This window comes from Amblyomma maculatum, chromosome 3 (assembly GCF_055883805.1).
Source record: "Amblyomma maculatum isolate TAMU_Amacu chromosome 3, ASM5588380v1, whole genome shotgun sequence".
NCBI lineage: Eukaryota > Metazoa > Arthropoda > Arachnida > Ixodida > Ixodidae > Amblyomma > Amblyomma maculatum.
In genome coordinates, this window is record NC_139346.1 from 134,182,937 (window position 1) to 134,327,115 (window position 144,179).

General features: G+C 46.8%; 2 protein-coding genes across 2 annotated transcripts; both read right to left on the bottom strand.

The window, feature by feature from the left end:
• Window positions 1-43,232: 43,232 nt before the first annotated feature.
• Window positions 43,233-117,344, bottom strand: LOC146196106 (neprilysin-11-like). The gene is made up of 13 exons (XM_084596916.1): window positions 117,339-117,344; window positions 113,238-113,438; window positions 102,460-102,693; window positions 98,335-98,472; window positions 93,478-93,738; window positions 87,975-88,134; window positions 85,956-86,174; window positions 76,693-76,755; window positions 76,124-76,411; window positions 64,775-64,972; window positions 63,783-64,015; window positions 49,538-49,603; window positions 43,233-43,863 (listed from the first exon to the last, which is right to left on the bottom strand). Exons 1-13 carry the CDS (start codon window positions 117,342-117,344, stop codon window positions 43,516-43,518), a joined length of 2,415 nt encoding a protein of 804 aa, XP_084453042.1. The 3' UTR covers window positions 43,233-43,515.
• A 17,421-nt stretch (window positions 117,345-134,765) lies between these two features.
• LOC146196107 (uncharacterized) lies at window positions 134,766-136,343 on the bottom strand. Its single transcript, XM_084596917.1, has one exon. The coding sequence runs from the start codon at window positions 135,951-135,953 to the stop codon at window positions 134,766-134,768; it is 1,188 nt and encodes a 395-aa protein (XP_084453043.1). The 5' UTR covers window positions 135,954-136,343.
• Between the last annotated feature and the right edge of the window lie 7,836 nt (window positions 136,344-144,179).

Consider the following 144,179-nt stretch of genomic DNA (forward strand, 5'->3'; position numbering starts at 1 on the left):
TCAATTTGGATACATGGTGAGGAACACCTCGGACTGCTTAGAAACAGCGGCTAAGCGCGTCCGCATTCCCATTTAACTTCCCCTTTTTGTATCTTATTTCAAAATTGTACTGCTGTAAAATCAAGCTCCACCTAAGAAGGCGACTGTTCTTCGATGTCGCAGTTTGCAGCCAAGCCAGGGGACAATGGTCCGTCTCTATGGTGAATTTGGCCCCTCCAAGATAGCACTGCAATTTTTGAATGGCCCATACAATGCAAGCGCACTCTTTCTCTGACGCGCAATAAGCCCTCTCTCTAGAACTCAGTTTTCTGCTCAAGTAGAGCACGGGGTGCTCATTACCGTCGTCATCTCTCTGGCAGAGAACAGCACCTAGCCCTCGATCACTGGCATCACACTGGACCGTGAATTCTCGGTCATAGTCTGGAGCTCGCAATACCGGACGGCTAATCAGCACAGCCTTCAGGTTTACGAAGGAGGCTTCCTTTTGTTCGTCCCAGACTACATTTGTCGGTTCTGTCTTGCGGAGAGCGTCGGTCAGAGGGCTAGCCAAAGCTGAATAGTTAGGGATGTAGTGATTGTAGTACCCAGTCAGACCTAGGAATGCTCGAATTTCTGTCTTCGTGCTCGGCCGCGGATAGTCTGCTACCGCAGAAATCTTAATCTCGCTGGGTTTCCTGAAACCTTGACCTACATTGTAACCCAAGTAGTCCACGGTCGCCCTTGCCAGGCAACATTTCTCGGCCTTTACAGTTAGTCCAGCTTGACGCAAAAGGCTCAGTACAGCTCTTAGATGTACCATATGGTCCGCCCATGAGTCGGAAAAAACCGCAATGTCATCTAAATAAGGCACTGCGAATGTTTCACACCCCTTTAAAACCCTATCCATGAGTCGGGAAAAACAAAATGGAGCATTTTTGAGCCCGAAACTCATCATTGTTGGCTGGTAGCTGCCCGTCGGAGTGACGAAAGCCGCGTATCTGCTGGCGCGTTCAGTGAGCGGTACTTGCCAGTATCCTCGAGTAAGGTCCAGCGTAGTCACATATGCCGCTCTACTGACCTGTTCTACTCTCTCCTCAATATTCGGAATAGGATACACTTGATCCCTGGTGAGAGAATTTAGCTTTCGGTAGTCTACCACAGGCCTAGGGTCTTTACCTGGAGCTTCTACTAAGATCATAGGCGAAGCATAATCGCTTTCCGAGGGTTTTATTACTCCCAATTCCAGCATGCGAGTTACTTCCCTATCCAGAATTTCTCTTTGCCTTGGAGAAAATCGGTAGCACCTTGATCGCACTGGCACGTCTGAAGTCAGCTCAATATCGTGCTCAGTCAAATCAGTTCTGCCTGGCCTGTCCACGAAGCAGGCCTCAAACTCTGTTATTATTTCGCCCAGATCGGACAGCTGGGATTTCTTTAGTTCTCCTCTCTGCTCCGTCTTTCTGAGAAGCTCCTGAGCGTTGCTTCCTTTTCCGCTGAGGCAAATCAAGTTGTCCCCCATCTCCTCGGGAAGGTTTAAAGTTAGATTTACCACGGCTTGCTCCATAGCTAAGTCCTCTCGGGTTCCACTTAAAAGTCTTGTGAGATTACTAGACACTGGCGGCAAGATGTTACTCTCAAGAACGACCTCATTCCGCGTCTCATCAAGCTCACTTTCAAGTTGACTTATCTGAGATGCCTCGCTCTCAAACTTTTCTGACCCGCTATTTTCCGCATTTACCACTGTTTTAACTGCCGTTTCCTCCGCTGTTGATTTTTCTGGAATTAGCAGTGTAGCTAGTTCTCGCGCCTTTGAACGTGTTAAGGCTTGCACAACTCTGTCTCCGAAAAGGATGCCCCTCTTTCGCAGCAGCATGTCCGATTTGTTGGAGAACAAATACGGATAGCACTTAGGAAGCTTTCCTGAAACGGCAGCCTCGGTTGTTAATTCGCCGAAAGGGCCCTCGATGACCACGTTCGCGATCGGCAAGCACACACTCTGTTCCTCAACTACCTGTCGGATCCATGCACACTGTCCTGTATAGTCGGAAGGCGATACATACGCCGGATGGACAACATCCATCGTTGCGGCCGAATCGCGCAGTACATTGCAAGGCTTCCCGTTGACTACTAGGTCATGCAGGTAGGGTTCTAAAAGCTGCATATTTTCATCGCAGTCCCTGACATACGAGAAAGCAATCTTTTCTTTCCGGCAGTTGACGGCAATGTGACCCTGCTCATTACACCTAAAGCATGTGAGCGGCTTCCTAGCCTCAAGCTTATTCTTTGTGTTCTGCACGTTGGTCACTTCCCCACTTTTCTCACTGCCGTCCTTTCTAGGGAATTTGCCTGAAGAAACCTTCATTTCTTCGTTTCCAACTCTAGCAAAGTGCCTTTCCTGACGGTTTTTCACACTGAACTTGGGATTGCGGGGCCTATCCACTGCTGGGTTGCTGAATTGTCGGCGCGAAGCATACTCCTCAATAAGTTCGGCAGCTTCAGTTGCCGACTTAATTTCGCCTCGGTCCTGTAACCAATTTCTTTCTTTTTCTGGGAGGCAGTTATAAAACTGCTCCAAAAGAATTCGCTCGACTACAGCGTCCCTATCACTGTAGGAATCTGTGCTCTTTAGCCACTCGCCCAAATTTACTCTTAAATTGTACAGGAATTCAGGGTAACTCTCGTCCCTGGACTTAGTAGCGTTCCGAAAACGTTGTCTGAACGCCTCGGCGCTAAGCCTATACTTTCTCAGAAGGCAAGCTTTGACCTTCTCGTAGTTGTCCGCGTCCTCCTTGCTTAGCCGCGCGACAACCTCCGCTGCCTCGCAGGGCAGAACCGTCAATAATCTCTGAGACCAAGTGTCTCGCTGGAAGGACAGTTTTTCGCAGGTTCGCTCAAAGTTAGCCAGATACAGACCGATATCCCCTGATATCACATATGGCTGCATGTACTTTGACATCTTGAAATCTGCCTCCTTGTTGAGAAGAGGTACCGCTAGCTGGGGACAATTGCCCGACCTCTTGCTCAACTCTAGTTCTAATTTCCGGAGCTCAATTTCTTGGTCCAGCTTTTTTGCTTCTCTTTCACGCTTCTTTTCCTCTTTTTCCCACTCACGTTCGCGCTCCTTTTCCTCTTTTTCCCGCTCTTTCTGCTGTCTGAGCTGTTCCTTTTTTTGACCGATGAGGTTCCATGCTTCACTGAGCTCCTCATCATCGGCTCCCAAATCATTGATTGCCTTTAAAATCAAGGGTTTTCGTGCCAAACCACTTGTATCAATTCCCAATTCCTCACACAATAGCAACAGTTCCGGTTTCTGCAGCTTTTGTAGGTCCATGATCGCTCCGAGTGTCGGCTACTTCCAAAACAACAGTGCAAACTACCAAACCTAAAGGCGTTTCAACACTTTTTACCAGTTCTAAAATCTAACCCTGTTCTAGAACCTGGTCCACATCAGAAGAAAAGCCAAGCACTCACCCACACATGCGATCGATGTTCCGAGCTGCCCTCTTGTTGGCCGATTGTTGCTCCTGCTTGTTGCTTGAGATGCCACCTCCGATCACAAGATGTTGTGGCTTGTAGATTCTGATCCACCTCGAATCACCAGATGTTGTAGCTTGTAGATCCAGCCCCACCTCCAGTCATCAGATGTTGTGGCTTGCAGATTCAGATCCCAACGCTGGTCACCAGTTGTCGTGACGCTGGGACTAAGTCGACCCGGCCTTCACTTGGTAGCGTGCAGAGACTCGGGGTTGAAGAAGGACTGAATCTTCGAAGTTGGTGAAATATGTACAAGCAGGTTTAATGGCACTTTGAGAAAACTTATTTACAAGATTATTTACAAGAATATTTACAAGAAAAAGAAGGGTACATCGGCAAAATGGCAAGCGTTAAGAGTTCATAGCGAGAAGCGACTGGATGAGCCGTTTACCCAGGGCCCAGAGCGACATTTCGTGCTCTGCAGCGTCCTTAAAACCCCCTATGTCCAGCCCCTCTCTGAAGATGCTGACCAACCAAATCCAGGGCACGCCCCTCAGGTATCGGCATCCAATCGAACACATCACTGCACTGATGGTCTGAAGCACTGACTGGTCCGGCATTCATTCGTTGGGCGTGATCACTTGTTGGCGGGAAAAGCTTGGGAACGGCGAGGAGAGGAGGTACATTTCTATTCTTCAGCAAAGAAACCACAGGCTGGTTCTGACAAGTGGTTTTACTTCTCAGAAACCCGAGTGCACGTGGCGCCGCATCCGCTCCCAGCATTGTCCGTTTTCGACAATTGCAAATCTTTCCTGCATTCCTGGGAAATCACTTAATGGCTGTATGCGTCATGCTCCTTTCTTGTCCTGCACGTCAGCGGACATGTCACTCTGTCGTCTCCTTTGAAAAGTAGACATTCCTCACTGGACGATAGCCCTTCTCCACTGGAAGGGTGAACAAAAGAAAGCACTTCCTGCTATTTCCCGCAGGGGGACGTTTCTTTGTGTTTTTCCAGACGTTCTCTTGACAGGGTCAATTTGGCATTTGCAGGTTGTCCACAAAGCAAAACAGGCTTACAAAACAGGATTCCTGGAAACAGGCTCACTTAGAGCCATTGGACCATCACCACATATTCACAATACTTTTCCATGCCCACAGGCGAACAATAGAACGCGCAAATGCGGATGCACGGTCGTAACAATATATTACTTCTAAACGGCTTCTCGAGTCGCCCCCACCTCAATTCTTCGGCCGTCGCAAAACTTTGCTTGCGGAAGGCTGCCGGGCACGGAAGTAAAACCAAGCCGGCAGGAAAGACCTTGGAAGGAAGCGCGCGCGCTCGGCGACGTGGTCTGAGTGTCGTGCTCCCCGTGCATTGTCCGCACGCTGCGGTTTTGATCCTTCTGGAGAAGCCGCCTGGGACGGTCGCGGAGTGTAGAATGGGGGAGGCTACGGGCCTAAAGGCGTAGCAGCCGGCGCGCCTAAAGGGGACGCTTAATTGCTCCTTCCTTTTTTTTTTCTTCGGTCGCCTCTAGCCGATGGCTCTTACATCTTTTAGTGAGCACCGTTGGTGGACGCTGCGTTCGAGCGTGTTTGTTTATTATTTTTTTTTTTTTTGCTGTTGGGAGAGTGTAATCAATGCCGTGCTCGTGAGTGGAGTGGCAGCGTGTCATTGGCCATTTCGAATTTGAAAATAACCCATTGATTGGCTCCTGTAAAACACACTACCTATTGGGCACTGAAATTGTGCGAGTTGATTTAAGGATGTGTTTTTCGCGCCAAGGGTGACTTGGAACTCAGACTTAGAGCAGAGACTTTGGACTGAGGCTCGGTGGGTAGCAGGAAAGAGAGGTGCGGACCGGGTTATGCCATGCGCTGACCGCGCTCCGAAGAACCGCTAGTAGTAACTCGACGCAAGTTAAGTCGTCGGCCAGGCAGGACAGGGTGTTGTTGCGGGCGCACCGTCGCCTGGCGTTCTAATTTGCCTCTGATGGTAGCGACCACACTGATCATGATGTAAATAGTGTACAAAAGAGTAAATAAATTCTTCGGTTCTTCATTCGTGACAAGAAGTCTGCCCATCTGTCTCATTTCCTCTGCAACGTGTCGCACGCCAAACGAACCGCTTCTCCACCGCGAGGACCTGATGTTGCAAAAAGGCAGCAACAGCAAGAAGACCCACGAAGATTAACTGCCTGTAAAGTTGCGTCAGACTGTGTGTAGATCTTTGGGAGAATCTATCCTTAGATACGGCCTTTCTGTCTATGGTTCGTGTGCGCCCTGTAAGATTAGGAAGGTTGATAGGCTGTGGTGCAGAATCGCCACTAATTTACTGTATGGAACTGCTTATGAGCATGACTAGAACACCAGGTTGGTTGAAGCAGGCGTTAGTCCTGTGCGTGACTTGTACGTGCAAGTGGTAGTTCTAAGAAATTACTTTTCAAACCAGTTCAAACAGCCAGATAAAAAATAGCAGAGTCCCTTAGGCACATAACGCATTATAAAGTACTAAGGGTTTATACAAACTATGGCAAAAACACACGACAGTTTTATATTCCTTACTATTTTAACAAACTACCAGCAGATATGTTGGGTTGTGATTCTATGAAGGCTCCAAAATCTACATTGAAAGCGTGGATTGTAAGTCGCGAAGAAAGATATTATTTACTATTTACTATAGGTTCATTTACTATAGGTATCAGTTTCCTTGTTTTTATCTATTGATTGTACTAAAGAAACTATATATGCATTGTACCAGCTACCCTGCAAAGCATTAGGAAACCGGCACAATGAAAGTAAACGAGAAAAAAAAATGCCGGATGCGTTCTACAGTAACCCTTCGCTGTTCTCGCAGTAAGGTCATTAAGTCCAATGAGTAGAGCCGTTTACCTGCGTTCGTCCCGATGGGGCTCCGTCGGTTCCGGTTCCAGCCCCTCGTTTTTCCTAAAACTTGCAAAGTCAATGACCTCAAAGGGGCACCGCCATGCTGGCGCCGTTCAACGACGATAACAATAAACGTCAGCAATGCTGAATGGGGTGCTTTTCACATTCCGTGGTGGTCTTCCTACCTCGTCGCCCTGCAGTAAGATCCTGGGTTTCGAGAGTGAACGTATCAGTACAGCAACACAAATGAACATGACCTCCCAGCAGACGGCCAAGCGACTCAAGAGCCAGCACTGAATTGAGGACAAGATTGACTTAGTGCAGCTGATCAGTGAAAAATCGATTGTTTTATTCAGTAAATGTAATTCGGCAATAGCGAGGAAAAAACGGGAGCAAGCCTGGGCAGAGATTACTCGAAAATTCAATTCGCACCATACCACGAAGAGGGACATAAAGGAACTGAAGAAACAATGGCAGAACCTTCAGCAGCAGCTGAAGCTGGCCATTCAGCGTCTACACCAGCACGAGCGACAAACCAGTGCTTTTACCACTTCTTGCAGTAAATGTTCCGCTGCGTTATAGATCGCAGCGGCTCTTTACGACGGTATGGACAACAACGCTACGATGGAAGGAAAATACACATCCGTCCAGTTTCATTTCATATCGTGTATTTCGGCAGCTATATATATATATAATGTGTGTGTGTGTGTGTGTGTGTGTGCGTGCGTGCGTGTGTGTGTGTGTGTGTGTGTGTGTGTGTGTGTGTGTGCGTGCGTGCGTGCGTGCGTGCGTGTGTGTGTGTGTGTGTGTGTGTGAAATGAATCACTAAGAGTTTAAAAACATAACCGTGGATTTATTTCGACGTATCGAACGGGGTCCGGTCTTTTTCAAGAATGAAGTACAGGAGGTTCCATTTCCTTGTATAACGAGCCTTACCATGTGGTTTTAATCTATGAACGACCCTTGTTTCGTGCGTCACGTGTGGCAGCGCCTGGAGCTACTTTGGGTGCTTTTACCCTTTGTGCTGTCTTCACGCCGCGACGGACAACACCGGTGACGGCGCCGGCGGTGGTGCAGTCGCTCCATGGTCGCTCACAAATGGCGCATCCGTTCTTCCTTCTTTGTAGAAAGCTGAACCAACCCCACAACCTATTTTTCCTTTTTATCTTTTCTCTACTTCTTTTTGCCTTTCTTTTTTTACTCGCTACGCCCGGCGTTTCACCTCTCCCCCTTCTCCTGATGTGCGTGTGCATACTGTTTGTTGTCGCCGCGGCAGGTAACATCTCTGCCCCACCCGTTTCATTCCCCCTTTTCACCCTCTCTGCGAACGGTGTTATGAAGATGCATGTAACCTCTACTTCATTCTTGAAAAAGACCGAAGCCCGGTCGAAACGTCGAAATAAATCCACCGTTATGTTTTTAAACTCTTGGTGATTCATTTTACATTTATTATTCAGTTGTTATCAACGCTTACATATACATATAGAAAGCTGGCATGCACAACACTCGGCTGAAGAGTGCAGGGAAGGAAGAAGATTTTGTGAACGGACAGGAGAATAACATATTGTAGAGCTAAAAAATCAATCCACAAGATGGCATGTCTGCACAGGAGAGTCCGATACGGAACTTTTGTAGCTGGCAATGACAGCTGAACGTGACATTTCATTTTAATGTATCTATTGTAGTTCTAAGGATTCTAAAGCAATGCTAGATGAATTCTAAAGTAATTTTTTAACGTGTGGAGGTGCTGGCAGCAACGACCATGAGCTTCCTGCACTGCTGGAGGCTGTCAGAGATGTCATTGGCGCCGAAAATCTAATGCTAGAGGGCACACCTGATGCGGTGAAGCTAGACGACTTATACCCTAGTCACACGGTAATTTTCAAAGGCGATTGAGTCGATAGCCTCCGAGATTTTCAATCGCGATCGAACTCGAAGGAGTTGTGCCGCTGCTAGACGGCAAAACTCGATGGCTACTGAAATAGTTCTGGTGTTTGCCGCCAAACTTTCGTGGCGTCACTATCGTTGCTTTCGATTTTGCTTAAAGAACTGAAGTCTTTCTATAAATGCAAATTACAATATAACTGTTACCTTTTTTTAGCAACTGCAGGTTTTCAGTTGTGATTAAAGGACAACTGTGTGTTATTTTTGTAAACGCGTTGACGTTCATAGGAATTGTCGCAGCTTTGTAATGCTCTCGCAACACTGATATTGCTGATATCGCGGCCATTTGCTTGTGGGTTTTCTGCGGTGTAGGTTGCTTTCTGTGTTGCTGCTGTGTTCATACAGGTTGCAATCCAGGCCATCTCCCTACCGATCTTGTGTGTTCGTGCACGTTTATCGCCATTAGTGACGAAGTGACGGATACAAAGACCAGGGTCATGGTTCTGCTCGCTGCCATCTCCCAGCTTGACGCTGACGTGGAGGCGTCAAAATCTGAGGCAGATGCCATCGAAGAAGAGCTGCTGCTGCTGACTGGACTAAACGCGGCCGCATTTTCATGCGGCACAACCGTCAACCGTGAAAGATAAGCTTTCAATCGGAGCACTATAGGTGGTTCGAGGAGACGCTGCCGCAACTCGGCGAAAAGTACTTCAAGTGCGCGTTTCGAGTCACGCCGTCTACGTTTCGATACATTGTCGAAACGGTGCGACCGCTGCTGGAGCGGCAAGACACGAACATGAGGGAAGCCATCCCTGTTGACAAGCGGGTTATACCGGCTGTGTTCTTCGGGCGAAGAACGCAGTATCGCTGAGCTTTTCGCCGTCGGACGCTCGAACGTCAATGAGGCTTACCGCGAGTTTTGCGAGGCCATGGTGGAACTGATGGAAAAGCAGTGGATAAAGATGCCGACGCGCAACACGATGCCGGAGCACATCAGGGAATTCTACGCTGCGTGCCAATTCCCGCAGGCAGTTGGGGCGTTGGACGGCTGCCATTTTCCAGTTTCGCCTCCCACGGAAAACGCCGCCGACTACCGGAATTACAAAGGATGGTAAGATTTCAATCTGCTGTACAGGCACCCTGCAATGAAGTTTGCTGTGTCGATCGCAGCGCCGTAACACATACCCTGGCGAAAAGAGCAAATACTTTTAAGGCGCTTTCGTAGGGCGTTTTCACGCCACCTGCATGAGCTTACAGGGATCAGATTGCACGCTGTGTCGAAGCTTTGCATGGCGTGCCAGATAGCTGGGCTACATCGAGAGCGCTTAGGCAAGGACGTTATCTGTCACATGCATATCTATAACAGGAATCAATATGCTCGGTCGTTTATCGCGAACCATCGGCTAACAGCAACATTTTTTAGGCGCACTGTGGAACAAATGCAGCGCCGCCTAGCCAGTGCAGGTTTCCTATAATGGTAATCGGTATATAATAAGCGTCTACATGCAATTAAAACTGTGCTACCAGATGTCGCACTTTGGGCGCCAGGGTCGGCAGCGTATTGGCCCCTCATGCATGCAAATGATTCATGCAAGAGCAAACAAAAGCTTATGGCAAGCATTGCAATGCTACGCGCAAATTGTTTTTGTTATGTACTGACTGTTTGGGAATGATAAATTAACCCTATAAATTTTTACTACAGGTATAGCATCAGCCTGCTTGCACTTGTGGACCACCGCTACAGGTTCCTTTACATTAAAGTAGGATCCCCAGGACACTGCCATGACTCCCATGTGTACAGTGGGTCAAAGCTTGAGCAAGCTGTGAACAGCTCTCTGTTACGGCAGCCAGTCACCATGATGGGTAGCACTGCAGTGCCTCCGGTCATATTATGTGACCAGGCATTTCCGCTGACGGCCAACCTGCTGGAACCATTCAGCCACCGGGCCCATATGAGTGCCGAACAAAGGCAGTTCAACTATCGCTTGTCAAAGGCAAGGCGAGTGGTCGAAAACGCCTTTGGCAGACTGAAAGCCCGGTTCCGCTTCATTATGAAGCGCATGGAATGCACAATCGACAATTCCCGGCTGGCTGTTCGTACGTGCTGCATTTTGAATAACATTTGCGAGGAGCTTGGAGATGCCGTGCTGCAGCAGTGGCTCACAGAAGTGGAGAACTCCAATGATGGCCTCCAGCAGCCGCAGCACAACACGGACGTAGAAGAAAGCACCGGCAGCGAGGTCAGGACAACACTCGTCGAATTCTTCAAGCACAGATGATTTGACATGGCTGCTGCGGCTATGTGTACACTGCAGTGTACCAGGACAAGGATGTGCCGAGTTCGCAGGAAGACACAAAAACGGTCCTTTTCAGGACCACCAAGTGTGTGCCTTGGCAAAGCCACAGTGCAGACCCCTCCGGAACCAGTTCCCTCTCTATAGTGTGTCATTATTTACAATACAAACATCTAGACAGTCAGATCACCTCCAAATGTTTGCGGCCGTGGTGACATCACCTAAGGTAGTGAAGAAACAGCTTGCATAGCATTGCTGTAATTTCCACTGCATCGCCATTTCTACTCACAACAGAAAATGGTGGAGCTGCTATACTATACGTCGTTTCACAAGCTGTTTGCAGCACTACGAAAGCTAAGAGCGATCTGGGCCAATAAGCTAGGATAGCACGCATTGCGTGGCTGTGTTCCTGCGTGCCTATCGCTGACGGCAGCACAAAAGATTATGATCATAGACATGCAATGCGCACCACCTTCATTGGCCCAGATTGCTCTTAGCTTTCGTAGAGCTGTAAAGAGCTTGTGAAACGGAGTATAGTATTTGCTCAAGACGCATTCGTAGCAACAGGCGAAAATTTAAATGGGCTAAAAGCACCATGTCAAAAGACGCGCACCATGCATCATAAGCAGCACTGGAATGTGTGTGTATCATGCATATTCTGGAGCAGGCAAATGCTTCATCAAAGCATGTGCCTAGATTCTTACGAACGAGCTTTCAGCCAATATAGAGGTCTGATTGCTGGCGTCTCTTCTGAAGCACACTAAGGTCATGCTGTTGTACTCAACACAGAAGTAGCACAAATTGTTAACAGTATTTTATTTTACTTCTGAAAGTAATTTTTCAGTATATTAATGAGTTCAACTTGCTGAGCGATCTGTCGCTCCCTCTGCTCATATTCTTTTGCGCGGGCTGCAAGCAACTGTTCTCACAGAACCTTTTGCTCTTGCAGTTGCGCAGCTTGAGCTTCTGCTTGACAGTTTCCCTGCCGCTTTCTCTTCCTTGCCAGAGGCGTAGGGTGTGGTGGTGCGGCCCGTACACGACTGTGATGGCGCGGCACATGACTGTGGTGGCGTAGGCAGTGTGGCACATGCTATAGGCTGTGTGGCACATGCTATAGGCTGTGTGGCACATGCTATAGGCTGTGTGGCACATGAATCAGGCTGTGTGGCACATGGATCAGGCTGTGTGGCACATGGCGCAGGCGGTGTGGCACATGGCGCAGGCGGTGTGGCACATGGCGCAGGCGGTGTGGCACATGGCGCAGGCGTGTGGCACATGGCGCAGGCGGCGTGGCACATAGCGCAGGCCGTGTGGCACATGACGTAGGCGGTGGTGCCACCTGGAAGTCCTCTGCGCCAGGGCTGCTGCAACGCAGGCCATCGCCCGTGCTGGGCAGGGGTGCTGGGATCTCCTTCAATGTGCTGGGATCTTCCCCTCTTTCCATTTGCAGAATTATATGCATGGCAGTCATCAGAACATTATGCAGGAGAAGAACTGAATAGACAGCAAAAGATTCTTTTCACAAAGCTTCACATTTCTATTTTTTTCTTTGTTCTAAGAACAAGTACACAAAGTCTGTTGGACCCATAACTTTTACGGCTACTGATGGGTCGAAATACCAAACAAGCACAATATTACTGGCAGACCGTGCAAAGAAAAAAACTTTAAACGCACACAAACTACTATATTCTTACATTTCTATGGAAATTAGCTAGTGTTTGATAATGGGTAGCCTATATTCATTTATGTACTTAGAAGCAGTACATGCAACTGCCCTTAATGACATGGCTATGCTGAAATAAACACTGCTTTGTTTAGTTTACTCCTGTTGTGCTGTTTTCCTTTGACATTGTGGCACGGGCAGTATACTGAAATAAACTTCCTGTACAGGCATCCCGGCACGAACGCAGACGGTGCATCAGCTCCTGTTTTCAGCAATATGAATGCTGACTGCAATTTCAACCCATTTCTGGGCATTAACTGCATAAGCACTGGAATGCTGTCTTGAAACGCTCTCTACTGGAAAAACACTAATAAAGAAAAGCACGCTGTGCAACAAATACCACTGCTAAAAGCTGCAATAAATACTACCGCTTACTTCCTCAACTGTCACGTCGCTTTCCTGCGCCGTAGTCGGGTCATTGAGTGGGAGCGTCCCCAGAAATCCATGAATTCTCCAGAAGAATTCCCAGGGGACAGCTCCCGATCCCGTCGTTCGCTTCCTCAGCCACTGCCTGAAAAGTGTAGGCAGTGAACTGTTCAGAAAAGAGAATACAGAAAAGTCGAGTGAAAAAATAAATTAAAAAAACGTGATTTTGCGCTCTTCTAGCCTAGTGCATGCAAACCTATGCTGGCTTTGACCACTTCAGCAGGTGATGTTAACAAACTTGCAAAGGCTTGTGGAATCATTTTGTTAGCGGTAAAAACACGGACACAAAGAACACGATACACAAGGGGCACTTAACGCTAACAAAATTATTCGAAGAAGAAATTACCAACTAGGCCAGCTTGAAGTTTTAACGAAGTTGCAAAGGCTCTGCGCCAACATTTTACCGTGACGGACACCATGAACATAAACCCCGTGCACAAAAAAAAGTCACTTACCGGTATGTTTGGCCTAAATTCTCTATATTATTGTGGACCTGGGCAAGCATCCTGAAGAAGCCGTAATTCCGCAGGGCTGCAGCAATATCTTCGTAAATCCCCCCGTTCCTTTTCTGACGACGGAGGTCGTTGAGGCAATCTTCCCACAGGTCTATCAGCAAATGCGTTTCGCGCTCACTCCACAAGTGCCGCGGCGCCAGCGCGACGGAAGCACGTTTTTAATCTTGTGCAAACGTCATGTAAAAAAAAAGGCACGTAGAGAAAAGGAGGGACAAAAAGAAAACACCTGATAACCGCTGGTTCAATTAAAAAAGAAAACGCTTTAAATGAAATTGTAAAATTTAACAAAAGAAAGGCAGAAAAATATTATTGCAAATGATCGACAACCGTGCACCGTGGTCCGAGGACTACACCAAAATGGCTGTGCTTTTCATTGTGTTTGCTATTCCTGGCGGCGCAGGTTACAGTGGTAGAGAGTACAAATATAATGCACCGAAAAGAAAACGATGCGATTTTTAAATTATTAGACACACTAATATTTTAGAGAGTAAATTAAAGATATGAAATAATAACGCTTTTTAATGTTTTGGTATCGTAAACCCGTTGTGCGCGAGGGTGCGCATGGCGCTCCTCGGGTCAACGCTAGCAACCTTGCGCGACGTTCGATGGCCTTCGAGATTTCGATAGAGTTCTGAGCTGTTCCGTTGACTCGATAGACTATCGACTCAATGGCCATTGAAAACACCCGTGTGGCAGCGTTCGAAGGACTTCGAGTAGATAGACAATCCGTTCGAGGGCCTTCGAAATGCCCGTGTGACAGCGGTATTAGACGATTCTTTGAGTACAGTGTACTGCATTCTGCACTCATTCCGGCCTCCCGTTAACTTCCAGAAAAAAGAGTTTTGACGTGGAAATCGTGCAGCATATGAATTGTGAAGTTGATATTTGGTAAAGACACTAAAATAACTGAAAAACAAATTATATAAAGCAAGAATGCATGTCAACATGTGACAAGAACAGGTCCCATCAGTTTTCTCTATTCATCATTTTGAAGCTCTATTCTTGATTAAGCAGCTGTCTCACATAATGGTTCTTTTTTTGTTTATAATAAAACTAAATATAATAAAAGTTTATAAAAAAAAGTTCCACATTTCTGACATTATGTGCAGTTCCTCAAAATAAAATGATGAATCTAAGCCCACTATGTGTATCACTTCTTGCACAAATAAGTCAACCTCAAATCAAACTGCATAGAGCTCTTTACAATCAGAAATGCGTTATAGAGAGTGGTTTACTAATTCTACAGAATCACTTACGCGCAAATCAATACCACAGGCTCATTGGAAATGACTGCAATGAACCTTTGCCAGGCACTGCTAATAACCCAGAAGAACATGGGCTGCATGACAGCAGTGCAACGTAGCTATATGCGGACTACCAGCCACCAGCAGATGCCATTGAACAATGTTTTTTTTTTATTCATTCAGCTTAGCAGGTGGACAAGAAAGCACTACAAGTTCTGTAGATACAAATGAAATAGAATTGCACTATTCAAATTATTATAGTGCCACGCAAACTACAACAAAAGTGGTGCGACCACAGCCCAGCCATCAGCAGTAATAGTAGCAGCGCGAATACGGGCTCCACGCTTCTCAAGGCGAGCCCAGCAAGCGCAACACCTTGAAAACGCAATAGAACTGAACCGCAGGAATGCCGAGTTAGAACTGGCCGTCTTGCAGGCCAGAAAGACAGTTACAAGTATGGACGTGAGCGCAGCAGAAGCTGCTGCAGAAGCAGCTGCACAATTAAGTGTCAAGTGCAGCAGAAGGACTGAAGACATTGTGCAAAGCTGCTGAGGCTGTGGTTAATATTGGACTCTTACTAATGCACTATTAGCAGCAACAGAATCTCAAATGAGAACACCACAGCGAAAGGGGCAACTTGAAGTGGAGCTGTTGGAGGTCGAGAAAAACCGTCGCAGGCTTAAGCTAAAAAAACTGGAGCTGGAGCTGAAAAGCAACTGAGTGGCCTAACATTCTTCTTAATTTTCAGTCCTATTTGCACTTAAATTACACTGCATTTTATTTTACACAACCTATATATATTTATTTTTTGTCAGTCAGCATAACTTAGGCATAGAAATCCGCAAGGTTTATATAGGTGCAGACTTTTTAAAATTTCATTACATATATGATGTTCAACATTTCAAAGCAATGTACAGCGGCGTTATATTCTGTGTATTTCCTTTCTCTAGACTGTGATATGTGTAGTTTTCACACTGCTGTAAAAACAACCTTCACCGATTTGTGCTTAGTCCTGATGCAACCGCTTTTTTTTATGTGCTGCTCAAGTGTGCAGGTTAAGCCTTGGTTCATGGGATGTTTCTGTCTATCATAATTCCTCACTTAAACAACTGATGGCTGTGATTACAAAGTTCTGTATAGTTCCCATGAGTCGTGAAAAATATAAATTGTTCCCTCGTCACCTTGGTTAACCACAACATTAAAGCCCGCTTGCCTCAAAAGCTAAAATCGAAGCGAGTGAAGAAACAGCAATTGTATCACAGTTGTTCATACCTCATGTGACTTATGTGGTGGTGTGGCGCAACAGGTTTGTCTAAAGATTTAAACATAAAAGCTCCCAGCTATATATCCTCCCGTTTAGATCATTCTTTAAACGTTCGAGAATACTAGTGCCGTATAAACATCTTTAACAACTCATTTTTTTTCCTAAAATAGTGCATGACTGGAATAAATTGCCAGAAGAAGTTGTCTTGGCCCCGCAATCTTCGTTTGAAAATGCACTGTCGCGCCTTTTGTTGAACTAACTTTTTTTTATGTGCTGTGCGGCTGTGCGTTTTCAACAAAAATTTTGTTCTTGTATACGATTGTTTATTTACAATATGTAATTTCTGCGTTTTTCTTGATTTCATGATTCTTTTGTTAAGAGTTCGTTAAGTGTTAAGTGTCATCTGCATCACGATGTATGCTTTTATACTGTATCCCCCCTACAAAAATGCCCTCAACGGGCGCTGTAGGTGCATGAAAAAAAAAAGTGAAATCACTGCTGTCCCGCTGCTGCTGAAACAGAGAATGGAACATTAACAGAAGAAATTGGATAAAAAATATTGGTCGTCGTAGCAAATACTATGTGCTGATCTGTGTATAGAAATATCTTTCATGCTGTTGCAAATAATAAAACAACCAATATAGATGTCTACACTCCTTTAACAACAAAGTCTTAAGGCACAATCATCTGTCCTACTGAAGTTCAAAGTACTGTAGCAACGTGAAGTGCTAAGAAGCAGAAGAATTTTGGCAATGTGCTGTCCAGCTTTTGTACTACTTTCTTTTCTTTTGGCCCCGGCATGTTAAGTTTTTCCTGTGTACACAATCAGAAAACATGTTTCTATCCACCTCCTACTAATTTATCACTGATTATGATGAATAAAGATGGGATAATAGACTGGAAATCAGCGTAGTCTGGGGCAAGAAACATGCGTGTCGGGTCATTGACATCACTGGTAACATCTTGCCTCACGCAGTCAGCTGAGAATTGTCATCATCAATTTTCTAAGCAGTGATATGGATACATAGGTTTCATATTATTTCAGCGACGTAACTGTAAGCGATATATGTTTCCTTGTTGCAATCACTTTTTGGACCAACATACAGTGATCAAATATACGGATTTGACCAGCACGCATGATGTATTTCTATTTTTGGGTTTGGACGCCGATACGCCTCCGTGGACTGAGTGAAAATCTCTTGCGGCGGTACTTCGGACCATACAGAGTCCTTCGACGCATAAGACAGCTCGACTACGAGGTCATCCCTGACGGCAGGAGAATACCTAACCGAGAATACCACACACTGAACAAGATTTTCGGTTAGCTTGGGGGGACATAAGACAATACACCGGTTCAGCTTAGGACCGTTTGCCGATAACTCAAGGAATAGCTCTGCCACATAACTGTTTCCTGATGCACGTGGCTGTGAATCTGCTGGAAGACGGCGTCCGCTCAGCTAACGCCATCAAGGCCACCCTAAGACACAACAGGATGCTCGTCAATCAAGCGGTCCACTTCATCACGAAAGAAGAATAACGTCCTGGCCTTTGAGACGTTGCAGAACTCCCGCAGTCTACTGAAGGCTCTGTAAAAGTTCGACGATGAAGACAACGAGGCGCTAGCTAAAGAGCAGATCGCAGAGGCTCGCAGAAAACGGGCCACATAATGGGCTTTCATCGCACAAGGCGGACTTATTGTCCGATGGCGGAACTGATCATTGCTGCATCGGAGCAACTATTTGAAAGAAGAGTTTAGCTCGCCAAACAGTATCACCCGGACTTACATGGAATCATCCAGGCCGAGCCCCATCCCAAGTCCCACAAGATGGCGGACACCCACGCCGGGGACGGCTCTTGTACCAGTTTACGTCTGGTCATCGTCGAGCTGCAAAACGAATCCTGACAGCTCTCCCACCGCGTGTGGCGGACTCGGGCAGGCGGGATCGCAACACACTTCCATGACGTGCACCCCTGCCAGACGTCTTCGCGCCCCCGACTTCGGTAACTGTCTTCGTGCTGTGAAACGCGCCGGACGCGCCCAGAGGTCGTCCATTCGAAAACGTAGAAAAATAAACAAAAATTGTGGCTAACCCCTCACCCCCCCCCCTCCCACATATGATACAGCTTCACACAATGCCAGCCTGGAACTCTCCAAGCGGGACTAGCTGAGAAAAAAAAAAAAAAAAAGGAGAGCTGCAGGGAATTGAGCGGCGAAGGATGGAACTAGTACGAATTGAAGAATAGGAATGAAGCTGGAGCCGAAGAGGAGAAAAAAGCGTGAAAAAAAAAAAACAAGGCGAAAAGTCTGAAAACTCGAGAACGATTGCCGAGGCTTACGATGCTGCAGATACTTACTTTACGCAGAATACTCTTGAGAAGCTTTAGCTGCCTTTCTGGTGAGGCTGTTGCCACTTTTCTCGGCGGTAAAAGAAAGGACGGCAGATTCACACTGATCGCTCTGTCCACGCGGTTCTCGCGCACGCGGTCGCTGATACTGCGACACAGCTATGAGAATGGAAAACCCCATTACAGCACAGCACAACAAGCGATCTACGATTTTAAATACCCATGCATGTTTTGCTCTCTGTCAGGCATATGCTCTCTGTCAGGGACAGTAGCATGCCTACTTTTCTTTTTCGTAAAGAACATCCTGCCTCAAATCCCGACTTGAATGTTAGTTTTTTTTTGTAACGATAATTAGTGCCTGTTTACCCGTACTTTCATGTCCTCTGCCACAAAACGAAGTTTGGACTGTGGAAGGTAACATGCGGCAGCCAACCGTTCGACATTTTGTTTGGAGCAGGATGGCTTGTAATGAATGCCACGAAGAAGTAAAAAAAAAAAGAAACGTTTATAATGTTAGTAGTCTCGATTAACAAGTATGGCATGAGGCATAATTCATCATTTGAGGTTCAACAGCTCATTACACATCGAAGTGTCATTAACACATTTAAATGAATCTAGAAGGGCAGTACGGACAGCTCGTACATCGACGTCAAATGGCGACTTTTTTTTACGCATTTTCGTTTGCTTTGCATAACAAAAGCAATGAAAACCGCAGCAGAGGAGGAAAAAAAGTGTACCGGCACCTGACGAAGGGCCACCCACCCTGTAAGAAGACTGTAGGCAGAAATTACCTTAAAAAGTCGCAGAAGGACGTACAACATGAACTATGCATAGCATTATACAAAAGAAAACAGGTTATATGGCAGCATATTGTTGGAAAACGGATTAACTGGACGTGATATTACATCACACCGAGAAAAAGAATAGCATGTGTACAGAAGGAATGCCAATCGGCACCATGCAGCTAGAGCAGATGCCTTTGAGTCTCACAATTGCTTTTTTTTGACGAGTTGAGAAATACCCCTTATGCAGGGGAAGGTAGTGTGTTGTCTTTGTGGAAAAACGCTTCGCGGAAAATCTGGACGTGGCAAACCGGACAAGTTTATCAGCTCACTGCTCACTGGACGGTAGTGATCATAACTTAACCTCGCTTCGCTTCGTAAAGCTTATTTTGGGACGTGAAGATTATTCTATCAGGTCAGTGAAAATGCGTGCAACTCGGCGACTGCAGCTTAGCAAATCAGTTGTGATCATAGAATACCGCCAACAGAAAGAATGCAATGCGCGGCCGGGCGCACCCGCCTCTACAAGAATCTCCTTCCCGCCGCGAGGGGCGCAAGCATCGCGGTGCGAGTTCCTCTTGCACGGTGCCCATAAATCACCAATAATCGCAGTGCGAAAGCCTGATGGCACGAACCGACCCTGCATTGACTTTCACAGGCTAGATGTGGCTTCGATAGATGATGCTGAGCCCTTTCCTCGTTGAGACGAGCTGCTTGCGACTGTATAGGCCACAAACCTCCGCGCAGCCACATCGTCTGGTGCCCGCGGCATATAAAAGATGTTGCCTGCCGCGCGCTGCATACCAGCGTGTGTTTATGCGCGCGCAGTTGTTTCTCCTCCTCCGGCCACGTTCTGGTCGCCGTCGCGCTCAAACAAAGGGACAAAAAAAAACTAGAAGGAAAAAATGACGGCGCGCTGTTTAGCAAAACTTGCGCGGTAAACGGTAACGGATTGGTTGTCGGCATTTTTTTTTAAGTATCTCGTACCGCTCATATCTCGCACCGCTGTTTAACCTTGGCGGTGCCGCAGTGGCCATCGCAGAACAGAGTCCACCTGAAACAACAGATATGTCAATCCTATCATGCACGGGAGCTCAAAGCTGAGCACTCGCTAGAGGAAATAACTGAAGTAGGCATTGCAGAGTAGCTGTAGAACTAAAGGTTTCTGTGGATTGGTGTCCCCATCTTCATGGAAAGCCGTCAGGCATTTCCTCGCTGCTCGTCTCGTGGAGAGAAAGAGAACTGCCTCGGGAATGGCATGCCTTGACTTCTGGTGAATGACCCAGGTCGTCAGGAATTAGTGATCGTTAAAGGTAGATGGGTCGTTCGCGCTACCTCACCGGGTGCGATGCCACTGACCTTAGCGACGCTACTGGTTTCTAGCGGCTGCAGCGACCGTGAAGGTGGTGAGTGCCGCAGTAGCCGCTGGCTAGCATTGCGTATTATTGCGGACGACGCCTCAATTTATAGGGCCCCGAGCAAAGTACAACAGGAATTTTTTTTTTTTTTGCAACTTTAAGCTTGCCTATTTGTGTTCTCCGTACACGTATGCTACAGACATATTTTTCTCAGGCCATTATCAGTCCGCCTGCCATCATTTTCACGAAAGCCAAATCGTGCAGATGAAATGGTTTAGAATAGTCCAGAATTAAAAGAACACTCGAATCCCAGTGAGCGCGAAATTTTGCTAAGAAATTACATGCGTTATCGCGTGGATTAACGTGGATTCCATGTGCCTGTAAGTATTTTCTATTACTATCATTATTTCTTCGCTTCCTGTTGACTTTAGCGCTGAAACCACAACGACAACGCCGTCTTTCCTGCGACATGAGGTCGTTATGCTATCGCGAAAGAAAAAAAAAAGCGGAGGAAATATTTGCTTTCTGGAGCTTTGAGGCAGCGCCGAGTTTCGAACCAGCGAGGAAGTGAACGAGTGCAACAATTATTGGCAGACAACCTGGAAAGAGATTTCTGCACAGATAGGACAAGGAATCACTGAGCTGAGCAGCCAGCGTTTTTCGTTTTTTTTTTTCTCTCTCTTTCCGAAACCAAGGGAGTTCTGACTTCTAGCGGAAATAAGAATGCGACCAGCGTGAAAGATTTGTATCGGAGCTAAAACTGTTCTCTTGAAAGACGAATCGGGGTCGTTACAGCGACACGTCACCGGCTTTGTTGGAACAGCCCAATCCGCGACATTTAGTTGGTGCGGGGAGTTCACTAAAAGGCTCTTCTACATTCTGTTCAAATTATAGCACAGCAGTCTGCAAGTGCACAACGGGCCGCACCACAGCGCAGCTCACGACGTTAGCTGCAAACAAATGTCAGAGCAGCGTTTGCAGAGCCGTCGCTTGAAACGAGGGGAACAAACAGCACGAGGCAAGAGTGGACACATGAAGCACAGACTAGAGCACTGCGCGGGCTGCCCAGACAGCCCGGGCCGGCCGGGAAATTGCTGTTTTGCCAGGCCCGACCTCGAAGTTGCGGGCCTAGGCGGGGCTGTGGCTAGGTGTGTTCAGCGTCCTTCGAAGATGAAGGAATCCCGCTGGTAGAATAGTTCAAGTGTGTTATGAATAAACCACTAATAGAATGTTCATTTGGGCAAGTTGGTAGACGTTCATAATTGTAAACGTTCATGTTCATAAACAGCACAAACAACGGTAGACACGGGACGAGCGCTGTCCCGTGTCTTTCTCGTTCTTGTCTACCGTTGTTCGCGTGTTTTACACTTACAAACCACTAATAGTACATTTGTTAACGCCGAATAGGTAAAAGTCACCTGACCCGAGTTTACATCTCCCGCACTTAGTGGTTTTTCCCAGTAACTTTGGGCACGCCCGCCTAGCGCCTGCAATGCATGACACACGGCTAATTTGTATGAGCACACGCCTGCTAGAATACACAACACCGCTTGCTTGGGATTTGTCAGCAATCAGTGAGCACACTCCGTCGTGTCTAGGAGAAGGCTCTATTCTATCTTATCATAAAAACGCAACAACGACGGCATAGAGATAGAGAGATGACAGGACCTGTATGCCATCGTTGTTGCGTCAGTAGTACTTGCGAGCGGGCTAGTTGGCTATTCGACTCCGAAGACCTCCGGCGCTGCATGGTTATGCACAAAAAAACAATACGCACACAAGAGAATTGAATCTGTGTTAACGTCCTGGTTCAATCCTCTTGTGTGTGTATTGTTTTTTTTTTTTTTTGTGCATAACCATGCAGCGCCGGAGGTCTTCGGAGTCGTTGTTGAGCTTGAATTATTGAAGAAAATGCCTCTACATTTCCCGCAAGGTGTTTTACTTGAAATAGCTCTCTTGTATCTTCTAGGTTTTGTGTTACCACTAACGGCTGGATATTTGAAGCCTCATAAGAGCCGCTAAAATAAAGTAAAAAATGCATATGAAATGCAGTCATGAGCAAAGGAAAAAGGTCGTGAACGCCATACCTACAAGCGCTAATTCGACAATTTAGATAAGGGAGACAATTATTCCAGCCTCTTAGCAAATACAACCTCATTAGTAAGTTTATTACAACCTCGCTTCCCACATAGGGAAAATAGCGCACATGGAAGACGCCTACAGAAAGTTTGGTTTGGTTGGTTTGTGGAGTTGAAAGTCCCAAAGCGACTCAGGCTATGAAAGACGCCGTAGTGGAGGACTACGGAAATTTCGACCTCCTAGGGTTCTTTAACGTGCACTGACATCGCACAGCAGACGGGCGCCTTGCTTTTCGCCGCCAAGGAAAAGCGGCCGCCGAGGCCGGGATTCGAGCATACAGAAAAGCGGACAGTTAGTTCCTCGTGCGATGATAGCCACTACATCCGTATCTAACAACCAACCAGCCCAAATAATAGCCTCGCGCTCTGTCGATAAAAAAGGAATACTGCATGCAGTCTTTTTAGAAACCTTTTTTTTTTTGTACGTGCTTGGAATTTTTTTTTTGCGCTTATTCGCGATGTGGACTTTTTTGTATACGGTTGCATGTAATTAAGGACTAGGTTTCGTTAGGGGCAAAAAATCGTTAGGGGTTTCTTTTAGCGCCTTAACTATACATTTTTAGGAAGTGCACGCAGACTGACTGCTGAACCTGAGCCGAGTCTTGGTAGCGCAGGCCCGGTTCGGGCCTGCTCCATGTCAGGGTGGGCCCTCGCTGTAAAATCAGGCCCGTGCAGTGCTCAAAAACACTGCGTTGACTGGACGCATGTGTCTGTTCTTCGCGTATCCCGTCTTGCCTCGCCCTGTTTTATTCTCTTCTTCAACTTGTACCAACCAGCCCGTATTCGTCCTCTTCTGGAATTTATGGCCTGAAACAAGCCAGGGGGAAACCGACCTTCCGACATGGAAGGGGTTGCCCCTTCAAATCTCGACAGGCTTCGTCTTTCGAAGACGCCGCCGCAAACAGCCCCCAGGAAAGCAAGCAGCATTTCTGAGCTTAGAGTGCTGGCGGCTGCCTCCCGCACCGGTTGGACGGCTGACAGCACCCCCCTATTCTCGGGAACGGTCTTCCGTCTCCTTTTCCCCTGCGCGGGGCATCTTCCTAATCTCGTCTCCGCCGCCCACCCTTATCGCCGGTACGTCAAGTACAATTACCTTTCCGGTGTGCAACAAAACTTTCTCAATATGACCCCCATCGTCAGGGATGAAACGCAGAATAGGTCCGCACGGAATTCCGCATTCCTGTTTCTCCAGGAATGTGGGTTGACAGTCCACGGGAAAGTTCGAAAGCTCTCTTCGCGCGACAATGTACCGCTGTGACCGGTTGGTGCACCGACAAGACTTGAGTGTACAATGGATAAAATAAACAAAATCAGATGAGCATGAACCACTTCACAAGTGACCTGGAAACATACCTTACGCAAGCTTTCGCACACGTGTGTAGAAAATCACCGTGTGGAAAGCTTTTTCCGAATCTAGGATTGCTACGATAGCCAAGAAAACGCTAGGTTTACACTGTCCGTCATTGTTGCGAGATAAGCGCAAGAAAATAATAAAAAGATTTCATGGAAGTGGAGACACCGTCACCTGTGCTGCTGCAACCATTCGTAATAGGCACCGCTTCTGTGCTTGTATTGAAAGCAGGGACATAACACACGGAAAACACGACAAAGATCGCGGGGATGGATATTAAGACGACCCGACAGACGCGGTTGCAAAAGGGAACACGTGCCAGAGTATAAATAAATCACCACACTGGCACAAAGTGAACGTGCCTCTTCCGAAGATAAGACAAAAAAATATGGAAAAGAGGGTGCAAAGGTCACGACCTCCTCTGTTAGGCAGACGTGGTCAAACGTCATTATAATCTTGGTTTGTCCAAACAATGTCTGAAAACTATCCCGTAAACGCGCGAGTGCACGCCAGTGCTGCCAACAGCAACATAGTGCGTGGACAAGCTCTCGGTGTTATACGTCGTGCGTAAATATCCTCCGAAAAATACCACGCTATAGCGAAGCGGAGACAAGCTGGAGCGAATTCGAACCTGCTTATCTCTGCCTGACGCTGTTTTCAGGATCATATATGCAGCACCATTTCAATTTTCGCACCTTGATCTATCTGCGAAAGGCCAAACCCGCTCACGTACGAAACAAACGAAAAAAGAACAACATGGAGACGGCGCTCGCATTGCGCGAGCGGGAAATAATTTCCGGGCAACGGAACAAAACATTTTAAATGATATTACCCGCTTGGCACGGACAAATGAGCGTGCCCAAAAGTGTCGTTTCACTCACGTGTGAGGAGAGCGTAGGAAGATGCAGCACAGTCCCGGGAGCACGACGCGTTCCTCTTTGTTCCGTATGAGACATTAGCTGCTACGCCAGGTCATCACTTTGCGGCTCCGACAGCAAACGCACACGTATCGGCTACGGAGTCCAAAAGCACACGTCGAGCAACAAACGGCGCCAATTACACGAGCACTGGCACCGCAGTGTGAGCACTGCACTCGCGCATCGTGGTACCCTACACTGCGCAGGGCATCGACAGCCCAGCACTCGCAGATCCTTGCCGCCGACTGCGGCGAAATCCGGCCCGGCAGTCGGCTTCTGTCCCTTCGTCCGAGCGCAACTGCCGCCGGGTTGCTGCCTTTCCCTCTCCTTCTGCTGCTCAGGTGTTGTGGAGAGGGGGGAGAAGTGCGGAAGAAGGAGGGAAGCAGAGCGTAGAGAAGTTCCTTGGCGGAACACGGCTAACCACCATAACATGGCTTGTGAAATAGCATGGTTACCAAGGGACATACCGTGGCCTCCGCCGAAGGCTCTTTACCCCCACCCCCAAAACCGTCTGTGGTGCATTTTTCGACGCCGCTAGAATCGAGCAATGGCTCCCTTGAATGACTGTTCTACCCTCTCGTTTTTTGTTTCTTTCTTCCCTTGGTCATGAAGCATGGGAAGACTCGTTTATTTTTTTTTTTTTTTGCCATCTTTTTTCAGAACGGCCTGCCCCCTTGCAGAAAACAATCTAGTCAGATCTTTCTGTTTTTCAGGCCGAACCAAATCCTTAGCCGATAAGCCGCTTGGACGACGAAACAAACTAGTCTTGAATAAAGCAGAAACTGAAGACTCGAATAAGGCTGGAACCTAGGCTGCTTCGAGCAGTCTTATAACAATCTTAAAATCAGTCGAACATGGCTGCCCTGCGCTTCGTCTGCCTCGAGCCGCTCGCAGAACACTTGTTGCGCCGCGAATGTATGTTCCGTGACAGGACGAAGCCTCCCGATGCGTTCAGCAAGGAGCAGCTGCAACGGCTTTTACGCTTCGGGCAGGGCGACATCGCCTTTATCGCCGACATGCTTCGCCCTGAAATTGAGCGCCCGACGCCTCGTAGCGGTGCTTTGAGCGCCGAGCTGCAGGTGATGCTGGCACGCAAATTTTTGTAGCGAGAGCTACATTGGCCACAGTACCGCAGAAAAAGAGCGAAGAAAAAGAAGTCGTGGGAGATGGTAGCTAGCAGTTGACATGGCCGAGCCCTAACTGGACGTATGGCCTCCTGACAAAGATTTCGTAGAAGCTGCCAGCTCGGGCCTCTCCTTTCATATGGGAGGATGGCATCACAATCAGCCTGCCAAAACCCCTGCATTAACATTATCCCTAGGTCACGCAGGCACGTTCATACGGTTTTATATATTTTTGCTTTTAGCCTACGCTATCGCATCATTGCGAAGGTGGGAATGAAAACCAGAAATAAGTGCTATATTGGAAGGCTTCGGACCACCGCGCGATAGAGGATTTCGCCTAATCGCACTGTAGTGGTTGAAAGTGCCTCATATGACATAAATAAAGCTGAAACCATAGAGCAAACTACGGTGTGCAAAAGCCATGCCTTTACTTTCAAGCCGAACCTAAGCGTAGTCAAGCAGATATCTCCCGCGTTTAACCACAAGCTAAACCACAGCTAATTTTTTGCCTCCAGATGTTTTCTGATTACTGCCAGAGACATGGTCGGTGCCCACGAGTCGACAGCAAGTCGCACAGTACGTGCAGTTGCTCTCGCCCTCGTCCAGTGCAGCAAAGCCTCTTTTATCTGTTTTCTCCGCTTCTTTCATATTGATGAATTGCTTGTGTTGACTCGGCGCGTTAACTTACGCGGCTTAACCAGCCACGCAGTCGGAACAGCTGAGCATGCGTACTGCACGTAGGGTGTCTGAAGGCTGAATATATGTACAGCCCCTGTCATAAATATATGGCCCACTGCGAAGGGACACGGAGCGTATGCAGGACCGGGAGGTGGCGCCCCTGTTTCTTCGCCTGCTGCGAGGGTAAAGATGGTGAGGGTGAACAGCTCCCTGACTCTTCGGAGGGTGAGGGTGACGCCGGCTTAACCACGGTTACGCTTAACCGAGGTTTCCGAACTTAACCACGGTTAACCACCAATCGCGGTTAGCTGTGCTTACAATTTTTATTTTCCTAAACCAATTTCTGACACAAAATTTGAAGCATTTCGCGGAATGTAAAGAGGGCGTTAAAGGAGCTATCACATTTATATAAAGGCTAAGCTTGAGCGTGTCGCTATTTTTCCACATAGTCCAAACGTGCCGTAAAGTACTTACAGGAATGGTTGGGCCGGTGGATTGAACCTTTCTTTCATCCTACTTTTTTCACAGGTTTCATGCCACCGGTATGCTAAGCAGTCTCCAATGGTAAGGTGTATACGTTTTAAGGCGTTCACCTAACAGCAAATCTCTCGTTTGCTGATCACCTAACTACCACTCCAGCCGATTCTTCCCAATTATTACGCTTCCAGTGCTGCAACGTACATTGTGCTCCTTCTAATGTGCGTAAACAAGCCTCTTAAACATTTGTTCACTCTCAACTAAAATTGGCTTCTTCAATTAGGTCTCGCCATAAGAAATACTAAGTTAATATGTTAGAATCAATCCTTAACAGGGCCATTCGTTTCCTTTCCCGAAATCATAGCTATCATTCAAGCATATCATTATTAGGCAGGAATTCCCGTTCTCTGTCTCCCTCTCCCCCCCCCCCCCATGCTCAAGGCAGCGTCGATATATTGCCTTTCTTTCTCTATTTCATAAATACCTCAATGCACTCTCTCACCGTTATCGAACTTCAACGACCGTCGTACTTCAGTTTTACACGTATTCATGGCTACTTTTATGTATGTTTGGCTGATTTGAATATATTTTCCACATTCCTTTGTTTCATCTGCTTTGTTGTAGTGTTAAGAATGAACGCAATATTTTGTTGTTCTTTAACTCTATTCGTTACTATTGATACTTTTTGCTGCTGTTTCTAGCGCCGTTATGCATACCTGTATTCCATTCCCCTTACACAATGCCTCCCTGGAGGCCTGTAACATACTAGAAATGTTTCACGCTGGCAAGAAAATGTGGTTTTCTAACTTGGAATAAACTGCTCAGCTTCACAGACCCTTCAGAATTTTTGCATAGAAATTTTGAGAGAAACATCTGCATTGAAATTCGACCTATGAAACTAAAAGCATCTAACGCTTCTAAAGCTTTCTTGAACTTGAAAGCTGCTGCACGTTCTCACTGAACCACACATTCAAAAACATGGTCAGGTGGAGATGAAGGCCTACGGGAACTTTAAGATATATTTATGTTGGAAATAAAACAAAAATCAATTTTGTTCTTGTTATATATTCTATGTTTGTGGTAACTGTTGTCTTCAGCGGTGCGTCTGATCTTTCTCACAAAGACGCCACCAGCGAAGAAAGACGCATGATAAATGGAGCACATACACATACAACACTGCTAGACTTGCAACTGAACTATAATGTACAAGTTCATCGGCGTTGTGTGTGTGCCTACTCTTGTTGTCCGCCGTCTTTCTTCGCTGGTTCCATCTTTGTAAGCATTAAGAACCAACGAGCCCAGCAATTTACGTTCTCGCCTTTCTTTCCGGGTACAGAGCACGACGTGTAATTGTATGGCCTAGCGAAATGTGTGACGTTTGATGTTACGAGCGTATGCAATCTGACACGGTATATTATAGTGGAAGAGGCCACCGCATTTACTTCCCACTGCAGGTGTTCAGTGAAGATCCGGGGTGTGAATCGGTTCTTAAAATTGTGCATATAGGGTGCACCGTCAGTGTTGGTGAACGTGCCGAGGAAGTTGCTTGAGCCAGAAGCGTGCCGTCAGATACGATGTAGCGGAGACTTGAATACGGTGCTTACAACAAGAAGCCGAAGCCTTTATGCTACCGACATTGTAGCAGATTTCACCATCGCTCCACGGCGTTTTCTCGCGTGCTAGACCGCTTGCCCCTTTCGAACGGTGGAGCGCGCGCGGCAGTAAGATTACACGCGCGGTCGCCGCCACGGAGGAAGACGGGGGGCTGACCCGAAGCGAAACGCAGGAACGGGCGCCAAAGAGCTGCGCCCTAAAATGCGGGAACTGCGTTTCGGTTGCGAGAAATGGCACGTGCTCCGGGTGATCTTTGTGAAAAGTTTATCAGCTTAATATATACTCAGGCGATATTTGCAAGTGATCATCGGTTCACTGGAAGTTTTCGCCGCTATCACCCGGTTCCGTCGTCTTCGCAGTCTGTCAGTGTCTCTGACTGCTCTCTACCAAACTGAGCGTGTTGATGCCGACCTGCAGGAGCTTCTCGAGACATGACCGCGGCTTGAAAGCCTTTCCCTCTGATGCTGCAGTGGCATGTGGCTCTCGTCTGTGGCCAAGCTCTGCCTGGAACTCCATACATTGCGACTGGTGTCTTGCGAGGGATCCAGCAAGGACACTCCGCTCGAATCCGGAGCTTTCCCAAAACTCCAGACGGTGGAAATGTGCGTGAAGATGCTTAAGGAAGTTTTCGACTCGTTCTTCTTGGCCACCAGCGAAACATTCAGAAGTCCGTGCCTCGGCGGCGATGCCAGCTGCCACGGCTTCTTCCACTTGTGCTCTCGTAGTGACAGCCCGATTTCGTTCCCCATGCCTGGAGGAACTGAGTCTTGGCACGGCGTTGACACTGCGCGCCCTGAAACTGGTGCCGGATGATCTTGATGACGTGGTGACATCGCTGCCCGCGTTGCGTGACCTGAAAACGAACAGTTTTGATCTCAGACCGTTCTTTGAAAAATGCCGCATTCCACGGAGAATTCTAGCCCTCTAATGGTGTGAATGCATCTACTGCTGTTTCCACAGTCCCTGCGATGGAAGCAGCGACAAAACTGCTACCGTTATCAGAAACTGTTTAGGTCTGTCCATGTAAACTTCTTGCCCAGAGTGCAGAACTTGCTCTTTGACGCGCAGGTGTTGCCATATGCTGCGCCTAAAAACAAACCTTTCTCTGCTGCCGTCCTCTCAGAGGCCTGAGAGAAGTTCGTTTGTGTGTGCCGAAAACCAAGGAAAGCAGCCTATGCGCATTTGTGGTAATAACGAGAACTGTCCGGCTCATTTTGCGTGTGGGTTTCACACAAGTATGTGAGAGAAGAAATCATTACTCGTTCTATCGTGGGCTGTATTTTGAAAACAAATTTTGTCCTTACTAACATGATGCTGGTTTAAAAGTGCATTGTTTTCCCATACAAAGAAACTATAATGATTGCGCTGGTGCACACTTAAAGCTCAAGGTAACTTTGGTCAAATAGTGCCATGACACAAGGTATTTTTATTTTCAACAAGGTGATATCAGGTACCCATTAGGAAAGCATTTCACTCAAAAACCGTGGAGCACCAGGAAAGGGTCTCGCCTACATCCGTTGTATCACTGGTGAATACTCAGCAGTATTGTGAAGCTAATCCCGCTGCTCCCGTTGCAAGGCCACAGCACAGAAGGGTCGATTGTCACCCCGTTTTACCAATTCACGGATGAGAGCACCGTAATCACTGCGCTTTCTGACGAATGGGTTAGTGTGGAGCTTTTTAACTTCGCAGGCAGTTTGTTCATATTTCTAGGTAGAGAGGCAAGAAGTAATTTCTACTCCGGGGATCCCTTTTTGGTCTTTCCAGGGTTATTTCCAGGGAAAGAAATGGCAGCCACAGCTGTGTGTTGTTGTACTAGTAATCTCTACACGTCATCTCGCACAGCCGGAGTCGCTTTGCGACGTTAAACACCATAATCTAATCTCTATACCAGAAATAGTGATAATTTCAAGTCCTATGTCTTATATTATATATACCGAGGTCTCCGGGCTTGTCCTACGACCTCCCTTTTGCTGTTGTGTGTTGTGTGTTGTGTTTTATGGCGCATAAGCATCTAAGGCTATCATGCGCCAAACACATGATGAGATCTGCTGTCCATGCAGCAGATGGTAATATGGTAGTTAAAACTCATAATTTGTTAAGAAGGTTGGCATCTTTTAAGAACATAAAAACACATGATATATTAACAAGAGCATTTTCTCCTATGAGTAAGCTAGGGTGAAGAGGAATATATTCTGAATAAAATATTGGAAAATGCTTCTTTCTTAGTTCTTCTAGCTTTGTACAGGAATATAAAATGTGATTAATTGTGATAGTTTCTCCGCAAAGGTCGCATGTTGGTATTTCCTCTTTTCTAAGAATATAACCATGTGTAAGGTGTGTATGTCCAATACGGAGGCGACATAAAATGACTTCAGTGAATCGTTCTTGGTGTGTGCATGACTTCCATTCAGATATGACAGGTTTTACTAAGTGTAGCTTATTATTTTCTTCATTATTCCATTTGGACTGCCATCTATCTCTTAGCTTAGACTGCATTAACTTGACTGCTTCTTTGTAGGGAATGTGCACTTTCTTAATTTCTATATGTCGAGCTTGTGCAGCGCATATATCAGCGTTTTCATTTCCATCAATTCCTATGTGACTTGGAACCCAACAAAGCTTTACAGTATGTCCCTGGGTAGTGGCTGTTTTTATGCTGTGTATGATGTCACCAATAAGCCATTTGCCTGCATTTTTATGATTGTATGCTGTTAGTATGCTCAAAGAATCAGTGTAAATGACACTATTCTCTATGTTTTCAATTTTAATTTCTTCTAGGGCCATGAGGACTGCATAACACTCGGCAGTGAAAATGGATGCACACTGTGGTAGCCGTACTGTTCTATTCCAATTGTTTTGGACCACTGCGCTTCCGACGTATTGTGCAGATTTTGAACCATCTGTATAGAATGCCACATATTTTCTGTACTTTTCACTTAGGGCTAAAAATTCCTGCAATATGTGTTCATGTGGTGTTTGGTTTTTCTGGAATTGGTTTAATGTGAAGTCACATACAGACGGCAGGCAGTACCATGGTGGAAGTGGATCAGGTTTTCGGGTAATATTAGGTAATGAGTCTATTAAGTCTAAAACTTGACATTTCTCTTCAAAGCGGAGCAGAAGTGGTTTTATTTTTTGAGGTTTGTTTATGAACAGTGTTCGAGACTGGCATTTTGTAACTATTGGGTAACAGATATGGTTTGGCAGTGAACGGATCTTTAAAATGTATGAGCATGTGAGCATGTTTCTTCGGCTTGTGAGAGATGGTTCATTGGTTTCTACATATAAGCTGTTTATGGGGGATGTCCTGTATGCACCAGTTGAAATACGCAAGCCTGAATTGTGTACAGAGTCCAGTCGTTTTAAATATGACGGCCTTGCAGATCCATATATTATGCAGCCATAATCTAAACATGAGCGAACCACAGAGCGGTAAATTTTTAAAAGACATGTTCTGTCAGATCCCCAGTGTTTATGTGAAAGGACTTTTAATATATTGAGAGATTTCGAAGCTTTTTTTTTTAGGTTGTTTATGTGGGGAAGGAATGAAAGCTTTCTGTCAAAAGTTAGCCCTAGAAATTTATGTTCGTGCTTTACAGGTAGCTTAACATCATTAAGGTGGACGGTGGGATCAATGTGCAGTCCTCTTCTGAGAGAGAACAAAACAACTACAGACTTTTGAGTAGAAAACCTGAAGCCATTCCTATCTGCCCACGTTGCCAGTCTATTTACTGTGAGCTGTATTTGCCTCTCACATGTTGACACATTGGAGGATGTACATGCAATCTGGAGGTCGTCTACGTAGACAGAGTACATAACGGATTTTGGGATTATTTTTGCTATACTGTTAATTTTTACTATGAACAGAGTAGTACTTAAAATACATCCTTGAGGCACACCATTTTCTTGTATGAAGGTTTTAGAAAGGGTAGAACCGAGACGTACTTTAAATGAGCGTTGAGAGAGAAAGTCGCTTATACATTTTAGCATCCTGCCGCGAATGCCAAGCTCTCCCAAATCACGCAGGATCCCAAACCTCCACGTGGTGTCATAGGCTTTTTCAAGGTCAAAAAATACGGCAAGGCAATGCTGTTTATGGATAAAGGCTTCTCGGATAGTATTTTCCAGTCGGACAAGGTGATCAATAGTTGAACATGTTTTTTTGTAGCCGCACTGATGAGTATCAAGATGTTTCCGGGATTCAAGAACAAACATGAGCCTTGTATTTACAATGCTTTCAAAAACTTTTGCAAGGCAGCTCGTCAGGGCTATTGGCCTATAACTGCCTGGGGAGTCCGGGGGCTTCCCAGGCTTTAAGAGAGGTACTATAACGGCTGTCTTCCAGGCTTCTGGTATTGTTCCAGATATCCATATTTTATTAAAAAATTTCAATAATGCATCTACTGACAATGGAGTCAAATGAGCAAGCATTTTATAATGTATTTCATCTGGTCCTGGTGCAGTTTGTTTCCCGGCATTTAATACTCTAGTTATTTCTTCAAGTGTAATTAAACAGTTAAACGGTTCATTTGTGCCTCCAGCTATTGGGAGTCTTTGTTTTTCAGCTGCTGTTTTATACTTTATAAAGGAATGTGTATAGTGTGCCGAACTAGAGATTGTAGCGAAATGTTCCCCCAATATGTTTGCTTGTTCTTCTACACTCGTTTGTGTACCAGGAGTTGTTAAAAGTGGAATCGTGAAAGGATAGTATTTGCCGTCTAGTTTATTAACCTGCTCCCACATTTTTTTAGATGTGGTTGAGCTATTTATTGATGACACATAATTTTGCCATGAGGCTTTTTCAGCTTCGCGGCGAATGCACCGTGCTTTAGCCCTGGCCTTTTTAAAAGTTATAAGGTGCTCATGTGTAGGATATCTCCGGAATATTCCCCAAGCTTTATTTTGTTTTCTTTTTGCCTCTTTGCACTCTTGTGTATACCACACTTTATGGTTTTGCTGTACAGTTCCCGAGGACTGTGGAATAGCTAGGTGTGCTGCAGCAATAATACAAGCTGTAATCTCTTCATTCAGCTCGTCTATGCTGAGATTTTCTGAAAATACTTTTATGAGGTCAGCTTTGGACTGGAAAAGTGTCCAATCTGCCAGGTGAAGTTTCCATCGCCGTGGTTTGGTTAGAGTGATGGATGGTGAGGATGTTAGACTTATTATGACAGGTAAATGATCACTTCCATATGGGTTGTCGAGAACGTCCCATTTAAAATCGGTAAAAATTGATGGTGAACAAAATGATAGATCTAAACAGCTCATTTTTCCCGAGCTTGGGGAGCAATATGTTTGTTTACCTGTATTCAGGAGGCAGACGTTGTTGCACAGCAAAAAATCTTCTAAAATACGTCCTCTACTGTCTGTTTGCTCACTCCCCCAAAAGGAGGAGTGTGCATTAAAATCTCCAACTAAAATATATGGTTCAGGTAACTGTTGTAGAAGTTCCTCTAAATCGTGAAGGGTAACAATGACATGAGGTTGAAGGTAGACAGAACATACTGTGATTGTTTTATAATGAACAACAGTAACTGCAACAGCTTCGAAATTATTTTTGAGATGGACTTCTCGCGTTGCAATACTGCTCTGCACAACAATAGCAACGCCTCCGGAGAGGCGACCTGCTTGTTCTCTGTCACATCGAAACACTTTGTGCTTTTTTAAAAAAATTTTTTGTTGAGGTCCCAGATTGGTCTCTTGTAGGCATAGGACCACAGGGGACAGTGAATTTAAAAGGTCTGTTATATCATTGTAGTTTTTTAAAAGTCCTCTACAGTTCCAATGGACTAAGAACGCCATTTTATATGAGGAAGGTAGAGAGACTAAGTTTTTTCTGGCCCGGTGATTCGGGCCTTTTCTTTTCTGGTTCGCTCCAAGGAGCTCCGTCGCCTGTCAGATGTTGACGGCCCCGGACGGTCGTCGTTTGTTGTGTCCATTGCGTCCTCGGACGTGCTGGACGATTGTGCAGACTGCACAGACACATTTGTGGTAGATCTCTCCGTTACTGGAGAGACCTTGGGGCCAGCTGACCTAGAGGCCCGCGCAGCCTGCCTTGGGGGTGGTGGAGCAGCCCCAGCTACTTCCACCGGGGACGTAGAGGTCCCTGCCTTAGGTGCACCGTGTGTCACCTGGGCAGGTTCCAAGGACTGCTGTGACGCCGCCCCCTTTTGCGTCACAACAGAATAAGTTGGGGTGTGAGTGGACGTGAGTTTCTTACGTGCTTCCCTGTAAGTGAGGTTTTCTTTGACTTTTAGTGTGATGATATCTTTCTCTTGTTTCCATGTTGGACAGGTTCGTGAGTAAGCAGCGTGGCTGCCCTCACAGTTGATGCAAAGATGCGTTTCGGATTCACAGTTCTCAGCGGGATGCTCGTGGGAGGCACACTTCGCACATGTAAGTTGGCCTCGGCAAGTCTATGAGCCGTGGCCATACCTTTGGCATTTGAAACAGCGGCGCGGGTTAGGTATGTATGGTTTCAGTTTTATCTTCGTGTACCCTACCTCCACAGCCTCGGGCAGTGTGCTCGATTCGAAGGTAAGGACTAAGTGCCTAGTCGGTATCTCTTTGTTATCCCGTCTGATTTTAATTCTGAACACATTGATGACATTTTGTTCTCTTAGTCCTTCAAGGAGTTCTTCTTCACTTAGGTACTTTAGGTCGTCATCTGAAATGACTCCCCTCACCATGTTTAGAGAGCGGTGTTTGGTGACATTAACTGGGCATTCCCCAAAGCTGGTTACTGTTGGGAGTTTTTCATTCTGATGATGGTACATAATTTCCAAGAGAAGGTCACCATTTGGAAGTTTTTTGACATTGTATCCTTGGCCTATTGCTTCAGTCAATGTCTTGGTCACGACAAAAGGAGATATTTGCCTAGCTGTTTTCTGAGGGTCTTCACTGTGCACCACGTGGAAGCGTGGGAATCTGTTTGCATTCTTTAGAAAGAAGTTTGCAGTTTCATCGGTCCGTCCCCTTTTTCGGGAACGATCATTGGAGAGCAAAGAAGAAGCCATACAGTAAGTTTTTGTTCAGCCGGGGTGGCGGCCACCCACCATGGAGCCCAACGAGGGGACGGGACAGGAACTCGCAAAGCAGTCCTGCCCACGCCAGCCATACACCCCGACTATAACCAAATATGGCATAACGCAGGGTGGTTAGCCACACAAGGTTAACCCTCGCCGCCTGGAAGTAGGAAGAAACGAAGAAGGTAAGAGAAGACAGGACAGTTGTAAGAGAGGGGATAGGAAAGTGAAAGATGGAGGGGAGGACAGGAAAAGGCGACTGCCGATTTCCCCCGGGTGGGTCAGCCCGGAGGTGCCGTCTGTGGGAAGCGTGGGCCAAAGTGGTGTGTTGCCTCTGCCGAGGGGCCTTAAAGGTCCAAACACTCGGCATCGGCTCAACCACCAGGATCCCCTTTTCCCCAGACACGGCGATGCCACGCACGGCTAAGCGTGGGTGCTCGGGGTCCGTGGTGTCGCACAGTACACGCAAACATCTGCTTTAACAGATGCCCCCTGCGGGGCTCCCTTTTGCGCTACTTAAGTTCATACACATATTAATATTCAATCGGATACGTTTCATATTTCTTTTCTTTTTAGTTTTTAACTTCATGTCGTAAATTGGGTTGATTGTAATTTTTTTTTTGTTTTACTGCATTTGCCTTGGGAGTTTTCATGCAATGTTGTTTAAAGGGCCACTGTCCATAGTAAGATAAGCAAAGGAGCCTAATGCTTCATCATGTACCGATGATAGTTCGTGCAAAATGCTACAGCGATACGCGCGTCACAAAGCAGCAAAAATACAAATCAAAGTTCTCTCATCCTCCCCTTCGGGAAGCGCGAGTTTGATTGTCTGCTGCAATCTCACCAAACTCTGTGCCTCACACATACCGTTGTAGAAAACAACAATACCAACGCTACGGGGCGTCATTCGGCAATGTCTGTATAAGAACTGAATGATGTCATGCAAGCGGCTATACGGTCGGTTATAACATAGAGTGTACTTTCTGCTATGCCAAATATTACGGCGACGGCTTGTTCGCTACTTTTGTTTCCCGCATACCATGAGTGAGTTAAATCCAGCTATTACGCACACAATCGTGATTACTCAAAAGCAAGAAATGAAAGGACGTGTTCTTCAGCCGTCTTCTGTGGGTAAGGGCGCCGCTGAGAAGCACGACTTCTCATAGCCGTGCCGATCACATCTTGTCGCAGATTTTCCTGCTGACCCAGAAATGCTTTCGTAACTGCATGTAAATAACACAATTCACGCCCCAAAGGCATGCGTAGTACGTTACAAGCTTGACGTGTCAAGGCTCTGCACACTGCTATGTTAATCGTAAACAGCCGCTCGCTATCGTTGAGGCGCCAGATGATCGACCTGATGAAAAAACTGATCGACTTTCGGCCATTCACCGTGCTGTGTGAGGTCGATTGCCATACCGTCACCAGATGATTTTGACAGCAGTTTATTGATTGCGGCAACCATCCTTTCTACTTTTCTCCATTGCGTCAGCCTGCAGCAGACGCGAGCACATCGAGCAGGGCAAAGCGGCTTCTCTGCAGCGCGCGTCCCGCAGTGCTTGCCGGGATTGCACCCCTGCGAACCACCGATTTTCTGAGTGCGTGACGGGGCAACGAAAACCTGCCATGGCAAGGGGCGCTTCCGGTGATCGAGGACAGCGGGTGCGCACTGGTGCGGTTGATCGAGGATAGATGGTGCGCACCAGGGCGCCCCGGTGCGCACTGGTGCGGGCGATCGAGGATGCTATTAACGTCATCCGTCCACCTAACATTCTGCCGTCTCCTGCTATGCCTTCCTTTTCTTGGAATCTAAATTGTTACTCTAAGCTACCATCGGTTATCCGTTCTTCACACTACATGTTTTGCCCATGCCTATTTCTTCTTGATTTCATTCATTCTGTAAGGAAGAAGATGATACAGCGCCGACACTAACGACGATGAAGACGCCGATCAGTTGGCGCGCGCACTGAGAGCTCGGACTGTCTTGTTCGGACGAGATTGTGCTTCGCTCTAGGATCGTCTTGTCTCACCGGTCGCCGTCTCCAGTCCTTCGAATAACCCCCAATAAACCTCTCTTCATTTGGTGGAGGTGCGGGGTGGTGGGTATACGTCTTTACGTGTAATTTTGTTAAGGCGGCGGTAGTTCAACTGCAGCCCACACCTCTTGCTGCACCATTAAGTTACAGCCCCCTGTTGTCGTGCCGCCTCTACCTGTGCAAGTACAGATGCCTCCCACGTATGCACAAATTTCCCACGAGCCCTTCGTCGCCAAGCTTCCCATTTTATGATCCGGGGTGGCCTGCTGTATCGCAAAAGCTATCGCCCGGATGGTCGCAAATGGCTCTTGGTCATTCCTCGCCATCTTCGCACAGAAATTTCTGCCCATCACCATGCCGACCCGCAAAGCGCACAAGCTGGCTTGTTGAAGACATACGAGCGTCTCCGCCAGCGGTACTACTGGCGGGGGATGTACAACTTTGTCCGCCGCTATATTCACTCCTGTACTGCTTGTCAGCAGCGGAAGTCTACTCTGCGCCCCTCCGCCGGCCCATTAAAGCCATTGCCTTGTCCAGCGCGACCCTTCGATCGTTTCGGAATCGACCTATATGGCCCTCTTCCATCTTCGACATCAGGCAGCCGCTGGATAATAGTCGCCGTGGATCACCTCACTCGCTACGCGGAGACTGCAGCCCTGCCTACGGCTAGTGCTCGTCACGTCGCCTCCTTTATCGTACGTCACTTCGTTCTACGCCACGGGGCTCCTCGTGAACTTCTCAGTGACCGCGGCCGCGTCTTCCTATCACAAGTGGTCCACGAGCTGTTGGAAGCTTGAAAAATAATACATCGAACCACCACAGCTTACCATCCTCAAACCAATGGCCTCACAGAAAAGTTTAACCGAACTCTTGGTGACATGCTCGCCATGTACGTTTCTTCTGACGCGTCTAATTGGGATCAGGTGCTTCCGTACGTCATGCCTATAACACAGCGTCTCAGGCAACGACTGGATTTTCCCCATTCTTTCTCCTCTACGGTCAAGAGCATTCCTGTCTACTGGACACCATACTTCCTTACCACCCCGACAGTTCAGAGTACACTCCTCTTTCTGCTGTGACCCGTAATGCTGAGCAGTGCCGTCAGCTGGCTCGTTCATTCACGTCGGACATTAAAGATAGCGATCACGGCAAACCCGCTGCTGACTTTCCTATCAACACCCTCGTTTGGCTCTGTGTTCCGGCTGATTCCAAATTCTCTGCAAAGCATAATGGCCCTTATCGTGTATCAGAGCGTACATCATTAGTTAACTACGTCGTGGAGCCGGCAACGCCTTCTTCGGACCACCGTCGCCGCAGCCGAGAAGTTGTTCACGTCAGTCGACTTAAGCCATACTACGACCCCCTTGTCATACCCTCGCCCTAAGTCGCCAGGATGGCTCCCTCTTTACGCCGGGGCAATTGTAAGGAAGAAGATGATACAGCGCCGACACTAACGACGATGAAGACGCCGATCAGCTGGCGCGCGCACGGAGAGCTCGGACCGTCTTGTTCGGACGATATTGTGCTTCGCTCTAGGATCGTCTTTTCTCACCGGTCGCCGTCTCCAGTCCTTCGAATAACCCCCAATAAACACCTCTTCAATTCATTCATTCATTCATTCATTCATTCATTCATTCATTCATTCATTCATTCATTCATAAACCTTTATTCATGAGGATGACCTGAGGTCTAGAGGGGAAGGGGGTGGGTTAGGTGAGGTTGAGGGCGCCAGACTCCGACATGAAGTCTAGCAGGGCACTAAGCTTGCACTTGGCATTGGTATTGGGGGCTGTCCAGTCTTCGTAACTCTGAATGTGGTGAGCACGAATCTGGCACCTGAGCATAGCTGGCCTTTCAGCAACCAATCCTACCTCATATGTCACTTGGACACAGGGACCTCATCATCGCTCATTTCTGGACTTCATAAAATCAGCCAACCTTTTTCCATTCATTTAATTATTTATTCATCTTTCATCTCATACCTTACTGATGTCCTGAGGCAATAAATATCGATTAAAAAAGCAGATGATTTCTTCTAGAATGTCAGTAACTTGAGCTATTTCCCCGAAGCGGGCGCCTGTTAAAGCAGGTGTTTGTGTGTACTGTGCGACACCCCACACCCCGAGCCCCCCCCCCCCCCCCCCCCCCCCCCGCTTTGCCGTGCGTGGCATCGCTGCGTCTGGGGAAAATGGCATCCTGGTAGTTGAGCTGATGTCGAGTGTTCGGACCTTTAATGCCCCTCGGTGGAGGAAACACACCACTTTGGCCCACGCTTCCCAAAGCTGTCTATCCCCTTCGGGAGAGTTTGGCCGATGGGCGGAGCCAACAACCACCGAAATTTTTCGGCGGCGCTGTCCGCCATTTTCTGCCGAAGCACCCGAAGCTCGCCTTGATGACCGATCTAGGGCTGGATCTCCGGCTAGCTTTTATCGAAGAAAACACGGATATTTAGGATAGAGGGTCCTTATCGGTTATTGTAATAGGATAATAGCAGGGCACTAGTGCACATGCCTATGGTGATTGCTGCACCCCTCGCCTATCCATCGCAGCACTCCGCTCGCGCGCATTGTAGTCCCGCTGTTACCCTATCCCTCTAATCGGTTGGGTCCTCCTATTCTAAATCTCCCTAATAACCGCAAATAACGTGTGTATTTGAACGCATTTACAGAAAGTCACGTTTAGAGAAACAATCTTCCATGGGTCAAAGGTAGGCTGGCATTTGCGAGTGGAAATGCACTGTGCGCGGCGGTTTGCAATAGAACTGCCGCTGTGCACTGCACCTTGCTGTGTACCACATTTGCAAATATAAATCAAATAAAATCGCATCTCAGGAGCTGAGACACGTGCACGTTCGGCGTTTTGTTATGTTGGACATTTATATAACTGTTCGCGTTCTGAGTAAAAAATATGATGCAACAGATGTTTGGTTTGGGCTAGTTGGTAGCAGTTTCTTGAAGACATAGCGCAAAAAAGAGACGGGGACAACACAGATGTAGACAGGACAGGCGCTAACTGACAACTTTATTTTCCTTGATTGTCACGTGAGTTTTGACATAAAATGTGCTGCGGTTTTCCTCGAAAATAAAGTTGTCAGTTAGCGCCTGTCCTGTCTACATCTGTGTTGTCCCCGTCTCTTTTAAAAAATATAATTTGCAGTTTGTAAAAGGTATGGCGCTCCATTTTCCAGTCTATCACATGGCTATTTTTGTTGCATTAATGGGTTATGCATAAACAAGTCTGAGATTTTTTTTGCTTATTCATTTATGTAGTAAACCTAAAGGGACTTGCAATAGGCGGCCAAATGCAGTGGGCTAATTTCAAGATATAAAAAAAGGCTGTTTGATCGCTACCTCAAAAAAAAAAAAGATGTTGCAACAAAATATCACACACAGTTTCGAGTTAAAAACTGGGAACAATAATTGAAATGCTCATATGCCTGTCCCCTTTAATATGAACACTGCAGGCAATACTGCATTCAGTTAGCAGTGCTGGTTGTCATTAGTATCTAACAGATTTTTCTCTGCTCTTGCAAAAAAAAAGCCTTAAGTATATTATCCAACTTAGGATTAACGTTGGATAACTATGTATGTTGGAAAACGATATTCAACGTGCACGAATAGCAACAAAGCTGCAAACGATAGGTCACAAGAAGAGCCCAACTGCCGACTGCAACTCTATACACAAGATATCAGCAGCACTGTGAAAGGCAGAGCAGCCCTTTCAATTGTGCTCCTAATAGCATCTCGCTCCTGTGCACTATAATAGAGAATTGTGCTCCTACTATCACCGCCATCAATTTGGGGGGCGAGAGGCGCGTAGGAGCACAATTGCCTATTGTAGTGCGCATGATCCTGATTGGACCGGGGTGCCTCTGCCTTTCGCAGTGCCGCAGATATGTTGTGAGACGAAGTATACACGCACAGCACTGCAAGGAGCTCTAGCCCCCATATAGGAGTCTCGGCACAAAATGGCGTCGGCGCTATGTTGCCAGACGCCATTGCAATGGTGTCCAGACTAGCGGCGGGATCAAGGAACCGCCGAACTCTCCCAAAGTGGATATACTGCTCTGACGCTTCCCATAGACGGCACCTCCGCGGTAACCGGGGGAAACCGGCAGTCGCCTTTTCCTATCCTCCCCTCCATCTTCCACGTTCCTATCTTCTATCCTACAACTCTCTTATTCTCCACTCTCTTCTGGGCGACACAAGTTTCACAGCACCCTGCACCGGGGGGTATAGTGTTCTATACCGGGGTGCATATTAGCAAACCATATCCCGTGGGAGCACTCGAGCAGACGACGCTTTGGCGCGTGATTCCTCTTAGGCGCGCCGCCTGGCGACAAACAGTGTACATATTGTCTAAAACGAATAAGAACGCATTTCAAGGCCACCGTTCCCGTTGCTTTGGTGGCGCAATGGATGAACATTACCAACCTATGCACTGATGCCACTGAAACGTCTGTTCGACTTCTGTGTTGTAATTTGTTTTTCTGAGTATTTTTTTTGCAGTTGCCTTTACCACAATTATATCCTGCCTTCAGTGAGTTTTGTTACCTTTAGGTTGCGTTCAGAGACACTTTCAGCAACAATCGGCATGACAACAGTTACACTAAGAAATTACATTCCCCATTATCATTTCCTGCGTCAGTGACTGTATGTTACCTATAGGTTGCGTTCAGAGATATCTTTCAGCAACAATCGCCGTTTACAGTGAGTTATGCTACCTTTAGGTTGCGTTCCAAGAGACCTTTAAGCAACAATCGCCGTTTAACTCGCTGAGAGCGTCGTCAGCTACAGTGCGCCTACGGAATATGGTTTGGCAATACGCTACCGGGGGCGGTCCCTCGTTGCTATCACGTGCCTCTACGTCACCGCTTGGACGAGCGCGCCCCCGAGCGGCCGCTCGGCGGCGGCGGCGGCAGCTGAGTCAGCGGAGTGCCAGTGTCGTCTGCTTTGTGTTCTAGAAGGCTGTAGCTGCGTGCTACCGAGCTGCCTTTCTGCTTTTGTAACGAGAGTTACATTGACCACAGTCTTGCCATTTCGGCGTGCCTGTTCAAAAAGCAACGAAAAAAAAAAAAAGAAAACAGATAACTCGGTAGTTGGTAGAGACGAACAGCGAGTTGCTAGGACAGAAGGTTCCTTCGAACGTTGTGACGGCGGTGTGCCCCGGAGTTCGACGTACAGACGATGTCATACCATTTGAAGTCTTCTACACCCGATGAGAATGATCAAGGACGAGAGGAAAGGGGGGCTCATACGTGAAGTGATTCCCATATAGCATCAACAAAGCTGAAATCATAGCGTGCAAAGGCCATGTCTTTACTTTCAAGCCGAAACTAAGCGTAACCATGCAGATTGCTCTCACGTAACTCCAGGTTTAACCACAAGCTAAACCACAGCTAACTTTTCATTCGCTTTTTTATGCTAGTTTTGACAGAGTAAGCATTGCTGTAATGGCGGCTAGTTTGTTTCGAAATCTTATGCTATAAAAAAAAAGGTTGTGCGCCTTGACAGTGGTGTCTTAAGAAGTCGCCTGTTCTGCTTCTCAAGGCGACTACCAGGTGTCAACGCCTTTAGCTGTGTGCCATCGTTTTCTCAGCCCCCATTGTTTCTCATCCATTTCCCATCACTCTTGGCCAGCCACGCTTTCTTTTCGCGGAGGTGGGGTGTAAAACGGATCCTGATGCGGTTACCATTTTTCACTTCAGCGATTTATTATGTCTGCTGCAAGCAATAGGTGCAACCTTGGCGCACACTGCGGATGTGTCGTAGACCCTGATAAGGTACAAACCTGAAAATATTGCTTGCAAAACAGTAGAAATTCAAAAGCACAAAATAGCGGCAGTCTAAATAGTTTGGGAGGTGTTACATTGAAATATTTCTGGCGTCAGCTATCAGCTTCATGAAACATTGAATACATTGCATAAAACTAAAACAGAAAGCGAAATAGTACTGAGAAAGCAGTGTCATCCGCCATCGTGTCACTTCCAGAAGGTGCATTTGCTTGGTGGGTTCATATATGATTTGGACGGGCAGCTGAATGCGGCCGAGAACTCGGGCATGTTCATGAGGGGCACGATGCAACGCGAGCGACCGGGGGCGTAGCGCTTCGCCTGGTTGTCCACGCTTGTGCACCACTTTGTGCAGAGACCGACGAAGAAGAGCCGCTCCGCTGTCAGGTTGAGCTCAGGAAGTCTCACGCTGCGCTGGTCCGCGGGCAGGGCCTCGAACGCAGCGTACGCATTCATGGCTCCCACTAAGTCGGCGAGATTCTCCGAATCGAGCGTATCGTTGAGCACATCCTGCCGAGCGGTAGGTCCCACCTGCAATGAATCGTTATATGGAGGAAGGAAATTGTAGTTACATCACTTCTGATTGGGAAAAAAATGTTAGGTGGATCAACGCTGCTGAACCATATGTGGAGCGAAAGCTTTGGCTGCGGGCGAGCGAGAGTTGCATCGAACACAACCAGTTGCACTTATTAAAGTTTACCGGCGTTCTAGATAGAATCCACTCATGAACGCGCGTGGGATGCCGGCGGATGCTTTCCTGCTCTACTCGGCAAGCTTTCCGTGGCGGCGCGTGTATGTGAAGTGCAGAAACTACCCTCATATTTTGCCTTCTATCATCAGAACTGGTGCGCTGCTGCGAGCCACTTTAAGGGGGTTTCAGGTTTTTGAGGATGTTTTCTGCACAAGAAACAAAACTAGAGTCGGAGAAATCAGCATGCCTACAGAGGTGTACCTGGGTTGTCAGGCTAGCGCTCATTTTGTGACAGCAAGACTTTTTTAACGCCATATTCTGCATCCACTTACTATCCCGTTTTTAACTAATTTCGAGTGACAAGATTTGTAGCTCAACAGGGGCTTTTCGATTATAGGGGAATTTTGCCAGCCCACATGGGATGTTTCAAAGACCAGCCGTATAGGTCCAAATACTGCAGTGTATTATTGTTAGAAATTTCATCTGTACAGTAAAGTACGAATCCGTTTTTTACAACAGAATCTAAAACATAGACCATAATGTCTGGCTGAAGGGACTTTGTAATCACAAGATGTCATCAACGTACCTAAATATGCGTACACTGTAACCAGGCAAATCATTCGCCACTCTCTTATTGAGTTGTCTAAGGAAAATGCTGCTGAGCACAGATGCTACTTTTGACCCTATACAAACACCGGATTTTTTTTAGAGTGTTCGGTTCTCGAAAGCGACCTACGTATTAATTATTTAGATAGAAAGGGAGGAGTTTCAGAAATGACGCGGTAGAAATGCCGCATCTATCTTGAAAAGCGTGCTCATCATTTTGATCTTCAATGGATTGCACCCCGCCGGGGTGGTGGAGTGGTAAGACGCCCGACTACTGTCCGGAATGCCCGGGTTCGAACCCGACCTCGGCGGCTGCGTTTCGATGGAGGCGAAACGAAGAGGCGTCCGTGTGCTGTGCGATGTCAGCGCACGTTAAAGATCCCCAGGTGGTCGAAATTTCCGGAGTCCTCCACTACGGCGTCTCTCATAGCTTCAGTCGTTTTGGGACGTTAAACCCCAGAAAACAAACCAAACCTTCAATGGACTGCATACATACTGTAAGAGAAGACTATGCGGTAGAGAAAAGAAAAAAATCTTTTACGTCAACGCTAAAACCAGAACAGCCTCAAGGGTTGTCAAAAGCAGGAACTTAGCAACTTCCTCTGAATTGGGAACCAGGAACGGGTCAATCACCTGCAGTGTTGAGAAATATTTGTTCAGATACGTGGAGACAACCATGTGCCAGGATATATGCTCGGATAACATTGCCGTGAAAGGAATCTCACTCTTATGCGTCTTGGCCGCAGAGAAGATTTCAAGAACACCTAGCTCAGCATCTTTCACTTTCTTTGCGAGACCTTAAAAATAATATTTTCCAGCAGCTTACAACGCGAGGGTTGTACCTTAACGGCCCGAAAATTCTTCATGACAGTGTGGCTGCCTTTTTGGGCAAAAAGGTATTCCGACAAGAGAACAAAAAAATCCTTCTTTGTCCGACTGCACTGCTCGAAGTTGCTTCTCAACCAGATAGTTCACCAAGGAGTGAAACAGTTTTATTTGTCCATAGTAATGTCACTGTGCCTTACAACCTTTACGAACTGAGAAACACATTTTGACCAGTCATCTACTGCTGCTTTAAAAGATAGAATGCGTGCAAAACCAAGTTTTTCAACAGTCTTCATATCTGTTTCGAGGCAAAACTTTCATCCTAGGTGCAGGGTCTTCCCATGGCGAGGTTCCGCCGTGACGTCTCCGAGCACCAAAAGTCTCCCTTCAGGTTGCTGTCTATTGGCTGCTTTTGAAAGAGAAGAGCATAACCAACTCGCCCAAACTGCCGTTCTACTACAACACTCTACGTGTTGACTTATCGGCCATATAGTCGCGACTGTCCTTCGTGGATTTTGTACGCTGTCCATCTCAATGCTGCTGGCTCTCCGACTATTCGTGAGGTGAGAGATCTGTCTGCGTGCATCACCAGTTTCATGGACCGATCTCTTCTGCTCATTGTGCTGGCCATTATAGTCGTCGACAGCCGCTGGGGGTGGGTGTTGCTGAACTCGTTACCTTGATGTGTTGTGTAGAGGCTGGTTTGGTTTGGTTTGGTTTGTGGGGTTTTACGTCCCAAAGCGACTCAGGCTATGAGAGACGCCGTAGTGGAGGACTCCGGAAATTTCGACTACCTGGGGTTCTATAACGTGCGCTTACATCGCACAGCACACGGGCGCCTTGCTTTTCACCTCCATCGAAAAGTGGCCGCCGAGGCCGGGATTCGATCCTGCATCCTTGAGAACCGTAGTCAAGCGCCGTAACCACTGCGCCCCAGCGGCGGGGCTGCTGTGGAGAGGCGTAAGTGCGTTTCGAAGACGACAGTTCTTCCAAGAAAGGTAGTGCAAACTTTTAATCATCTATTTTGCTTACGCATAGCACGGCAAAATGTGATTACTTGCATCAAATGCCAGTCACCAGGTATACTAGAACACATGCATTTATTGTATATTCCTGCATTGCTTCGTTGGTACGGAGTGCGCGGAATGAATATGTGTATCCTTTATTTAATTTCATATCAACTGTGCACATACTGACACAACTAGTGCCGGCCAACCGGTTTCTTTTCCACAAATCACGCAGCTTTGAAAGTTTGCAATGCTATCGAAAAAAAAAAAACTACTGTAAATTTTTAACCATGTAAAGTGGCTGTGTGCCTGTGTGATACTCCTTCGTATCTTGTTATTCTCTATTTCACGTATGTCACGAAATCGGCGCACATCGTTATTAAGCCAGCGCGGCGCGAAGGAAGCCCGCGCGAAGTCTGCGTTGAGCGTTCCAGCACATTCGAGAAACGTCTTCTCCGCGCGAGGATAGCCCGTAGCCTTGCACGCGTCGGCGTCAACTCCGCCTCATCCTCACTCGGCGGCGATGGTGACTCACCCGGCCGTAAGATGCAGGTCTTCCTCCATGATGCGGGTCGTCTCGAGAGGTTTCGGCCGCCCCTAACCAATGACGACGCGCGGCTCGGCGGGAGGATAAGGGGACGCTCAAAAGAGCGGTCTCAAGTGTATGTGCGCGCCTGCCTTGACGCGTCGTAACAGACAAACGCGGCGCGCCATATTTAGTGAGGTCGCGTCGCTTGTGCAGCCAGTATGAGTTAGCGTTTTTACTAGTTATCAAGGGCTACCGCTCGGCAAGCCCACAGATCTGCAAAGACGCGGCGCTCGTCTTACATGGTGGCCATATCGTGACTCTCCGGACGTCGGTCTGCGACAATGTCCGGTGAACAATTTGGTGTTTGTCCGCTAGACTCGTGTATTGTTCTGTGTTGCAAAGCGCCTGTGCTTATTGAGATCCTCTCTAGTTGTATGCTTATCATTGCGTTTTCGTGAACCTCTCGTCAGTGCATTTTAAGTGTTGGTGTGTATTCCTCTGTATCGGATCTTGCTGTATATAAAGTTTGTCTTTGTTTGTTCCTTCTGACTCCGAAACCGTTGAAAGCTGGGTGCCAAACAGCCACCCCCTTTTGTCACTACAAGGTAGCTGGCTTCTTGCTGACCTTGCCACGCAAGTCGAGGGCATCTGTGGGGGCGGAATAGCTACCCCCCCCCCCCCTCACTCTAAGTGCGTCTGGGAGTGTGCGCACCGATAGTGGCACATCGATAATAATTTATAATTATTAGCGGGTGACAACAAGCAAAAAAAAGTCATTAAAAGAAGGAAAAAACGATATCTGTTATCTTTGTATTTCTTGACGCGGTCGGGTAAGCTCGCGAGCGCTATGCCCTATGGTTTTTATTTCCATCATGCTGTTCCAGCCGCGAGTCGGTCACGCTGCGGCAGGAATGGTAGGGTAATTAGAAAATATGGGGATAGAGGGTTCTTCCGGGCGCAGGTGCACGCGAGCGCGATACCCACGCCGCTTTATGCAACCTACCGACACCCCCTTCATCGCGCCGTTTTTTTTGGACCGCTCCGCTATAGGGCCTCCCCCGCCAAGTCCATTTTTTATGTGCCTGTTCCCGCTACAAACGTAACTGAACGTAAGTTAAGGCGCTACCTGTAATTCAAGGCCGCTGCTAGTTATAGGAAGTTTAGCCCCCTTGGTTTACCTGAGAGAAGCATTCTAAGGCCCGCATGTAATTGCGCAATTAGCTGTATACAGAGGAGGCGCTCTTTCCTTCTCTGTTAGCAGAACTCGTGGTCAGTCGCGACAGTTTGTCTACATTAGCAGACCAGCTATGTACTGCACCACCGGCCCATCTGCTCGTACATACAGACACCACACAAGCAGTGTGTGGGCCACGACGGTGTTTTAGAGTACCATAGACATCGTTCAGCATGCCTGCCACACATAGTACAAGACTTTCCGTGCCCTCTCCGTGTTGTGCGGTTCGCCGCACTATGCATCATCTCAGGTAAGCTGCCTTCGCATCGTAACCAAAGAGGGTAACACACCTGCTGCCTAAGCTGAGGCTATCCGCAGCTACCTGAAAAAAATTGCCGAGATTTATTCCGGTTAAACCTAGTTGTCCGAGGCGAGGCTTTTTAAGCACGGCTACACTTCAGTATGACGCCTGCGCCAATGCGTTCACGTTTTCAGACCGGTGCGCAGCTAATCTGGCGCTTGGTTACTCAGTCTCAGAGCCAACTGCTGGCGGAGCAGTTGTTAAACTTCCGCCTAGTCACGTGATCATTGCACGTTAAAGAGATTAACTTGGCCAAAATTCCCGGAGGCTTCCACTACTCGTCTCTTTGCTGAAGGTAAATGCGCAAGTGAATGCCGTTGGGAGTTGCAGTGCTAAAAGTAGTGCTCATACTCTAAGGAATTTCTCCACCTCTGTACGCGTGCTTTAATTCCACGCCTAGATCCAATTTTCCCAGCGGTCTAACTCGTTGTGAGAATGTGACGTTGAGAAAAATAAGGGTGCATGATCGGAACAGGTCAAATAGATTATTAATGCAGCTGACTATTTAACGCTTGCAAAGAAAGATGGAAAACTTCGAGAGCGAACTGTTTAGTTTTGTTTTAGAGTTTAACGTCCTCTAGAAAGACTCAAGCAATGAGGAACGCTGTATTGTCGGTATTCGGAAATTTCGAACACCTGGCGTTTAACGGGAGCTGACAATACACAGTATACGATAGTCTTTATTTCTGGCTTCAATGTAAAGCCTCGGCCTGCATCTAATCCGCGCCTTTGGGTTCAGAAGCTGAGCAGGTTGAGCACTTAGCTACCACTGCGGGGCTCGAGTGTAAAAGTTCAATGTTGTAAAAGCCAAGTCCTTAGTTTATGGCAAGTATTTCGCGACATGTGCTTGCCTCCTGAATTGCTGAGGTTCACATTCCTACGGCAGCTATTCTGAAAATTTCCACACATTGTCATCTGTGTATGTTCAATTACTTACAGCGGCTTTGTGCGATGCGCGAAGGCAGAGAGTTTTATTCAGGAAGACTTCCCCGGTCTCCTTGGTGCCCCAGGGTCGTACCTCGTTGTTTTCATTGAACATAGCACCGGTCACGTCGTAGCCATGCATCATTTCGTGGCCCATCACCTGCGACGAGCAAATGAATGTTTTTCTGAACTGCTTAAGAGGAAACAGAAAAGCCAGTGGTATTGCACTGCAAAGAATTAATGAGCTAAAATTCTTGAATTATACTGGGGGAAAAATGCTGGTTCATCCTCAACGTTAACAGCCAGTACTCTTCCCGGAAAATTTACCAAATGGTAATTTAACAAATCTGCCCCATCTTGGCGGAATCATTTTAAAACTGCGTGGTCCAGTGCCATATACAGCTTTCGTAGATTACAAGCAAACTATAGTAGACAATCCCCTCGTAGAAAGCGTTAAAATATTCCACGAAGGGCGCAGTGCATCTCAGTCAGCTCGCAGGTGTTGAAATCTGCACAGCTATATTAACCAAATCATTACGCTGCTGAGCACGAGCTTTCGCAGGCTCTTCTGTTCTGCAACTTAAGAAGCGCCTTTATGGTACCCCCGGCTGCATTCTGTGACTTCAATAACTTCCACTTGTCTCCCAAGCAGCACAACCCCCCTACCATTATGTGCAACTTTCTCTTCTTTTGGGCTTTAGAGGCCTTAGGATGCGGCCGATTATTTTATTACGATAGCGCTAAAGGACTCGTTAACCAGAAAAACCAGCACCGATGTCGTCGGCAAGTGCTTCAGCTTCGCCGTTGCGAGCGAAAAAGTACGGGTATGGCTGTGGGAAGTGGTAGTTGCCAGCTGACATGGCCGGCACTGTTTGTTCCTAGGGCTTTGCGACATCACGCGACCATGTGTTTTGGCGGATTTTCAGGAGCTGCCCACTCCGGCTCCTTCTTGAGTTCCGAGCCAGACATGATACCTCTTCGCCCCCCACAGAGGCACACTCGTACAGTCTCTCACATAATGTAGTTTGTGAGTGACGTAAAAAGGCACAAATTGAGGGACGAGTAGAGTGAGGGGTGAGTAAAACACTTGAGGATGCTCGGCAGAGGGCGCTCATAATACTCGGCCATATGCTCAATGTATCTCGCTGCCTTCGCTTTTGTAGCGAAAGCTACACTGCGGTAGGTTTTCATGACCTCGTGTGGCCGCAGCTACATCGTGAGGAGGCGTAGCTGCGTCGTAAAGAGGCCTAGCTACGTCCTGAAGAGGCGTAACTACGAGATTAACAAGAAGAAGATTATAAAAGGCGGATAAGAAGAGGAGGAAGGGGAAGTAGAAGAGGAAGAGGGAGAACAAGAAGACGAACAAGAATACGAAGAAGATGACGAAGAAGAAAAAGAAGGCGAAGAGGAAGAACGCTCGGTCACCCGCAGCTAATACTTTCGCTCCATATTCGGTTCAGCAGCGTTGAACCCTTCTCAGTTTTTACTTCCTATGGTATCAACAGGTTTTCAGCCGCCTTAGCAAACATGGGCTCAAACAAATAAATGGGTGATGTTCAAGAAGACAAGAAGTTCGGATAGAGAGAGCGTAGTTAGAAATCGTAGCGCAAGAGGTGACGATGAAGCCCTAGTGCCAGACATCGGTACTCGAAGACTACATATCTGTCGCGGATGATTCGAAGTGCACTGCAGAAAAATAATGCTTTAGTGTTATACGGGTTTCTCCCCGTGGGGGTCGCACCGTAAATCGTTAACATGCAATCATTTGGCCGTATACTGATGGTCACGTGAGGGGGGCAGAACGTCCTATATTTTCCAATTGGCCACAAACTACAGGCGCTAGCGCCAAGTGCTCCTTATGCTCGTCCCCAACGGCTGGGAGTGGCAATGGACGACCCTTGTTGTGCGGCGAAAGGAATAGTTAATCAATGGGGACGGACATCAAAATGGATCTTTGGTGTGCACGTAGTCAGATAGTTCGCCGCCTAACGTGCACGCCTCTCCCTGCAGCGGTTTACGTGGGTTCGCGTCACGTTTTTTTGTGGTGGCATGCGTACATTGGTCGCATTGCTGGGTAACAATACTACTCGCCGCACTCGATCAATGTAGGTAGGACAAAAGAGCTTATTTTGCATTATTTATTGACATCCATTCAGGGCGTACTTATGTTCAGTCTAAGCGAAGCACAAAGTTGACTACATACTACACTCTAGAAAAAAAAAAAAACGGCTGAAGAGGGAAGTGACGTGCACTTTGGTCCTCAAATCGGGCCGTTACTCCGCAAGAGGAGCAACTGTGACGGGAAGCGTGCGGTTGGCAAATTTGGGGGACTAATGTTTGGTCTTCAGTGGAAAAATACTAACGAAACGAGGAACGGGAAGACGAACCGTTCACTTAGTTCCCGATCGCTCCCCCGTCTCTTTTCCTGCCTCTCTCGACGCGCGTTTCTGGCACGCAGCATGCGTTTCCGGATGTATGGACAAAACGTGCATCCTGTTTAGAGGACTCTAAATATACAAGGCGTAGCACAACAAAGGCGACGGGGGAGTGGTTTTAATTAGATAGCCTGGTTCAGAACCGGAAGTGGTCGATTTTGCCCATCGTGAAATGCCTCATAGCACCGCGCCATGAGCGGGAATGCAGTCGCTCCCGGTAGCTGCCCTTCCGAATAGTCGAATGTCCTGCCCATAGCCACAGCGATGAGGCGCTCCGCGCTCCGCGCTGCGTCTGGACTCTGGGTCGGGAGAACCCTACTTCTTTGCTTGTGAATCAGTTGTAGCTGCTTCTCCTTGGCCATCTTGGCGCCTTTTTTCACTCGATGGTTCACTTGTTCGTGCCGCCGCTCCATGTTGTTTAGCGAGTTGGAGAAACGACCTCGAGGCTCGCCGCGTCACGGATGTGCAGCGACTTCAGTCGCCAACCATGTTTACCTGATTACGGTAGGTATACTGAATGTTTACTGTACTTGATGTGAACTTTCTATGGCTACAAAATGTGCGCATGGGCTTTGCATTATTTCAAGTGGACGCTCATTCATGTGCGGAGCGTGTATCTGCGAAATGACTGGCATGCACTGGTAGCATGAACCAGATGACTGTATAGAGCTTTTCGCTGACATTCGTTCATGAAATGATGTAGGCACGACCTTGTGGAATAGAGAATGCTGATGTTTTCGCTTCTGTTGCCGTGCAGCGGCCCTCAGCCAACGTCAAGTGTGTGCATGGCACAAAAACTATATTACGTCTCACAAACAGTCTGCAACACTGCGAAAGACAGGGTCAACCTGATCCAATCAGGGTCATGCTTGCTAGAGTAGGTAATTTTGCTCATATGGGCCTCTCGCCGCACGAAATGGTGGGGCGAAAGTAAGAGCACAATTATCTATTACAGTGTCCAGGGGCAGGAGGCACCTAGGGGCACAGTTACCTATTATAGTGAGCATGATCTTGAAGGGCCCAGGCCTCTCCAGCCTTTTGTATTGCTGCGAGCATCCTATGAAACGAAGTAGATGTCGATAAAGATTTATTCTCAGGAACTATGGTCGTTTATTGAGCGTCTCACTCATTAAAGACAATGTCACCAGCACCTTTGTTCCGACACAGTTCTTTGAAATACTTTTTCTTTTTATATTCTTTGAAGTTAAATTTTTTTTCCTTGCAATTTACCACTATAGTCCAATGCATAGTGGGTGGTACAGCGCGAAGACACGAAGCACAAAGAAGAGACGCACAACAGACGAGCGCTGACTCGCAACTAACTTTTTATTGGGAAGAAAGCGGATTCTTATACAAAAATATATCACATGATGTTAGAAAGAATGGAACCCTTGGCCAGGCAGATTCAAGAGATATCTTTTCCTTTCATCAGCCACGTGGAAAGCCCTATAAAACAAACATCTTTGTTCTTTTCTCCCCCGTTATTTTTTCTTTATGTCCAATTCCACTGCTCTCTATATTGCGGACTGGATGAAGATGGTAATTAAATTAAATAAGAAGTTTTCAAACTTAAGGTGGGCTGTCTAATTTTACATTCCTGCACACACGCATGCAGCTGTGATTGAAGCAGTCGACCAGAGCTAGCATGTGTACGCGGCGGGCGAGGGTAGCCAGCCTATAGGATAAAAAGTTGGTTTGAGTGGTTTAATGGCTACTCCTTTGAAGTTCGTTTATATGGATCAATACTTGATCTTGAGGCAGTAATATTAGCTCTCCCAATGGTCATTTCTGATGATAAACAGTAATCCAGAGGAGGTAATATTTACACTCATAGAGGTAATTTATGGAGATCAACTGTTCGTCCTTTATTTGCACTCCTTAGGATCACTTTCAAGGATCAAATATTAGTCTGTTTGGGAGCATCTGCAAGGAGCAACAGTTACTCCTCTCACATTTTGTCCTTTGGAGACTAAGTGTTTGTCCCTTTGCACTTGGTACTCTAAAGGATTAAGGGTTGTGGTAAACAAGTTGGTCCCCAAAAGGAATAACCTCCCTACCCCTGTTACTCATTTTTTCTAAAATTCAATAAGAAACAAAACGAAATATATTTCGAAGCATTAATGGTATAGATATTACCTCCAACCATTAAAAACCTTTCGTTTTATTTTGTTTTTCAACAGCCGCCGGCATGCTGCTTGTAACTTTGTGGCGCACGGAGCTAATTTGGGCTGTTTCATTCTCGGTATGACGGAATGTTCTTCTATCACTTTCCTTTCGGCGCGAGATGCGCCTAGATTGGTCTGGAATGATCGCAGGCAAGCGAAACTGTTTGCCCGTTATTCCAACTTTTTCAGTTTTCCTTGGAATTGCTTATCTACATAGATATTTCTGCGCCGGCTACCGCCGCTTGAACAGCATAACGAATTCAAAGAAAGATTTTTACCCTATCCCTCGCATCGATAACGCCCTGGACCGACTCTGAAATGCAAGGTACTTCTCATCGATGGACTTGAAGAGCGGCTGCTAGATAATTGAGGTCGACGTAAGAGATCGCGACAAGACCGCGTTCATTACACCAGACAGCCTCTTCAAGTTCGAGGTAATGGCATTCGGCCTCTTCTCGGTAATGTCGTCCTTCTCTTCGAACTTTGAAGACCACCGCAAAGGCTTCGCACAGTGCTCGATGAAATCAAGTCGTCCGGACTAAGGTTGAAAGCAGTGAATTGCCACTTGGCTTTCGAGGAGCTATTGTTCTTGAGCCACATCGTAAGCAAGGACGGAGTTCGTCCATACCAAAACAAAACAGCTGCGATCTTGCAGGTCTTACAGCCAAGCGACAACAAAAAATTGGTGCGCTCATTCCTTGGACTGTGCGCGTACTACCGGCGATTCGTGAGGAACTTTTCGCGCATCGCCGAACCCTTGATGCAGCTTACAATAGCTGAAAATTAAATAGGAAGCGCCGCAAGTAGCAGCCTTTCACCAACTTAAGCGCCTTCTACTGTTCCTTGCTGTCCCATTGATGATAGCACCGAGACTGAAATTAACACCGACGAGAGCAGTGTGGGCCTGCCGTTCTAGTTCAGAAGAGTGTGGACAGGAGAAAGTTATCGCGCGCGCTAGCAGCTCCCTCTCAGAAGCCAAAGTCAATTACTCTACGACCAAGAAGGAGTATCTCGGGATTATCTGGGCCACTTCGAAGTTCCGCCTGTACATATATGGTTGACCATTCAAGGTGATAAGCGATCACCACGCGCTCTGCTGAGTGGTCAATTTGAAAGACGCCCTCTGCCCGTTTCGCCTGATGGAGCCTACGTCTTCATGAATTTGGCATTTATCTAGTCTACAAATCTTGCCGCAATCATTCCGACATAGATTCCTTATCTTGAGCCTCCGTCGACGCTCCCACGAAAGGAAACGACGACGAAGGATTCTTGGGACCGGTAAGAGCCAGCAATTTCGCACAACAGCGACGCTCGGATCCTGAGTAGCAAAATTTAGTAGATTACATAGTATGCACGACTGCTTCCCCTCAGGATTGCTTCAGACGCCAGTTGTTTTTGGCAACATGCAATAGCATACAAGTAAAGAACTTCATATCCAATAGGACAGCTCATCTTCTTGTTCCTAAAAACCTCGAAGACGAAATTCTGCTAGCGTTCCATGATCAAGCTATTGCAAGGCCGCTCAGCCCGCACATTGCGCGGAATTCAAGAGAAGTATTATTGGCCGCGATTAACCGCCGATCTAGCACGTTAATTAAAAACGTGCCGTGAATGTCGCCGACGAAAGACGCTCTCGATCAGACCAGCTGGAATACTGAATTCGAATACCACCCCGACCAGGCTCTTTCAATAAATTGGGATGGATCTCCTCGACCCTTTTCCGACTTCATCCTGAATTCGAATACCACCCCGACCAGGCTCTTTCAATGAATTGGGATGGATCTCCTCGGCCCTTTTCCGACTTCATCCTGAATTCGAATACCACTCCGACCAGGCTCTTTCAATGAATTGGGATGGATCTCCCCGGCCCTTTTCCGACTTCATCCTGAATTCGAATACCACCCCGACCAGGCTCTTTCAATAAATTGGGATGGATCTCCTCGGCCCTTTTCCGACTTCATCCTGAATTCGAATACCACCCCGACCAGGCTCTTTCAATGAATTGGGATGGATCTCCTCGGCCCTTTTCCGACTTCATCCTGAATTCGAATACCACCCCGACCAGGCTCTTTCAATAAATTGGGATGGATCTCCTCGGCCCTTTTCCGACTTCATCCTGAATTCGAATACCACCCCGACCAGGCTCTTTCAATAAATTGGGATGGATCTCCTCGGCCCTTTTCCGACTTCATCCTGAATTCGAATACCACCCCGACCAGGCTCTTTCAATGAATTGGGATGGATCTCCTCGGCCCTTTTCCGACTTCATCCTGAATTCGAATACCACCCCGACCAGGCTCTTTCAATAAATTGGGATGGATCTCCTCGGCCCTTTTCCGACTTCATCCTGAATTCGAATACCACCCCGACCAGGCTCTTTCAATGAATTGGGATGGATCTCCTCGGCCCTTTTCCGACTTCATCCTGAATTCGAATACCACCCCGACCAGGCTCTTTCAATGAATTGGGATGGATCTCCTCGGCCCTTTTCCGACTTCATCCTGAATTCGAATACCACCCCGACCAGGCTCTTTCAATAAATTGGGATGGATCTCCTCGGCCCTTTTCCGACTTCATCCTGAATTCGAATACCACCCCGACCAGGCTCTTTCAATGAATTGGGATGGATCTCCTCGGCCCTTTTCCGACTTCATCCTGAATTCGAATACCACTCCGACCAGGCTCTTTCAATGAATTGGGATGGATCTCCTCGGCCCTTTTCCGACTTCATCCTGAATTCGAATACCACCCCGACCAGGCTCTTTCAATAAATTGGGATGGATCTCCTCGGCCCTTTTCCGACTTCATCCTGAATTCGAATACCACCCCGACCAGGCTCTTTCAATGAATTGGGATGGATCTCCTCGGCCCTTTTCCGACTTCATCCTGAATTCGAATACCACTCCGACCAGGCTCTTTCAATAAATTGGGATGGATCTCCTCGGCCCTTTTCCGACCTCATCAAGGGGCATAGTGGCAACCGATTACATGATGCGCCACGTCGGAGCAAAATCCCTGCCTAACGGTACAGCAGGAATTGCTGAATTTTTCATCGAACGAGCTCTCCTGCTACGCGACGATTCTGAAAGTGCTCATCACGGACAGTGAAACATCATTTACGGAAGGTCATCGCCAATTACAATCAAATGAGCCACCGGATAATAAGTGCATACCACCCGCAGACGAACGCACTTACAGAACATCTTTAAAAAATCATTGCAGATGCCAGTGCTATGTAAGTCGACACTGAACACGGAAACTGGCATGCCAGCCGACCCTACGTGATCTTCGCCTGCGACACCGGCCTCCAGGAAACTGCAGGTCGACCCCGTTCCAACTTGTATATGACAGGGAGCCCACAACAAGGCTAAGCGCGACGGTGCCGCACTTGACAGAGAAAAACAAGGTCGACGTCGCCACCTATGAATTCAGCGCGCAGAAAAGACCCACGACTCGCCAGGCTGCGCATAACAGACCAGCAATGCACCAAACATGCAATGATGTGACTCAGAGTACAAGCCAGGAGACCAAACGTGGGTCTGGACGCCGATAATCAGTTGCGCATTGAATTAAATGCTCTTGCAGCACTAGTTTCGTCCATACGACGTCTTTCGACGCAACAGGTAACTTGATTACCAAGTCATTCCTGACGGTGCGACAGCCCCCTAGCGACGCCGCGCGCACCCAGATTGTACATGTTGTCCGCCTTAAGCCATCGCACGCTAAATACCCTACATGTTTTAGCTTCTTACGATTTTGTTTACCTTTCTCAACTGATTTTTGGAACCGTAAAGACGATGCCTTTTTAGTTGGGGAGTAATGCAACGAATCATCTAACGTAATTTTGTTGTTTTTCATGGGGCATATCACTTTGATTATGCCACATGGATCGATTTTGTGCTCTGTTCACGCTAGGTATTGCGAAATGCGACTTTATCACATTCGCTGTAGCGCGAGATCCGACGGGATTAGTGAGGACCGATCACAGGTAATCGTAACAGTTTTTGTATTTTTCCAGACTTTCCCAGTATCCCTTCTCTGGTTTATCTAGATTTTTCTGCGGCGACTTTCATTAGTTCGACGTCCGCCGAGTATTTTTGTTGTTATCGCCGGCGAAGAATTTCTCAATTCTTTGCTGGGTATGAGACAGCCTAATAAAGAGTTTATTCCAGTGAACGTAAAACCTTCTCTATTGTCCGTGCCTAGTGCCTTGTCACTACCACGTGACAATGTCGCTGAGGCGGTGATGATCACATTGATTGTGCATCATTTCGTGCACAATGAGCTCGCGCACGGAGCGTATGATCATTTTGTGCATGCCTTTATGCGACGCGTAGTGGTTTGGTTTGGTTTGTGGGGTTTAACGTCCCAAACCGGCTCAGGCTATAAGAGACGCCGTAGTGGAGGACTCCGGAAATTTCGATCCCCTGGGGTCCTTTAACGTGAACTGACAACGCGCAGCACACGAGCGCCTTGCTTTCCGCCTCTACCGAAAAGCGGCCGCCGAGGCTTTGGATTCGATCCCGCTTCCGTGGGAACATTAGTCGAGCGCCGCAATCACTGCACCACCTAGGCGGAATCGACATGTCCATTGTCATACCGCGCGTACTGATTGATTTTATTAAATGCACGCCCGATGAGTCTTGAAATAGTAGCTTACGCGCGAAAAAATATTGCGCTTTTGTGTCAACACACGCAGACTAAGATGCTTGGACCCAAATTAATACTGCATAATCGCCACCACGACGTGCCTATTAAGGTCACGCACGACGACTGAATGGGTAGCATTTTAGTACATTTAATAAGCGGCGGCACACCTATTGATGTATAAGCTTCAGACCGTATCGAGGGCGAGCGCTGAATCATGAACTTCGTCCGAGAAGGACTCGGACTTGCACTGCTGCTCCGCACTTGCAAACCCAAAGCACGTCACAATCAAAACCACGCGGGAATGCAAATCGCATAGCTGCTAAACTAGTTCTCCAGCGGCGCTGAAAAGCTTCAAGCATTTAGGTTGTCTCACCTCTGCCTTACGTGATAATGGCGCTCACAAAGTTTCGACATAAAACCTATTACTTCATACTTCAGACTCGCAACTTGAAAGCACATTGTCAGCACTCGCGAGAATGGGGATACCTGTGTTAACTGGCAATATTTGTAGTTATTTTCTCGGTCTTCACTACCTCACATCAGTTTGTTTTCAGCGGCAGTGACCTGTTCGTGATGAAGAGCTGATATGTTATCGATATAAGCAAATTTCATTAATTCTTCGTAGTTTGAGTAAGGTGAATAGAGCGTCCTGCCCATGCCCATTTCTTCTTCATAATATCCGCTAGAATGTCGGTAACTTGAGTTATTTCTCTGACCCACTCTGCACGCTTCCTATTTCTTAATGTTACCCCTACCATTAATGTTACCCCTACCGCACTACAGGATAACCGATGGTCGCTTAGGGTAACAAACTGGATTCCAAGGGAAGGAAAGCGTAGCAGGGGCCGGCAGAAAGTTAGGCGGGCGGATGAGGTTAAGAAGTTCGCAGGGGTCAAGTGGATGCAACTAGAACAGAACCGGGTGAAGTGGAGAAATATGGGAGAGCCTTCACCCTGCAGTGAGTATAGTCAGGCTGATGATGATGATGAATAGAGCGTTCTCCAATTTTTTTCTGGTATCACCTTCAAAGTAAAGAAATTTTTTTATTGCGAGGTGTTTTACAGCCAAATTTCATCAGTGTGCCACATTCAACCCCCCCCCCTCCCCTCACTCCTCTAAAAACCATCGAAGCGTTTACGAATGAGAACGCAATGAAATAAAGAGGCGTCGCCCGTTTGTAGGGTGGAAAATGTGAGGTGCTGGTCAAACATTTCAGCGAAGAATACGGACATCTTAACTGTGGCAGAAATATTCGTAACATGGACGAACGAATCGATATCCGTAGGCGATTTCGCGTTTTCCGCGAATACTCGTCTCATCAACATCCTGGAAAGTGGCTAAGTACAGAACGTTATCAGTGAACGGAAGAGTCTGTTCTGGCTTACGGCACATTTCATCATCATCATCAGCCTAACTATACCCATTGCCGGGCGAAGGCCTCTCCCATATTTCTCCACTTAACCCGGTTCTGTGCTAGCTGAATCCACTTGACCCCTGCGAACTTCTTAACCTTATCCGCCCACCAAATTTCTGCCGCCCCCTGCTACGCTTTCCTTCCCTTGGAATCCAGTTTGTTACCCTAAGCGACCATCGGTTATCCTCTCTTCGCACTACATGTCCTGCCCATGCCCATTTCTTCTTCTTAATTTCCACTAGAATGTCGGTAACTTGAGTTATTTCTCTGACCCACTCTGCAAGCTTCTTATCTCATAATGTTACCCCAACCATTTTTCGTTCCATAACCGTCTGGGTTGTCCTCAATTTAAGCAGAACTCTCTTGGTTAGCCTCCCCGTTTCAGCCCCATAGGTGAGTACAGGTAAGATGCAACTGTTGTATACTTTCCTCTTCAGCGATACCGGTAAGCTGCTAGTCATAACCTGCGGGTGCTTGCCAAATGCGCTCCATCCCAATCTTATTCTTTTTATTTCCTTTTCATGGTCCGGGTCTGCGGTTACTACCTGTCCTAAGTAGACATATTCGCCTACTACTTCGAGTACTTCGCTACCTAATGTAAACTGCTGTTCCTTCCCGAGGCTGTTGAACATCACCTTAGTCTTCTGCATATTGATTTTCAAGCCTCGCTTTCTACATTTCCTGTCTGAGTCATCAATCATTATTTACAGTTCATCCGCCGAGTTGCTTAGCAAGGCAATGTCTTCAGCAAATCGCAGATTACTGAGGTATTCTCCATCTACCCTTATCTCTAACTTCTCTCATTCCAAGTCTCTGAATACTTCGTCTAAGCAAGCTGTGAATATTACTGGGGAGATTGTGTCTCCTTGCCTAACACCTTCCTTTATGGAAAATTTGTTACTGTCTTTGTGCAAACTATTGTTGCTGTGCAGCGACTATATATATCGTCCAGCACTTTCACGTACGGCTCGTCTACCCCCTGATTTCGCATTGCCTGCATCACCGCCGAGGTTTCAATTGAGTCAAATGCTTTTTCGTAATCAATGAATGGTATGCATAAGGGCTGGTTATATTCCACGCATTTGTCTATCACCTGATTGATGGTATGGATATGATCGATAGTAGAGTACTGTTTCCGAAAACCTGCTTGATCCTTTGCTTGATTGCAGTCTAAGGTTGTCCTGATTCTATTAGCGATTACCTTAGTAAATACCTTATACGTAACAGACAGTAAGCTGATCGGTCTGTAATTTTTAAGGTGCTTAGAGTCCTCTTTCTTATGAATGAGGATAATATTTGCATTCTTCCATGGTTCCGGTACCGTCGATGACAGCAGGCACTGCGTATACAGAGTGGCCAGTTTTTCTAGCACTATATCTACCCCATCCTTTAGCAAATCTGTAGTTATCTGATCCTCTCCAGCTGATTTCCCTCTTTTCATAGTTTCTCGTGCTTTCTTGAACTCGTCCGTCGTCACAGCTGGAACGTCTGACTATTTTTCCCTACCGCCAATCTCATTACGGTCCTGACTACTTTGGCTACTGTAGAGATCTGTATAGAACTCCTCGGCTACTTTGACTATCTTGTCCATATTCGTGATGACGTTGCCCGCCTTGCCCCTTATCGCATAGATCTGGTTTTTGCCTATGCCTAATTTCTTCTTTACCGATTTAAGGCGTCCCCCATTCTTTACAGCATGCTCAATTTTCTCCATGTTATACTTCCTTACATCGGCCACCTTGCGCTTATTGATTAGCTTTGATATCTCGGCCAATTCTATCTTTTCTGTTGGGTTGAAATCTTTCATACTCTGGCGTTTCTTAATCAAATCTTTTGTCTCCTTAGACAGCTTACCGGTATCCTCTCTAACTATCCTACCGCCTACTTCTACCGCGCACTCAGTAATGATATCTCTGAAATTATTGTTCATTGCTTCTAGGGTAATGTCGCCATCCTCGGTTAGAGTTGAGGATGGCGACATTACCCTAAATGCATTAATTAAATGCATCCGTGTGTACAATCAAGAGCATGAAACATGTCTAATTATTACTTCGTCACTCTATGTATAAAGTCTGTTCTCAAGCAGCTAATTCAAGCGGAGCTTTTCAAAAGGCCTCAGTTAGGTGAATGAAAACGGCATCAAAGATTCCGTCACTCGAAATATGTAATTCAGAATAGCACATCAGAGGCTTGGTAATAAACGGAATGATGTCTCCATGGCCTGACGTCCTCAAAGCCACCGGTGAGTAAAACTATGGAAGTGTTGTCGCGAGAGACACTTTCTTCAAGAAGTCTTTGCTAAAAGGACTGCAGAAAGGATTAAACAGGAGGCCGCAAGTAAAAAGATGAAAATGGGAAAAATTGAACCTGGTGCTAGCTACATGAATTACAGCTAATAAGCTGCTGGTCTTCTGCATGTTGTTTTTTGCATGAAATAAAACAGTGCGTTTCTAAGGAACCTAATGTCTCCAAATCCAATTTTTACATTTGAATAATTAACCAAAAGTAAGAAGAAAATGTACAGGCCGAAATATTTTTGCACTTATATCTACCTAGTGATTGAGAGCTACCAAAAAAGAACGGTAAGCATGCAGTGTATTTTTTTTCACAGCAAAATAAATTTATTTGCATAAAACTGCAGTACACTAGTCTTTAATACATTAAACAAAGTAGGAATATTTGAGTGAAAGCTACCGTTTTAGTTCAGTTAAAAAAAGAAACATGGCAAAATAAATAATAGAAATATGCACAAGCGACAGTTGCGCAGAGCCAGAGTCATTTTTAAACCAGCCAAAAGACGAGACAGAGAAAAGAAGCGAACAAAACCAGCCTTGTCTTGTTCGCTTCTTTTCTTCTCGTCTTTTGCCTGGTTTAAAAATGAATCATTACCAACTCGCCCAGTCGTCAACCTTGTTGATAGCCAGAGACCTGAATAAATGTGTGTGTGTGTGTGTGTGTGTGTGTGTGTGTGTGTGTGTGTGTGTGTGTGTGTGTGTGTGTGTGTGTGTGTGTGTGTGTGTGTGTGTGTGTGTGTGTGTGTGTGTGTGTGTGTGTGTGTGTGTGTGTGTGTGTGTGTGTGTGTGTGTGTGTGTGTGTGTGTGTGTGTGTGTGTGTGTGTGTGTGTGTGTGTGTACATGCATGCATACGTATTGCGACAAGGACAACGACATGAATATCGATAAAATGTGGCACCACCATTATTACCTCGATTCCAGATAGCCGTTGCTAGATAGCGCTGAAATGCAGTTTTTCCAAACTCCGGCGCCGGCTGCGTATTGTGCACCACTTTTAACCCCGACTTTGCGTACATACATAATGCATACAATAAATACATTGATACATAGAAATATAAAGCTTACCGCGTGTCGTTGGGCTTAACAATAATCGATTCTCATCCAATTCGCGTTTTATTTTTCTGACTAGTTGATGAGCCGAGGAAGCTGTCATATGCTCATGTCCCTTCCACTCTTGTTAGGGGGACATCTATGTTTATGTATACTGGAAACGCCCTATTGATGTCCCTAAGTTAAGCATGCGGATGCTAGAATAATTACACTTTCGCTTCGCATCGCATTACCAACCGGGGAATTTCATCCCCACTATAGCCATCTCCAGCCAGGCGGGACCGGTACGGGAAGATCGTCTCCAGTGTCCTGCGCCTGCACGTGAGCTCACCTGTCCGAGGCAACCGTAGTTAAAGCCAGGTGGGCCGTCTCCAAAAAAGAAGTTTGGCACGATCACGGCAGTCGGAATGACCATGATATTGGTATATGGTATGTAGTAGGCGTTCACGATGGCGTCGTCGTACAGATAGTTTGTGCGGTCGGCCAGTAAGGCGTGTGTGGAGGACAACCGGGCCCTTCGCCATGAGCTGAAAAACCTGTCGGAGGGCATGTCTGGAAAGGACTCTGCGCCAAGAAATGAGAATAGAAAGGTTTATTGTACCGCGATCAGCTATCTCTTCCGTGATCCGCCACCTCACGTTCCACTGCGCATGCTCAGATCCCGTTGACGCCAATAGATGGCGCCACGTGCAGCCAATTGGCACATAGACCAGCCACGTCGGGACCAATCTGCGGATGCGCACCTGATGCACGCGGTAGAGTTTCACGGTGACTGATCGCAGATCACGGTATACTAAATCTCTATAATACCGCGCGGGACAAGGTCAAATGTGTATTATTAGCGCGCAAATTTTAATGAAAGTGATGAAAGTAACAAGCGCGTAGCATACAATTGCTATCACAATCAGTCCGCGCGCACTCACTCACTCACTCACTCACTCACACACACACACACACACACACACACACACACACACACACACACACACACACACACACACACACACACACACACACACACACACACGCACGCACGCACGCACGCACGCACGCACGCACGCGCGCACACACACACACACACACACACACACACACACACACACACACACACACACACACACACACACACACACACACACACACACACACACACACACACACACACACACACACACACCTAAAGGCTGCAAAGAGTAAAATAATACGCGGTAGAAGGAACTCAAGTCAGTCCTGAGTTACCGAAAGAAAATCGTCCCCGTGTGCTTTTCGCCAACCATTGATGTACTATTCAACATTACGCCTCAAAGCACGAGATGCACTGACCATAGTACTTGTTCACGCTGGCATCGTCCCTCCGCAGTAGAGAACTGCCCACGTACTGCTTCATCTTCGCCAGCTTTTTAAGGGCCACATCCCGTACTCGCCCTTTGACCCAGCTGGATGACATGAACGCCGCTCGGAAGGCCGCGCGGAGGTTGGTCGCCATTGCGTCAGCTTCTCGGATGGCTCTCTCTGGTACGGCTGCATTTTGAACACAACAGATTAGGGCAGCGCCGAAAGTGGGATGTGTACTTACATTATCCAAATGTGTCTGTATAAGCTGAGCTCGAAAGTTTCTTTTGCAATCTTTTTTAGTTTTTGGCGTTCTTTGTTTCTGTTTCACAACTTCGTTTTCTTATCAGCCAACAATGATTCCCGAGCATGAATGTCCTTTTTTTTTTTGCTAAATATGCGCCCCCTTTCACAACTACAATATCATGTAGTTTTTGTAACAGCTTCTCTGCTAACAAGGGTACCTTATGTACAAGTAACCAACACGTAAATGGTTGCACTTGGACTAACTGGAGCATACAAGAAAAAGCTAGGCAGGTTTGTGTCTAAATGCAGGAGGATGGAAAAAACTGTAATAAGCGAAAAATAAGATAAGCGGAAGCCACAGTGGAGCAATACGCAAAGGCCCTTGACGCGCGTAGGCAAATGTAGTATTGTTCATTAACTTAAGTGTTATATGATTGCGATAAATGCGAGTAGAGGGGCTCGCATTTATCAGCCATTTAAACAACCAGAACGACTTCGGGGTGCGTGCGTCGCCGTTGTGATGCTGTTATCCCATCGGGTATGACTTCATAGTCGAGTTGTCGACGCGGCGAAGGATTTTGTATGGCCCAAAGTATCGAGGCAGTAACGTTTCACTTAGTCGACGGCGGCGAATTTGAGTTCGAACCCAAACGTGGTTTCCTGGATTGTACTCTGCGTGGCGTCCCCGCAATTTGTATCATCGGGTGTCGGTGCGCTGTTGATCTTTGATACGCAGCTATGCGAGTCGTCGGGCTTCCTCTGCAGACGGCAGGTAGGCGGCGACGTCAAAGCTGTCCTCGTTGGTTACGTGCGGTGGCATTGCGTCGAGCGTCGTCGTGGGCTCCTTGCCGTACACTGAACGGGGTCGATCTGGTCGTCTCCTGGACTGCCATGTTATACGCGAAGGTTACGTACGACAAGATGGCGTCCCAGGTCTTTTGTTGAGCGTCGACGTACATGGCGATCATGCATGCCCGCGATCGATTTGTTCAGGCGCTCCGTAAGGCCAGTGGTCTGGGGATGGTACGCAGTTGTTCGTCGATGGCTTGTATGAATGTATTCAGGAAGGCTCGCGTCAACTCTGCCGTAAACCCCGTTCCCCTGTCCGTGATGAGCACTCCTGGGCGCTTAGCTTCGGCGCCCAGGAGTGCTTCGGCGTAACGTGTAAGGTAGTGGCCACGATGATCCACCTGTTACCCATATATGAAGATGGAAAGGGGCCGAGGAGATCTATCTCAGTTGTTGAAAGGGCAGGGTAAGGGGCGGAATCGGATTCAGTATTCCCACTGGTCTGATCGGCGGCGTCTTGTATCATTGGCACTCACTACACGTCTTCACGTAGTGGGCAACTTCGGCAGGCATTCGCGACCAGTAGTACTTCTCCTGAATTCGACGCAACGTGCGCGCAAACGCGAGATGGCCGCTGTGGGCTCATCGTGCAAGGCCTACCGGAAGCTTTTCCTTAAGGAGGCTTTTAGGCAAAGTAAGAAGCTGCGCGGTCCTGTTGGGTGCGAAGTTCTTCACGAGGAGGCCATTGCTTAACGCGAATGATGATAAATGACGTCGGAGCACAGCAGTAGGGGAAGCAGTCTTTCCTTCTAAGTAATCGGCCAACGCTTTCGGCTCAGGGTTTGATCGCTGTTATTCTGGGAAACTGCTGGCGCGTACCGGTCCCAAAAAGGCGTCTTCGTCGTCTTCTTTCGCCGGTGCATCAATGAAGAGTCGTGACAAGCAGTCTATATCGAAGCGCTTGCAGCCTGATTTGTAGAGGACTGTGATGTCGAATTCGTGAGGACATAGGCTCCATCGGGCAAGGCGGCCATAGGGGTATTTCAAAATTGCCAGCCAGCTGAGCGCTTGGTGATTGGTACCATCCAATGGCCCAGATGATCACGAGGCACTCCTTCTCGGTCATCGAGTATTTGGCTTCGGCTTTCGAGGGGGACCTGCTAGCGTAGGCGATTACTTTTTCCTGTCCGGCATTCTTCTGATTAAAAACGGCGCCTAAGCCCAGACTGCTCACGTCGTTATGTATCTCGGTCTCGGCGTTCTCATCAAAGTGGCCTAGCACAGGAGGGGACTGTAGGCGGCGCTGAGTTCATCGAAGGCTTCCGCTTGCGGTGCTTCCCATTGAAATGTCACGTCTGCCTTTGTAAGCTGCGTCAAAGAATCGGCGAGGCGCGAAAATGTATTGACTATGCGTCGGTAATACGCGCACAGTCCGAGGAATCGGGGTACAGCTTTCTTGTCACCGGGCTATCGAAACGGTGCGATCGGAGCTGATTTCAGTGGGTCGGGGTGAACTTCCTCCTTGCTGACAATATGACCCAGAAACAACATCTCTTCGTAGGCGAAGTGGCACTTCTCTGTTTTCAACGTTAAACCTGAGGGCTTGATTTCGTCAAGGACTGTTCGAAGCCTTCTCAGGTCTTCAAAGTTCGAACAGGAGACGACAACGTCGTCTAAGTGCACTAGACAAATTTGTCACTTCAAGCCAGCCACACGGTATCCATTACACGCTGGAACGTCGCTTTTGAAGAACAGAGGCCGAATGGCATTACCCTGAACTCGAAGAGGCCGTCTGGTGTAATAAACGCAGTCTTCTCGCGCTCTCTTTCGTCGTCCTCATTTTGCAAGTACTGGCTGTTCAGGTCCATCGATGAGAAGTACTTAGCGTTACAGAGCCGGTCCAGTGTGTCGTCGATGCGGCAAAGTGGCAGTCATCCTTCTTCGTTATGCTATTCAAGCGGCGGTAATCAACACACAAGCGAAGTGTGCCGTCTTCTTCACCAAAACGACTGGTGCCGCCCAGGGGATGTTCGATGGCTGCATCACGTCATCAGGCAGCATTTCGTCAACTTGACCACGCATGGCTTCGTGTTATCGCGGCGGTACACGGTAGTAACTTTGACGTAGCGGTCGAGCGTGTTCGTCCGTGATGATGCGATGATTTGCCAACGGAATCTGCCGCACCTTCGACACTGAAGAAATGCACTCGCTATATTCAAGAACAGTGCGAATCGGGTCTTGTCTGTCTCAGGGAGCGCTGGGTTGATGCCGAAAATGGGCTGCCTGGTTCGGTTGGGTGCATCGTCTTCAAGTTGACTGAGGGGGATGAAGACTTCTCGGGTGTCCACTAGCTCGTCAAGGAGAGCAATCGTCATGCCCTTGTTCAGGTGCCAGAATTCTACGGTGTAGTTTGCGACGAACACTTAAGCTTATCCATGACAGAAACGGGCGACAGCTCTTGCGACTCCTAGTCCGCGCTCCAAAAGCAACTTGGTGTTTCCTTCGACAACACCTTCAGCAGTTTTGATGTTGCTGGTCCCCGCGGAGACGACGATGCTTGATCGGGGGGGTATACTCAATGCTTCGTGGAGGACGTTTAAAGCGAAATGTTGCGTCGAAGTGTATGTGGAAGGCATTGCTTTGTCCGTGGAGAGCTTGATGAGCTCTCGGGAGCACTGCTACCACCAGCAATGAGATTAGCATGCCATCCCAAGTAGTCGTTACTTCCCTGAGCTGGGAGGCAAATGGCGTACTGATGACTGAATAGTCAGCTCCGGTGTCTATTAGGACAGTGACTGCGACCGTCAACAGCAACCTCAAGTCGCTTGCTCGCGTCCTCGTATTGAACGTTGGCTTCGATGTTCGATCTCTGCTTTGTCTCGTGCTGAGGTAGCGGCCGGGACATACCGTCGTCACTTCGCTGGGCGGCGATGTCAGCTTGAAGTCTGGTCGCAATCTCGTCGACGTTGTGCTCTGGAGCAGCGATTTAATGGCTGCGTCGTTGTCACTCGTCGTCGGCGAAGGAGGATCTTCGTGTTTTCGCCCTTTAGCAAACTCATTTCCAAAGGTTGCTGCGTTTAGTTTCCAATACGGGGGCTTGGGGACCTTCCGCGCACACTGTCATCGTTTTTAGGGCCTGGCGACGCAAAGTGCGCGCTGTATGGCGATGGGATCTGAACGGACGGCTTGGATGGTGGAATGACACCGCTACGCAGATAGTTGTCGATTTCTTGGAGTCGTTCACCTGGGCGTGGTCGTGGAGCATCGACTGCTAATCCGCGGAGACGAATTCGTCGGAACGAGCAGTGGCGCAGAATGTGGTCGGCCTCACCGCAGTGGAAGCATAATGATCGGTTGTTCGCAGTCTTCCAGGCATCGCACTTCCTAGGGCTTGGAGGTCGTTGCTCGGCTTGGCGGGCGGGTGCCAAGGGGCGGCTTTCAGGAACAGGACGGTACCGCAAAGGGTCTGGAAGGTCACGTCGGGATTCAGGACGAGGTAATGCAGCAGCATAGTTCATGGTTGCTGCTTCTTGCACTGAAGCAGTCGGAGCCGTTGCCTGAGGAACACCCAGTGGCTGCTTGACGTCTTCACTGATGACGTTCGCGAGCGTCGCCACCTGGGGTTGTTGGGATGATGCAGCAATCGGCGGAGCTCCTCTCGCACTATATGCCGGATGAGGTCCCGAAGGCTCAGACCGCTCGCAGGAACGCTGCTGTAGGGGCTTACGTAAACCGGTTCGAGTGGTCGTCCGTAGTATCGCACCAGGGTGTCCAACGTCTTCTCTGTGGTAGATGCTTAGATTTCAAAGTCCGCCACAATTTTTGGTGAATTCCTGACAAGCCCTGCAAAAAGGTACTTTAACCCCTCGCATTAAAAATTTCTCTCTCACCTTCGGTCATGCTAGGGCCGGCGCGGTGAAACAGCCGCTTTATCTCCTCAACGTGAACCAGGATAGTTGTGTTGTGTTGTGTTGGGTTTAGTGGCGCATAAGCAACTTAGGCTATCATGCGCCAATTTCATGGTTAAGGGTGTTGTATTTATGTAATTTAATCTTACATTCTGTTTAGGACGTTTGCTTCTATTAAAAACCTGAAAACACAGGGCAAATCAACAAGCGCATTTTCACCTAAAAGCAAAGCTGGATGAAGAGGAATGTGTTGTTTGTAAAACTGTGTAAAATGTTTTTTCCTCAGTTGTTCAAGTTGTCTGCATGAGATTAAAATGTGGATGACTGTTAGCTCGTGTCCGCATGAATCACACAGGGGCTTATCCTGTTTAGTTAAAATGAAACTATGTGTTAAATGTGTGTGTCCTATGCGAAGACGGCATAGAGCCACTTCTTTGGAACGTTCAAGATGGGTGCTCGATTTCCACTCTTCTATTACAGGCTTTATGAGGTGTAGCTTGTTATTTGTTTCAGTGTTCCAAGTGGACTGCCATTTTTGTATCAGTCTACTCTGTACCAATTTCATGCAGTCTTGAGATGGTATCTGCACTTGTTTTATTTTCTTGTCTCGAGCTTTGGCAGCGCACATATCTGCTTTTTCATTACCTCGGATTCCTACATGACTGGGTACCCAGCAAATTTTTATGCTTCGTCCTTCATCTGTAAGTGTTGCTATGCTGTGTATGATGTTTCCAAGTATTGGTATAACTGCATTTCTTGTGTGAAGGGCTGTGACTACACTTAGGGAATCTGTGTAAATAATACTTCTCCTGAGGTTTCCTTTCATTATTTTCTCTATGGCAACAGAGACAGCATAGCATTCAGCAGTAAAGATGGACGCGCACTGTGGAAGTCTCATTATTTCCTCCCATTCGCCTTGAACAACTGCGCTTCCGACATAATGATCTGTTTTCGAGCCATCCGTGTAAAAGTCTGTGAAGTTACTGTATTTTTCTTTCAGCTGAAGGAATTCTTGTATGAAGTGCTCAGTGGGGTTATTGTTTTTTGGAACTGTGTAAGAGAGAGGTCGCAAACTTCAGGGACCAGGTACCAAGGAGGCAGAGGGTTAGGTCTTTTGGCAATGCTAGGTAAACAATCCGGTAGCTCAACCTCTTGACACATTTGCTCAAATCTTAGGAGCAGTGGTCTCACTGCATTGGGTTTGTTGGTGAATAGTGTTCTAGAAGGGCATTTAGTTACTAGAGAATAGCAGATATGCTTTGGCAGAGATCTGATTTTAAATATATAGGCACATGTAAGTGAAGTTCTTCTGATTTCAAGAGGAGGTTCATTTGTTTCCACAAGCAGACTGGATATAGGAGAAGTTCGGTATGCTCCACATGAGAGTCGAAGTCCTGTGTTATGTACCGGGTCTAGTTTTTTTAAATATGATGGTCTAGCTGACCCATACACTATGCAGCCATAGTCTAAGGTGGAGCGTACGACAGATCTGTAAATGTGTTTAAGGCATGTCCTGTCAGCGCCCCAGTGTTTACGGGAAAGAACTTTTAGTATGTTTAGAGATTTGGAAGCCTTTTTCTTCAGGACATTTATATGAGGAAGAAAGGTGAGTTTTTTGTCAAAAGTTACGCCTAGAAATTTGTGTTCGTTTTTCACCGGTAATTTCGTTTTGTTCAGGTGTAGTGTAGGATCTGTTTGTAAGCCTCGTTTGAGAGAGAATAGGAGAGCCACTGTTTTTTGAGGAGAAAACTGAAATCCGTTTGTGTCTGCCCATGCTGCTAGTTTATTTATGGTCAACTGCACCTGTCTCTCACATGTAGATACGTTAGAGGATGTGTATGCAATCTGTAGATCGTCAACATAAGCTGAATACATTACGGATTTCGGGATAACTGTGCTTATGGAATTCATTTTTACTATAAAGAGAGTTGTGCTTAAGACGCATCCCTGTGGTACGCCATTCTCCTGTACAAAGTTCTTTGAAAAAGTTGAGCCCAAACGCACACGGAATGAGCGATTTGACAAGAAGTCCTTTAGACAGTTTAACATCCTACCACGTATGCCTAAATATGCTAGGTCACGGAGGATGCCAAACCTCCATGTAGTATCATACGCCTTTTCCATATCAAAGAAGACGGCAAGGCAGTGCTGTTTGTGAATAAATGCTTCACGAACAGTGTTTTCAAGGCGGACTAGATGGTCCGTGGTAGAACATGCTGTTTTGAACCCACATTGGTGTATGTCTAGAAGTTCTTGGGAATGAAGGACAAAGGCTAATCTGGTATTAAGAACACTTTCAAAAGACTTTGCTAGGCAACTTGTGAGAGCTATGGGTCTATAACTGCTGGGGGCCGTTGGTGGCTTTCCTGGTTTCAGGAAAGGCACAATAATAGCTTTTTTCCAGGCCTCAGGAATACTCCCGGATACCCATACTTTGTTGAAAAATTTCAGAAGTGCTTCTAATGCAGGTGTAGAAAGATGTGCTAGCATCTGATAGTGAATTTGATCTGGGCCAGGTGCAGTCTTCTTGCCGGCAGATAGAACAGTGTTTATTTCTTGTAGTGTTATTAACTTGTTATATGTTTCATTCGTACTTCCACTTGTTGGCAGTTTTTGTTTTTCGGCCTTGTTTTTGTATGTTATAAAAGATTTTGGGTAGTGTAGTGAGCTTGAAATTGCAGAAAAATGATCGCCTAGAATATCTGCCTGTTCCTGTAAGTTTGTTTGGGTGCCAGGAGATGTTAGAAAGGGGACTGTGTACGGGGAGAAGTTGCCATCCAGTTTGTGAACAAGCTCCCACATTTTTTTTGATGTGATTGAGCTATTTATTGATATGTATTTTTGCCAAGAAGCCTTCTCAGCGTTTCGGCGGATGTACCGTGCCCTAGCTTTCGCCTGTTTGAATTTTACGAGGTTTTCGTTTGTAGGGTACCTGCGAAAGGTTCCCCAAGCTTTGTTTTGTTTCTTCTTTGCATCTCTGCACTCCTGAGAATACCAGACTTTGCGATTTTTCAGTACCACTCCTGAAGACTGTGGTATAGCTACAAGTGCTGCGTCAATGATGCAGGCCGTAAATTTTTCATTTATCTCGTCAACACTGAGTTTTTCGGAAAAGACCTTTTCCAGGCTGGCTTCAGACTGGAATAGAGCCCAGTTCGCAAGGTGCAGCTTCCACCGCTTGGGTTTGTTTAGAGTGATGGAGGGTGAGGGTGTTAGGCTGATAATGACAGGCAAATGATCACTTCCTAGAGGATTGTCAAAGACGTCCCATTTAAAATCAGTAAAAATTGATGGGGAGCTAAATGATAAATCTAAAATGCTCATTTTCCCCGTGCTTGGGGAGCAGTATGTATGCTTTCCTGTATTTAGCAGGCAGACATCATTGTATAATATAAAATCCTCTAATATACGACCTCTAGTGTCTGTCTGATCGCTTCTCCAAAAAGTGGAGTGCGCATTAAAATCTCCAACAACCAGATATGGTTCTGGCAGTTGTTCTAAAAGCTCTTCCAGATCATGAAGGGTTACAGTTAGGTGCGGTTGGAGATACAGTGAGCATATAGTTATTGTTTTATAATGAATGATAGAGACAGCAACAGCTTCGAACTTGGTTTTGAGGCTAATTTCACGTGTTGCTACTCCATTCTGCACTACAATAGCGACACCTCCAGATAACCTATTTGCTTCTTTTCGGTCGCAGCGAAAAACGTTGTGTCCTTTTAAAATGTTTTGGTGTGGTCCTAAGTTAGTTTCCTGTAGGCAAAGGGCTACAGGAGAAAATGAATGTAAAATGTCTTTTATATCGTTGTAGTTGTTTATGAGACCTCGGCAGTTCCAGTGTATGAGGAACGCCATTTTTTTTTTTTTTTTGAATGTACCTGAATTTAGGTTTCAGGTTTTTCTGGTCCTGTTATACGAGGTTTTTCTCTCCGTTTTCTTTCTAGAGAGTTATGCCGCCGCTGCAGCGTGGACGAGGAAGGGGTTGTGTCCATTGCCTCAGGGGCTTTGGACGTTTGGGGAGAGTTAGGAGTGTTGGTTGCAGGCTTCCCTTCTGGGGGAGAAGCATTTTGGGCTGTTGGCTCTGGGGCCAGTGTGCCCTGTTTCTGCGATGGCAGGGCAGCTTTCGCTGCTTCTGCCTGGGGCAAGGATGGCCCTGCCTGAGGCTTACCCTCGGCGGAGACCAAATCCTGTTGTGGTGTGCTGCCCCCATGCTCCACCACATTGGAATAGTTCGGTTTGGCTGTGAACAAAAAAGTGCCCTGTTTAACAAGATATCGCTGTCGTGCCTCTTTAAACGTTATGTTTTCCTTGACTTTTATGGTAATGATGTCCTTCTCCTTCTTCCAAGAAGGACATGACCGTGAGTACGCGGCGTGTTCACCTGCACAGTTTGCGCAGTGTGGCGCAGCTTCACACTCGTCAGATTTGTGTTCATTTGAGGCACATTTTGCACATGTTTGTCGGCCACGGCAGCTCTGGGAGCCATGACCGTATCTTTGGCAGTTGAAACAACGTCTAGGGTTTGGAATGTAGGGCCGGATGTCTACTTTGATGTAACCGACTTCAATGGATTCAGGGAGTTTGCTGGAGTTGAAAGTCAGAACTATGTGCTTTGTTGGTATTTCTTGGTTGTTCTTCCGGATTTTGATCCTGTGTACACCGATCACATTTTGCTCAGAAAGACCTTCAAGAAGTTCTTCTTCGGTGAGTGACAGGAAGTCATTCTCTGATATCACGCCTTGGACTGTGTTCAAGGATCTGTGAGCACTGACCGTTATTGGGATATCCCCAAATGTTGTAAGTTGCTGAAGGTTGCTGTACTGGAGTTTGCTTTGCAGCTCAAGCAGGAGATCCCCGCTAGCCAGTTTACTAACTTTGTATCCTGGGCCTAGTATGGTTGTGAGAGACCTAGATACTGCAAAGGGGGATATTAGCCGAGCTTGTTTGGCAGGGCTTTCACTGTGGATCACATGATATTTAGGGAAAGTGTCATGCTTTGCTGAAAAGAACTGGGCTGATACATCGGTCCGCCTTTTCTTGGAAAGGCGATCAGTTTGTTTGGAGGAAGAAGCCATAAATAATGTATGATGTTCGGCCGCGGCGCCAGCCACCCACCATGGAGCCCAACGAGGGGACGGGGCAGGAATTGGCAGGCAAGTCCTGTCCACGTCAGCTGTACACCGTAACTATAACCTAATATGGCGTAACTCAGGGTAGTCAGCCACACAAGGTTAACCCTCGCCACCTGGAAGTAAGGAAAAACCGGAAGAGAGTAGAGGACAGGAGAGTTGTAGGGTAGAAGATAGGAACGTGAAAGATGAAGGGGAGGATAGGAAAAGGCGACTGCCGATTTCCCCCGGGTGGGTCAGCCCGAAGGTGCCGTCTGTGGGAAGCGTGGGCCAAAGTGGTGTGTTGCCTCCGCCGAGGGGCCTTAAAGGTCCAAACACTCGGCATCGGCTCAACCACCAGGATCCCCTTTTCCCCAGACACGGCGATGCCACGCACGGCTAAGCGTGGGTGCTCGGGGTCCGTGGTGTCGCACAGTACACGCAAACATCTGCTTTAGCAGATGCCCCCTGCGGGGGAACCAGGATAGGATTATTTGGGAGTTAAGTCTTGAATGAAGTAGGGCCTGGGCTCGTTCCTTGCGGATGACACTTGCAAAGGCCGTTAAAATTTCAGTCTTAAAAATCTCCCAATCTTTCAAAGCTGCCTCATGATTTTCAAATCATATACGGGCATGTCCTTCAAGGGCGAAGTATATTTCCCTCACCTTCGCTTCATCGTTCCAGGCGTTGAGGGTTGTGGCGAGAGGACCATTTCCGCAGAAAAGCCTGCTTTAAAAAAGGGGATGTAGTGCAAAGAGAGGATAACTGATGGTGGCTAAGGCTAACAAATTGAATTCCAAGGGAAGGAAAGCGTAACTGGGGGGCGGTAGAAAATTAGGTGGGCGGATGAGTTTTTGAAGTTAGCAGGGGTGAAGGGGACGCAGATAGCACAGGACAAGTTTAGTTAGAGTTATATGAGAGAGGCCTTTGCCCTCTAGTGTGTGTAGTCCGACTGATGATGATGATGATGATAGCATAGCGCAGCTCCCTTTAGCACACGCTCTCCTCTTAGCCTCAGAAGTGGTGTGCAAAAGGAATTTCAGGGGCTCGCTAAATACTTTGTAAATTTGTCTCGTCTGTCAAAACTCGTTGCTGTGAAGTATAGTTGTCTTCTACAAGGCGCCACACACAAAATAAGCGGTAGAAGAAAGTATGAAATAGTATTAACTGCAAAGAAGCTTGATATCACAGTAAGTGTAAACCGGTGATGCCACAGCGTTTAGGGTAGGTCATATTACGGACCTGCGCTTCATGGCGAGACTATGAATTTCGCCACAGAAGGTGCTTACCAAAGTGCAAGTACTTGCCGGTGAAAGCAAACGGCATGACCTGTTTCACGAGTTCTGTGCAAGACCTTTCCGGGCTACCTTCTAGGGCTTGCACCCGGCGCGGCAGCGTGTAGTCCAGGTGCTCTCTGAAGACAGTCCACGCGATGAGGTAGCGTATCCCTTGCACACCCACCGTCGCAGAGTCAAGAAGCTTCACCAGCGCTTCAAGTATATACTTCTGGTAGTAGATAAGGTCTCCACCGCCATATGTGTTGTTGGTGTACTTTGAAAAGAGGGCAGCCCACGTGTCTGCAAAGTAATTCAATAAATAAATCGACGGCCAATTTAGCGTGGTTAGAACAAATGAGTATTACGTGTACTCTTCAGGGTCTTCAGTTTGGCTTGCGGTCGCACATGCTCATTTGAAAACTGGCGTAAGCTGCAATATTTTGTGAAGAGCACCCGGCGTAAAGCCCCGGTTTTTATTTGAAAAAGGCCAAAAAGCATCCAGCAGCATCTGAAAAGGGCCACGCAGGTCGCAGCTCCTACCACCTCGGCCATAATATGTGGACCCATGACGTCTTACAGACCTCTGACCACTGAGGGACCAATCAGGTGGTAGTTGACAGGTGACAGCGCTTGCCAACTGCCACCTGCCAGAGACATGAGTGTGAGGAGAGCCGGACAGACAGACATGAAAACAATGGTAAACGAGGGCGGGGGGAGGGGTGTAGAGGGAAGAGACAGGCTTAGTTCCAAAGCACAAAAAAAACGCGTATTATCAGCCCCATAACAAGACACTGAAGTCTTTCAGACTAGGCGACTCCACGAAAGCCTGGTAGCAACCTCTTTCATCACAGCGCTCTTCTAAGAAAGAATTAAGACGTATACCAGACGAAGCGAACCTGCACGAAAATACCTAATTTTGGACGTGATAAGTGAGGTTCTTAATTTTAGTAACTGTCCGACTGCCACCAAGGGACAGCTGATTTTATTTGCTGAAATTCCTGCACTTCAGTTTATAATCAGCTGTCCCGACATACATATGTTGTACTTTATGATTGCAGTGATTATGAAGATTGTGTCAGTGTTTGTTTTCCAATGGCGGAGAAGCTGTAAAAATTCGCACTTAGAACGCATTCGCAGATTCATTGCGGTCCAACCAGTAGTTGCATCGTATTCACACGTGTAGACGGCACCACTTAATTGTTTATACCGAATTTTTATTACGATGAAGTCAGCTACCACCTAATTCTGCTGCCGGTCGTAGCGATCACCTGTCATAGAGAAAAAGGCCCGGTTTACAGTACGAACGTGCTTACATGGCCTTATGGGTAGCGTGCCTGATTCGGCATCTAAGAGCCCTGGGAGGTTGATTGTTATCCCATCCTCCCATCTCAAATGGGCAGCCAGAGAAGGCAGCTTCTCTACATGCAACTGCCGACTGACGAAACTCGAAACACCATATTGTTTTAGTTACTACTTAATAATAAGCCTACGGCGCTGTGGGAAGCTCTCAGCAATCATGTACATCGACCGCAGCATCAAAAAAGCACAGACACTGAGAGCAGGGTGCGCAGAAAAAAAAAAAGGCATTTATAATCAAGCGAACACGTGACGCAATAACTGGGACGCAGCCTCTTTAAGCGGTCTCTGCACGTACCAGTTATTCACTTGGCCGCATGGCACTGATAGCTTCTACTACCCTTGCGGCCTTCAGTGAAGAAATAACTATCGCAACGTACTATGAATGTGAGAAGTACCTTGAGCGCGCAGTTAATAATATTGTCACGCTACTGACGACTATGGAGGATTGTGCTGGTGTGGCAGAAGAGGAAGAAGCGTTGGTGTCTGGGGTCTAGTAGGCTTCACCTTGTCTCGCTGCCACAGCACTGTAAATAAACACCCCCTTTCTTATTTCACTGTAACAATATGGAGGAAAAAAAGTCCTGACTAGCCACTTCGGTACTCTCCTGCGTGCTGGATTCTGCCTGAAATTATTGCATTCGCGCTTGACCCGCTGTGCTAAGTTGCGTCTTAGAGTTTGGATTGTGCAGCATCGCCATGGATGCCAGCATGGGTCAAGACGGAAATCACTAGAGAAGCGAGTAGGCTAGCGAACTGCTGTTAACCTGCTGTATATATGAAACCTGGCCAGCGCCACTCAGTGAAAGTTCATGCATAACACGGCAGGGCCTATGATGTTCTCCTTTCCGGCTGTACTTGGCTACAAGCGATACAGAGTGACACTGGCTTGAAAGCTGTATGCTAAAAAGTATCCTTAGGATAGCTTTCTTAGCTTTCAGCATACGCGCTCACATAACTGTGGACAAAAAAGCTTTCTGTTTTATATTTATCCATATTTCATTAAATTTAATATTTGGGGGTAACCGCGTGCACTAACGCACAATGCACGCTCGGTGAACCTTCCGGGAAGGTCCATACATTGGCATATGACAGTGCGACTACGGCAAGCGCTGTACAAGGCTGGTTGCGAATCAACAAGGGAAGACATTCATATGAAGTGTTTAATACACGCCTGTGAAAAATGGCCATGAGTGCAAATACGCAGACGCACCTGCGGTTATACGTAGCTGCGTATAGTTCCCCAAGCTTCGGATCGGTCCGCGCAGAACATTTTCATTCCTCTGGGATGTTCCATTCAAGGCGACGTCCACTGCATTGAGAAAGATAGGAGGGCCGAGTCTTCTCATGTTTTTTGCACAGGATTGCTATGAATTTTATATTTAATGTTTTTTCGCATTAAAAAGAGCGCACATTCTGAACTGAGCTAATTAAATAAAAAGTTTCAAAGAAAAATGCTGTACGAAACTCCAGTTTCGGTTTAGCTCCATAAAAGAATCACTTGCTGAACAGGCAGGTGATGATCATTATCCTTACCCAGATTCATAACATAACTGCTAGCCGGAAACGGCAAAAGATGTTGCCAAATCAGTTTACTACTCAGCATCTGTATATAGCCATGCTGACACCTGCACTACATCGACTGCTATACTCAGCGGCCACAGATAACCGGTACTGATGAAATATTTAGGGGAATCCCCCAAGGTTATATTTGTAATATGGAGTAAATACTAATTGAAATCCACCCAAGCGCTGTCATGCGGCTACAAAGGATAGTTATGAAGCTTTCTCAGAAACTTACTTCATAGTTAGAGAAGAGATCGTCCTGGTCCAGGCATCGAACCCGGGACCACACCCTTTTAAAGCTTTCATTTTTAGCCGCATGGCTGCGCTTGGGTGGATGTCAATGAGTAATTACTCCATATAAGCGGCAACCAGTATATGTGAAATAGACCTCCAATCAGCTGAATTTCCCAGCGACGGTTTAAACAAAGGGCTTTTGTATATTTCGCACCCTTAGGATGAACATGACGGGCTCCTTATGCATCGTTATGCACGGGCTCCTATCGTTCGTTCAAAGTTGAAACGCAGGGTCTTCTCAATGTCTTACAAAGCGTGGAAAAGTTAACGAATGACTCAGATATAAAGAATCTTATTTTTTATAAAGAGGAAGTCAGGCAGCCCAGGGATATACTTACCACGATTGCAGCGCAGTGCCCCAAAATCAAGTAGGTCCCATAATGTATATAGTTATCTTTGTTTTTATTTTTACCTACCCTGCCCTTTCTCCCTGTCACTCACCTCTATGATTTCCTCTACCGCTTCCTAAACATCGTTTTCTTCCTTTTGGATATTGTCACGTAGTGGTGACAAGGCCGTAGACATCCAAAGAAGACACAGGCTTGATGGTACTGACTTTATTGGGCTGACTTGCGCCCGCAAAAGAACTAAGCAACTCGGCGGCGGCGATAGCAACAAACATGCTCATCGATCGTCGAACAAAGAATGCCCGTCACACTCGTCAACGCTCAATTTAAAGGCTGCTCAGAACAATATAGATAACGTCGCAAGCTGCTACTAGCACAACCTGGAACATTGTAGAAACATACGCAAGTGATCGGAATCTTCGATACAGATCTCGGCGCATCCATCGCGACAAAGAAAATGATAACGCGTCGTATTGCGACGAGCACGAACAAACACGGGATACAAAACTGTACGCGATCGAGAATCAGAGTGATAAGGCCGCATGCCGGCGGCTGTTAAAAAACAACATATACAGTTTAGAAGGTTTCGCGGCAATATATAATAAAATAACCACGTACTTATAATACTTCAACGGCATTTGAACAGAAATACATTGCCAATTATTACCTGAAGTGAATAATTTAAGATTTACTTCTTTTTTCATCTCGTTCGTGTGGGTAAGTTGAAAATGGTAATGGGAAGTTTGTGCACAAAGAAATCATAGCCACAGTGTCCGCTTATGAGTTAGGCATTCCAGAATTCAGCTCTATCACCGGATAATTCAAGGAATATGTAGTCCTTAAGCAGGTCATGAATTGTCACCTTAGTTTACAAGGTCAGAAGTGTTATGAACATATTTTATAAATGCACGTCCTTAGAGCATACCATATTTAAATTACCTAGAAATAACATAAAATAATAAGCTGCTGAAGTCAGATAGTAATAGTACCATACTGTACGCTAGTTGACTTGCATGGACGATCTGTTCATCATTATACCCACTTAACTTTTCTCGCAGTACAGCAATGCTTGCTGCCCGAATAGACGTGTACGCGGCAGTGTTGTTAAGAATCAAAGTAGGAAAATTGGAGAGCTATTTTTTTTTTCTCTGAGCGTTGGCGTCTGACAGCCATGGTGACACGGAACGTAGAATAGTGCTGTCATTCCATGCAATTTTGCGCACACTGCGCGTGCCCGTCGTATAGGAGGCGTGCAATGGCAATTACATAAGCCGGAAGGATGTACTTTACTGAAGCTGCAGTTGACAGTGCTAAGGTTGGTTTTAAACTGTATAAAAAGCGTTACTTATGGCCCATATCATCAATCCTGTCAACTCTTTATGCCAAAAGCAGCTCTGCATGCCCTGCAGCAGCATTGTCTGATTTGTTCTTCGAAACTATTCTGAAGGATAATATAGCAAGGCTAAAAATTCAAGCATTTTTAATGAGCAGAAAGCACGCAGTTTTATGTTAATTTTTTCTGTATTTCTGCGGTAAAATAAAAGAAACTGAAAAGTAGTAACCTGCTTAGCTAAATTAGTCAAATGAGGGGTGCGTCCGCACTCAAGTCTCCTTTCACTTCACTTTCAGTCTGAGGCTAGAGTTTTAAGTTCGCCCTTCAGGAAAAAATGCGAATAACTAAAATGTTTGGAGCCTATTAAGAAACCATTTTTATCGGCAGCGCACACGATCAGGAAAAGAAAGAGAAGGCGATAAGACAGATAAGACGTGCTCCCGTGCCTCCAAAGACGACGACGACTGGGAACCCGGTCCACCTCGTGGGAAGCATCAGGAGCATCCCAGAAGAGGGCCACTGCCTTCTTAGTCATGGACCCAAGTTCGCTGTGGAGCCTAAGAGGACAGCACCGGAAATGTTAACCGTGGTCAGGCAAGTTGCTAGCCTCACCCTGTGTCGGAAGCGGACCGTTGTATTGCGGACGGAGTGGAATTTGTCGCGCGTTGTAGACCCGAAAGCCTAAGTTCGCAATTAAGAAAACTGACTCGTATTTAACGAAGAAAAATTGTCACTATTAACCGCCGAAAAGGAGGGAGGGTTTGCCGCCCTTCCGAAACGCGTTTTTATGCCTAAGGCTACAGAAGCAGTTAAGGCAAGTTTTGTAAAATGCATAACGTGCGAATCAAAACTAAGAAATAACGCTAAAAAGTAATTCCAACGGTTGAGCTTTGTCCTAATGCCTTCTCTTTCTTTTCCCAATCGTGTGCGCTGCTGATACAAATGGATCACTACCAACTAGCCCGGCAGTTCTCGCCATTATGAAGCATTAAGAGGACATTGTGTTCTTGATCAATTGTGTACATTTTCAGCCGATAAAGACTACATCATGCAAGGCTCTGACGCTACTGTTGGTACCGGGCAGACTTTGAGGGCTAATTGTTAATTTCCACCATATGAGGTCCTTTGACGACACTGATACTCCACAGTGCACGGACGTGCTTGGGATTCACCACCGTGGAAATGCTGCCGAAACCGAATTTCTGTCTCATGTGACCTGAGTCATGCGTTGAACATCGCTCGAACTTGTATGGTAACTAGATCCTTGACTGCTTCACTGCAACATCAGGAGTAAAAAGCATTTCCTTAACATTGTTTCTCCAGGCGTGAAAGCACGACCACATCGGATTCACGACTCTTCTTTTTTTAGGGGGGGGGGGGGGGGGTGCATTTCTTTATTTGCTATGTTGAAAGGCTTCGCAGATATCCCTATCAAGCAACAACAAAGCAATGCTTCCGGTAATTTTATCCGCTTCTTAACTGTACCGACAGTGCCGTATCTATGCTCATGTGAGACTCGTTTGCAGAACGAATAGCGTAAGTTCTATCACGTCGCTGATTGCAATGCAACGAGCCCATTTTAATTAGCTGGACTGCCTATCGCAGAAACTGACATTACAACGTAGTTAGTAGAGCAACCACAGAACATGCCCCATAACATGTGCCCAAGAAAATGTTTCGTTTCTGCTCTTTAACGTCCCAATACGGCTTAGGCTATAGGGACGCCGTAGTAAAGGGGAAAATGTGGAAACCTAACACTCAAACAGAGATGGTTCTCCAGACATACGTTTAAGTAGCGTCCAAATATGAAATGAGCATAGCAAGTGACTAACGGCTTCTATTTGTTCGGTAGTCCTATTAATAAACCCACAAGCATTACCATTTCCAAGAGAAGCCTAAGTTTACTTCATTAATTGAAGTTTGGCAAAATGAATGATTGTATGTGGCCAACCGAAAGAGAAAGGAAGTTTTCGAAGCGACCTTGGCAAACAACATTCTAGACGGTATACGCTTTCGACCAAAGCTGCCATTTATTGATTATTTGCATATAAATATATATTTGACTCATTTTGTAACTAATTGATCACTTTTTCAATTAGTTGTGATTCAATTATCTTTTCAAGTAATCGATTAACAGTTGTAAACTACTTCTCTGCAGCAATGGTTGCGGGGCGAAGCATCTCTGATGATGGGATTAAACCAGACTGCTCGACCACGCAACGATGCGCAAGCTTCTTGGCCGGTTGCGTTCTCTGCGGTGTTCTTTCTTGGTGGAGCTTCTTCTGCCAACTATTGCAATTTCTTGATTTAAGGTCAAATGTACGTCTAATGAAAGACGAGAAAAGGAACTCCACCAGCTTTTGCCCGAAGAACTCAACCGACATTGCCATGTTTTCACACGAGAAGCCGCCTGTGACGTTTCAAAGAAAATATGAGAAACGATTTTGAAGCGAAATGCTTCACTACGAGGGCCAAAGCCGAGCTTCGCGTATGCCGTATGTCGTATGCCGTATGCAGTATGTCGCGACCGAGTGAAGTCACAGCCAAGGCCAGCTGCGCAGCCCCATCGCCAAGCTCTGCTGGCGTTGCAGATGCCCATAGGAACCCATGCATTTGGAGGCCATCGTAACTATCACTAACCATCACTTACTTGTTAAAGGGTGTTTAACTAACACTAATCAGACATTAACTAGTACTCAGAAAGTGTGTCATAGTTAACTATCACAACCAAAGTAATGGTTAGACGTTTCGAGATGTCCATTGCCATCACATGGCGACGTCATCGACCGTGATGTCACGGCCGGATGTGACGCTATCGTGACGTCACATCCGGTCATTTACAATAACCGGAAGCGATAATGACGTCACATCCGGTCATGACTGGTAGCCGCGAAGAAACACTGTCGCTTCGCCTGTTTAGTTGCGGAAGCCCCGGCCTCTGTCCCATAGGCCTGCGTGCAAGGGCGGGGAGTAGGGGGCCTCCTACATCGGTGGAAAAATAAAGTTCTTAACAACATATCATTCATTCATAAACCCGCCAGGCATTTAATCCCTGTGACCGTGCGGCACCATTCATTTGGTGGTGGCGGTGGTAAGCATTTAATACAAAAGGAGAGGATGCTTGGAGAGCCACCCCTAGTGGGCCGCTCCCCTTAAAATATTAGGTGGAGTCCCTTATTCCGGGACTCCATTGGTCAGGACTGCCACACGAGCTCGCTCGACCAGCGCTTGTTGTGCCGCTAGATCCAGGCAGCCGAGCAGGGCCGCCTCCTATTCCTCTCGGGTAGGGGAAGGAGTTATGGGTAAAAAAGAAGGATTTAGCTGGCATGCCCAGACCATGTGAAAGGTGTCAGCCACCTCTCCACAGCAAGGGCAGAGGCCAGTAAAGGAAGGGTCGAAATTTTTGAGTACTGCCGGGCACAGTAGAGTATTAGTGAAAAGTCTAAGAAGTAATCTTTCGCCCGCTTTCCCTAGCCCCTTGAGAGGAGCCGGGTACTGACGGAGCGAGTCCCGGTAATAGGCGCAAATTTCTTAAAAAGTTAAGAGAGGATAAGGGTCTTGGGCCAGATCGGTAGGGTCTACGTCGGGGTCAGGGTTAGTGAGTGCGCAGGTTCCCGAGTTGGCGGCCTCATTCCCTGGTCCAAATGAGAAATCGGGTCTGGGGATCCTGATCCCGAGCTGCTCTCCGAAGTAGTCTTTATGCTGTAGGCGTTATCCAGCCCAGCTCATAATTCCGACAGGCCCCTCGCGAGTCGGATAGGATGAATTTAGATTGAGGTTGGGAGGCATGCTAGGGCGATTGCTACCTCCTCCGCGTGGGTTGCGCTAGGGGCCTTGAAAGTGAGGCCATCAACCTGTCTTTCCTCGTGAACGACTGCAGCCGTGTACCATCCTCCCTTGGAATGGTGCGGGCCCGCGACATCCACATAGAAAACATTGTGTTTACAGTCATAATGGCGGTGCAGGGCAATTGCCTGCGCCTGACGCCGTCCATTGTGGTCTTCTCTGTCCATTTTGGTAGGTAGGGGTCGAACACGAAGGGCGCCTCTCCGGAGCTCTGGCACTCGTACCCTTTCCTCATTGTGATGGTTGCGTTGTATATGTAGCCGGTCCAAAAGGCCGCGACCGGACACGGTCTGGGCACGACGCGTGTATAGATTAGTGAGGTGCGCCTCGCGTAGCTCCCGATAGGTGTTCGCCACTCACAATGCAAGGAGCCTCGCATTGGAGATAGAGATCGGGAGGTCGAGCGCCCTCTTGATCATCTTGCGGAGAGTGACCTGCAGGATGTCTTCATCATGCTTGCGCAAGTGCAAGTATGGAGTTGAATAAAGAATTCGACCCGTCACAAAAGCATGGGCGAGTCGCATCGCATCCCTACTTCTGAGGCCCCCACGCTTGTTGGAGACGCGGCGGACCATGCGGCCCACTTGGTCGCCAACCCTGCGAAGCTTGACTAGTGTTGTCTCAGCGTGACGGTTTTAATGAATAAAGAGTCCGAAGACTAATCTCTGTGGCTTCGCGTATGGGTCCACTAGACAGAGAGAGAAGTATTGGTGTCTTGCATCTCGGCGGGGGGCGTAGTTACACGAATTCTGATTTTTGAGGAGAGCACTGGAGACCACAGTACGTAGCATAGCGATCCACTATGCCCGCCGCTGTTAGCAGGCAGTCATCAAGTTGACCAATGTTGCCCTCTGTAGCCCAAATGGTGATGTCGTCGGCATACAGCGCATGCTGTATACCTTGAACTACACCTATTTGGCCAGGAAGATGAAGCATTGCCAAATTAAAGAGCAGGGGGAACAGCACTGCGCCTTGTGGCGTGCCCCGCGTACCCATAGTATAAGGACCGCGCGCATAAAGGCTTCACGGTCCGTTAAGAACTGTTTTACATAATTAAACTTGTTGCGGCATTGTGTCTCGCTGAGGTGAGCGAGGATCACACTGTGTTTCACATTGTCGAAAGCATCCTTCAAATCCAAGGCGAGAACCACCTTGTCATTGTGAAGGTGCTCGACAGGCGTGAGTACCTCGTGGCTGAGTTGAAGCAGAATGTCCTGTGCTGACTTCTGAGGTCGAAATCCGAAAATCGTGTCTGCGAAAGTATTGTGGGACTCTAGATATTTAGAGAGGCGATCTCGAACCATGGCCTCCATGAGCTTGGCTGCGCAAGACGTTAGGGAGATAGGTCGGAGGTGATCGGTATTGATCGGCTTACCCGGCTTAAGGTGACAAGCGCTGTTTTCCATTCTAGGGGGAGGGGCGTTTCTTCTTTCCAGAGAGCGTTCTTATATTTTAGCAGGGACTCATACGCCGAATCAGGAAGGTTGACCAAAAGTTTGACCGTAACCTTGTCCCTGCCGGGAGCGGTACCCCGTTACATTTTAGCAAGAGCTGCCCGCAGATCATGGAGCTGGAACGGACGATCCATATCCGGATTATCTCTGCCTGCATAGAGATATTCCTGTCCACGGGTGTCTTGAACTTCACAGAGGTACTGATCCCGTAGAGTATGTGCAAGTTGGTCCGTACTGCCCTTGAAATTATGAATTGCTCGTTGCAGATGTTTCTGTGTTTCTGTGCGGGTCTGAGTGGGATCTATGAGGGTACGGAATAGCCTCGGTTGTGCGGCCAGTATGCTTCGCATAAAAGAACAGCCCACTGACACATTTCTCGCATGCGGAGATCTGATAACCGCGTCGGAACGGCTCATGAAATCAATACGTGGAAAGTGTGCTTTCACGATCACAACAGAGAATTTGACAGATGCTGCGCCTTTCGTTTTTGTAAACGAATTATACAACGCCGATGAACTTAGACGCGCTAGGCATGGAAGCCAAGGAGAGTTTAGCTGCAGGTGAACGGCGCAGAAGACTGGAGAAATTAACTTCTGATCCGCGAGGTAGTCACTGCTTTTTGCTACGTATATCCAGGCATAGCAGAGCTAAGCCATCCTTCATTTTTTTTTGTTTTCAGTTTTTAGCGACCTTACCTGAGATATCTTTTCACAGCTCCTACAATGCAAACTGGCACTCCATAAAGGATGTTTCGTTTGATTGTTTAACGTCGTAAAGCAACTCAGGCTACGAGAGGCGCAGTAGTGGAGGATTCCGAAAATTTCCTCGACCTGGAGTTCCTTAATGCGCACTGACATCGTACAGAACACGGGTGGCTTGCTTTCCGCCTCGATCGGAAAGCTGCCGCCGCGGCTGGGATTCGATCCTGGCTCTTTGAATAAGCCACTTGAGCACTCTTACCCCTGAGCTACCACGGCAGGTCTTAGAGGACACAGAAACTGGCAGTGCGCCACTACGAATGGGTGTGCAAGGTGTTCGTACGGTATAGAACCGCCTTACCCTCTACAGAGTGCTTACATGTAGAGAGTGTTCAGTGTAAGGGTTGAGGTCTTTATGTAGAAGTGTGGCAACTCAGTGACGACAACTTTGAAAGGCAACTGTAATGAAAAATTAACTGCTTGAAAAAAACGTTCAAGCAAGCCACCTAGCTTATTGGAGTTTGGGCGAGTTTGTGTTATTGCGGTAAATGTAGAATAATATTAACGCAATTGTAAACGATTGCGCTTCTGTAATTATCGATTACTTTTCCAGGAATGTAATTGAGCGCTGTAATACCTTATTTGAAATTGAATAACCGCAATTTGAATTGTTACTTTTCTGCAACATGCGCAAAACCCATAGCGACTCAGAAGAGACAACTTATGCCAGTGATCGCACAAGTTGCACACTAGCAAGCAGCTCCGCGAAAATCGAGACGGTTCTGTCTACAAATGTATAAGGTACACATATTTTCCGATTGCGAGAAATTTTATTTCAACACGCTAGGAAGGTTTAAAACTCGTGGCAATGCGTCTTTAGGCGTACAGCTCTATAAGCAATCAGTGTAGTTGTTAAAAGACTTCCGGAAAACATGGTCGCAGAGAAAGCAAAAATGAAGTTACGCTTACCTTCACTCTCGTAATTCTCGATGGTATCCGCGACTTGGGCAATAAAGCCTGTATCGAAGCCATAGAAGGCCAGTGTAGTATGATAGTAAAGCGTCCGCGCCGTTGGTTCCAACTTCAAGCGCTTCGCCCTCCAGTTAACATCCGTTACGCTCTGCGTCACCTGCGTTTCAATACACCAGTACTTTGCCATGGGGAACACGATTGGTATCTTTCTTAGAACAGCGTCATTAACACTTTTGGCGCATCACACTTGTCTAGAGCACTTGTGCAATTCCCTGCGGAGCAGACAAAGTGGAATTTTGAGGGGGCTCAGTGATAATACTTGCCCTCTAGCGCAGCCGAATCGACCTACAAACACTACAAGTACGAGCTTATTGATGCCACTTGGAGAGCATCCTGCTGCGATTTCACTCTATTCGCTTCACAGGAAACCGCTCGAGTCCTCTGGACAGGTGCGAGTGACTCTATACATATGATACATATGTGAGGATATATTTCTTTGACGTGAGACTTAAGTTATAGACACGAGCGCTAATTAAACATTCAACATGCTTTATGAGCTTAGAGGGTGCGTGTGGAGATTGTACGCAGCAAAATATCAGAGCCGGAAACTCGACAGCTTTCACGCTCCCTTCTGACTGCTGTAGGCCCCTAGCTCAACCGTTTTGTTCTAAGTCAGCTTCCAAATACCCGCTAACTTCTGCAGGCTGCGGTATTTCTGAAACTGCAAAGCCTGATAATTTTTTTCGTAGCACGTGTTGGCGCAAATACGTGTACGGAGGCATGTACAGCCTCGTCCACTTCTAGCTAGAACACGGCCACTGCTTTCAAGGTGTCATTACAACCGACCCGGCCACGCAGTAATCTAAAGTGGCTGGCCATGTGAAGCAGCACATCCGTGTCTCTGTGTGCTTGCATCGCTTTGCATCAATATCTGCCTGCGTCAGATACAATGTTGCTTTAAAAGCAGTGACCGTGTTCTAGCTAGAAGTGGACGACCCTGTACATGATTATCCATGTTTTTTATTTTCTTTGAGGAGGAAAGGGTCATTCTGATTTAATGTGTGCTGTTCAATAGCTGAGAAGCAGCTCATGCACCCGCTTTCAACTTTAATTCTGGCAATAAAAGAAGAAAGTAATGCCATAAATCGCCTATTTAGGTCCAGCTAATCATTTCCATTGTCCGTGCGCTGGCAAACAACATGTCTGTTCTCGACTCCCCGCAGGGGGTGCCTTTAAAGCAGGTGCGTGTTGACCAGGTGTTGACCAGTAAGTATGCTGGTCACAAGGACGAAGAAATGAAGAGCGTTAAGCAAGAGGTGAAAAACACAGAAGGTAAAAATTGGATAGATTCGACGGAAAAGAAACAGTGTGTGGAACTATACCGAAAGTGGAAAAGGCAGATCAGGAAGGAAGCTTTCTTTGATAACTCAAGAGGCAGTGCCCTACTTTTTGAAGCTAGATCAAAGTATCTTAGAACACGCAGCTACAAAAAGAAATTTAACAATGAAGATGACACCTGTGCAGTATGTGGTAAATCCACAGAAACAATTAACCATATTATACTCGAATGTAATGGTATCCATCCAGAAGTCGGGGGAACGAACCTGCGGTGGAAGCTAGCAAAAAACGATTGGAAGATTGGTGGCTTAAAAGCAGAAAAGTGACATAATTTTAGTAATGTAGAAAGAAAAATTCCATAAATAGAATGATGGTATATAGTTATCCACTCTAAAACAATAATTAAGATATAGGGGAGAAAATGAGCATGATAGCAACTGCTACCCAACCGTTTCAAAAGGGACGCTCATATATTCCATCCATCCATTCATTTGTGTGTACTGTGCGACACCCCGGACCTTGGGCACCCACGCTCAGCCGTGTGTGGCATCGCCGTGTCTGGGGAAAAGGGGAACCTGGTGGTTGAACCAATGCCGAGTCTTAGGACCTTTAACGCTCCTCGGCGAAGGCACCACACCACTTTCGCCCACGCTTCCCATAGACGTGTACCTCCGGGCTGACACACCCGGCGGAAATCGGCAGTCGCCTTTTCCTGCCCTCCCTCCATCTTTCACTTTCCTATCTCCTTTAACGGCCCTAACTCCTCTCTTCTTGATTTTCCTTCTTCCAGGCGGCTAGGGTGAACCTTGCGCGGCGAACCATTATTAGTGTCTCCATATTTGGTTATAGCTAGGGTGCACAGCCGGCATGGACTGTACTTGGTTGCAAGTTCCTGTCCTGCCCCCTTGTTGGGCTCCATGGTGGATGACTGGCACTTTGGCCAAACAAGACCCATGTTACATGGCTTCTGCTCTATAAACTAATCGCCTAAACAAGAAAGGCGCATAATTCCTACAAAAACCAATGAAAAGCTTCCCAAATACAACGTCGTGAACTCTGAAGTTAAAGGAAAGCCGGCCCGAACTTTCTCCCCATTCAGTGTCAAAATGTTTCTCAGATGCCCTTGGTCCAAAATACAAAGTTACAAAAATAGCAAATGGAGACCTACTGCTTGAACTAAACGACGAAACACAATACGCAAAGCTTCCAGTCCTCCACTGCATTGGGAGGTCGCTGTGACCATCACCGCCCATACATCTTTGAACACCGCGGTGTAATCTCCGAAAATGACTTCCTTCACATGAGCGAGCAAGAAATACTAGAAGGCCTTGCAGAGCGAAACGTTGTAAATCACCGAAACACTTCATTATCACCTTCAGCTCAAGCGTAATACCAGAAAAGATCGAAATAGGATACATAAAATTTGAAGTCCGACATCATATTCTGAATCCCCGAAGATGTTTCAACTGCCAACGATATGGCCATGGGTCACAAAGTTGCCGCAGCCGGAAAACGTGCGCAAAATATGCTTCCAGAGACAACCAGCTTGAAAACTGTGATGCCCCAGTGCCACACTGCGTGAACAGCGAGGGGGATCATCCTGCTTATTCTAGATCATGCCCAAGTTGAAAGAAAGAAAAAGAGATCATCACTATAAAAAAAAGGGAATTTCATTTACAGACGCCAGAAAGCGACTAGCAGGGACAAATCTTTTTGTATTCACTGCAACACCAGACGACGCGGTTGTAGCGTTCATGGGCGAGGCACTACACCGCAAACAGGCGTCTGCCAAGGTGTCTTCGGAACCTGTGGCAGGGCCATCCTGCTCGCCCCAGGCAGAAGCAACAAAGGCCGCCCTGTCAGTTTTAAAAAAGGGCTTGCCGACCAAGAAGTCGGGAGCCTGCAAGGTTTCCCCTACCAGGAGGAGATATAAGGGCCGGTCACCTCCAGCGCCTCCGGTAAGGCGACGGGCTTCTCTCCCAGCACTCCTGTGCTGTAGGGGAGGAGGCACGCGCTTGAAAAAAAGGATGACCGACGTATAACCCTTTCCTGAAATCAAGTAACTTTACCTAATCCCCAACATGCCATATATACTCAACTGTGACACCCATAGCTATGTGCCTTCAACACACGCACCTTCGGCCTCAACCCACAAATATCTTGAAAACGTTGAACATTTTTCGAAAAGATCGAGAGCGTGCTGGTAGACTTTCAGGGTGTCGACATAATAATACAATCTGATGTCCCTGCCAGAAAAATACCACTCAAACAAACCTCGAAGCAGTAGCCGTAATCATCATAAGCCACAAAACGATAATATGTTCTTAGTCCATACTACAACAACTCTCAATAGTGTGTTTACAAAGGTAAGTCTGGCAACCATAAGCGTCATGCTGATCCCGCGCTGGCAGCCATATTTTGATCGCTCCATCCGTTCGCTTTGGTTCGCTTCGTGTCCGTCCATCAGCGCCCGCCGTTCTGTCCGCGCTTTTCATGTTGTAACCTAGGGTGCTGTGCTTGGACCTCTCTTCTGTCCCTGGCGGTGTCTGTTAGCGACGCCAAGAAGCGTATTTTGACAGCCGACCGATAGAGACAGACAGATAGATAGATATTAGACAGAAATCTGATATAGATATCAGATTAGATATCACAGACAGACAGACAGACAAAGATAGAACGACAGACAGACAGATAGATATATAGATAATGTTTAGTTCAGTGTGCCTCAACACCCAAGCCGCCTAAACGAGCGCACACTATGTAAAGTACATCAGAGATATACATACCAGGAATGGAAAAAGCAATTATGCAAATAAGTACGTGTCAATAACGTTTCGTTATACAGGATTTGTAAACGACTCATCGGCCAGATGGCGTGAATATCAGGATAAAAGGTGCCAAACACAACACCAAATTTGTGTGACATCTGTAAGGCGCAACAGTCAATGAAACCGCGTACGACTTGTCGCAAATGCGATAGGGATGACGATGTGCCCGTAAGTGATCATTGCATTTCTCGCATTTGTCGCCCTGACATCTACTCAGTGAAAGGCCGCACCGAAACATGTTATGTCTTATACCTGAAATCAGCCTGAGACTATAATGGCGTTCCATCCATAGTGGCAACTTTCATCAACTTCAGTAACTGCAAATCCGTAATCGAAGATTATCTGCATTCATTCTAATTACATTTTGCAGCTCAGCCCTTTTGAAATGTCCCCGGCTCTTTGAGCAATAAAAATAATAAATACGTAGAAAGTAGGCTGGCAACTCTCCCGAAGCTTCTCAGCCCCTGTAGAGTGGAATCCGAGCGAACTCGCTTCGAATGCTGGTGTTGCTACTGAACTATACAGGCCAACCGTTACTGCCCTCAATGGTTCCAGCAGGGCGGGAGCAAGAGCAGGAACTTCACCACTTCTCTACTCTTGAAAACACCATTCCGAGGCGTGCAGGAGACTAAAAACGTCGTCATGCCAATTATCGCTTAAGCATAACACTTCCGATCTACTATTTTACTACGTTAGCCTCACTTTTGTGAGACTGGTCGAGTTGAAGTTAACATAAGTTCAATTCCAGTGGTTAAATGTCCAAATTTTGCTGTGATCAGGTCGTTTTTGCTTTGGCGGACAGGTTCTCTGCTGTTCCTGTCACATATTTGAAGTACCGTAATGATCTATGCCATAGTTGTCGTCGACATATTCGTATTATAAACTGACCACTTTCAATAAAACTGTGCACAGCAAGAGCAGCCCCAGCAGTGGCCAGTAGCGCATTAAACGATTGCACAAGTTTGATGTGTTCGTCATTGTGATTGTAACTGCTAAATGTTTTCGTCGTGGTCAAAATGGGCCCTCCAAGCGCAAAACAAGGGTTCTGATCACGGCGCGACACACAAATGTGGCGAAAATGGATGTGACATGCCTTGTCTGAGCATAATGACCAATCTATCAGCATTAGAGGAAATACTAAGCATAAATTAACATGGCCTAAACCACACGTCATCCTCGGGAAACACTGTCAAAGCATAAACAGCGAATGCGCAATTGAAGCTAGAGATTTGCTCGCGACCTTTAGACGAGTGCAGAGTATGAGCCGCGCTCATGCTTCCCGTGGTTATGTGAAGAAAGGAAATGGAAGCACCGTCAAGCTAAAAAAAAAAAGCGATCTCAAAATTGAAACAATGGTGGCAGTGTTCACGTACCAGCATTTCCCTCTTGTTCCCATCTGTGGTGCCCTGTATAACGATGCCAAAGAAAGCAGAAAAGCCGAAGTCCAGTGCCAAGCGTACAACCATGTCAACAGGGTCGAAAGTGGCTAGCGGTACCATGTTGGCCAGGTCCAAGTTGAGCGACGCCATCCAGTCAACCAGATCCTTTGTCTGCAAGTAACACGCGCCCGACACGTCACCAGGAAGAATGTAAGGCTAACTCTCCACACAGTGACACTCTGGTGCTCTGAGCAACTTTCAGCTGTCACGCGTGCTCACCTCTCCTTCGGGTTTCAGGTCACAGACAACATTACGTTTGAGTGTGACGTGCCCATTGCCTAGGCGCGATGTATGCATCAGCAAAGCCCTTGCGTTGGCAGAGTGGTCCTACCCATCCTAGCTTACTCCCGGAGGGTGGCGATCGTTCATCTAAACGCGTTCGTATAAGTTGGTGCGGTAAATATTACAAGCCCCAAAAATATGATGATGGTGGACTGATTTTTCATGGCGCAAGGGCATCTTGGACCAAAGACCGCCAAACACAAGGTAAAATAATAATGAGATCAATAAATGTGCTAGGTCCAACGTTTATTGACGTGCTAAAAAGCTCAATCGGACTGTATATTCTTTAAAATCAGTTATGTATAGGGCCTAAAAATTGATTAGCAGTGTATAGTGGTCGGCGCTAAAATAAAAAAGAGGCACTAGAATATTTACGAAAAAGACGTGAAGGCCAGCGGATGTGGGAAGCTACTTCAGCATTTTACATTTTGTGGATTTTATGAACCAAAGTTTCACAATTTTGGCGTCATTTTCCCCGACAAGTACGTACCTGCGGTTACGTCTAGACTGTGAATATTAAGGCGTAAGCCTTTATTGGCTCATACTGTCGACGTTCCTTCTTCTGGTCACACTATACATATCAAATGACGGCATCACCTGAAACCGACACTTCTGCCATCAGAAAAATAAAAATGCGGTCTCCACTGGGAATCAAACCTCCATCCCTCGAAACCCCAGCCCAGTACTTTTCTCAACTACGCCATGCTCTTTTTTCTCTTTATTGCTTTCGCAGACAACAATTCAAACAATACTGACACTGCTAAAACACGCGAGTACATACTGGCCTCGCGGGCTAAACGTTTTTCAATCTGACCAAATCTTCAAGAACAGCCCTCCATTGCGGAGGCTCCGTTTGTGCGCGATTCACCTCTGCAACGTATGTTACACTCGCAATAAACTTTTCGCGGGCAAAACGAGCAAGTAGAAAGGTTTGCGTTATGCGGCCGCCACCCTGATGCTAAGGTCCTCGAAGCCATTCTTTTTCCTTCCCGCGAAAACACCGAAGCCTGACCCACGTGGAGACAGAGCCAGAAGCAAGGAGAATACGGTGGATATTGTTGAGGAGCTAGCAGGGGAAGCAGGACTCTCGTGCTCTCAGCCCAAGTCCGAGCTTTTTGTGCTGAGGGACAAGCCAAGAGGGATACATGCGAGACACTATGTGCCGCCACCGCCTTTAGAGGTCAAAGTGGGGGGCGTACCGGTCGCTGAGGTTCAAACGATCAGGATCCTGGGTATGTATCTGCAGACTAACAGGAAAAATAGCGAGTCCTTGAAAAGGCTTAAAAATACGGTCAATGCTACCGTGAGGTTAATCAGGAGAATCGCTAATCGTAAGAGAGGTGTTAAGGAAAAGGACTTGTGTAAGCTGGTGCAGGCGTTTGTGCTCAGTAGAATAGTGTATGCGACGCCTTATTTGAAGTTGGACGCGACGGAAAAAGGCAAGGTGGAGGCTATGATTAGGCAGGCATATAAAGCGGCCCTTGGGTTGCCTCACAATGCGTCTACCGAAAGGCTGCTGGGATTAGGGGTGCACAACACCCTAGAAGAACTACGGGAGGCGCATTTGGTGATGCAGCTCGGTAGGCTTTCAAAAACAAAAGCAGGAAGGGACATATTGGAAAGGATCGGCATTGGAGTTGATGCTCCAGCTTGTGACACTAAAATTCAGATTAGGCGGGAAATGCACAAGGGCTTGTACATAAAACCTTTGCCCAAGAACATGCATCCAATACATCACGAGGACCGCAGGAAGGCAAGAGCCAAAGCTTTACATGTTAAGTACGGGAAGTACAACGGGGCAGTCTATGTAGATGTCGCCGAGTATAGGGACAAGGACGCATTTGCAATTGCGGTGGTGGACGGGCGGGGACGCTTGATCGCCTCCGGATCAGTCAAAACCCGCTCCCCAGAAACTGCAGAGGAAGCGGCGATAGCACTAGCTATTACTAGTAGTAATGCTGACTTGATCTTCAGCGATTCCAAAACAGCCATCCGAAATTTGGCGAGGGGCAGAATATCTGTCACAGCGGCGCGATTGCTGAATCGGGCCACGGGGCGAGGGACTACGGAGGCGGAAATTGTCTGGGTACCAGCACACTCTGGGAATCCTGGGAACGAGACGGCTCACATGAATGCTCGAGGTTTCGTCAGCCGAGTAGGTGAGCCGGACGTTCCGGGAAGGTCCACGAGAGATGGGCTGGTATCCTTTCATGACATTACTAATCATTTCAAACTTGAGCGGAGGATTTACCCACCCCCGGACAAGCAATTGGTGAAGGCGCAGGAATGCGTCTGGCGACGATTGCAGACTAGATGTTTCTTAAACCCATACGTGTTGAGCAAAATCTACCCGGACATTCAGCCGGAGTGCAAATGGTGTCAGGAATTGGCAACCTATGACCACATATTATGGAGCTGTAGCATAGCACCGCCACCGGCGGATATTATGCGTGATCCTTCCCTCGAGCAGTGGGAGGCCTTGTTGGCCACCTCAGACCCGGTCGTCCAGACCAGGGCCGTGGAGTGGGCCACCCAGGTCGCCGTCAGCCATGGGTTGATGGCCATCTAACACGGAACCATCCATACATGCTCTCTGACGAAAATAAAGTTTTTCCATCCATCCATCCATCACGTGGCAGGCAACAACCTACGTTTTTTTTTTTTTTTTTTTTTTTACAAATACACGTTAAACCTGTTGGCTCCTGTACTGATTCTGTACAGAAAACACACCTGACCGATGTTCAGAACACAAGACGAGCCCAAAGAACAACAGAAAAAAGAAGCACGTATAATAAACCGCGTTGAAGATCAAGACCGCCGGGCAAAACAATGCATCAGCATAGTCATCAGCTCTAGCCGGCAACGATAGTTAAATGTAAAGGTTAATGGGGTGATTGTAGGGGAATGAGGAATTTGTTATTTTATTTTGTAGAATTCTCCTCGTCTTAAATGTAATCACAATCGGCTATGGTCCGGTGTTTCTGCATAGAAAGCGCCATCGCCCCAAACGCTAAGATAGTTCAGAGCACGCGCTTGGTTTGTCGGATCATTGCGCATGTTTTGTGTATATATGGGAGGCGATAGATCTCTTTCTGCTATTGCTCTCTTAGCTGTCTTTATTGCTTTTTCTTTTTTTCTTTTTTTTTTGCACGTGAATGCGACACGTTTTAGTACATTTTGCGTCTTATGGTTGGTTGGTTTGTGGGGTTTAACGTCCCAAAGCGACTCAGGCTATGAGAGACGCCGTAGTGGAGGACTCCGGAAATTTCGACCACCTGGGGTTCTTTAACGTGCACTGACATCGCACAGCACACGGGCGCCTTGCTTTTTGCCTCCATCGAAAAGCTGCCGCCGAGGCCGGGATTCGATCCCGCGTCCTTGGGAACAGTAGTCGAGCGCCGTAACCACTGCGCCACCCCGGCGGGGTCTTTTGCGTCTTATGACACTATGCTTAGGTGAATGATAGTGTCTATGCGTGTGCGAAGAATGCTACCGCACGAATAGCGCATATTACGCGTATACGCGCGTATACCTGACGTATTTTGAGCACTTAGCATATGTAGCCAGAAAACAGCTGTGCTTTTCGAACTGACATCCGTCTGCTCAAAAAGAAAATGCACTTTTCATTTTCTTGCCGGCACTTTCTCCGGCCCCAAGTGCTTATAATCGATTTAGCTACTAGTGACCTTGCATCGACAACATAATGTGGGTTAAACCTCAGTGCAGAACTCTAAATGCGCTCTCGGTGAATGTTTTCCTGGTTCTTATGATGTCACCTGCCGTGATGTAACATTTTAGAATACAAAATAAGTGATTTTTTCGCAGTGTTTTTTCAGTTTATACTCAAATGGTCAATTTTTACAGGAATGCAATAAATAAATAAAATAAATAAATAAGTGAGCCACCTTGTGGAGGAGGAGGAGGAAACAACTTTATTCAACGCATTATTAAGCGTCACGAATGTCATGGGCCATTGTCACCAAGGCCAACTGATCATTCAGCTGGTCAGACGCTAACCAAGCCCGCAACGTTGGGGGAGGAGGGTGTGAAAAGTGGGGTGATTGAAGCAGTGAAGAGTAGTGTCCCACATGGGTGGATAAGGCCAGGGAATCCCAGGCGCCCGGTGTTGAAGTTCGCGGGCGAAGCGATGCACTACCTCATTGCCTGGCATTCCAGCGTGACCAGGAATCCACCTCAGTGTGACAATGTTGAAACGTTTGATGAGAGCTCTGCGCAGATCATCCTGCAGTTCTTCAGGAATGCGGCCCGTATAGAAGACGCGCATAGCCTGAATTTAATCAGTGTATATATCCTGAAGGGTTAGGGGATGCTTGTGCGAGGTCTTGAATACTAGCGACTATTGGCAGGGTCTCGAGAGTCGCTGTAGTAGGAGGATCTATGTAAGGACTGAGGGTATGCGTCACTACATAGTTGTTTTAGAATTAAATCGCGCAGAAAAGCACTACCCACCTCATTGCCATTTGAATTGACGAGCGCGAGGCAGGACTTGTACAAGGCCACCGATTTCTCCCAAGCACTCTGACCTTTGTCTGGCACGCGGGTGGCTCGGGCAGCCGACCTGGTGCTGCTGAGCATTCTGGAAGAAGCCTGCGAAGCCCCGTCGTGTGCAAGAACAGTTAGTTTCCCGGGCTGGAGCTTCCGAGAGCAAAGTGATTTACTTCGCTAGTTGCTGCAGTTGCAGCTTCCCGTGCTGTAACTAATGCACACATGCCTAAGTGCTTTAGTCATGAGGACGTGGCTCCGGCACCCCTTCCAGTGCACCTGGATGCTATCATACCAGCATTAAAACTCTGACTCTTGGCGGACACGTAGAAGACGTACGGATGTACGGGAATTGCTGTTGTTGTTGTTGCTGTGGCTGTAGGAAGAAGGAAAAGAAAATGCACGCGCCTTCTACTGGCTCTGTACCTGAGCCACCTCCGCTGCTTCGTGCGGACAGAAGAAAAAATAAACAAAGAAAAATAAGAGGAATACGCGCTCCGTAACCAGAGCCGTCGTTCACCACCGAAGCATGACGGCCTACAACAGATAAAATTCGGTGGCAGGCTAGCCCCCGCCGCAAGCGGCGGTGACCTACCTGTCCCAGCCCCATCAAGGCCATGGTCAACCACCCTTCACCACCTCTCCTTACGGGAATTACGAAAGGAAGACACGCGGAATCATACGGGAATTGCGAAAGGAAGTACTCCGAAGCCCTCCACTATGGCTCCTCTATCTCTCTTTCAACTTTCACTCCCTCCCTTCTCTTACAGCGCGGTTCAGGTGTCCATAGAAAGAAGTGTGACAGATACTGCGCCTTTCCTTACCTGTGAACCAATTATTATCGTTATTGTTATTATTATAGGGTACGTGCCTCAAAACACGTGACCCGTGAACCACATGCGCACCGCGTTGCTCTGTGATATGGCCCGGCTGGTACAAAAACTTCAGCACTTGTTCCGAAAGCATGTGCCTGCCTCACGAGTCAGCTTATAATCTCACCGATTTTCTAAATATAATCAGATAAAAGAACTCGTAACGGAATGCGTTCGTCAAGAATATGGAAGGAGGAACTGGCCCGTTAATCTGCATGAACCTCGGACGGACGTCAGCTGCCTCCAAATGAGGGCACCAAAAAAACCTCACTTTCATCTCGCAGTTTGTATTTTTCAGCGAAAAGACATCTAAAGCCTGAGAAATTGTTTAAAGTTTGTACGTTCGCTTCGTGTAGGGGCCCACCGAGGATGCAGAAAATACTGGGCTTTTCCGTTCGAAAAAAATAAAAAACAAATCAATCAATAATAATAATAACAGTAACATTATTTGGTTCACACAAAAGAAAGGCACAGTATCACACTTGTTCTGCGGACACCTGATTGATTTTTGATTGATTGATTTATTTATAGGAAGGGAAAGGCGCGGTAACTGTCTCATTTGTTTTCTGCGGACACCTCAACCGCGCCGTAAGGGAAGGGAAGAAGATGGGAGTGAAAGTCGAAAGAAACAGGAGCCGTAGTGGAGGGCTACGGAGTAATTTCGACCACCTGGGGATCTTTAACGTGCGCTGACATCGCACAGCACACGACGCCTCTTCGTTTCGCCTCCATCGAAACGCAGCCGCCGAGGTCGGGTTCGAACCCGGGTACTCCGGCACAGTAGTCGGGCGTCTTACCACTGCACCACCCCGGCGGCTGAACCGCGCCTTAAGGGAAGGGATGAAGGCGAGAGTGAAAGCACTGAGAAAGAGGTGCCAGTGTAGAAAGCTAAGGGCTAATTTCGACCTCCTGGCGATCTTTAACATGCACTGACATCGCACAGCACACGGACACCTCTGTTTCGTCTCCAAAGAAACGCAGCTGCCGTCGATCATGGTTTATGGCGTTAACATCCCCAAAGGACTCAAGCTATGAGATGCCGTAGTAGAGGGCTGCGGAAATTTTGAGCATCTCGGGTTTTTAACGTGCACTGACATCGCACAGCGACTCACGGGCGCTTTTATTTTCACCCCAATCGAAAAGCGGCTGTTGGGGCCGGGATTCGATTCAGCATTCAAATATCGCTGTGCTATTTCCGTACTAAACTGCCAACCAAAACCATGTAAACGGTTTAGTGCTGTTAAACCACGGCTTTTTTTTTTCGAGGATAAGCAATGTTAACCGTTGTATTCTTCCAGTAGCTCTCTCCGAGCCATCATGAAGTTGCGACCGTCCGGCGTTTAGTTAAGATATAGTGAGTACACGTTGTTTCTTCCCACGAGGTAAATGGGTGTGCGGCCTGAAAACATGTTTAAGTGATAGTTATTTGATAGATGCTTCGTTTTGCTTTTGTTTTAACTGTTATTTCTGCCACTTTTGCGCTCCGCGCCTTGGAGGGATGAAATTTTCTCAATTTGGCCCGCTTATCAATAAGAGTTTGAGTGCCCTGCAAAAAAGGTATAGCGGTGATTCAGTAATACTGTTAGTAGGGGCAGGTGAGGGACAAAATTCGCATCGCTTGCCACAGGGGCACCTTTGGGATGGTTGTACCTCTTGAGCAGTCTATGTCAATTTAGTCCCTCGTAGAATGCTCTGGCCGTGCACAAACAATTAGGTCGCGGAACTGGACTTGCTCTCTTTCCGGTAATAAGGCTTCATACATTAAGAGAGACATATACAGTGGTGTTCGGATTATGATTGGGAGTACCCGGGTGTGAACGCGGCATGCAGTGGCAGCGTTTCGATGGAGCCCAAACGGAAAGGCGTCCGTGTTTTTGTGTGATGTCAGTGCACGTTGCCTGGAGAGTGAGCGCGTGGGCGGCGGCGCGCCTTGTGGGGTTAAAGTTAAATTGGTTCACAGGAAGGGAAAGGCGCAGTAACTGTCACACTTGCTCTGTGGACACCCGAACCGCGCCGTAAGGGAAGGGAGGAGGGTGGGAATGAAAGTGGAAAGAGAGAAAGAGGAGCCGTAGTGGAGGGCTACGGAGTAATTTCGACCACCTGGGGATCTTTAACGTGCGCTGACATCGCACAGCACACGACGCCTCTTCGTTTCGCCTCCATCGAAACGCAGCCGCCGCGGTCGGGTTCGAACCCGGGAACTCCGGCACAGTAGTCGGGCGTCTTACCACTGCACCACCCCGGCGGGGCTTGTGGGGTTCCTCTCGTTCCGTTTCTTTTGATTACGGATCCCGAACTCAATCCGGCTCTCATTTTTTGGAAATTACTGAAATATTTCAATTCGGCCATGCAATTTATCCCAAGCATTGTAAGGGTCTTACAAAGGTGGAGAAACGCACACTCATCCGCCTTTAGACCAAAACACTGCTGTGCGCGGCAGTTTTAAAACACTTTGATCCTGCCTCTACAGAAAAATGCCCGCACTGTACGAAGTCTTCGGACATCTTCCACATGGTTTAGGCATGCCAGTTAACTCTGAACCTCGCCCCCAAACCCGACCCCACCCGGGAGGACTGGGAGGCAGCCCTGCTCGGCTGCTCCGACCTGGCAAGCCAGAAGGCCTGGTCCACCGAGCCCGAGCCGCGGCGGTCGCCAATGGGTAATGAGGAGCCCACCTTGTGTTGCGAGAGGTTGGCCCGGCTACCTCAAGCTGCAGCCCTGAAATAAAGTTTTTCACACGCTCACACACTGCACGTTAAAAATACCCAGGAGGACGAAACCACTCTGGAGCCCTCTACTGCGGCACCTAGCTCTTTCTTTCTGTGCACTTTCACTCCCGCATTCCTTCCTCCCTTTACGGTTGGGTTCAGGTGTCCACGGAGAAAGTTTGGCATGTACCGCACCTTTCCTTCCCTATAAAATGAATATTATTGATTTTAGGTCTGAATATTTCACGCCTGTTTGCCTCCCTCTCTCTAGCCTACGAGCGGCATTTACTGCTGCAATAATATTAGAGGCACTCATTCTATTCGTCTCCGATAAGATGCTAGCTGCGTAAATGATTTATTTCATGAGTGCAAAAATGAGCTGTTTATTGCACGCCAGTTAGAGGGCTAAACGAATTCCACTTATCCATTTGTAAGCTTTTTCCCCAACGCTCATTCGTCACCAGGTGCGATACAATAGCGTGCACTGCAGTCCTGCTGCGCTTGTCACACACCTCAAGGAATACGTTGCTGCCCTGGAATGTGCCGCACACAAACCCGTAGAAATCTTTGCATGGGTCGATGTCAAAGTTCAGCGTGATGCGCAGCCACTGCGCCATGAACAGGCAGTCCTTCGTGGTGCACACGTTGCCAGTGGCAGGGCGATCGATGAGAGCATTTGGTATACTGTAAGCGGACACCTCCGGTGGCTTCAGAGAAGTCGATACCTCTGCTGATGCTTGCACTACCTTCTCCCGAACCGGGTAGAAAGAGAGAGAGAAATGACATCAACGTATGAAGGCAAATGACAGCAATATAGTGCTTGTAGTCTATGTGCAAGTACTTCTCTCCATGCAGAAACCGACACCAGCGTCCATACTATGTAGCTGTCCGTGAGCGTTTCACAACTTGATGTAAACTCTTTTTGCGTCGCTTGAGAAATATGAAAAATGACCATTTCTTAAAACGGGCGAATTTAATGCGAGCTAAGGCACTTGATTGTTGCCGATATTTATCACACTGGGATGGTTGGTTGGTTGGTTGGTTCATAGGAAGGGAAAGGCGCAGTATCTGTCACACTTGCTCTGTGGACACCTGAACCGCGCCGTAAGGGAAGGGATGAAGGTGGGAGTGAAAGTGGATAGAGAGAAAGGGGAGTCGTAGTGGAGGGCTACGGAGTAATTTCGACCACCTGGGGATCTTTAACGTGCGCTGACATCGCACAGCACACGGACGCCACTTCGTTTCGCCTCCATCGAAACGCAGCCGCCGTGGTCGGGTTCGAACCCGGGAACTCCGGCACAGTAGTCGGGCGTCTTACCACTGCACTACCCCGGCGGGGCTTATCACACTGGGAAAGATATGGTTGCAGGAAGATGAAGCACAACGTCAGAAAAACTGTTTCAATGCAGGCCTTGCAAAGAATTACTGCAGCAGTCAGCTTTTAACGCGCTCTGTCTTAAAAGTACGCAGCCTTTTTTCTTAGACAGCTGAAGCAGAGGTCCGTGTGAAGTAAATGATAGTTTATATGCACTAATAGTAAACTTGTGCACCGATAGCAAATCTAAGCTTCATGAACAGAACTTCGCACAAACAATGAAGCCGTATTTGGTGCTGTAGATGCTCTATAAACCACCTAAACATTTTCTCATGGAATTGCTTCAGTAATAACTTGATATGAATTTGGACGCAAAGCTTTTTTTGCCGGTTGCAAGAAAATAGTTAGTAGCTAATTTTGTCTGATTTCCTTTATCAGGTATTTTTTCTCAAAATGACTGAGGTTATTAGAAACGTCATAGAGGAGGGCTCCGCAAATATCTACCACCTGAAATCCTTTAACGTTCGCTGACATCGTAAAGCAGACAGGTGCCTTGAATTTCACCTGCATCGAAAAACGACCACCGCAGCCAGGATTCTGCCCCGCCGGGATGGTGCAGTGGTAAGACGCCCGACTACTGTCAAGAATACCCGGGTTTGAACCCGACCTCGGCGGCTGCGTTTCGATGGAGGCAAAACGAAGAGGTGTTCGTGTGCTATGCGATGTCAGCGCAAGTTAAAGATCCCCAGGTGCTCGAAATTACTCCGTAGCCTTCCACCACGGCTCCTCTTTCTCTCTCTTTACACTTTAACTCCCACCTTCCTCCCTTCCCTTACGACGCGGTTCAGGTGTCCACAGACACAAGTGTGACAGATACTGCGCCTTTCCCTTCCTGTGAACCTATTATTATTATTATTAGCCAGGATTCGATCCCGCATCCTTGGGGCACAGCAGTGTGGCGCCGCAACCACTGCACCACCGCGGCGGGTCATTAGCCACTAATACGAAGGGGATTACGGACTTCATGTTCTAGTCCTATGGTTAAACAATCACCAACCTTAATTCACTCTCAAAATAGGCAATTTCTAGCAGACATTGGTAGGTGAAAGGAGGGTATTATTATGTCATGCATAACAGCTGTTGCAGAGATGCCTGCCCCCAATTATTATTAAATAGACCTTTCCGAGGTAACGATATTGTTTTTTAGGAAAATCTAGCTTAACTGTTGGCGGGCTCCAAAGAGCATAGTTGATCTTGTTATAAAGTACCCAGCTGAACTTCATTAGTTACCTTTTTACCACGCCTTCAATTCTCACATCCAACCAGAGGGGGTTCCTTCATGGCGGTTGAAGTAGGCGGACACGCGTCACTTCGGCTCCGCAAATTTTGACCGATTTCACCGGACCAACGCTTTTCCGCCACCGGATTTCATTCGGAACTGGAAGACATCAAGTGCTGGATCCCCTGGATGCCATATTTCAAGCGATAGGACCATTTTTTTCGGATCTTTACGGGACTTGAAAGCTCCAAAGCGGGCGCCAGCCCGCTAACCCTGACGGGACGCCCAGCACGACGTCGGGAGAGCATGGGACGCTAGGCTTATTGACGACGGTGGCGCCTAGCACCGACGCTTCTTCAAAGAGAGACCATATGGCAGGGCCAAGCCAAGCCCCAAGTGCGTCGCCACAACCACCAAATGCCCTCCTTGACGAATTCCAAGGGATGGATGAAGACGACTTTGGAGACGCCGAGTCAGGAAGCGAAGACGGAATCCCGTCAGATTCCTCATCGGAGCGCGTCGGGTACAACAACGATGCCAGTTGGGAGCTTGTTCAATCTAAGCGCCAGAAAAAAAAACTTCAGAGACAAGGACAACGGAAAGGCACGGGAACCGGCCCGGACGCCCAACCTCATGATCGAAAATCACTGGGTAATGCGACCGGCTGCAACAAGACCGGAGAGGTGGAGCAGAGGAGGCCTAGGCGAAGACTGCCGCCACTCCCCAAAAATGACATCAAAATAATTTTTCGACCCAAGAAAGGCCTCATGGTGAAATCACTCACCACACACCAAGTAGCGCGCGCCGTTATCATGGCGTGCGGCCAACAATGCAAGGACGAGGACATACTTGTAAGGCTTCGCACAGGATCAAATATCATTATCGTTAGCACCCCACATGAAGAAACGGCTCACCTGGTGCGGCGCATTACCCGCCTTAAATTCGCCGGAAAGTCGTACGAGGTCAACGCTTACGTGGCAGCTCCGGAGGACGTCTTTCGCGGCGTAATTCACGGTGTTGACCCAGGTACATCTCCCGAAGAGCTGAAAGCACACCTACGAGTCAGAACTCAAGGAGTAACCATTCTCCAGGCAAGGATGCTTGGAAAATCCAAGACCGCCGTGATCACGTTCGACGGCCTGATCTTGCCGAAATTCGTAATATTCTACGGAGGTAAACTACCGTGCTACCAGTACCGCCCCACGAGGCAAGTGTGCTACGTCTGTTTCCAGCAAGGACACCGCTCCGACGTGTGCCCCACACCGGACATTATTGTGTGCGGACTGTGCGGAGATAAAAATCGGACAAAAGACCATGTGTGCGAGCTCAAGTGCCTAATATGCGGTGAGGCACATCGCACCAGATCCAAAGAGTGCCCCGAGAGACTGAAAAAAGCAAGACCAAAGCCCAGCGGGGAAAGAGGGCGCAGTGGCCAACGCGGGCGACCACGCAACAGCTCAGAAGGAGAGACCTCGAGGAGCCGATCAAGGTCCAGTTCCTTTCCACCTTTGTCGCCGGCCGGTTCACAGGAGGGGAACAAACAAGAAAAGCAGAAAAAGAAGCTTTCCCAGAAAGGCGGCAGCAAGGTAAGCTGGGCATCTACCATTGATCCGCACTCGGTAGAAAATAGTAACACAAACAATACAAACAACAAAAATATTCCTGTCAAAGAAGCTAAAGACGCGAGCAGTGATGCACTCAGACGCGAGCTTGAACTCGCTCGACTCAAACAAAATGAGCTCGAACGCAAGGTCGAGGAACTAATAAAAACACTAAAGGCACAACAGCGGGAGCTTGAAATCACTAGAGCCTTTCCAAAACAAGCATCCAACAATGGAGAACTTGAAACACGAATGCAACAGATGATGCAGCAGATGATGCAGGATATGATGCGGCAAATCCAATCTCAAATGCAACAGATGCAAGCACAATTTCAGGGGCAGATCTCAGAAATCAAAAGTGCTTTTCGAAAACAAAGACATAACGAAAACATTAGGGAAAGAGCGTACAACCATCCAGCTTTAACGGCGTTCGCTGTCGAACAAGGCAACAGCACGAACACGTAAACATGACCAAGACGCGTCAGCAAGACCAAGAAAAGAGAAATTTGGCAATGGAACTGCAGAGGCTACCGCAAAAAACAGGCCCTACTAAAACAATACATAAACACACAGCTTACACCCCCCGATGTGATTGCGCTCCAAGAGACTGGAACCAGGCCCTCTTTACAGGGGTACGATGTTTACGAGAGCCAAAACGGAGGTAAAGCAGCCGTTCTAGTTATCAAAGCCATCACCGCAATCAGGCACGATACCATCGCCGAAACGGACATCGAGCACGCGCTTGTCAAAATCATTCCGAAAAAGCGAAAGGGAAAGAGCACATTCGTACTAAACGTGTACAGCCCGCCAAGACAAAGAAATGCCAAATTCTTCGAACTCTTCCACGGAGCGCACAAGCTGGCCAAAGAAAATGCACTCATTATTGTGGGAGATTTCAACGCCATGGACACGAGTTGGGGATACCGGAAACAAGATATCAAGGGAAGAACATTAGCGGACGTAGCCGAATATTTTGGCTGTAAGCTAATCACAGATCCCGCGACCCCCACGAGAATCGGTAATAGTGTGAGCACGGTCACTTGCCCGGACCTCACGTTCGTAAGGAAGAGCAAGGAGTCACAGTGGGAAAACATGATGGAAAACCTAGGTAGCGATCACTTTATCCTCCGGACTCGAATAGCATCGGAAAGGGTAAGATGCCGGATCGGACAAGCAAAACTCACGGACTCCATGGAACGCGTTCCGCGGGGCTTGCAAAAAATCTGAAGGCGGCATTCAATCACTAGAAGACTGGAGCGGCATGTTGACAGAAACGCGAGACAAATGCACAAAAAGTGTAAGACGAACAACAACAACGCCCGAAGTAGACGGGCACCTTCTGCGACTATGGGAAGCCAGACGCTGTCTCACCAAAAGATGGCGGAAGCAAAAACACAACAGGAAACTAAAACTAAAGATAGCAGAAGTTAGGCAAAAGCTGAAGAATACGCAGCGCAACTCGCGAGACAAAATTGGGAACAATTCAGCGACTCGCTTAAGGGAACCTTAGGTACGGCCAGAACCTGGAATCTCCTAAGAGCACTAATCGATCCAACCAAAACAAAATCAGAAAACAATAAAAGCATCCACAGATTCATCCACTCCTTCGAGGGTTCGGACACCGACCTTTTAGAAAAGGCACGAAAAAAATGTTTCGGTGATCGCAACCCCTCACGATACCAAGGAAACTATCGCGGAGCCGAAAACGAGAGACTCGACCGCCCAATAACTGTGGAAGAAGTTTATGCGGCCATAAGGAATACGACCAGAAACACGGCAGCAGGAGCCGACAGAATCGACAATGCCCTGATCCGAAACATGAGTGACGACCTCATACAAGAGCTCGTAAGCTTTCTAAACAAACACTGGAAGGCGGAGATGGTTCCCGAAGACTGGAAACACGCCGAAGTAATTATGATACCTAAACCTGGCAAACAGCTCCAAATTGAAAATCTCAGGCCAATCTCGCTCACGTCGTGCCTCGGCAAGCTTTACGAGCGGGTGGTGATGCTCAGACTGCAAAATTTCATGGAAGATAATGAACATGTACCCCATGCCATGTTCGGCTTCAGAGCAAAACTCTCGACGCAGGACGTGCTGCTTCAAATACAAGATGATGTGCTCCGCAACGTACCCCGAACAGGTGAAAATGTCATAATGGCCCTTGACATCAAGGAAGCATTTGATAACGTCAGTCACGAAGCGATCCTTAGAGGCCTAGACGACCTGGACTGCGGACGCAGAATCCACGGGTACGTCAAAGCCTTCCTGTCAGATAGAACTGCCACAATCGGCATGGGAGACCTTCGATCGAACAAAATTCACGCGCCAAACAAAGGAACACCACAAGGATCAGTCATCTCACCTATCCTCTTCAATATAGCTATGATAGGTCTAGCACGAAAACTAGAGAAGATCGAAGGCATCAGGCACGTCATGTATGCAGACGACGTAACAGTCTGGACGAACACCGGTTCCCTCGGGGAGAAGGAAGAACTACAGGAAGCTGCCTCCTGTGTACAAAAATATCTCGGAGAAAGAGGACTCGCATGCTCGACCGAGAAATCGGAACTGCTTCGAGTGTGGAGAGGCAAACAAAACCGGACCGTCCCAACCAGTGAGAACCTGAAACTCAACATCTACCTGGAAGGAATGCCCATCCCTGAAAAGACAAGAATAAGAATATTAGGTATGTGGGTTCGTTCGAACCAACGCAGTAGTCACACTTTTACCATGCTCAAAACAACAACGCTACAAGTGACACGCATGATCACCCGCATCACCAACAGGCGGCATGGCATGCGCGAAGAGGACACACTAAAACTAGTTAGAAACCTGGTAGTGAGCCGAATTATGTACAGCCTGCCCTACCAGTGCCTCAACAAGAGTGAAATACAACAAGCGGATGCCCTGCTACGCAAAGCGTGTAAGACGGCGCTCCGATTACCGCGCAACACGTCTACAGAAAAGCTCATGGCGCTTGGATTGCAAAACACATTCGAAGAACTACGCGAGGCGCAGCTTGAGTCGCAAAAACTCAGGTTGCTGCAGACAACGACTGGAAGAGCGCTCTTACAGAGACTCGGATACTGTGAGCAGGTGCGAAAAATAGCGAGGACGGTAACGATCCCCGACGAACTTCGCAAGTCCCTCAAGGTAGCTCCAATCCCGAGAAGCATGGACCCTAACCTTCACCAAGGTAGAAGAGAAGCAAGGGCCGATTTTATTCAAAAAACATACGCTCCTCAAGACACGACTGTGTATGCAGACGCGTCCTTGAGAGGACAGAACAAAATTGCAGTGGCCACGGTGGTCAATTCGTCTCTACGCGAAGTGACCAGCGCCTCTATCCGGCACTGCACAGCAGCAGAGGCCGAGGAAGTAGCTATTTCTCTAGCGGTGGCGGAGGGCTATAGAGCTGGGCGGTCGCTAACGAAACTCACGGACTCTCAAACAGCCTGTCGAAATTTCATGAATGGTAGGATTGGTCGTCACGCGCTTCGTATACTCCTCGAAGCGAGCGACAGAATTAAAAACCACGAAGAAAACAAGACCAGAAACAAAATTATATGGGTACCGGGGCACATGGGTACATGGGGGTGGCAGGGAACCAAGAGGCTGACAGGATAGCTCGAGCATACACTACTTTCCGAGCATCCGACGGGTCCGCGGAACTTTTGCCAGCACCCAAGGCATACTCGGCCATACTAGAAAACTATAGAGGAAGAAGAATGCGATATCCCCCACCGCACAGTTCTCTCACCAGAGAGGAAACTGTCAAATGGAGACAATTACAGACGGGTTCATACCGAAACCTACACGTACTAAACAAAATGCACCCTACCATATACGCTGACAGATGTCCGTGGTGCTATGAAAAACCAACACTATATCACATCACATGGGCATGTCAAAACATAGATGTGGTCTCCAAAATTCGAAACCCGAGTGCGGAGCAATGGGAGACTCTGCTGTCCAGCGACCGCTGCGAAGACCAGCAAGGTCTGGTACAGCGAGCCCAACGGGCGGCAGCAGCCAGCGGAGCCCTGGACTGAGGGCAACCGACCATTGTGAAAAAGTGGACGAAGTCGACGGAGAAGACTCTTGTGGATACAACAAGCAGACATCTCTGAAGACGTCCAAAAACCGCCAAATAATATAGGGCTAAATAAAGATTTTCCTCCTCCTCCAACCAGACCGCTATTCCCTTCCTCATGTATGTGAGGATTTGAATTAACTCTTCGGCCGAGAACGCTTCGCGGTGTACTTCGCCATCAAGCATTTCCGCCACTTCCTGGAGGGTCGGGACTTTCACGTCATCCCAGACCATCACAAATGTTTACCTTCCAACGGAATCACAGCATCTACACTGAGCGCGATATTCGCCAGATGTCCTTTATCTCAGAGTCCATGGACCGGAAAATGCTGCTGCTGATGTACTTTCCGTGTCGGTGCCATAGCGTCCGACTCACTATTGGACATGGGGGAGTCAGCAGCCCCACAGCGCAACACCCCACAGCTGCATCGCCTTCGTTCCTCGTCCACGTCCCTGTCCGCTGCCATTTTCCCCCCGTTGATTACGTGCGAGACATTCAGTGGTGTTCTGTGCCCCTACGTAATTTGGCCTTCCGTCGCGCCATATTTGACAAATTGCACCACGTGGTATTCGTGCCATACATAAGCTAGTTACATCGCGCTTCTTTTGGCCGAGTATGAATGCCGATGTATGTCGCTGGACATGAACCCGCCTTCAATGTCAGCGTGTGAACGTTCAACGACATAACGTCGCACCTGCCTCTCATTTTCGGTCTCCCGATGCGAGGTTCTCCCACGTCCACATAGACATTCTTGGACTTCTTCCGTCATGACCTAGGGCCTCGTACCTGCTCACATGTGTGGATCGATTCACCCGCTAGCCCGAGGTTATACCCATTTCTGACACTACGGCATAGACAGTTGCTGTGGCCTTCATGGCCGGCTGGGTGTCTCGTTTCGGCTGCTCGTCTGTAGTCACCACCGACCGCGGCCGGCAGTTTCAGTCGGCCCTGTTCACCGCCCTTGCCAACATCCTGGGCGTCCGCCACATTCATACGACCGCCTGCCATCAATCGGCAAATGGCATTGTGAACGTCTTCATCGCCAACTCAAGGCTGCCCTTACCACTTATCGACCGAGGGAACACTAGTCCGACCACCTTCCCCTCGTTCTTCTGCGAATTTTCTCAACACTGAAAGCTGACCTGGGCTGCTCTTCTGCTGAACAGGTGTATGGTATTCCCTGCGACTTCCTGGGGAATTCTCTTCTTCGTCCCCTTTGCGCATCCATGATGTTTCATCCTACCTCCGGGACCTCCGCACACAATTTTGACACATCACTCCAGTCATCCCTGCTAATTGTCATCCTCAATCCATGTTTGTGAGCCAGGATCTGGATACCTGCAGCTAAGTTTTCGTTCGCCGTGACCACGCCCGTACTCCCCTAACACCAGTCTACAACGGACCGTTCCGCCTGCTCCAGCGTGCAACGAAGACGTTCACCCTAGACATCAACAGTTAGGAAGATGTGTCTGTTGACAGGCTGAAACTTGGCTATATTTCCACTACGCCAACTGTGACCCCTCCACTCGCTCTCGCTTCGACTCTGCCACCAAACTCGTCCGCTGCATTGACCGATCTCGTGGTTTCCGCTCAATGTTGGGAGCCCTGTAACGCCCCTTGCGCAGCGCTCTTATCGCAAGCCACGGCACGGCGCTGGACAATGTTGACACTAGGCGCCTCAGCGCGAGCAGCGCACTGAAAAAAAAAAAACAGTTCGAACCTGAACGCTGTCGGAGCTGCTTATTCCCCGTCTTATCTCCGACAACGTCATTCTCAAGTCACGTCATCAATATGTGACCGGATGAGGGTAGTGAGTAATGGTACAATGAAGTGCTGTATCATCAACGAGTCATGAGCCATGCATATGACATAAAAGTGTTGAGCCGTATAATTCCCGAGCCATGTGAGTCACGGGTAATGACCAAAAAATTAGTTGTGGTTTCGCTTTTTTAGCCCTAGTTGAATTGCGTAAGCAACGGCGGAAGCTTCGTTTGCCTGCCATATTATTCCCCTATCATGCCCTATAAGTGTAAGGTGCTACATTATTGGGGACACTTAAGCTCAACCTTTCAGGGTATGACGCGATGACGTCAACTACCAGCCCACATATAAAGTCACGCTTCAACCAAGCCGTATGGACGTGCCTGCATGTCGTAGGGGTGACGAGAATGTAAACAGTTGTGGCGGGCTGATTCTGATATCACCCTCCCATATGAAAGTAGCGACCCGAGTTAGCAGCTTCTGCCCGTGACATAGTGGCAACGGGAATTCAAATTTCATGGCAGGCTTATATTCTTGTGAAAAAACCGTAGCTACGCCTCTTCACGGCAAGCTGCGGCCATCCGAAGTCTCACTTTGGATATCGTAGTGTTTCTTTCGCAATAGAAGGGCTAAATGTAGAAAGGCGTTGACTAGTAGCCACGAACGTGGTGCCAACGCTAACGCTTTCGCATTTTCGCAATGCACTTTCTGCAGAGATCGCTAAGTGTTGTCGATGAGAAAGCTCTGTTAAAGCTTTGAGGCGGCGAGAACCCACGCCTCAATTATTGAATGTACGTTTGGCAGCACTACAATACGTGTGGCAGAGTAGCGCAATCAAGTGTTCTATATATATATATATATATATATATATATATATATATATATATATATATATATATATATATATATATATATATATCGCGGGCTTTGCTTAAATGTGAAAAAAGAGGCCACGTAGGACATTCGTTGGTGCGAAAAAAAATCATATCGGTTGTTACGTAACCACTCTGTTAATTAATGAACCGCACTTGACACTTATGTGTATATTCAGAATTCTATGTTTCAATATCTAAGCTAGCAGCCCAAAATAAATATTTTTTAACAATTACTCTCACCAGCATTTCGATCGCAGGACAAATACGTTGCCGGTTTCACTCAGGTGCTGTGTGCCGCTTTTTTATGATTGTATTGACACACCTTGTATAGCGCTATGTATTACTGAGGTGCTTCTGCTCACCGGGCTAATGACCGTGATCTTGGTCTGCACTGGCTGCTGCTGACAGAGCAAGTACCAAGCGACCATTGCTGTCGCAATTCCAGGGAGCGCACCGACCACGAATAAAACTGCCACGGTGACCCAGAATCGGCTCCCACTTTGCTGCGCGTCGACAGCTCTCCCTTGTTCTCTGGAATCCTGGATCTGGGAGCCTGGCTCTTCCTGGAAACCATACCAAAGACGGCAAGAATCAAGCCATTCTCCACCTACAGCTTGCGCCACACTGCATCGAAGAGGATTAGGACAGACCAAATAAGGGAGAGACCAAACCCGTTTTTAGGGCGATAGAACATTCGCTAACGAGGTCTGGTACTGAAAGTATATGGATAAGGCAGCCATTGGGAGGAATAGAGGAATAGCCATCTAAATTTTAAATAGAGAATGTGCTCAGTTTTTAACCATTTTTTCTAGCTACATTGCGAAGCTTCATCGCCAAGTTAAAGGATACAAGGCTGTAAAGCTGAGAAACACGGCAGAGCCATTGAAAAAGTTTTCGTTACGCTAGTTTCATGTGTTGACTGGTAGTCTGCGACTGCAAACACTGACGTTACGGACAATTAGTATAGTAACTCTATGCGGCGCTATGAACACAACGACCGCCGCGCCGCTTAAGTCGCGTGCAAAACGTCGTTGCTTATATACACACATTATAATAATAATAATAATAATAATAATAATAATAATAATAATAATAATAATAATAATAATAATAATAATAATAATAATAATAATAATAATAATAATATCAATGAGAGGGCCAGAACAGTTTTAAATGAAATAAAACGAATAAATAAGCTGAATAACTCCGGTGACATCTATCGCATATACCAAACATCGCTTTTCCTTATAGCATGTCTGCTGATGGCAGCGCCGCTACAAGTATGGCAGCGTTTTTTGGTTGTGTTATTTTGTGTTTCGAAATTATTTTAAAAGTGAAGCAAATATGTTTGAGTACAAAATTAGCTGCCATGTATTGAAAGAGAAAATGTACACTCCTCAAGTTGATTTGAACTCAAATACATCTGTTTATGAAAATGTTCCATTGACATTAAGCGTTGTATATAAATTTCAGACGCTCCAAACATATGATATCTTAGTAGCAATGAAAGGACCCGGCAAGGCCCCACCACCTGCTGAAACCTGACTTTCCTGATAAATTTAAGGAAAACATTTCTTGTAAAACCGCGAGTTCTTCCCTCGATACTGGCCCCAAGTCTTAAAATCTACCAGAATACGCCAACACTTTTACACTCGTCTCTGGCAGTTATTGTGTTGCTGTGTTGGGTTTAGTGGCGCATAAGCAACTTAGGCTATCATGCGCCAGCTTCAAGGTTAAGAGTGTTGCATTTACGTAACTTAAACTTACATTCTGTTTAGAACATTTGCTTCTATTAGAAACCTGAAAACACAGGGCAAATCAACGAGCGCAACTTTCTGCAGCCCATGGGACTTAGGATGTGCGTAACGAACTACTGCAAGCGATTTATTCTTTTCTGCTTTGGCCGAAACCATCTCTTAAGCTGTCTATGACGTTTCTTAGCAGCCCTAGAAATGATAAGAACGGGGTAGCCGTTCGCGCAAAAACCACACTACTGTGAAACGCTGTCCTCTATCTTTTCTTGGAAAAATTTTCTGAAAGCAGATTGTAATCATGAGACAACAATGTATCCCTTTACGAGCTTAGTATGGCCTGATATCAACTTTTGTAAAGATCTAGCAGACGACAAACGATAGCACCAACACAACTGCTCGTGCTCTTTAAACAAGGTCAAATACAAACATTGCAGTTCATTGTTGCTCGGTACATCCATTGTGAATATTACCCCGATCCAGATTTATTAACTTTTAGAACATTAATCAGACTTCTAGAAAAGAAGTCAGGTGGAGTAACGATCAAATAATCGTCTAGATATCCGATATTTCGAACGAATAAATCATCCAAAGCGTGAACGACAGCCCTTAGTTGGCTAAAACAGATGCTATACTGAAGCCTATGCACACTCCTGGCGCTTGAACAGAAGACATTTCCTCCGAATCAACCCCTTTGGCCAATAAATTAAAAGCCAATATTTCCAGAAAATGTTCCACTGACACACCCCATTTGTCCACAAAAGAACGTTCATCATTGTCCTCGGTTATACCCATGTAAACAGCTTTCATCACGAATGATGCCATTCTACCATGCCAATGCTGATAGACGCGCAGGTACCAGCGCATGCGTGAAACTTTTGCCTTTTGCACCGTTCCCGTGCGTACAGACCAAAATTTTTCGTATAGTGCCTAAAATATACTAATTTTCGCTTTGACATTTCTGGATCGAATCGGTCATTTAGCAAAGCTATTTTCGTACTGCGCAGTCATAACTTAACGTGATGGAGTTTTCAGAGGCAAAAGTTTGTGGGGAACAAGATAGATACCAACAAGGCTCAACTCTCCGTTTTCAATTCAAAGCTGACATGTTTGGAAATAACTAACAAAAATGAAACCTGGTTTTAGATCTCGTTATACTTAGCAAAACTGGCCAGGAAGAAAGACTTTCTTCCTTGTCCTGTACAAGGGGCTCATTTCGGGTCACTTACGACGAAAAAGAGAACGAGCAATTTTCCCAAGCGGACACGCTCATATCATGAGCAAAACGTTTTGCACTATAAAACCGCAATTTTGAAATTTTTGAAATAGAAAGCTTTCAACTCATTCCAGCGTCAAGGCCCATTGCAAAAAAATGGCAGCGGTTTTAACCTGGCTGAAGAGAGACGAGCGATAGCTCGGTTATGCATAATATTGCGCAACTTAGCACTGCATTTTGAATTACAATATATGATTTCACGTTCTAGTGTAAAATATATTTATTATTATTTAATCACATATGAGTAATTACCTCAATAAGTTATACGACCGTAATTTTTAAAGCACACTTGTGGTCCACATAGGCTAAGCTACAGTATAATTCTTTGGTTGCTTCATACCCGATATAAGCTGCACAAGAGGCTCACCGTGGTGGTGCATTAGTTGACACACCTGACTGTTTTGCCCAAGGATGAGGGAATGATTCCCGGCAGCGGCGGCTGATTTTCGATGGAGGCGAAAAGTGCTGATAACAGCTTATGATGTCAGTGCACGTTGAAGAACCCCTGGTGGGCTAAATATCCGGAGCCCTCCAATATGGCGTCTCTTAAAGCCTCAGTCGCCTTGGGATGTTAAACCGGAATAACCAAACCAGACCAGACCATAAGCTGCGCAATAATATAACATGCGTGTGTGCTATGGAGTGACTTGAAGGCTTCACTCTGAGTCTGGGCTTAAAGTAAAACAGAAGCAGTCCATCGGTGCTCGACGTATCACTGAACAGAACACTCGTTCTAAAAGACAGCTTGCTCCGCTAAACCATTATCTTCATCTGTGGAGCCAAGCGCTCTAGCCAGGAGGGGCAGTTGAAAGAAAACAGGAATGCTTGTAGAATTACATGAGCGCAGAAGCTGCCCTGCATCTTTGTCGATATTTGGGTAGCTGTGTCGCACTTTCTGTGTCACACTTTCGTAAGTTGTAGGACAACAGTGAGGTGATGGAAGTGTCGCGATGAAGTTGTACCGTAGGCGATCGCACACGAAGCGCGCAGTGGCAAAAAGCAAATGCGCATGGCCTCAGTAATGGTGGCATTTTTGGCTGTAACATCCACGCCGCACTGCGAGCATCACAAGCCATAAATCCCGCTCTAGTTTCCTCCTTCGACCCCCCCCCCCCCCCCCCCCCCCCCCCTCCTTCCGCTGTATGCTCGACCGCACGCTTTCCCGGCATCGTCCGACTCGCGAACTGGAGGGAGCATTGTTTGCAATGAAAGAGAAATGATGCCCATCCCATATCAATTACATAAAGCTCCGCACAACTACTTTAAAACAAGGAAGGAGCTAGCGGTCCTGCTGTTCAAAGACACTATTTTCTTTTTTTCCCTCTCATATAGTATGGACTAAATGTTAGCAGTAATCCTCATCAAGCTCTTACAGCTGCGGGGATGGAGCATGCGAGAGCATTGAGAGAATTGGAAACTATTTGACGAAACCGTACCTCCATGGCGTTTCCGATGGTCGGGATCAACGTGATTCGTGAAGCCTGGTAGCAGAGAATGATCTTCTTTATTTTCTTCTAGTGTCCTCGAGAGAGCTATTCGCCCCGTCTTTTACCGCTAGGGGGATTATCCTTATCTCACTAGTGTTAAAAAACGTCCTACTTCTGTGATTTCAAGAAAGCAACACATACCTCAAACAAAAACCCGCGCGATTTGCTTGCTAGTCTTTTCAGCACTTAAAAACAACGGAGGACGCAGAAATGCAGGCATGTTGCCACTAGGAGCGCTGAATTTTGGTAACAGCTTATTGACTGCGCACAATTTACTCGCAGCATCATAGAGAGTTCCGCAGAAGAGCAGTTAACCGGGTATAAAAATACAAAAAGGATTTCGAAACCACGCACAGAACCCTTTTTACAGCTAAGCTGCTGTAAAAAAGAAGTAAGAGCCATAAGCTCTGCGCCACTCGTTCGTGGCTCTTCTTTCTCGTCTACCCTCTAGCCTTTTTAGATGGGAAGTTTGGATGCCCTAGGTGCCGATCTCCGTAACCAGCGATCGTTATCCTTCTACGACAACCTCGGCAAAGGCGTCGCGCGCCACGAGGGGGGTTGTGCTGGGTGTGGGGCTTGCACAGCCAAGGCACTCATGCATATTACACCCGTCGGGATGAGCTCACAGTGCTATTGTACCTCGTCCACGCCACCGCGGCGAGTCACACTGACGCTAGAAAATCTTTTATTATTGGACTTCGATCTTTCCATTTTCTTCCTTGAAAATTATTATGGTGTCCAAATTCTTCATAGAACGTTTTCTTGCAAAGGCGACGATTTTCGATTTCGATGTGGAACCACAGCTCCTTCCTAATTTTCTTTTTCACCTTGAGGAGATAGGGTGTCTCCGTGCTGAAGGCTGCTCGTCATCTCGCGATCCAGATTTGATCACTTATTTCGACTAAAGGCAGGTCGAACTGCTCTCGTGCGTCGCTGAGCAGTAGGTTAAAGGCTGCTGTCCGATCACTATTTGGGCGCTGCGCCCGTCCGCTCGAGGGCGCATCCGCCAGGTCCCAACAACAAGGCGGACGGAGGCATGCGTCCTCCGCCCAGCTGCCGCACAGAGTTCGTCAACTTCAACTTTTGTCGCATGCGTTCTCGGAGTCGCATCGAAAGCTCCTCCTACGTTTTCAAAGATGGCCGCCGACCGAGCGTAGGCGAAACAAGGCCTAGGTGGACGGTGCCAGTCGATGAAAGATATACTTCATGTCGCTATTGCTCGTTTATTACGATTATTTAAAGCGACTTGGAAGTTTGCCTTGCCATGTGCACAAGCATCGAGTGACAGTTCCCCCAGTTGAGTTGGCCTGCACCGAGTTGACGAGTGGCCGACAAACCTACGGAAGATGTACTACTGCTACACAGTTGCGGTGCCTCGACGTGTTTATTTGGAGCCGTTTGTGATTGCTGCAGGATTTTCACGGACAGCATCAAGAAGCAGCTCCCCGCAGTGAATTAATTCCCTGTGCGCGTAGACAGTTTCATAGCAGCGACAATTAGTGGGAGTGTAGCGAAAGTGATACGTTCCGAACGACTGCTGTTTTGTCAAGTTGGTGAAATCGCCTGCAAGTATATCTGTTACGAGTGAAAAGCTCACTGCGCGCGCTGTTTTCCCTAACGAAAATCCCACCCTAAATTACTATAAGACCACCATCCTTTTGTGGTGGGTTTATGGTATTTAGAGTGGAAAAACGGTGGCCATGGACATTTTTTCGTGTCCATGATGGGCATGCGTTATGGTCGTCAATCTCGACCACCATACTGCCCACTTCATGACCACCGAAAAATAACCATGGCCACCATTTTCCACTCTAACCACCAAAAACCCGACTGAATTCGTGACGCCATGCTGGCGATGGTACCATAAGGTGTACATGGTACTTGATCTTGCTTCTGTGGTGGATATGGTGGATGTGGTTCCCTACGGTGGGGCCATCGTGGGCCAGTCTTGGTGTCAAGATGGTCAAGATGGGCGGTAATGAAGAATGGCGGCCTACTTGGCTGGCTCACCTCGTGCATAGCGCACCATATGGCTGTGTGGTAGAACGAAGTGTATAGATATGTCCGACGTATCGAGTCGATTCTTGAGCATTAAAGTGCACGTGGTAGAATGTCCTAAAGCCACGTACGTTCGACAAAAATACCAGTTATGCTGCTCGCCTTATTCCCCGCAAGCGAGCGTGCAGGCTATATTCGAATGTACATACATCGGATGCTACATCGGAAGTCGCGATCGCGACGAGGAGCTCACTGGTTTTTCACGCCTCCTCTGCCTTCCCACAAACTAAGCAGCTTGATGTCTGTATTGCCCGGTTGTGCGTGATGGGTGTGCACCCACGCAAACATCAGCGGCAGTGCCTACGATTCGCACATCACCGTGTACACCACGCTTGTGTAATCGCGCGCCGACCGCATTCAACGACCGTTCATCTGTGAGGACTGGCCTAGGAAGATGTTTTTATCTTCAAAGAGAACAAATCACTTCATTTATAAAAGGTTATACGTCACAGCTTTCGTAAAAGGTTATACGTCACAAAGTTTCGTCTATACATGTATATACCGCTTCGGTGTTCTTTTCATTAGTAATTTAAGAATGATATCGTTATTTAACACTTCCGTCGTCTGGAAGCCAGCACCAATTAACGCTGTGTCGTACGTGGTGCTAAGGATCGGCCGGTACTATAAACATTAAGTCCGCGGTCGCTGAATGTTTTGCTAGATATATGTTATGTCTAAGTTAAACAAATAGCATCACCATTATTTTAACTTTTTGATTATACCTTAGTCATGCCAAAAGCAATGTCGACTGTATTTTAGGCCTTCGCTAGTACAGCGGAGCTGAGAATGCCGGCGAGCTTGCTGATGCTTTGGTACGTTCTCCACCGCACCGCACTCTGGAGCGGCCGGACAGCCGTGAACAGAAGCACGTCCGCGTGTAGATAAACATCGCATGTTAATGTGGGAAGAAGCGGTGCTCAGCCCTCAGCATGGTTTCTCCGTACACTTCTCACACATAGAACTGAAACCTCATTGCATATAAAATTGGTGCGAGCCGAGGTCCTCCCAGCTGTCGCTTATATGCGAACAGCTGATCTCACTCCTGATGCAACAGCTCTCGCCGCGACGAAAGCCTCAACGTTTATGATGCGGACTTCTGCGCATGTTGCAAAATCATACAAGCTGTGTCTTGTATCAAAACAGCAAGAAGCAATTTCGCATCTCGTGTGCTTTAAACTCAAGGTTTGTATTTTGCAAGATATGCAATAAATAATAAATGAAATAAAAAAAAAAACGTTTATGTATACGTACTGTGCCAGCATGATACTTAATTGCGTGCCATATATACGTCTGAAGTTTATTGGACATATACTTTATACAATATGCCCACGAGATGCGAGAAAAGGATCCGCTCTTCTGATTAAGCCCACACCTCACAATTCAGGGGCAGCCAGCAGAACAGAAGCAATTAGTAGATAGTAGTAGACTGGAGGTCAGTACGGGCACTGACCTCCAGTCTCCCCATTCCGATAAGAACTATATCAACTTGAAATCATTCTTTAAGGCCAGCAATCAACGAAGACATACCGTAGTCCGAGGAGAAAATTTTGAGATATGCCGGACGTTGCAAAATAGGCCAGGTGAAAAAAATTTACCGGGTCCGTCCAACGTACACTGACAACAGACTTGACAAAATTATCTGCAGCTGGGAACAATATGTGCAGCAAACGAAAGACGATAAAATGGAAAGGTGTGTGTTGTGTTGTGGGTTTTTTTGGCGCATAAGCAACTAAGGCTATCATGCGCCACGAGCAAGGTGAAAGTTTTGTTTTGCAAGAAATGGGAAAATGAGTGTGTTAAAAACTAATTTGTTTAAAAATCTCCTTTTAAAAGCTTGGGTTGTTTTAGATCCAATGGCGCTTAAGCTGCCAACACCATGATGTGCTTAGCACAAGGTTTCAGTTTCTCTTAGTGACGTATGTTTCATTTTTTCCTACAGTTTGTGTAAAACATTTGCTTCCCTTATGAAACTAAAAACACAAGATAAATCAACAAGTCCATCATCATCTAAAATCAGTTTAGGGTGAAAAGGAATGTATTCTTTGTAAAACTTTGCAAAAAATTTTTTTCTTATCCTTTCAAGACTTGCGCATGTGAAAAAAATGTGGTTAATAGTTAGTTCCTCTCCGCATTTTTCGCATCGTGGTTTCTCTTCTTTTTTCAACAAAAAATTGTGTGTCAGGTGCGTGTGTCCAATGCGGAGACGGCATAGGATCACTTCTATAAAACGCTCCTTATGCCGGCACGACATCCATTCTCCCAAAATGGGCTTTACCAAGTGTAGTTTATTTCCCACTTCACTGTCCCAGGCAGACTGCCATTTTTCTTTTAATTTGAGATGTACAAGTTTCGTGCAGTCTTTGTAAGGTATGCTTATGCTCTTTATTTGCTTGTCGCGGGCTTCAGCAGCACATGTGTCTGCTCTGTCATTGCCTTTAATGCCCACGTGACTCGGGACCCAGCAGAATTTTACGTTGTATCCTCGAGCTATGGCTGTTGTTATATTGTGTATTATGTTTCCAAGTAAAGGAGCAGCTGCATTTCTGGAATTTAGAGCTGTGAGAACACTTAGAGAGTCTGTAAATATAATGCTGTTTATGACATTCTCTTTTAATATTTTCTCTACGGCAACAGAAATGGCATAGGATTCAGCAGTGAAAATAGACGCACAGTGTGGAAGTCTTATGATTTCCACAGAATCTCCTTGCACAACTGCACTTCCAGTGTACACAGCAGTTTTAGATCCATCGGTATAAAAGTCTGTGAAGTTTTTGTACTTTTCCTGCAAATTTAGGAATTCCTGAATAATGTGCTCTTGTGGGGTTTTGGTTTTTGGAAACTGTGTGAGAGTGAGGTCACAGATTTCAGGAAGACTGTACCATGGAGGTAGAGGGCTGTTGTTTTGTGCGACATCAGGCAAGGTGTCCAGGACCTGCAACTCACTGCACATGCTTTCGAATCGCATGATCAGTGGCCTTGTTGCTTTGGGTTTATTTGTGAAAATTAATCGAGAGGGGCAAGTTGTGACAACTGGATAACAGAGGTGTTTTTTCTGTGACCTTATTCTTAGAATGTAAGCACACGTGAGGGCTATTCGTCTGTCTTCCAGTGAAGGCTCATTTGTTTCTACATACAGGCTGCTTATAGGGGATGTTCTGTATGCACCGCATGCAAGGCGCAGACCTAAGTTATGTACAGGGTCCAGTTTTTTTAGATATGAAGGCCTAGCTGAACCGTACACTATACTCCCATAGTCCACGCGGGAGCGTACAACAGAACGGTATACATGTAAAAGACATGCCCTGTCGGAACCCCAATGTTTCCGCGAAAGAACTTTCAGTATGTTAAGAGATTTTGAGGCTTTCTTTTTTAGTGTGTTTATGTGAGGTAGAAATGTGAGTTTTTTATCGAAAGTAATGCCTAGGAATTTGTGCTCTTCTTTAACTGGTAATTCGGTTCTATTTAAGTGCAAGACAGGGTTGTTCTGAATACCCCGTTTGAGTGAAAACATAACTGCCACCGTCTTTTGGGGGGAAAACTGAAACCCATTTTTGTCGGCCCATGCCACTAGTTTATTTATTGTTATTTGTATTTGTCTCTCACACGTTGATATATTGGAAGAGGTGCAGGCTATCTGGAGGTCATCTACGTAGAGTGAACACATAATGGAATTTGGGATTTCATTGGTAATGGAATTGATTTTTACAACAAAAAGCGTTGTGCTTAGAATGCACCCCTGAGGTACCCCATTCTCCTGAATGAAGCTTCTCGACAAGGTGGTACCGAGGCGCACTTGGAATGAACGATGTGAAAGAAAGTCTTTTAAAACACTGAGCATTCGACCACGGATGCCCAAAGCTGCTAGATCACGTAGGATGCCGAATCTCCAAGTTGTATCATATGCTTTTTCTAGATCGAAGAAAACAGCGAGACAATGCTGTCTATGTATAAACGCCTCGCGGACAGTGTTTTCGAGGCGTACTAGGTGGTCCGTAGTTGAGCATCCTTTCTTAAAACCGCACTGATGAATATTAAGAAGTTTACTTGATTCTAAAATATAGGTTAATCTAGTGTTTAAAATACTTTCAAAAGATTTTGCTAAACAACTAGTTAGGGCTATAGGCCTGTAACTCCCAGGACAGGTCGGCGGCTTGCCGGGTTTTAGGAACGGCACAATTATGGCTCTTTTCCAAGTCTCCGGTATTTTAGCTAGTACCCAGATTTTGTTAAAAAACTTTAGAAGCGCTTCTACAGATGCTTCTGATAGATGGGCGAGCATCTCATAATGAATCTCATCAGGACCAGGTGCAGTTTTTTTACCGCAAGCGAGAACATCTTTCAGTTCTTGCAGCGTAATCAGCCTATTGTAAGGTGTGTTCGTGCTGCCCCTCGTAGGAAGTCTATATTTTTCAATCCTGTCCTTGTACTTTAAGAATGTTTTTGTATAGTGTGCAGAACTCGAAATTTTGTGGAAATGCACACCTAATATATTAGCTTGTTCTTCGATGCTTGTCTGTGTATTAGGAGCTGTGAGGATTGGAATTGTGAATGGGGAGAAGCTGCCATTTAGTTTATGAATTTGTTCCCACATTTTTTTTGATGTTGTGGAGCTGTTTATAGATGTAACATACTTCTGCCATGATTTTTTTTCGGCATTACGACGAATATATCGAGCTTTTGCTCTTGCTTTTTTAAAAACTGTCAGATTTTCATATGTTGGGTATCTCCGAAAAATACCCCAGGCTTTATTTTGTTCTTTTTTGGCTTCTTTACAGTCCTGTGTCCACCAGACTTTGTGGTTTTGGTGCACTACTCCTGTGGATTGGGGAATGGATAGACGTGCTGCCGCAAGAATGCATGCTGTAAATATTTCATTCATTTTGTCTATATCAATTTTCTCTGAATAAATTTCATTTAGACTGGCTTCTTGCCTGAACAAAGACCAGTCAGCTAAATGCAGTTTCCACCGCCTGGGTTTTGTCGGGATGACTGATGGTGAGGATGATAAGCTGATCATGACAGGAAGATGGTCGCTTCCGTACGGATTATTTAAAACTTCCCATTTAAAATCTGTAAAAATAGAAGGTGAACTAAAAGACAGATCTAAACAACTCGCTTTGCCTGTGGCTGGGGAGTAGTATGTTGGATTGCCAGAGTTTAGGAGACACACATTGCTGCATAAAATAAAATCTTCAATAAGCTGACCACGAGTATCTGTTTGCTCGCTGCCCCAAAGACACGAATGAGCATTAAAATCACCAACTAAAAGATACGGCTCGGGAAGCTGTTGTAAAAGGTCTTCTAAATCATCTAGTGTTATCTTCATGTGTGGTTGGAGGTATACTGAACATACTGTGATGGTTTTATGTGTTAATAATGTGGCTGCTACCGCTTCAAGTCTGGTATTAAGAGTCAGCTCCTGAGCAGCGATTCCAGTTTTCACGACGATGGCTACACCACCCGAGAGTCTGCTGGACAGCTCCCGGTCCCGGCGGATGATTTTATAATTTTTAAGGAAATTTTTGTTCTGAGGACCTAAGTTGGTTTCCTGGAGACACAAAGCCAATGGGGAGAATGTAGCCAGGATGTCCTTTATGTCGCTGTAATTATTTAGTAGTCCTCTACAATTCCAATGTATTATACAAGCCATCTTATTTTATGAAAAATGTGAAAAACTAGCTTAGGTTTTTTTTTGGCCCAACGACTCGGGGCCTGTCTTTTTTTTGACGGTCTAAGCTGTGCCGTCGTCCGTCTGACGTCGAAGGCACAGCCCTACCGGGGCTCGTGTCCATTGCCTCCTCTTCAGAGGCAGCGGAGGAGCGCGCCCCAGATAAGTGTTCTTTCGTGTTAGGCCTCGCCTCATGAGGAGAGACCTTCAGGTTTGTCAACCCGGAGGGCTGCATAGCCTTCTTTTGAGATGGAGGTGGGGGAGCAGCATGAGCCACTTCCACCTGGGGCGCGGGTAGCCCTGCCCGAGGCTCACTCTGTGTGGCCTGGGCAGGTGCTATATGTTGGTGTGGCACCCCGCGCTGTTGTGCCATACCAGAATAACTTGGTTTTGCAGTGAACTGAAAAGCAGGAGTAGTGGCCAGTTTTTGTCGCGCTTCTTTATATGACAAGTTTTCTTTTGTTTTGATAGTGATTACTTCTTTTTCAGTTTTCCACGTGGGGCAAGAGCTTGAATAAGCAGGGTGTTCTCCTTCACAGTTAGCACACTGCAATGTGGTTTGGGTGCATTCATCAGTTGAGTGTTCTTTTGAAGCGCATTTCGCACAAGTTCGGCGACCGCGACAACTCTGTGAGCCGTGGCCGAATTTCTGGCAGTTAAAGCATCGTCTAGGGTTCGGTATATAATGTCTTACACTTATCTTCAGGTAGCCTACTTCAATGGTGTCAGGGAGAGCACTGGAAGCAAATGTAAGGACAATGTGCTTTGTCGGGATTTCTTTGTTTTCTTTTCTTATCTTAATTCTCTGGACATTTACAACGTTCTGATCAGCAAGTCCTTCTAACAGTTCTTTTTCTGTCAAGTGTATGAAATCATTTTCTGAAATCACACCTCGGACAGTGTTCAGTGATCGATGAGCAGTGATCGAGACAGGTATGTCCCCGATACACTCAATGTTGGACAGTTTCAAGTATTGCATGTAGTCTTTCAATTCAAGCAGTAGGTCTCCACTTGCCAGTTTTTTCACCTTGTAACCTGTACCTAGTGCACTTGTCAGTGATTTCTCAACTATGAATGGGGAGATAATTCTCGCTGATTTTTGCTCTTCTTCACTATGTATCACATAGTACTTTGGGAAAACTTCTTTGTTTTTTTGAAAAAATTCATGGGTTACATCGGTCCGCCCTCTTTTGAGAGGGCGATCAGTTCCAGAAAGAGAAGCAGCCATAAAATGTGATATTTTTCGGCCAAAGTGGCAGCCACCCACCATGGAGCCCAACAAGGGGACGGGAAAGGAGCTTGTACAAAGAGTCCTGGCCACGTCAGCTGTACACTCTGACTATAACCAAATACGGCGTAACGCAGGGTGGTTAGCCACACAAGGTTAACCCTCGCCGCCAGGAAAAAGGAAAAAGCGAGAAGGGAGGAGAAGACAGGAAAGTTCTGAGAAAGAGGATAGGAAAGTGAAAGATGGAGGGGAGGATAGGAAAAGGCGACTGCCGATTTCCCCCGGGTGGGTCAGCCCGAAGGTGCCGTCTATGGGAAGCGTGGGCCAAAGTGGTGTGTTGCCTCCACCGAGGGGCCTTAAGGGTCCAAACACTCGGCATTGGCTCAACCACCAGGATCCCCTTTTCCCCAGACACGACGATGCCACGCACGGCTAAGCGTGGGTGCTCGGGGTCCGTGGTGTCGCACAAAACACACAAACACCTGCTTTAACAGGTGCCCCCCGCGGGTAAAATGGAAAGGTGATGCATATGGTAAATGGCCAAATTATTAGATATAATTATATGCATATATATGCATAAAATTCTCTATCAGAATTTGCACTTGCTCAAGTTCAAGCTTCTTTAGTAAGTACAGGCAATGTTTATATTCTTTTCTTTGAGAGATTGAAACAGATGGTCTGTTACATCCCCATTAATACATTTACTCTACAAATTTTATGGTTATAGCAACACGTAGCCAGGAAAGGGAATGAACACAGGTATGTGATTTCAAAGCTCTTTTTTAGTCACAAATCAAAGCAATCATTATGCCAAAAAAATGTGTTCAAGAGCGAGCTGCAAGTCTATGCCAGTGCAGAGATGGCAGACCTAAGCAAGAGTGTAGACAGCCAGGACTGCAGTACAGCAGTTTACACAGTTTTGACGATACCGTTATGTTTATGACATCTCTAATAGCTGGCACATTTATATGGTTGATTATGGCTTGTGTATTTATATGCTTGAATTGCATAATAACCTGGCTATTCCACATTCTGCTCGTTTGACTCAGATATTTAAGCTGTCAGATCCATCTTAAACCCCTAGCAGATGTTGTGGTTATTGTGGCTGTGCTGCAGTGAAAATCTAACAATGAGCCACACATCTCAACGTAGTCCCTTGTATGCAAAAAAACTTGGACTGACTTTATTTGGCATGTACAAAGGATTTAATTTGTGTTATGCATATTACTGACACACATTCAGCAATAATGTGTATTTTAAAAACATGACATACAGTTTACTAAAAAAACTATTTTAATTGTCCAGACACAGTGGACAACAGAAAGGATTCACAATGTAGTACTAGACAGACAACATTTCATCTATACCCCTTACAATCTAGTTTTCACATTGTTTCCACTTTCAGTGATATCCAAAGCGTGTTATTGAAAGGTATTCTTCAATGTGCATGTAGGGCACTTGTATGCCAGTAATTTCCAATATAATTTTGCTCACATGCTTTCCCGTATTTGTTTGCATCTGCAGCATATCCTGGTAAAGTATTATACAAAGTTAGCTGTAGGTGTTAACGGAATCATTAAACATTCAAATATATATTTATAAGATATACAGCAGTCTCCTTGCTTAAATTGTGAGTTTTATTATTTGAATTCATGACAGGCTCAGAGAGCAGTAATTTGCAATGGTGATAATACACAAAATACATAAACAAAAAGAAAGTAATAAAGAATTAGATACAATTTATTAGTTAGGCTTTGAGCACTCAAGTTTAAAAATCAAAGGAGACTTAATAGACAAATTCCTATTGTACACATTTAGAGCAGTTCACTGAAGAGATCAGCGATGTATTACCAGTTAAAATACAATAGTGTTAATTTTACCTACTACTAGAAGCTATAAAGAGCCAAAAGTATGCAGGGAAATAATTATATACATTAAGAAGTTTGTCAATCATGCATGACACTATAGGATAATTCAATTAGTTATATGCAATAATGATCGACACTGAAAGTCACAGAATTGATAGAATAAAAAATTGCAAACAGAACCTGGTGTATGAAAACATCTCGCACGATTTTATAGGAACATCACAGCATCCTTTGACATCACGTTGAAATGTGCAACAGTTTGGGGTAGGTCATATTGAGTTTTGACTATAGTCTGAATTATACAGCATATTGAAAACTACTATGTTAACCACTATTGACAACAAAGCTTCTAATTGTTCTTGGTGCCCCCCCCCCCCCCCCCCCCGTGGTGGTGCGGTGGTTACTGTGCTCTACTGCCGACTCTAAGAATACAGGATTGAATTACGGCTGCAGCGGGCAGTTTTTGATTGATGTGAAAAGCAAGGCGCCCATGCACTGCCTGGTGTTAGAGCATGTTAACGAACCCCAGGTGAAATTGAAACCGAACAAAACCTATAAAGCAAACCGATTATTCTTGAAGCTCTTTATCTATTCCATGTATACCACATTCACAAAAATTAGGTAAAGTGCGTTAACTCATAACATTGACTTCCTGCCTGAAATATACACAAACAAAAAAGAACAACAATTTATGCTGCTCTTGTACAGCAAAGGGTACGAGCAATGGCGACTAGATGAATAGGAAGAACTGCGCTATGTTGACTGATAAATGCCCCTCACCGCTGTCTATCTCAAAAGATATGAAGCACTCTTTTATGTGTGGAGGTATAGCAGCCACATCAGCAATTATTACTGGTCTACAAAATAGGATGCAAGTGTTAGCTGCACTCAGAAAAACAATTTTTTCTATGCGCTTGTAGAAGCCACTCTGTGTTCTAATGAAGGTGGTATCAGATCGAGAGGGTCTCTTGTATGTGGTGCTATGGTACACCTGCCTTGCCTGAATGAACCGCTCATACTCAACACCTGTTGATGTGGTGATACCGCAGCAATGATACACAGCATCTTGCTCTTCAGGGGTCAAAGAAATGTTTTTGCCCTTTCCCAAGAGGCATAAGTTATCTACATGCATGGCATTCTGCACATTAGGATAGCCAATCATGCTTTTGCACCGCTGTTTTTCATGCGCAGGTAGCTTGTCGCTGTCAATAATTTTCTGTAGCTGTTGATTCATCACTATTCTTTCTACAATTTGCTGTGGAATGCCATTTGCAGCCGACACTTGGCGAACAATCTTTCCATTCCCTCCTTCAAAAACAAAGGCTGAATGTGCCCAGAGTGGTCCATGGGAACGAGCACAGTTCGCCAGATGCGGAAGGGCATGAACGTTGAATGTCAGGAATTCAACACCATAGAGGTTCTTGCTCTGAACAACAAAGCTCTCCAGAAGCAACTCTGAAAAAAAAAAAAAAGAACACAGTAATAATAGTGCTGCGTAGAAGTGCTGTGTCCTCATCCGTTGTGTGACTAGAGCAGTGCGCGTTATTGGATAGACCCTGGCACCCCTTCGAGCGTCGCCGCGAGAACTCGCTCCCTGTCCGCTCCCAGCGGGACTTCCCCAACGGCGGGGGCCGTCACCCTCCTCTAGTGCTGGGAAGCAAGTCCAATCCTAATTCTCCGGCGGGTCAGTGCGGTTTGACGCTGGTCGCACCCTCTTGTCTGTTAATAAACAAAGTTAAATGTAGCGCGTATGTCTTTTCTACATTGACGGTGAACTTCCAAACCAAAAGCAACTCCATTAGGGCTAATTTTATTTTAGTTTATTCATTTCTCTAAAAGTCCTAAATGAGGTATTTATCAAAGACAAGCAGGTTTTAATTTGATCAACCATTTTTTTCGCACTAGTGGTGAAAAATTTTAAGGCTATAGAGAAACATGATGGTAATTGAGACTCATGTTAATATAGCAGATGAAATTTACCCATACCATAGTTTGGTTCAGCCATTAGATGATGATGATGATGATGATGATGGATTTTAATGGCGCAAGGGCGATTCAGGCCAAAGAGCGCCAAACTCAAGGTTAACGGTGTACTCAAGTTTATATAATGGTATAGTTGTGATGTTTCATGAAGGGATAAAAAACAGTGGTGTATAGGGCCTAAAAATGTATTCACTCTATAATATCGCTAAAAACAATGGTGTATAGGGCCTAAAATTTATTTGCGATAAATAATGGATGTGCAATGTATACCTAGATGTTTTAAAAGATCTCATCCGTCCTCTGAAGGAGGAGCGGGCTGAGACCCACGTCGATAAGAAATTTCATGTAAAAGAACATACTTGTGATAAAAATTTAAGCACCTGTTTTAAAGGTGTTGTGTTGTGTTGTGTTTTGTGGCACATAGGCAGCTAAGGCCATCATGCGCCAAGCTCGGGGTTTGCGTATCTGTTTGGTGAAAGGAAGCGAGCGATTATTTTAATACACTAGAGTAGGTTTAGGATGTCGGCATCTTTTAAGAAATCAATGAGAGAAGACGTTTTAATCAGTGAATTTTCTCCTAAGAGTAAGCTAGGATGTAAGGGAATGTAGTTGTCATAGAACTGTCGGAAATGCTTTTTTCTAAGTTGATCGAGTTTTATACAGGATATTAGGATGTGGTTTATGGTGACCACCTCTCCGCAGTGTTCGCAAATGGGTTTGTCTTTCTTTGCTAGGATGAAGTTATGAGTCAGGTGGGTGTGTCCGATACGAAGGCGGCATAAGATTACTTCAATAAAACGTTCTTGATGGCTGCATGCTTTCCATTCTTCTATAACTGGCTTTACTAGGTGTAGCTTGTTATTAACTTCGTTATCCCAGGCAGCCTGCCATTTTTGTCTCAGTGTTCTTTGCATGAATTTTATGGCGTCATTATGTGGAATTTTCACCTTGTGTACTTGAGCATTGGAGGCGGCCGCGGCACATGCATCAGCCCTCTCATTACCGCTGATTCCAACGTGGCTTGGCACCCAGCAAAATTTAATATTAAGTCCTTGTGTTTTTGCTATCACTACATAATGGACTATGTCCCCTACTAAAGGTTCTATAGCATTTTTTTGATGTAGTGATGCGAGTACGCTCAGAGAGTCTGTATAGATGATACTGTTTTTGATGTTTTTGTTGACTATTTTATCTATTGCTAGGGATAAGGCGTAGCATTCGGCAGTAAATATTGAGGCACACTGTGGTAACCTTACTGTTGTTTCCTGTTTGTCTTCTATTACTGCACTGCCTACATGAAATATTGTCTTTGAACCATCTGTATAAAATGCCTTGTGATCACTGTATTTCTGATTTAATGCCAAGAACTCTTGTATTATGTGTTCGTGCGGTGTTTGTGATTTGCGAAATTGAGTTAATGTGAAGTCACACACAGCAGTGAAGTTGTACCAAGGTGGCAGTGGGTCAGGTCTCCGTGCAATATCAGGAAGTGCATCCAGCAAGTTGAGTTCCCGGCACTGCTCTTCAAAACGGAGTATGAGAGGTCTGATGGATCGAGGTTTATTGATGTACAGTGTTCTTGAGGGGCAGTTTGTAAGTATGGAGTAACAAATATGTTTCGGTAACGAGCGAATTTTCAGAACATATGAAAGTGTAAGCATGGTTCTCCTGTATTTTAGTGGCGGTTCGTTTGCTTCTACATACAGACTTGTCCCCGGCGATGTCCTGTATGCACCAGTTGAAAGACGCAGACCCAGGTTATGTACTGGGTCCAGCCGTTTAAGGTATGACGGTCTCGCTGACCCATAGACCACGCACCCGTAATCTAAACAGGAGCGTACCAACCTGCCCCGCCGGGGTGGTGCAGTGGTAAGACGCCCGACTACTGTGCCGGAGTTCCCTGGTTCGAACCCGACCTCGGCGGCTGCGTTTCGATGGAGGCGAAACGAAGAGGCGTCGTGTGCTGTGCGATGTCAGCGCACGTTAAAGATCCCCAGGTGGTCGAAATTACTCCGTAGCCCTCCACTACGGCTCCTCTTTCTCTCTTTCCACTTTCATTCCCACCTTCCTCCCTTCCCTTACGGCGCGGTTCGGGTGTCCACAGAGCAAGTGTGACAGTTACTGCGCCTTTCCCTTCCTGTGAACCAATTTATTTAACCAACCACTGAGCGATAGATATGGAGAAGACATGTCCTATCAGAGCCCCAGTGTCCCCTCGAGAGTACTTTAAGGATGTTGAGAGCTCGAGAGGCTTTGACTTTCAGGCTGCTTATGTGTGGGAGGAATGTGAGCTTCTTGTCAAACGTTAGTCCTAAAAATTTGTGTTCTTGCTTTATCGGGAGTATGGTTTCATTTAGGTGCAGGGTGGGATTGAGCTGCAGGCCTCTCCTCAGAGAGAAAAGAACGGCAACTGTTTTCTGAGGCGAGAACCTAAATCCATTTTTATCTGCCCAATTACTCAGTTTCTTTAATGCTAGTTGTATCTGTCGTTCACACGTCGATAGGCTGAATGATGTGCATGCGATTTGGAGGTCATCAACATAAAGTGAGTACATAACAGACTGTGGGATTACTTTGGCTATGGAATTCGTTTTTACAATGAAAAGTGTAGTACTTAATATGCATCCTTGCGGTACTCCGTTCTCTTGTGTAAAGTTCCTCGAGAGTGTAGAACCGAGGCGTACTTGGAACGAGCGGTCGGACAAAAAATCTTTTAAGCAGTTCAACATTCTGCCGCGGATTCCAAGATCTGCCAGATCGCGAAGTATCCCAAATCGCCAGGTGGTGTCGTACGCTTTTTCCATATCAAAGAAAACTGCGAGACAGTGCTGTTTATGTATGAAGGCTTCTCGGACTGTGTTTTCAAGCCGAACTAGATGATCCAGTGTTGAACAAGCTCTTCTGAAGCCGCACTGGTGGATGTCAAGGAGTTCACGAGCTTCAAGAATGAACATCAACCTGGTATTGACTATGCTTTCGAATGATTTGGCAAGGCAGCTAGTTAGGGCTATTGGCCTGTAACTAGTAGGAGAGTTTGGCAGTTTTCCAGGCTTCAGGAATGGTACAATGACAGCCTTCTTCCAAGCATCAGGCATTTTGCCTGACACCCAGATTTTGTTAAAAAATTTCAGGAGTGCTTCTACTGCAGGTTCGGACAGATGGGCTAGCATTTCATAGTGTATCTCATCGGGGCCTGGTGCAGTTTTCTTGCCATTAGTTAATACTCTATGGAGTTCCTGAACTGTAATTAAGTTATTGTAGGGCTCGTTGGTATAACCATTTGTAGGAAGTCTCTGTTTTTCTGCTGTGTTTGTATACTTTAAGAAGGAGTCTGTGTAATGTAGGGAACTAGAAACATGAGAGAAGTGTTCTCCCAATAGGTCAGCCTGCTCGAGTATACTTGTTTGTGCATCAGGGGGTGTAAGGAAAGGAACTGCAAAAGGAGAGAATTTGCCATCGAGTTTGCGGACTTGCTCCCACATTTTCTTTGCTGTGACGGAACTGTTTATTGAAGACACATAACCTTGCCAATATCTATTTTCAGCATCACGTCGAATATTTCGAGCCTTAGCCCTTGCCTTTTTATATTTAATTAGATTTTCCTGTGTAGGGTATCGACGAAAAATTCCCCAGGCTTTGTTCTGCTTCTTTTTGGCCTCTCTACATTCCTTTGTATACCATATCTTTCCATTCCTTCGTACTATTCCCGAAGTCTGGGGGATGGCTAAATGGGCAGCGGCAATGATACATTCCATGAACTTTTCATTTTGCTCGTTGACATCGAGGCTGTCCGAAAAGAGTTTTTCTAAAGCGGCATGTTTTTGGAAGAGTGCCCAGTCGGCTAGATACAGTTTCCAACGCCGTGGTTTAGTAAAGGTGATTAATGGTGACGATGTTAGACTGATAATGATGGGAAGATGATCGCTTCCATAAGGGTTGTCAATAACATTCCATCTAAAATCAGTGAAAAGACTTGGTGAACAAAAGGACAAATCAATGCAACTCATTTTTCCAGTGCTTGAAGAACAGTAAGTGTGTTTGCCCGTGTTCAGGAGGCAAACATTGTTGTTGAGAATAAAATCTAAAATCCGACCTCTGGCGTCCGTTTTTTCGCTTCCCCAAAAGGATGAGTGAGCATTAAAATCCCCTACTAAAATATATGGCTCCGGTAGTTGCATTAAAATTGCTTGTAAATCATTAAGTGTGATAGTGAAATGAGGTTCGATGTATAAAGAACATATTGTTATTGTTTTAAAATGCACCACGGTGACTGCAACAGCTTCAATTGAGGTTTTAAGGTTGATTCCTCGTGTCGCAACGCCACCTTGGACCACAATAGCAGTGCCTCCGGAGAGCCTGCTTGAATTCTGTCGGTCACAACGGAAGACTTGATATTTTTTAAGAAAGTTTTTGTTCTGTGGTCCGAGATTGGTCTCCTGGAGACACAACGCAACTGGAGAAAATGAATTTACAATGTCAATTATATCAGTGTAGTTGTGTAAGAGCCCGCGACAGTTCCAGTAAACTAGAAATGCCATGGTGTGGGGTTAGTTGGGGATAGGGTTGAAAATCTATGTTGTTGGGTCTTTTGGACCCGTTATTGGGACTTTGTCCCTTCTTTTACGCTCGAGAGAGCTTTGCCGCCGCTGCTGCGGAGGCGAGGCGGGCGATGTGTCCATCACATCTTCAGATATGCTGGACCTTCGTGCAGAAGGCACGGATACACTTGTTTTTGACCTCGCCCCTTGGGGCAAGGCCTTTAGGCCTGCTGACCTGGGGGTCGGCGTGACCTGTTTTGGGGATAGTGGAGTAGCACTAGCTACCTCCACAGGGGGCGCGGATGGCCCTGCACCACGGTCACTAGACGTGACCTGGGCAGATGCCGAGGTCTGCGATGACGCTGCGCCCTGTTGCGTCATCACAGAGTAAGTTGGATTCTGCACCAACGAAAGCCGCTTTCTTGCCTCTCCGAAAGTAATATTCTCCGTGACTTTCAAGGTTACAATCTCTTTTTCCTTTTTCCATGTAGGGCAAGATCGTGAGTAGGCTGGATGATTGCCTTCACAGTTTACGCAAACGTTTGCTTCGGTGTGACAGTTGTCAGTGCTATGTTCGTTGGAGGCACATTTTGCGCAGGTGAGGCGGCCTCGGCAGCTCTGGGAGCTGTGGCCATATCTTTGGCAATTGTAGCAGCGGCGTAGGTTGGGAATGTACGGTCTGAGCTTGAGTTTTTGGTAGCCTACTTCAACTGAGTCAGGAAGGGTGCTCAGTGCAAATGTTAGCACAATGTGTTTAGTTTGAATCTCGTTATTGTCTCTCCTAATTTTGATTCGATAGACATTGGTTACATTTTGGTCTCTTAGTCCTTCTAGTAGTTCCTCCTCAGTCACGTATTTGAGATCATTATCTGAAATGACTCCACGAACTGTATTGAGTGACCTGTGGGGGCTGATTGAGACAGGGATGTCCCCGAACGACGTAACGGTTGTTAGCTTTTCACTCTGATGGTTATACAGCACTTCTAGGAGGAGGTCACCATTTGGTAGTTTCTTAATTTTGTAGCCCTGACCTATGGTACCTGTGAGCGTCTTTGTCACTAGGAATGGCGAGATCTGACGGGAAGTTTTTTCTGGGTGTTCCGAGTGCACGACATAGAAGTGGGGAAAGCTGTTGACATGTTTCGTAAAGAACTTGTTTGTCACATCGGTGCGCCCTCTCTTACTGGGAGGGCGATCAGTTTTAGAAATAAAAGAGGCCATGTAATTCAATTTTTGTTCGGTTATGATGCCAGCCACCCACCATGGAGTCCAACAAGGGGACGAGACAGGAGCTTGAGCAAGCACCCTGCCCACGCCAGCTGTACATCTTAACTATAACCTAATATGGTGCAACACAGGGTGGTTACTCCACACAAGGTTAACCCTCGCCACCGGGAAGTAAGGAAAAACTAAGAAGAGAGTAGAGGACAGGAGAGCTTTAGGACAGACGATAGGAAAGCGAAAGATGGGGGGGAGGATAGGAAAGGGCGACTGCCGATTTCCCCCAGGTGGGTCAGCCTGGAGGTGCCGTCTATGGGAAGCGTGGGCCAAAGTGGTGTGTTGCCTCCGCCGAGGGGCCTTAAAGGTCCAAACACTCGGTATCAGCTCAACCACCAGGATCCCCTTTTCCCCTGACACGACGATGCCACGCACGGCTAAGCGTGGGTGCAAATGGATGGGTGTGCAGGTATTTGATGAGTGAACAAGCAGGGAAAATGACGTCTTCTTTCTTGTTCCAGTTGTGCACATATGATTAAAACATGAATGACAGTAAGCCGATCCCCACATCTCGAGCAGTATGGTGCAGGAGAGTTGGTTAAAATATATGTATGGGTTATGTATGTGTGACCAATTCTCAGCCTGCACAGGGCTACTTCTTTAAATCTGTCTTGTTTTTCTGTGGTGTACCTGCCTATCCTTGGCTTTATTGTGTGTAGTTTATTTTCTGTTACTGCGTTCCATTCCTCTTGCCATTGTTGTCGAATCATGTTTTGTATGTGTCGTTTGAGGTCGTGATAAGTTATCTTATCAATGTCTGTGTCATTTCGAAGAGCAGCTGACGCAGCTAGCCTATCAGCTGCCTCATTACCCGGTATACGGCGGTGGCCTGGCACCCAACACAGTGTAATTTTAATTTCTAGTTCATGGGCAAACACAAGGCTGTTATAAAGAGAGTTCAGGACTGGGTTCTTATTATGCCATTTCCAAAAGGATAGGGACGTTAAAACACTGAGGGAGTCTGCGTAGATGATCGACGTCTGTATTTTATTTTCTATAATGTGTCTCACAGCTAAAAGGATACCATGGCATTCAGCGGTAAATATACTAGTATGTCTGTTCAGGGTTTTTGACTGCGAAAACTGTGGTCCATGTGCTGCACAGGAGACTTGAGCAGACTTCGAAGCATCAGTGTAATATTCATCACAAGTGTACTTCTCCTGAAGTGACATGAAGTGCTGCTGTATGGCAATAGGGGATGCATGTTTGCCCACTTCAAGAAACGACAAGTCACAATTAACAGTGTGCATTTCCCAAGGAGGAATTAAGTTTTTTATGGTAGTTGTATGAAGACTGGTAACTGGAACGGCCAGATGTTCAATATGAGTGGCAACTCTGATTGGGTATGGTGGTGTCAGAGATGGTTTTCTTGAGAAAAGTGCAGTGCTAGTTTTGTCAAGCAGCAGCCGGCGACATGGATGATCTCGTTGGCATAGAACCTTCATAGCATAAGTTACACAAGTAAATTCTCTTGTTCGTTGCAGTGACCATCGGTTCGCCTCGACATAAAGGCTAGCAATTGGGCTAGTTCGAAAAGCACCCGTGGCGAGGCGAAGGCCGAGGTGGTGCACGGGATCAAGCAATTTCAGAGCAGAGGATGATGCGGACCCATAGACCATCGAGCCATAGTCAATGCGTGATAGAAATACACTATTCAGAAGGCTCAGAAGGCAGTCGCCGTCTGTGCCCCATGAAAGGTGAGAGAGGATTTTTAGCAGATTCATTGCTTTGAGACACTTCAGTCGCAACTGTTTTTTGTGGGCAATGAAGGAAAGTTTTTCATCAACAACTACGCCAAGAAATTTATGTTCCTTTTTAAGGCCTAGGCTCTGACCATTCAATGTAATTTTGGGGTCGGGTCTGACGCCACGCTGCTTAGAGAAAAGTACACAAACACTTTTTTCAGAGTTAAATTTAAACCCATTGTCATCAGCCCACCTGGACAATTTGTTAACACCTAGCTGAATCTACCGTTCACAGATGGCCAAGTATCAAGATTTGAAGCTTATCTGGATGTCATCAACATATACAGAGCAAGAAATGGTTTTTGGCAGCACACTTTTTAAAGAGTTCATTTTGACTATGAAAAGTGTGCAACTGAGAACACCACCTTGAGGGACACCATTTTCCTGTATGTAATGCTTCGAGTATGCATTGCCAACACGAACTTTGAAGGATCGTTGAGACAGGTAACTTCGGATTGTATTCAACATGTTCCCTGTGACACCAAGAGAGGAGAGGTCGCGGACGATACCATAGCGCCAAGTGGTATCATATGCTTTTTCAAAATCGAAAAACACAGATAAACAATGCTGTTTGTGTGCAAAAGCATCCCTTGCATGACTGAAATGCTATTAGCTGATCAGCTGTTGACCGCCCAGCTCTAAAACCAGCTTGGTTTTGATGAAGAAGACCATTGTATTCAAGGAAATGTAGAAGGCGGCGATTTACCATTTTTTCAAAAAGCTTGCATAAGCAGCTGGTTAGAGCAATAGGCCGATAACTGGCAGCAAGAGTGGGTTCTTTTCCGGGTTTTAATATCGGGATAATGATCGCTTCGTTCCATGCTTGAGGAAAGCGTCCTGTGGCCCATATTTTATTATACAGGCAGAGTAGGGTGTCAAGCGTGTCCGTATGCAGGTGTTTGAGCATTCCATATGTGATCCTGTCAGGACCTGGTGCTGTGTTCCCACATGTGCCAAGTGCAATCTTCAGCTCCTGCATGGTGAAGAGGCTATTGTACCCTCCTATGCACGGTCTTTCATCACATATAGGCTTCCTCTCCTCAGTTACTTTGTGCCGCAAAAAGGAATCTGTATAGTGCGCTGAGCTGAATACATATTCGAAGTGTTGCCCTAGTGTGTCTGCTTGGTGTTCAAGAGAGTCACCACTGGTGCTGACAAGGGGCGTTGGGATTGTGCTATATCCATTGAGTGCTCTTATTCTGTTGTATACTTTGTGAGCATCAGAATAAGAGTTCACAGAAGAAAGGAATGATGACCAGCTTTCTCGCTTGGAGATGCGTCGAACACGTTTGCAATTTGCCTTTGCACGCTTAAATCCTATTAGGGGGGTAGCCGTGGGGTATCGGCGTAACTTCGACCATGCCTTGTTTTTTGTTTCACGGCAGTCTTACATTCCGCATTCCACCACGGCCTTCGTTTTTTTCGTGGCTTACTTAAGGTTTGTGGGATGTTTTTCTGCAGCATCTACAATGTGCAGCGTGATCAAGAGTTGAGATTCGTGAACGCCTAAGGCAGTAACTAATGAACAGGGCAGAGCTGAGTGTTCCCTGAACATCTCCCAGTTGGCCGCATATTCTTTAAATTTCCTGGGACTAGATGCATTTACATTTTTATTGCCTGTGTACTTCACAGAGATGGGAAAATGGTCACTTCCATATAGATTGTCAATAACAACCCACTCTGTAGCTGCCAAGAGCATCGGAGAGCCAATGGCTAAATCAATGGCTGTGTACGTATTATGAGCTGAGCTGTAGTATGTTGGCTGTTTTGAGTTGAGTAAACATGATCCTGAGGACAACAAAAACTTTTCAATTAGTGTACCTCGGAAGTCCGTTCTTGTACATCCCCATAATGGGTGGTGGGCATTAAAGTCTCCGACCAGCAGCCATGGTTCTGGGAGTTGGTCAATCAGCTTTTCAAAATTTTTGTTGCATAGTCTATGATCTGGCGGAATATACAGCGAACATACCGTTGTTATTTTACCGAATATTAAGGCTTGTATTGCCACTGCCTCCAAGTCTGTGTTAAGCGAGATGTTTCGAAAGCGATTGACTTTTGTGTTACAATGGCAACGCTACTGGAGGGGTGAGTACTGCCTTGCCTATCTTTCCTGAATACGCGATACTGCTTGAGAAAACTTGTGTCTGTTGATTTCAGATGCGTTTCTTGCAGACAAACTATGTTTGGTTGGTGTTCGGCGAGGATTTCATATACGTCATCCAGATTTTTAGAAGTCCTCGACAGTTCCAATAAATGATGCTCTCGGCAGTCATTTTGGAAGGTGTGGAAAGAATATAGAGTAGGGTTAAGATTCGCCACCCTTATCAGGGGGCTTAACTGGTGTTTGTTTTTTATTTGAGGTAGTCTAGCAGGCCCCGCCTCTCATTGGCGGACTCCCTAGGCGCCGCTGACGCTGCGGAGTCCATGCTCACCTCCATCGCCTCTGGTGAAGGCATGGAGGCAGGAGGTTTTCCAAGAGGAACCAAGTCCCTCTGAGAGATGTCTTTGGTGTCCCGGACGTCTGCGGGAAAGTGACCTCCGGGATCGCAAAGATTGGTGCAGCCGGCGGCTGCTTAGTGAGGAGCCGTGGTGGGAGCACGTCAGCAGCATTGCACTGCGTGCCCACCGTTACTAGACGCGGCCTGGCCCCTCTGCGGGCTGCGTTAGCATAGGGAGCGGAGGAAAGCATTTTGTGCTTTTTTCGCGCCTCTCCGTATGTTATCTTCTCAGTTACCTTTATATTGATTACTTCCTTTTCGGCCTGAAAGGCTGCACGGGATCGTGAGTATGCAGGGTCGGTGCCCTCACAGTTCACACATTTGTAGTCAGTTGCACTGCATTTATCGGTTGCATGGTCATGCGCGCTGCATTTTGCACACGTAAGGCGTCCTCGACATGTCTGGCTACCATACCCGTACCGCTGACACTTGAAGCACCTGCGCGGGCTTGGTATGTACGGGCTAACTTTGCATCGGATGAATTCCACATTGATAAATTCAGGAAGTGTGCTTCGGTTGAAGGTGAGAACAATATGTTTCATTTTTATTTCTTCATTCTTTCGCCTGATTGTTATTCTTAGTACTGCTGTTACACCTTGGTTCTGTAGGCACTCAAGGAGATCTGATTCTGTTTCGTTTAGGAGGTCTCGCTCAGAAACCACTCCCTGGCAGCTGCTAAGACTGCGGTGGGGTGATACTTGAACATCAAGGTGAGCAAATGTTTTTGTTGTGAAGAGGTTGTCAGACTGACTTTTGTCTGATACCTCTATTAGCAGGTCACCAGATCCTAGGTTTTTCGCTTTATAGTTTGCCCCAATGATGGCCTTCAGAGAGTTGGCAATCAGAAAGACTGACAGTTCATTTACTGGTTTAGATTGGGTTATAGAGCGCAAGACAAGGTATTTTGGAAAGTTCTCAGTTGGTATCGTGATTTTTTGCGTCACTTCGGTGCGACTCCTTTTCGGGAGTCGATCAGGTTTTTTTTAAGGTAGTTTTTCCATGCAGTATGGGTAGTTTAAGGGGTCCTAATATATGTCGCCTCTGGTTCACCCTTATACGCAGAGGAAGGTCCCGGGGCCCCTCGCCTGGTGGACAGGCGAGGAGCCCATCGGGCGAGGCTTGACCATGGCCTCGACCGCCACCGTTCGAGGTTTCTTCCCTCCACCTCTCAACCTATCGCCACGGTACGGATTACAGCTTCGGTATGGGGGCTCAGGGTCCGTGGTGGCACCAAGCACCAACATCTAGTTTACACAAGGTGCCCTTGCGGGATATCTCTGCACTCTGCACTCCAATTCTTGGCCGATCCCCCTGCGTGGGTATGTGCCACCAAATTAGAGGAGAACAACAAGAATAGCCGTTTGCAGACGAAGTTGTAGCCAGACCGAGCGATTTTTGTCTCTATCTGCGTTGGCTGCGTCGCTGCATTTTGACGTTTGTGCATCGTGACAAAGACGTTCAGTATCTTCAGTACGATGCTTGCATTTGTTAAATACGTAGATAAAGTAAAGGCGATATTGCCTGTAAGTTTGATTAAAAATTTCAGACCGTCAGACGTGGATGACTGCAACCCGACTAAGAAGGTGGACGCCTTTTGGCGTAGTGAAGACGGAGAGGTTGAAGGATATTGTTACGGACGACAAGGAAGAAGAAGCGGGCAGTGGCGCGGGAAGGAGCGCTCGCGCTAGGCCCGCGAACATTCATTAAACGTCATCTACCATCGCCATCGGTCATGTTCTGTCTCTTGTCTTCATCGGCTTGCCGCTTCGTAAAATTTGGTTGGAGGTGCGGGGTACGGCATCCCCATCCTCGCTTTGTAGCATCGAGGCCATCTTCAAGCTGGGACCATCACCGAGGGCCCAGGGACATCGCCGAGCAGCTTCGCCCCAGCCCTTCAAGCCCAGACCTGAACAACTACCACCGCCCAGCCCCCAGCCCGGACCTGAAGACAAGGAGAACAGACATACGAATCAGAACCGAGATAAAGGACCCGAATGACCCGAAGGAACCGATGGACACGAACACGCAACCCCCGCCCAAGCTGCCCGACGTGACCTCGAGCCATCGGTCCCATGGACTCTGGTGACGGATGGTTGACAGCTCCAAGGGAGGCGGATCACCCACGCATCAGACATCGTTCCGGCAAGCCGTTCTATTCTTCCTTCTTCCTCTTCTTCTGCAAGCATCCAGACACGCCCATCATCATTCCATAAAATCATTAACATCGCTAAACTTCCTCGTCCACGATCGGGACGATCGCTCGGTGGCCCCGGGTCATGTTACGGACGACAAGGAAGAACCGGCAGTGGCGCGGGAAGGAGCGCTCGCGCTAGGCCCGCGAACATTCATTAAACGTCATCTACCATCGCCATCGGTCATGTTCTGTCTCCTGTCTTCATCGGCTTGCCGCTTCGTAACAATATTATCCCGCCTTTGTTATTGCCCTTTCAGGTGGGTGTTTTTCGTACAGTTTTCAGTGGTCATGGTTACTACGATAATGGTTACGTGGGGTTTATTTAAAACTTGCTTGCTATTCTCGAAGTGGCTTTAGGTCTATGTAGCTGTGTGAGCAGATTTCACACTTTTTAGTGCTAGCTCGTGGTTATGTTTGCGCCTTGACAGCGCTAACTGTGGTCACTAGTACAATCGTTTCACTTGGCACCACATGGCGAAATAGTTGGAGGGAGGAAGGGGTGGAGAGTAAAATGAATTATTGTGTAAAAGACGCGCATTGTGTAAATTGTGTAAAATTGTGTAAAATTGTTGTGTAAAAGACGTGCGCTCCATAAGCGCAAGTGTAGGCGCTTACGGAGCGCAGATTGCGGAACGTGGTGTCTAGTTCTGCGCTTATTACCGCTGTTTATTGTATTTTTTTTTCTTTTTCTATGTGGGTGTGCGTGTGTCAAGCATCCTCTAAACGAATATTTTCTGGTCAACAGACAGCACGGTCCGCGATCTGCGCTCCATAATCGCCTTATCATAGCTAGCGGCCGCCGCCCTGCAATCAGCTGTCGCTTTGCAGCAACGCTATAGCAAGGCGGGAGTTCCAACAGTTAGCGGAACCACGGCGCCCTTTTACTTTGTTTTGCTACAGCGGCAGAATTGTAACGCCCCAAGTGGGTTTCGAGGACCATGCGCTCGCGTGTTCCTGCTCATATTGCTCACGTACGTGCACCTGGAAACACCTGCATTAACCCGATACCCATCGGAAACCCCCGCGCACGCGCTGGAGCGTGTAATACGGCACCCGTCGGCAGCCGCGCCGCTGCATCGCCTCCGTTTGTGTATGTGTAGTTCATTCTCCTTTCCCAAGCGAGGACCGCTGGCAGTATCTCTTTCCAGCAGTCTTTTTGTCTTGTTCATTCTCCTGTCTTTCTCTCTCCTCGACATAAACACACATCCACCTCACACTTCCAACGCGCCGAGAGGCACGGATTGCCTTTTGCTCAGTGGAATGGAAAGTCTGGTAATGGAAAGTCTGGTCACTACAGAGGAAGTAAAAGAGAAGTTGCGGGGATGCATAAAAGCGGAGACGGGGGGGGGGGGGGGGGGCGCCTCTGCACCGGTTGCGGGTGATCCTATCGACGCCATTGAGTGCCATTACTGGTTTTTACCGCTGCATGAAGTCCGGATAATATCAGTAATGAGAACACACATTTGCAAGACATCCATCTGAGCATGCATGACAACTATTTGCAATATTTGACAGAAATTTTTATGGAATACATTAAATACCTGACATTACATAATTTCAACCGCAAGTGGAACTGGGGACATGTGTAGTACATGAAACTTTACAAGTTTGTACCAGTCAAAGCCACGAGCACACAGTAGATAGAACAAACGTTCTCGGAACTCATAAAACCTACTTAGAGTGGTTGCTTCCCATGGAACAGAAGAGCCAAGCAGATGATGCTCTCTCATGG

Coding starts and splice junctions, on each gene's coding strand:
- LOC146196106 (XM_084596916.1), bottom strand. Junction 88,135..93,477: donor ATTGTTTCAATTTTGAGATC/GCTTTTTTTTTT, acceptor ATTGAAACGCAG/GTGACGCAGAGCGTAACGGA. Junction 64,016..64,774: donor CAGCGTGAACAAGTACTATG/GTCAGTGCATCT, acceptor TTCTTGGCGCAG/AGTCCTTTCCAGACATGCCC.
- LOC146196107 (XM_084596917.1), bottom strand. CDS start 135,953: ATGGCCTCTTTTATTTCTAAAACTGATCGCCCTCCCAGTAAGAGAGGG.